This window comes from Sphaeramia orbicularis, chromosome 16 (assembly GCF_902148855.1).
Source record: "Sphaeramia orbicularis chromosome 16, fSphaOr1.1, whole genome shotgun sequence".
NCBI lineage: Eukaryota > Metazoa > Chordata > Actinopteri > Kurtiformes > Apogonidae > Sphaeramia > Sphaeramia orbicularis.
The window spans coordinates 7027203-7137460 of NC_043972.1; the positions used below are offsets into that span (position 1 = coordinate 7027203).

General features: G+C 36.2%; 3 protein-coding genes across 4 annotated transcripts; 2 read left to right on the plus strand and 1 right to left on the minus strand.

Annotated features, from left to right (window-relative positions):
* The first annotated feature begins 10395 nt into the window (after nt 1-10395).
* LOC115436195 (NIPA-like protein 2) lies at nt 10396-78630 on the plus strand. Its single transcript, XM_030158965.1, has 11 exons — nt 10396-10590; nt 39264-39335; nt 43736-43904; nt 56938-56997; nt 59080-59201; nt 71351-71447; nt 71730-71865; nt 71980-72068; nt 76847-76910; nt 76998-77095; nt 77291-78630. Exons 1-11 carry the CDS (start codon nt 10495-10497, stop codon nt 77395-77397), a joined length of 1110 nt encoding a protein of 369 aa, XP_030014825.1. The 5' UTR covers nt 10396-10494; the 3' UTR covers nt 77398-78630.
* Nucleotides 78631-79147: 517 nt separating this feature from the next.
* Nucleotides 79148-94651, minus strand: LOC115436431 (ribonucleases P/MRP protein subunit POP1-like). Of its 2 annotated transcripts, none has more exons than XM_030159306.1 (16): nt 94537-94651; nt 94255-94363; nt 92965-93078; nt 92686-92861; nt 91302-91562; nt 91107-91194; nt 89146-89324; nt 88392-88648; nt 88222-88315; nt 88026-88134; nt 87794-87913; nt 85602-85723; nt 85330-85518; nt 83199-83353; nt 80609-80845; nt 79148-79932 (listed from the first exon to the last, which is right to left on the minus strand). In XM_030159306.1, the coding sequence occupies exons 1-16, from the start codon at nt 94537-94539 to the stop codon at nt 79257-79259; spliced, it is 2889 nt and encodes a 962-aa protein (XP_030015166.1). In that variant the 5' UTR covers nt 94540-94651; the 3' UTR covers nt 79148-79256. The 2 variants fall into 2 exon arrangements, with proteins under 2 accessions (XP_030015166.1, XP_030015165.1); XM_030159305.1 differs by having other exon boundaries at nt 94237-94363.
* Nucleotides 94652-94899: 248 nt separating this feature from the next.
* On the plus strand, nt 94900-104996 carry LOC115436432 (2-iminobutanoate/2-iminopropanoate deaminase-like). The gene is made up of 6 exons (XM_030159307.1): nt 94900-95030; nt 96621-96726; nt 97132-97186; nt 97286-97354; nt 104778-104833; nt 104937-104996. Exons 1-6 carry the CDS (start codon nt 94966-94968, stop codon nt 104979-104981), a joined length of 396 nt encoding a protein of 131 aa, XP_030015167.1. The 5' UTR covers nt 94900-94965; the 3' UTR covers nt 104982-104996.
* Nucleotides 104997-110258: the final 5262 nt, after the last annotated feature.

Here is a 110258-nt window from a genome sequence, read left to right on the forward strand (position 1 = left end):
TCATTCCTTACATTAGTACCATTACTTCATGGTACCTAACAAAGCAGGTACACTCACTGTCCATGCAGAGGTGGACCTTACAGACCCTGGAGACCACATTGGACCTGAGATTGTTAACTCACTGTCCACACTGTAACTGTTGCTGTCACTATCTTGTAATACATGTGGAAATTACCAAAAATAGTCACTTGTCCGATAAAGGGTTAAACAGTTTATATCAGTAGATGGTTTTGGATGTTTGGGTGTTTAAGGGTTAATGCACTTGTTAACAGAATGAAGCGCTACAGGAAAAGAGTGTAGACTGGTGAGTGTATGGACAAGACAAAATAAGAAACAGACAGAGGACAGAGCAAGAAATAGGGAATAAAGTGGATCTGGTTCCTCTCTCTCCTTCTTCCTTCAAAGCCTGAGGTTCAGGCTTGAGTGAGAGTGTGTAGGAGTTTTTTTTTGTGTCGACTAAATCTGCTTCTCCTATCTTTTGCTTGGCTGGCTTTATCTGTTCCTCCCTCCTTCCTTCACTTCATGTCTCTCTAACATTTCATACCCTCTTTATGGTTTTACTCTTCACTCGCGTTTCCAAGAGCTTGGCAACAGCAGAGGTTAAAGGTCAAACACTGTGCTGACCTCCTGACCACCCTTAACTGAAAACGTCAACGTGTCTTCTGAAGCCTCGCCGGAGACTCTATAACCACCAGGAAAAAACGCCACGGCCTTCTATCCGTGACGAAAACTGTCAGTTATCCTGGTTCTCTGCCAGTGCTGATGGATGAAGCAGCAGAATCCACAGAGATCTGAGTTCAGTCATGTTTCTGACCTGGACTTAAATGGACTCCTTCATCTGTCCTCCTCAGCTGTTACTCTGCAGGGTGTGGGAGAAAAAGGAAGAAAAAAAGGGAAGAAGAAGAAGAAATTATAAGAGTAATATTGTTGGAGCTGTTTTATTTATTTATTATTGTTATTATTTTTCTTCATTTTTAGCTCAACACTGTGTCTAGCATTATCTTCATCTTTGTCTTCATCTTCATCTTCGTCTTCGTCTTTGTCTTCTTCTTCATCTTTGTCTTCATCATTGTCTTCATCATCGTCTTTGTCTTCATCTTTGTCTTCTTCTTCATTTTTGTCTTCATCATCATCTTCATCTTTATCTTTATCTTTGTCTTCATCTTCTTCTGCATCTTTTTCTTCATCTTCATCTTTGTCTTCATATTCATCTTTGTCTTCATCTTTGTCTTCATCTTTGTCTTCATCTTTGTCTTCATCTTCATCTTCGTCTTCATCTTCATCTTTGTCTTCATCTTCGTCTTCATCTTCATCTTCGTCTTCATCTTTGTCTTCATCTTTGTCTTCATCTTCGTCTTCATCTTTGTCTTCATCTTCGTCTTCATCTTTGTCTTCATCTTTGTCTTCATCTTTGTCTTCATCTTCCTCTTCATCTTCTTAATCTTTGTCTTCATCATTGTCTTTGTCTTCATCTTTGTCTTCTTTATTTTTGTCTTCATTATCATCTTCATCTTTATCTTTATCTTCATCTTCATCTTCATCTTCTTCTGCATCTTCATCTTCGTCTTCGTCTTTGTCTTCGTCCTCGTCTTCGTCTTCGTCTTTGACGGTGGCGTCTTCGTTAGCAATTTCTTCAAACATCTTTTCTGATCAAACTACAGGTCAGATTCATTCCAAATTGTAAATGTAGTTTCCGTGGGACAATGTCTACAAAGATTGTTCATAGATTTGAGAAATTAGGATCTTTGAATTTTTAGGCAAATTCTTCAAATATTAAAAATTTGCCTTTATTTTCTAATGATGGACCATTATAAGTAAAGCAATAAATCAGTGTACAAATACAAGATCATTGGAAGCAACTACAAATAAATGCATTAAATAATCAACAATAAATAATCAATAAATACCAATGCAGACTAAAAGACTAAAAGACCCTGTTGGTTCTGCTAACATAAAAATAATCTCATATAAAATGACTAAAATGACAGCGGTCAGAGTTTAAAAGTGTGATAGATGAAGGAATAAAAGATTTAGAGTATCTGTTGGTTCTCCTATGGGACAAATTTCCTCTTTTTGTTTTAATTGTTGTCTGTTGATAATTTGCTTCGGGCATTTACTTTGTTGGTGGTTGTATTGTGATTTTTGTTAGTGTCTGAAATAAAACATTCATGCATTCATATTCATGTCACAATCACAGTGAAAAGACTCAGAATGTAGAACACAGACTCATGTGGACTCAGTGTCTCCAGTCAATGTCTGAGGATGCACTTATTAATTATTCACTACACATATTACATCACTGCACCCATGCCCCGCCCACCTTTTGATATGATGAGCACTAATTGGCTCCGGTGTCAGGCAGTAATGTGTTACAATAGCAACAGGGTGACCTAAATACACAGGCAGCTCCATTACAATAATTAGAACATTAAGATCTTGGGCACACGGTGCAGGTCTGCCCACGCAAAGGGACTGGCGCTGCACCGCATGGGCAACTTATTTATGAGCTTCAGCCTCAGCTAGTCCTGACAGAGACCCTGGTGTCCTTCAGATCCACTCATTCCTGTTCTTTAGCCTCCGTGAATGAAAGGACCTCCAGCACCCTGAAACTGTTAACCTCTCTTTTTACCTTCTCTTTTCTAATCTGCCTTCATGTTGTTCCTCAGGGTCATTCAGCGGCTTCACAGATTCAATAAAATGCACTTTGCTGTTCAAAGCTCCTGGCCTACATAGACATTCCAGGATGCATCAGTAGAACAAGTATTTCCTGTTTTGATCAGTCTGCAGTTTTAAGGTACCTGGGGTTTACTTTTCCATTTTATGCCTTTTTATGTGTCTTTCTCCAAAAATGAGGTGCCTTTTACTTTTTTTTTTTTGGACGGCTTTGTTACTTTACAGATGCAAGCATGAACTGATTCGTCAATTATAGGCCTATGTGTCATAATATAATAGGATATAAAAATTGGTCATAGTATAGAATGTTATAAAAAAAAAATATTGTATAGTGTGACATAAAAGCTGGTCATAGTATAGTATGTTTTATATATATATATATATATATATATATATATATATATATATATATATATATATATATATATATATGTGTGTGTGTGTGTGTGTGTGTGTGTGTGTGTGTGTGTATGTATATGTATATATGAGTATATATATGTATATATATGTGTGTGTGTGTGTATATATGTATGTATGTATGTATGTATGTATATGTATGTATATATATATATATATATATATATATGTATATGTATGTATGTATAAGCTGTGTATTATGATGAGCTGTATACTATGATATAAGAGTGGCCATAGTACAGTATAATAAAAAAAAAAAGCTGTTTATTATGGTGACATCAAACTTTTCCAAGGTTTAACTGGTTATTTGTGATTTTGTTTTACGGTATTCCTGTGTTTAAGCCTGTGTTTAAATCCATTAATTCATGACTCAATAAGCTGATGGAGACAGATTTTTGGAAAATGGAGTAAATGTCATTAAAGTAAAAAGCTGGACTTTCCCTGGTTATTTGTGATTTAATTTATCGTATGACTTGACAGAACACCCTCAGTTCTGTTTAAGATTGTGATTAACTCCATTAATTCAATAGTCAGTGGATTTTTGGATGATGAAGTGCCATTTTAAAGTAAAACACCAAACTAACTGTTTTTTTTTTGGTTTTTTTTGTGATGGTTGGGTTTGTTTTATGTGACTGTTAACAGATGAAGGAACCCTTTTAAGTCTTTATTTAAGGACCAGAATTGCATTGCAGAGCTGGGTCATTAATCAGCAGTGTAATAAGACACACAAGTGTAAAAGAAACAGTATAACAAGATAAATAAGATTAACATGACATTAAATAAATAAATAAATAACATCCAGAGACTGTGGAAGATTAAGTGTAAAAGGTTTGTAAGTGAAGAGACACCAAACTTCTTTTATCAGGCTTGAGCTGAAAAGGTTTTTGAGCCACTGGTTTTAGAATTACAGTTACATTTGACTTGAGTTTTAATTAATTTAGATTGAGTTTTAGAAAATCCATAAACTGAAAGATGTTCTCTGTCAAATGAAGACTAAAACATGCACTTTTGGACTTTTGGTCACTTCTGCTGTTAATACTCCAACTCAGACGGTGGAGGTTAAACTGCACATTTAATAATGAACATAAGTAGCAGATTAACAGAAAATTCAGAAATAAGTGGAGTAATGACCTCGCTTCATTCACTTTAAAGACTCTGAATACTTACTCCAACACTGGTCCCTGTGGATTAATTACAGACGGTGACCTTTAAAGAGTCTTTTAAGGCTCGAATGTGCTCTAGTGTAGATTCTCATGCTCATTTTCACCATTTTATTCAAGTAGCAGAGACATTAACCCAGTGGTGACCAATACCATCTACTGATCTAAACTGTTTAATAACTTCTGATCCACTAATCCTATCAATACATGTCAATAATTGGCGTAAAATACAGTTTGTCATCTTTTCATTGTCATCACATATGACCCATTTGGACGTTCAGAGGCTCCATAGTTACCGTGGAAACACCGTCATCTTCTACAACACTGATTTACCAGTAAAACCCATTGGAATTGGATCAATGACAGTGGATGGAGACACTTTTCTTCATTTTTCTCCATTTTGACATAATTAACTTTGAATGCACTCTGAGCTTTCATGAACATCTACATGATTTCTGTAATAAATATAGGAAAATTCAAGGTATACACACAAAAAAGGCAAAATACAGAGGGTAATACTATTTTAAAAAATTGATAAATCAGTTAAGAAAGGTAGAAATAGAGAAAAATTAATTTGGGACAACTGCCACAAATGTAGCACTGGGTCTTTATGGGTTAAATTATCTCTCTGCTCTTTGTTAGAACCTGAAAGTATGTTATGTATGTATTACCATGTAGTAGGATCTAAAACAACCATGGACAACGTGGAAATACCGTCATCTTCTACAACACTGATTCACCAGTAAACCCATGGAGTTGGATCAATGACAGTGGATGGAGACACTGGGTTTTTGTTCACTTAATGATATATTCGACAAAAAAAAAGTCCCTTTCTCTTCAGTTTTCTCTGTTTTTGAAATATTAACTCAACTTTAATCAAGCTTTTATGAACATCTACATGGTCAGTGAATTAAATATAGGAAAATACCTGATTTATGCTTCAAAATGCAAAATACAGAGCATAATACTAGAATAAATACTGATAAATTTCATTTCATTCATTTCATTTGTTTGTTTATTTCAAGCATTTACAGAATACATGCAAATTCAAAATTAAAAAAAAAAAAAAAAAATCATTCATCTATACCTGAAAAGGAGTGGGACGAAGAACAACTTATTTAATCCCACCCCCATTCTCATCATCAAATAACTTAATATAATAACATTTTAAATACTCACTGCTGTCCTTTGACTTCAAGCCAGAACAATGAACAAAATAGGCCTGAACCAAGTTAAAATGAACTCATTTGACAGCATTTACATTGTATAACTAAAGTGTGTGTAAAAAAAAAAAAAAAATAGAAACAAAGTAGATTCCTGGTGGTGTTACCACAGATAACAGTTAACCGTCAACTTACATGATAATAATTAAAGACCAACAATAGTAACAAAAAAAAAAAAAAAAAAAAAGAAAAAAACCACAAGTGGTAAAGAACAGCAATAATTACATACCAACAATGGTAAGAAAAAAAAAACAAAAAAACCCCAAAAAAACTACAACAGCATTAATGGTAAAGGGCAGCACATACCAGCAATGGTAAGAACAACAGCAGAAAGTAATGGACAACACAGACCAACTAGATGAGGAACAACATGTAACATCAGTTTTAAGACCCTCCATCTTTATATTGGGACCAGACCATATTTTTGTAGAACAGTTTAAATCAGTGGATATTTTGGCATTGCTTGTGTTGGATGTCCAGACTGTTCCAAAGTTTCACTCCACATACAGACAAACAAAAATGTTTACGAGTGGTTCGAAATTTAGGTAATGCGAAATCTCCAAAGCCTCTCAAATTATGAGTACTCTCCCGAATAAATCTGTGAAGAAAGGTTAAAAATAGAGAAGAGTCACAAAAGTAGCACTGGGTCTTTATGGGTTAATGTAGATGAGGAAGTGCAGGGAAAGCTGTTTGTTTGACAAGAGGAAGCACGGGATAATTCTGCTGATGAACAAATACATATTCACCATGTATTCACAGAAAAGAGGCTGGGTCAGTGTAATCCAACAACACAAACACAAAGGTGCATCTCAGTTCATCCTTTGACCGGATCAGAGCCACACCTGGTCCACAGAGATCAGATACCGTCCTCCTTATTTACATGTTCCTTCTTCTGATGATCCATTTTTTGTTGCCCTTTTTTAAGCCGCCGATGATGTTTCCGTACAGGCAGGAATATATTATTTACAGAATCAGACACAATGAAACACCTGTTGCTGAGCTCTTCGCTGTCTGACAATGATGCCTGGCACATGGATGATGTAAATTAGAGTTTGTCCATTTGTCCATTTGTCTGGGGGGATTTTCTGCCATCCTGAACATGTCCAGCAGGTGGCAACAAATTTAACCCTCATCCCACCAACAGGCCTCTGATTAACCCTCCAAGACCAGAATAGAACAAACATTTACTGATACAAACCAGTAGATAAATTCTAAGCCACTGATCCAGTGTTTTTCAACCTTGGGGTCGGGACCACATGTGGGGTGGCCTGGAATTTCTAGTAATTGATTAAAAAAGAAATTAAAAAACTTATTAATAAAAAAATATATGGTGAGTTGAGAGAGACAATTCCAATCCATAAAAGACATGACAAACTGAAGCTGAAACTGAAGCACTGTGGTTCTGTTTATCCGTCAAATGTTCATTGTGGTCAGTTTCAGATGCTGCAGTTCTTTCATAATTCATAGTTGGAGTTATTGTTCAGTATTAATTTGCAGCCTTATTGATTGATTGATTGATGGATTGATGTATTTATTTCGAACATGAATGTCAAACAGAAGAAAATAAATAAACAAAACACTTAAACATAACACATATAATACATATTCGAAAAGGAGTGAGAAGAAGTACAATTTATAAACTCCCACCCCTTCTCCTTATATAATTAATAACAATAATAACCTTCCTCGTCTAATCATATCTATACACTATGCCATAATATGACTGATACTTACTAGTAAATAATTTGGTTTCCGGCTTTATATTATTATGAACACATATAATATGATTTACATAAACACATAATACAATAACACATATATGTAAATACATATTCATACACCGATCAATACACACATATACACTTACGTATATACACACACGAGCTATAAATATGAGCTGGACTGACTGTACATAAAAAAAAACAAAATAAAATTCTCACTTTGTGCAGTAATCTACACCTGGCTTTACTGCCTCTGTCCAGAATAATATACATTATATAGACTAAATGTCACCTAAAATTAACATTTATTTGCAACATAGTATAGCAAACTATTACATGATCAAAAACAAATTAATTTTAGCAAAATAATGTCTGTATTGAATGTCTGGGGTTTACCAGAAATTTGTGATGTTAAAATGGGGTCATGAGCCAAACAAGGTTGGAAACCACCGGTCTAAATGGAACAAAAGCATTTACTGATATAAAACAGTTAATAACCTCTGATCCACTAATCCTTTCAATACACATAAATAGTTCCAGTAAAATGCAGCTTGTCATCTTTTCATGGTCATCACATATGGCTCATTATATTTGCATATTTTACTGGTATTTTCAGAAAGTACTGAGTAAAACAAACAAAAAATATCGAAAGTCACAATGAAGTCATGGAAAATACGAATGATATAATAAAGCACTCTCTGCAGGGATTACATTAAAACAATCAGCTCTAACATTGTTTCCACAGTCAATTTATGTTTAATAGATTTAAATGAATTCCTGGAGTCTATTTCGCCGTCCATTTTACACAAAACACATTCAGCATTAATTTCAATAAATGCAAATCAACCTGAGTAATTCTGTTAAATCACTAAATTATCATTTTCTGGACTCAAAGGTCTCACTGTTTGCAAACTACAAAATGGTTTATTTATAAAAAACCACTTCATCAAAGTCGATACAACTGGAAAAAGAAGGAAATTCCCTTTCCATTTGGGCCAAAACACTATAAATCTTCAGGTCAAGTATCCATTTCCTGTGACCTTGGAACAGAATTTACAACCTGGACAGGTGGCTAAAAGGCTCTGGCGGTTTGTTTTATTTATTAAAGTGACTTTTTCCTATTTTTCTGTAAATTCTCAGTTTCTTTGTGGAGTAGTTATGCACTTGTTTTTTTTTTTTTTTATTTTGTACATATTTATTTCTTTTCTGTTATACACAATACAGTGGAAACATAAAGAATACAACACAATATTAATATAACAACATGAATAGAACAGAACATAGCCAAAATATACAGGCAGAAATAATACATCAGTTCATGTAAAGATTATAAGTGTTACATAGATCAGTGGTTTTGATAGCATTTTTATTTTCAGAACATTGAATACTTCAAATATATTATTTAAGCTCAATTTTAACCCTTTCATGCACAGCGGTCACTACAGTGGACAACTATTCAAAGCTGTTCTTTTGTATATTCACCAATTTTGTGGTTTTAGTTCCATATCAGCCAACACAGTGGACGCTCATGCATCATCCCATACACTGACTTTCAGACCATTACTGTAACTTTGCTCTTCTTGATAAACCTGATCTGCACTACCATGTTTGAGTGTAAATCAATTGCTTGTTATTGTTATTAGACTGTATTTAACAGGGGTTTTTTTTTAAACAAAAGGTTTTTTTTTTTTTTTTTTTGCATATTATCTCCATGAAGTGAGTAATAACTAGTATTAGAGTATGTTAAAATGTGAGAAAACATCAGATTCCACTGGTCTACAAGGAAAATGCTTCCAGAATAAAAGTAATGAAATTTTACCACATGAGAGTCACTGATAAAGAAAAATCAAGTCAAAAATGCTGGTTGGCTGAACTTTCCAAGATACAGCCTTGGGTCCAAATGTGAAATTCAAGAATTAACGAGAGAATGGGTTTGACTCAAAAGGAATATTTGTCTCAGAGCTACAAGATCTACTTCAAAACACTGTCTGCACATTAGAATACATTCACTTTACAGGTTCTATTTAGTGGAAGATTTCTAAAACTATTACATAAATGTACATAAACCAATATATATATATGTGTAATAACATTTAATCATTTACCTTGAAAACATCAGCAAACCAGCACTTTTGTCATTTATTTTCCAATTAATCTTATTAAAATACGTAAAATTTGGCACATTTAATCTCTGAAGCAAATCATTTCTAAAAAAATTGTAGACCAGTGTTAGCTGCATTAAAAATGTTATTATTTCATAGTCTTCACACAGTATGTCAGCAAATACATGGCTTTTCTTCAAAAATGAAATGTATGGTGTCCAGCTGAGTGGACATTTTTACAACTCCATGAAAAATAGGTTCATAAAAATGTTTTCAATTGCATTGTTTTTTTAATGCCTAGAGGAATAAAAACACTCAGGAAAAAAAATCTTGATTAAGGCTCTCGTAATTCATGTATTAAAGGGTTAAAGATTAAAAAAGAAGGTTTGTGATTGAAGAATTTGGATTTATGAATATGATACTTTGCTAAAAACAGAATTAGATTGATGATGTAATGATGTGATAATGTAATATTGATCTGATTTGGTAACAGGATATGAGAAAATACCAAACAATATTTTTGCATAAGTAAGAAAAAAATCTGAATCAATATTTTGACCAAAAAACCCCCCAAAAAACCCAAAACAGACATCTTGCCAGAAAACTCTTCAGTTTTCACCTGACTGATTAGAAAAAGAGCAATCCACACTGATGTCCTTTTTATATCTTTGTAGAAACGATGAATTAATTTGAGAGAAACTTCTTTTATCTTGTTTATAATTAAATATTTAGAGGCTACACACCATACTTTCTTCTCTTTCAGGAGTATTCATGTGCTTATTTGCGGCACCTGCGCCGTTGGAGCGTCATTAATAGGCGGAACAGAAACAGCACCTGTTCTGCTGTGATGCGTTTACGTGCAGCTCGTATTTTATGGTATTATTTTGTAAAATAACCACTATGAACAAAAATTAACTTTATAAAGATATATTTGACTTCAGTACTCATGCTCAGCTTTATTCTTTAGGCATACTTAAAAATTTTACCTCAAAGTCTAAGGTTAAACTTAATAGAAGTGTCCTTTTTTCCAGACTGTCCCTGAAGCGTACACAACAATAAGGAACTTTCCCTCAGTGTTTCCACTCAGACAAACCAGGACGTAGGATGAATGGGATGGGATTAAGTGAAAAGAGCGGACAGTATGTGAAGACAACGGAACCTTGAGGCTGTAAGAATCTTATTTCCTCAGTAAATAATTATGGAAAACGTATCGAATTTAAGTTCTGAAGATGCAGCTGGTGGAATGGTCATCTCCCAGGCGTTCGGGGCTGAGGTTCTGACAAACCCATTTCATGTAAGTTTGTGACATTCACATAATTTGCTCAGATTAAATAAAAATGACTCTTAAACTTGAGTTAATGCAAAAAAAAAAAAAAAGTGTTTATGTATGTATCCTCATCTACTCATATGTGAGTGGAGAAGTGTTGGCTTTGACCTCAGCTGTTTTCTTTGCTCAGTGTGTGTGTGTGTGTGTGTGTGTGTGTGTGTGTGTGTGTGTGTGTGTGTGTGTGTGATAGAAATCACACTCAACCTGTTTCACTTGGAGCTGAGGCTGCACAGATAAGAAAGTTTTGACTTTTATTTCCCTTCTTCCAAACTTTCAGGAAACTCCTTAAACTCAATTTGGAGCTGAAAGGTCCACACTAATGCTCTAGTGGAGATTCAGTTAAATGTTGGAAGTCACAGCATAACCTCAGCCTCTGAAGCTTTTTGGATAATGAGCACTCAGTGTAGATGAGGAAGCTCGACAGCACTGAGATCTATTAGTTTTGGCACCTGTCAGGATTATTTTCTAAAGTGATCATGACTAAATCTTTGCACTGAAAGGCCTTCTCTTTCTTTTGTGCTTTCATGCTGCGAACAATCAGTGTCAAAAATTAAAGTTTTACCTATTATTTCTCAAATAGTCTCATTTTTTTTTTTTAGCTTAAGAGCTCTATTTTATGGAACTGTTTACAAAATTTCAGTATCACTTGTTGGAAAAAAAAAAAGATATACCTGATTATGTAAACGTTGTAGCTACTTCTGACATATGTGGTCATGGGAAAAATTATTAGTCATCAAAAATAATCAAAAACAATGGTTATGCAATCCAGTACTAACTCCTGTGTGTATCATGTGACTAAAACAGACAGAAAAGAAAATATGGAATGCCTAAAAGCTCTGTTTTTGTCAGTACAATGCCATAGCTAGTTTGTAATTATTTATTTGTTCATATTGTAATTTTTTTTTAGTACAAAAACCAAAAGAAATATTTTGAGTTGTCATTATTTTTAATTGTTATGGTTTTATTTTACTGATCTCTTGAGAAGTTGAACTGTATGTTACCTCTGAACTAAAATGAGTCTGACACCCCTGATTTAGATTAAATACTGAGCATTGTATGTGAATAAAACATTGCACATTCTGTAGGTAAAGCAGCTGGCCTTCATCTGGGGGATATACAGTCACGGACACAATTATTAGACCATCAAAAGTCATCAAAAACAATGGTTATGCAAACCAGTATTAACTCCTGTGTGTATCATGTGACTAAAATTGACAGAAAAGAAAACATGGAATGCCTAAAAGCACTGTTTTTGTCAGTACAATACCATAGATATTGATGTAAGAACTGAAGTGATTTTGGTTATTATCAAGAAAACATGTTAAATGGATAGATATCAGCTCTGAAATTAAACTACTATGAGCTATTTTTGTTGTTGTCATTATATTTGTAGAAACAAATGTACCTTTAGTTGTACCAGGCATTAAAATGAACAAGAAATTGAACAAAACAAAGGGTGGTCTAATAATTTTTTTTTTTCTGCGACTGTATGTAAATGCACTATTAACTTTAATAATATTAATTTTTCTTGCTTGTACAAGTGATATTTTCAGTCTATGAATCTGTAGGAACTAATTATTCAACAGTACAAGAATATAGAAAGGTTATGTACAATCAAATTATTAGCTGTATACATTACTTCAGTTGTAATATGCATGTTAAATAAAACTTTATTAGCATATTTGTAGTGTTTTAGTTCCAGCAAACTCTTGCAAAGTGACGAACTGCTGTCCCCATGTCACCATACCATACCATACCATACCATACCATACCATACCATACCATACCATACCATACCATACCATACCATACCAACTTTATTTATAAAGCACTTTTAAGAACTTTACAGCTGGCCAAAATGTCATACCTGAATCATAAAACAAGGAAATAAATAAGTAAGTAAAAACAGTGATAACACAGGGTGTAAAGTGGGCTAAAAACAACAAAATACAACCATCATAAAAACAAAGACAAATTAAAACCTGATAAAAACAGCATAGGAAATATAAAAAAAAACAAAACATATTTGTGTTCGTAAAAACTTATCATTCAAACATTTTTATCCAATATTGATTACAATTGTAGTTTAACATCATAGCTAAAGCCTTTTGTTTCATTTAGGATCCATTTCTTATGAGAACCGCATGTTTTGTACATTTGCGTGAAGTGAGCCCCCGTGCCACGCAGCAGTAATTTAAATTAAACATTTTTACCCCAAAGTTTTATTTCTGTAAATTGTAACTTGTCATGTGAAAGTATTTACTGAGACCTACTCATGCCTATATTAAACATGCAGATAAGTTATTTAGTTTTGAACACAGAGCTTATTGAATATGAAATGTGTCCCCGTGTCCCCGCTCGATCTGGCCCTTCTGGAAGTGTGCACACGTTCTGCTTCACATGTGCTGTTCTGTCCTTTGGCCTCCTACTCTTATGCAGATTCACATTCTCCTCCCTCATGCTCATCTCCCTCTGCGGTTGCTGTTGTTGCCTCTTTCTGCCATGTTTCCTCTGTGCGACATTAGCGATGGGGAGGCAGATAGAGCGGACTGAGGGTAACGGAGGAGGAGTGAGAGGCGTGAGTAATGAGTAATGGCCCATGGGTGGGCTGGGAGAGAATAGATCTACTGTAAGAGTCCTGAACAGCTGGATAATGGGCCGGACTCCTCCTCCTCATCCCAGTGAACATCCCATCATCCAGGGGACAATATCAGTCCTGTGTCGCACTGTAGCTCCTTAAATAAACCCACCTTTTGAGTGAATAGAACAGAATAAAACACTGCTATGATGCAAGTGTCATGCGTTGTGTTCAGCAGCTGCAGATGAGACAAGTTTGTGACAAAATAAGATCTGGGAGTATGTCTTCAATAGGGGTGTAAGAAAATACCTGTTACATGATATATCACGTTATTTCATTTCATTTCACGATACTCTATCAATTAAAAAGTACCGTATCGATATTTGTAGATGTTTATTCAAATGCAGACAAGGCGGAGGTTCATTTTTTAAAATTTAATCACATTTTTAAAATATTTTTTGGGAATCCCGTGAGCTCTTTTATTTCTATATTGACATGAGTATTTTACTGTTTTATTAATATATTTACATGGGTATTCTGCACTTTCATTTCTATATTCACATGGGTATTTTACTCTTTTATTTATATATTCACATCGGTATTTTTACGCTTTTATTTCTATATTCACATGGGTTTTTTGCGCTTTTATTTCTATATTCACATGGGTATTTTACTGTTTTATTTATGTATTCACATGGGTATTTTACTCTTTTATTTATATATTCACATGGGCAATTTTACGCTTTTATTTCTATATTAATATGGGTATTTTACTCTTTTATTTATATATTCACTTGGGTATTTTACTCTTTTATTTGTATATTCACATGGGTATTTTGCTCTGTTTGTATACAACAAAATTAGTATTGTAATATTGCAGGTCATACATGTAGTTTTTTTTAAATTGATAACACTGTTTTGTTAAATAATGGTTATTTCAAACATCCTAAATGCACTTTTTACTGTCTGAAAGAGGCAGATGCTAGTTTTCCAGAAAATATATATATATATATTTTTTAAAAAGAAGCAAAACAAACAAAAACATATCGCCTTGCTAATAGTATTGTGATATATTACGATATATCATATTGTGATCCTAGTATTGTGATTTATATCATATTGCTATATTCTTGCCAATACACACCCTTAGTCTTAAAGGGGTCATATTTTGCTAAACCCACTTTTATTAGTCTTTGGTTCATTTATTTGTGTTTTTGGACCCAAATGGTTCATACAGTTTGAATTTGAACCCTCCAGGTGCTGCAAAGTTGTCTTTATATTCAGTCTGGCAAAATTGAGTGGATTTCTACATCCAGTTTCAATTCCTGCTTAATTTTTTATGTTTTATAACTAGTTACGTCACAATATTTGCACATATAAGGTCAAGACTTCCGATGAACATTTCTCCAAGTATGCCATAATTGTTTGTCAGCAGCAGCGGTTGTAGTAAAAACTGAAAATATGTCCAAATTTCGAGCCGATTACCTAAAATGTTCAGTTGTTGGTTGTTTTGAGTGGCTGAATGGGACAGAAAGCACAATCAATAACCTGGAGGGGGTGGGGCATGAGGTGGTTCATGTGCATTTAAAGGGCCAGCGCTCAAACCCACCTTTCTGGTGTCATTACTCAGAAATAAGGTTGAAGATGGACCTGTGGAGTTGAATGAATGAAGAATTCAGACCCAAGCAGAGCATTTACAGTTTATGTAGACCACAGGGAAATGTTGGAAAATGTTTGATTCCATTTAAAAAAGCAAAATATCACTCCTTCAAGTTTTTTTTTGGTGATATTTTATTGTCCCTTTTCCAGTTAGAAAGCCTGTCAGTGCTCAGGGAGTGGAGCAAGTTTATGATGAAGAAAAATATGAAAGTACAGTGTGAACATTTGAAGGTGGAAATCAACTTTTATTAGGAATAGAGAGAACATCTCATGTCCAACTAGAAAGAGGAGATAATTTTCACAATTTCTGTTGACAATCTACGCCATGATTCAAGCAAATTCGTGTCTTATTTCGTCAGATCAGGAAGCAGATGGTTAAATGTGCACAGAAGTTGTTGTAACATCCATACTGTTAGTACTGTAAGAGTATATTCTCAGTTTCCATAAGAGGAGAAGGAGGCGGGTTATGGAGACTGTATGGCTAAAAATAACAGTTTACAGAACTACTTTTACAATGAAGTTGGCGTTGTATACTGAGCTGAGTTGAATTTATCTGCCGGTGCTAGAGGATGAATATGACAGTCAGCACTTTAGAGCGTGGATGTTAAACTCATTTTAGTTCAGGGGCCACATTCAGCTCAAAATGATCTGAAGCGGGCCAGTAAAATAATAATATAATGTAAAAATAATGTCAATTCCAAACTTTTGACTGTGTTTTAGAGAGAAAAAAGTAACATTACATTATGAAAACATTTACATCTACAAACTACCCTTTAAAAAATATGAATAACTTTTAAAAAATATTATGCTATTACAACTTACAGATCACAGTGGATCTACACAAACACAATAATAATAATGGATTAGATTTATATAGTGCTTTTTTGGTTACTCAAAACACTTTACATTATTGACCCATTATTCATTCGCTCTCACATTCCCCCTCTGGTGGTGGTAAACTACACCTGTAGCCACAGCTGCCCCGGGACAGACTGACAATTTGCACCTACGGCCCCTCTGACCACCACCGAACATTCATATGCTCATTCATACACCAGTTTGAGTGGCACTGGAGGCGTTCTACTATCTGAGCCATGGCCGCCACGACACATTTAGTAACAATATTGTTAAAATTTCACTTCTCTTAAAGGGGTCATATTTTGCTAAACCCACTTTTATTAGTCTTTGTTACCTTTATTTGTGTATTTGGACCCTAATAGTTAAAAAAGTTTGAATTTGAACCCTCCGGGTGCTGCAAAGCTATCTTTATATTAATTCGGGCAAAAATTGAGTGGATTTCTACAACCCATTTTAATTCCTGCTTAATTTTTTACGTTTTGTAACTAGTTACATCATGACATTTGCACATATAAGGTCAAGACTTCTGACAAACATTTCTCAGAGTACCCCATAATTGTTAATCAGCAGCAGTGGTTGTAGTAAAAACTGAAAGTATGTCCAAACTTCGAGCTGATTACCTAAAATGTTCAGTTGTTGGTTGTATTAACAAACACAAGTGGCTGAACGGGACAGAACACATTTTTTGTGAAAGAATAGTCTGTAAATGCAAACACTTTCATGTAATTTTACTTTTGTTTACACTAAAATAAAGAGAAGAATTTGGAGCTGTCAGTATTTATAGGTTATTATGATGGTGTTTTACTGATCCGACCCACTTAAGATTGAATTGGGCTGAATGTGGCCCCTGAAAGAAAATGATTAATATCTTTTTTTTTTTTTTTTTTTTCTTTTCTGTCTTTTCTCTCTTTATTTATTTATTTATTTATTTTTTAATTTATATTTTGACAGACAGTACAACATATGCCATCATCACAAAATAGAAGACATAAACATCATCCACTATCTGGTTTTCGAATATGCACGTAAGACAAATACTAACCAGGAAACAAACTTAAAAAAAACAAAACACCCCTTGTGTCTTACATTTAAGTTCTACATTTGTCCTCTCATTCTACCTCTCAGTCAGTATACTGGATTAGGTCAGACCAGACCCGGCGCCTTATGTTTATATAGACATCCTCTCTATTGACGTCAGAAAGGAGCCCCAGACTTTATTAAAAATGTCTTCTCTCCCCATTACTCTGTATGTGACTCGCTCAAAGGTAGCCATTCTTGTCATCAATTCAATCCATTCCTTAAAGCAACAGGGACTAGATAATGATTAATATCTTAATTGTATTTTTTTTTTTTTGCATTTCACAAACTCCTCCCACAGGCCGGCTTGGACGCTCTGGTGGGCGGGTTTTGGTCCGCAGGTCGTATGTTCGACACCTGTGCTTTAGAATTCGTCTCTTTTCAAAACAATTGGATAAAGTGATGATGGAAGATTCATCGCCGTATTCCTGACTGTTTGCGTTCCATAAAAAATGTGCCTGTGCTACAGAAATGTCAGAGTGTGAGTGAACATGCAGCTGTGTAACGTGTGTAACGGTGGATGGATGTCACCACCACAGGAGCTGACACACTCTGCCATGTTCCCTCCACCTCTGAGCAGCAGCTGAAGGGCTTCATCCACAGATCAGCCCATCCCAGAGAAGGACAGATCCCTATTGTCAGTGGACACAAAGGGCCACGCTGTCTGTCTGTCCGTCTGTCTGTCTGTCACTGTCCTCACTGTGAGGACGATGAGTGCTGTCAGCCTTTCAGCTTCTGCCACTTTCATCACTGGCTTAAACTCAGACAGGAAATTCTGATTTCCCCTCGGTTTTGCAGGTAGACCGGAATCTCAAATCCTGATGCAGTTTGTTTTATATCTAAATAATAATGCACATAGTCTAAATATAGAGCACATTTTCTCTTAAAGGAATGATATTTTGCTTTTCTAAGTGGAATTATGCATTTGAAAACATTTCCCTGTGGTCGACATAAACTGTAAATGCTATGCTTGGGTCTGAATTCTACATTAATCCAACTCCACAGGTCCATCCTTAACCCTACATCTGAGTAATGACACCAGAAAGGTGGTTTGGAGCTCTGGCCCTTTAAATGCACATGAGCCACTTCAGGCCCCGCCCCCTCCAGGTTGTTTGCTGTGCTGCTCTGTCCCGTTCAACCATCAACGGAACATTTTAGGTAATCGGCTCAAAGTTTGGACATATTTTCAGTCTGGACTACAACCGCTGCTGTTGGCAAACTATTATGGCATACTTTTTAAAAGTTCGTCTTCTTAGATATTTATGTTTTAAATTATTATTATGATTATTTGTCTGTTCTTCTTCATGTTTGTAAGCCTGTGAATTATGTTAAGTTATTTGTTTGGACGATTTTTCCTTTTGACATCTTGTTTGTTCAAAATTTCTTGATGTTTCCTATACACATATTTTCAATAAAGTTGGGAAAAGAGAAAAAAAAAAGCAGGAATTGAAATGGATTGTAGAAATCCACTTGATTTTTGTTGGAGTGAATATAAAGATAGCTTTGCAGCTCCTGGAGGATTCAAATTCAAACTTTATGAACTGTTAGGGTCCAAATACACAAATAAATGAACCAAAAACTAATAAAAGTGGGTTTAGTACAATATAACCCCTTTAATTAATGAATACTTTATGTAAAACATATGGGAAAACTTACCCATATTCAATAGTTTATCGTCTTTGTGTAAATTACATCTAAAGTGAAGTAAATGTAAAGTACATACATTAGCATCTTCAGCAGAATGATAATTTTAGGGTATTTTTCAATATTTGAAAGTAGAAATACTACATATAGACCCTCTACATGCAACAAAATGTATAAAAAATAATAAACATAGGTCTATAATATGAATATGGTCAATGTTATTAAAATCAAACATAATTGTACTTATGCTTTTTCATAGTTTTCCCTGTTCTCTCTTAGGGCAGTGATTGTATTTGCCTTTTGCAAGCATACGTTTTTGAAAAATTGCTTGTCAGAACAGCCTTGTAATGTATGTGTATGATGATAAATGTTCATACAGGGTAGGATTAAGGTTAGAGTAAGAACATAAAACATACAGTAGTAGTTTGTCTGCATGTGTGTTTGTGAGAATCCAGCAATGCATTTAATAGCATTTTTTATTCCTGCACAATACCTTATGTAAATGTGAGCGTGAAAAGGCTTTATCTTTTATATGGTAGTTTAAAAAAAGATTATTTAATATCACAAACAGACCCACTGTAATTGTTTTATAAGACAATAAAATTAGGAAAAACTGCTCTTAAATCGTGCCTTATTGATGATAGTGTTCGTGCAGTAGCTCTAGTTTTGGCTAATAATGAAATTTAACATCTGGAGTTAGACTTGTGTCATGGTTATTAAGCAGATCAGGAATAGAATCTTCGACATTTCACTTGGCATCAATATCAATACTGATACGAGGCCATAGTCAAAGAATCCAGTCACTTTCTTTGTCATTGTCCTCCTCCATGTCAGGCGTGTTCTGTGTTTTTACCACTAAACTGTCACATCTCTTTTTTATGGTATTTTCTGCAACCGAATCCCTCTTTTGTAACCAATTAACTAGATTTTGAAGGCGCAAAAAGAACACTGGAGTGTAATCACCTTTCTTTTGTGGCAGCTCTGGAAGAACCCTACAATTACAGTGATCATCAAAGCATGAAATGAAATTATTAAGGGCAAGAACACTCAAAAAGGCCTGAACAACCATCAAAATAAAGATGCAGAGGGAGCAAAATAGTCAGATTTTCAACTAAATAGTTATTTTCATTAGCTATTAATCTGGTTTTTGTTTCAGTAGTTAATTAATTCATTGCCTCTTTGATAAAATGTAAACCAAAAAAAAGCAGTCGTCCAAAACAAAAGGCATTCGGTCAGTATTTGTTTTGACGCTTGGTCGACTACAGGTTGCAGCTCTGGCTTTTATTGCTTTTAAATGAAAAAGCAGTAGCACGTTTTAGTTGTGAAAAAGTAGTACTTTTATTAGTAACTTTAGTTGAGGTGTCTAAAGTTGTGCTTATGCAAAATACATTAAATGTGTTGATGTATGTGTCTAAGCACCATTTTCAATTCAGCCAGGTCAGTAATTCTATATATACACAGTACTGTGCAGAAGTCTTATTCTACCTTTATTTTTGTTGTTTTTTCAGGGTTTGAATGAGCATGAGTCTCATTTTCTTTTCTTCAGATACAACATGAAAATACAGGAACTATGTCCACAGCCTTAAGACGCACAAAAAACAGAACTAAATGTGTTGTAAAGGTTAAAGTCACTGTTTAGTTTGACCTCTGACCTCATGAGAAGAAGCAGCACAAATGATTGGAAACATCTGATGTGTGTTGAATGACACCAGGTATAAAACATCAATATTAATGCCATAAATGTCATATTGTCTGAACTAAAGGGTTAAAGACATGTTAAGTGCAAAGAGAAGTCACAGTAGAATAACATAACAAATTATATCACTGCAGAAATACAGACATAGAAGCAATGAAAAAGATAGACTAAGACATGACTTTATTGATCCCACCATGTGGAAACTGCATTGTTTACAGCAGCAAAAATACAAAAAAACTAAGTGCAGAAGACAGGCAGAACATTTAAGAGTAGAAATGGGAAATATAGAAGAGTGTCAGCAAATTAAATGACTTTTTCTGTACATACATACATACATGCATACATACATATTATTAACACATTTACAATAATCCCAGTGTAAGTGCACATTTAACCCATAAAGACCCAGTGCTACTTTTGAGTCGGTTCACAAATGATTTTTTTCTCTTTCTAACTTTTCTTAAGTAATTTATCACCATTTATTATAATATTATGTTCAGTATGTTGCATTCTTAAGTGAAAATCAGGAATTTTCCTATATTTAATTGACTGATCATGATTGACGTCCATAAAAGCTCAAATGTAAGTTGAGGGTTATTATATCATTATTATTGTATTGTCCTCTATATGATGAACTGAGAACCCCTTTGTTTGATGATATGTGTATCTGAAATCCTGATATGTTCTGGAGCACTGATGATGACAAGATGAAATGGTTGTTTAGTTTTAATGTATATAAATTAGCATTATTTGTTTGTAAAGCCTGGAAAAAGCGGCAGATGTGTTTGTTTAAATAGGTCAGTGCTTTGTTTTGTTCATATCTATTGCGCCTATTGTCTGGTGTTTGATTTTTGGTTTGTATTTTTGGTGTCTTATAAGCCCATGTAAGGGCTGGGCATGTTTTTTTTATGCAAGACACAATAATAAAAACATTCATTCATTCATTCATTCATATATCAAAAACAGAGAAAATGGAGGAAAATAACTTTTTTCAGTCAAATATATCATTAACTGAACATAAACCCAGTGTGTCCATCCACTGTCATTGATCCGAATCCATGGGTTTTACTGCTGAATCAATGTTGTAGAAGAGGATGGTGTTTCCATGGTAACTATACAGAGCCTCTGAACGTCCAAATGGGTCATATCTGATGATCATGAATAACTGTATTTTACATTAATTATTTACATGTATTGATAGGATCAGTGGATCAACAGGTATTTAACTTTTCATATCAGTAAATGACTTTGGTTGCCAGTGGATGTTTGGGTCTTTATGGGTTAAACACATCTTTAAATATTTCTTATGCATTAACAGCAGGAAACTCTGTAGGTATTTATTGAAGTGTTGAACACACATCAGAAGTTGTCTGCTTTGCTGCGTGCAGTCTTTTGCGTTCCCTGGGTAAAGAGTGTAATGTTTGCTAAGTACACTGCCAAACCAAAGGCACTCCCAGAGCACCGGCCTCCACTGCTTTGTTTGCTCTTCCTGCGACAGGAAAACTCTCCGCCATGCTTCCTCTCCCTCTCAGGCTGTTGCTGTGTGGTTTATCTCCCTCAGTGGGTGAAGCATTAGGCGTCTGCTGCTCGGCCGAGGTGATTCCTGATGATTCCACTTCCACTGAAAATACATGCAGGTCTCTGCCTCTCAGTAAACAAACAAACACCAAAGAATAGTTTAACCCTTTCATGTATGATATTACTGCACTGGACAGTTATTCAGTCTTTAATTAAAGCTATGTTATTAAAATAAACTGAGTGAATCAATATTTTTTAACATTGTTGAAGACCTGAATCTATTCTGGCATAAATGTGAAGAAACAAATGCAAAAATCTGCATTTGGTTGATGTGGCATTGATTTATTTATTGTTTATCAACAGCAGCGGTTGTAGTAAATACTGAAAATATGTCCAAACTTTGAGCAGATTAGCTAAAATGTTCAGTTGTTTGTTATATTAACAAACTCAAATGGCTGAACGGGACAGAGTGCAGTCAGTCTTCGATATACAGGGTGTATCAAAAAACTATACATTTTGAAAAATTACCCCCAGTTCCACATTTGATAATTTTTGGAATTTTCTTAATGGAAGTCAGTAACCATGTCAATTTAACCCTAAACCTAACCCTAACTTGGCCTCTCCTCAGTGACATTTTCAGGCCTAAACCAGTTGAATTAACTTTGAAAGGCAGGAACAGCTGCCATGGGTAAAGAAATGAAATTGACATGGTGGCCAAAGTGTTAATGCTGTAACCTGGCAATTTTGTGGAAACCAAGATAGATGCCCATTGTCCCCTCCCATGACCTTTGATTGGATTTAAATCCCACCACTACTTTGCAGAAACCAATTTTAACTTTGATTACGCAATTTGCCCCTGCTCACTCATGCATGAAAACCTGGGTCTGTAAATTTGGACAAATATCCACCAATCCCCTACTGACCGACGTCCATAAAAGAAGATTCTAAAAATTATCAAGTGCGGAACTGGGGGTCATTTTTCAAAATGTATAGTTTTTGTTTTTTTGATACACTCTGTATATCAGAGTTGGAACACTTCCATAGACTCCCGCTGTTAAAAATGGTGGCCGAAATATGGACCTACTTCCGAGTTTTTGGAGTGGCCTGTAGTTCCTACATTGAGTGTAACACCGTCGGAACACATTCATTTCTATCGCAATTCCAGCGTTAAGTTAATAAGATATCGTCATTTTTCAAATTATCCAGTGTATTTCCTGTGTTAGCGGACATTTATGTTGTAAATTCTGTTTTGTTTGGTATGTGTTAGTGTTTGTATAAATTTATATCTTAAACAACTGTTATGTTGGATTTTCAGCTGTAACCCTATAGTTTGCTAGCTTGACTTGTCCAGCTGTTGAGATTTAACCACTATAACCTTTAACCACTAACCCTTTATAGGGCTCTGAGTGCAGTCAAATACCCAGAAGGGGGTGGGGTCATATGTATTTAAAGGGCCAGCGCTCAAAACAACCTTTTTCGTGTCATTACTCAAAAATAGGGTTGAAGATGGACCTGTGGAGTTGAATTAATGAAGAATTCAGACCTAAGCATAGCATTAACAGTTTATGTAGACCACAGGGAAATGTTTGAAAATGTGTAATTTAATTTAAAAAAGCAAAATATCACTCCTTTAAATTTAACTATTAGAACCCTGACTTTGTGGATGTGTTTATGCTTAAAACATTGACCAGTATTTATTTATTTATTTATTTATTTATTTATGTATTTATTTATTTATTTAGAACATGCAAAAAACAAAACAAAATTTAAAAAAAGCAAAATAAGACAAAAAATAAAATAACATTTAAATGAACAGAATCTGTCTTCAAGTACGTGCAAGTCTAAATTTTGCATGATTGAAAAGGAGTAGGAGGAAGTATAAACTTATTTAATCCTTTCCCTTATCATTAACTTAGTACAAGAATCAAACAATACATTTTTCGTAATTTTAGCATTCAACCACAACTAATACATAATGCAGTAATTGAATTATACACAATAATATGATCATGGCAGTCCAGTCAAACAGACTCAACAATTCAACAATTTTCTTCAATAATTGGAGCATATTTATTAATACAACATTATCCATAAACAAACAGCCCTCATTGTCATTGTTAAATACTGTACCTCACAAGAATCAATTCTTTATATCTTTTTTAAACTGAATTAAGTTTGATATTTGTTTTATCGCCACATACAATTTGTTCCACAATTTTACTCCACAGATAGTGATACAGAAACTTTTTAGCATAGTGTGTACTTTATGAATCTTTAAATTTAACTTTCCCCTTAAATCGTAACCTTCCTCTCTTTCACGAAACATTACTTGAATAAGTTATTTTTTGCTTTATACCAGTAGTTCCCAACCTTTTTAGGCTCATGACCCCATTTTAACATCACAAATTTATAGCAACCCCAGACATTCAAAACTGAGAGATTTTTTGCTAAAATTAATTTGTTTTTGATCATGTGATAGTTTGCGATACTATGTTGCAAATACACATTAATTTTAGAGGACATTTACTCTATATAATGTATATTATTATGGACAGAGGCAGTAAATTCAGGTGTAGATTACTGCACAAAGTGAGAATTTGATTTTCCTTGGTCAGGATATGTACAGTCAGTCCAGCTTGGATTTACAAGGCTGACAATTAATACTGAACAAACAAGAACTCAAACTATGAATTACACTGGGTTACAAAAAAATGTTTTTTGCAAGTTGTCTAGGTTTTTTCAACTGAATTAGGACCATTTTGCACCGCTAAATCCAAAAATGACATCTGTTTTTCTCAATCAGGTCAGGTTTTTTTGCTAATTTGATTTTGAAAAATTTGATCTTCTCACAAAATATAATAATTAATACCAAAATAAGATTGGTAAGCACACTTTATGAAACTTGTGACTTGATTCCTGTTAGGTACAATGATGTATTCCCCACAGATACGTCAGGCTTATTTTTGCAAGATCTTCTAGTCGAAGCCATTTCATTCACCTGTAATATTAAAAAAACCATTAATCATAAATTGGCAAAAGTAAAATCTTCAGAACGCGTTTATTGCAAGAAATATGAAAGAATTTTGTATCATATGATGTGAAAATGCCCATAAATGTAAGCAAGAATGTTAAAAAGCCAATATGTAGCATAGTTCAGAAAGTTGACCTGATTGAGCAAAATTAATGTGATTTTTGGATTCAGCACACCAAAATTATCCTAAATCAGCTCAAAAAACTTAAACAATAAATTTGAAAGAGCTGCAGCATCTGAAACCGACCACAATGAACATTTGACAGATAAACAGAACCGCAGTGCTGTAGTTTCAGACTCACAGTTTGTCATGTCTTTTATGGATTGGGATTGTCTCTCTCAACTCACCATATATTTTGTATTAGTAAGTTTTTATTTTTATCAATTACTAGAAATTTCAGGCGACCCAACGGGTGAAAAACACTGCTTTATGCATTATTTGAATAGTTTTGAACTCCACAAGGTCAATGAGTTTTAAAGTACATGTTAAACTATTGATCCATGGAATCCACTAGTGAAGAAATCCAGTTGGATATTTAGAACAATCCGTGTATGAAAGGGTTAATGGCGGCTGTTTGCTTTATTTGTGGCGTCTGAGCCCAAGAAGAGGTGAGATGAAGCTTCACACTTAAAATTGAAAGACCTCCTGTGTGAAGCAGACCCTCAGGCGGTACATCTACTGCCTTGTATTCAGTTCAGACGCCTTGTTCTGCCCTCCTGGCCTCTTCCTTTATCAAACACCAGCCTCCTCTTGGGCTCGGGAACAGAAAAAGCAGCGGTCCACTTACACCATGTCCTGTGCAGCTCCACGAGGTTATTGATCCTGGTTTAGAGAAAGAACTACATGATGAATAACAGTGTCTGTCCGATCGTGACTTCCCTCAGTGTCATTGTCACCTCTCATACAGTAGACCCTGGACACTTGTCTGTTCGGCTGCCGCTCAATATTTCTATCATATGCACACAAACACAAACACAACCACACGCACACAAACACACATTTTACCTTGACGTGATATCAGCCCCTGAGGAATCTCATCACTGAACCGCTGCCGCCTAAATCCTGTTTACCTCTCATACACACATAGACAAACACAGACTGAAGGTAAAATCCTGTCAGCCTGTGGAGTGGTACACAATACGGACAAAAGTATTGGGACACGTTGAATTCAGGGGTTTCTTTTCTAACAGGTCTGAAATACAAAACAATAATTATAAATGTCATAATATAGTTTTATATTGGGATAAATATCATTGCATTGGTTAGTTTTGTTTCAATTATCATCGTTGCTTCCAAAATGCCTCAGAGATGGTTTTTACTTAATTTGTCAACATTGATTTTTTTTTTTTTTTTTTTAAATCCATGACTTTGACTTTCAATGTTCTGTCTCTAAATTTCTAAAATATTGTTTGTGCTCTGACTGTAAATAATTTTCTACCACAACTAACCATCTACTTTCTTCATATCTCACTTAAGAAGAAAAATCTCCCATTAAACTTTAAGGAAATATTGATCTTTATAAACTATATGGACAAAAATATTGGGACACATCATAGCTACAGCTGTAAGATGTCCTGTTCATGATGATTTGAGATATAAATATCAATAATTCCTTAAAGTTTAATGGAAGATTTTTCTTCCTAAATGAGATGTGAAGAAAGTAGAATTTTTTTTTCTAAAATATTTTTCTTGTTCTGACTGTAAATAATAATTTTCTACCACAACTAACCATCTACTTTCTTCACATCTCTCTTAGGAAGAAAAGTCTCCCATTAAACTTTAAGGAAATATTAATATTTATATTTTAAATCATCATGAGCAGGACATCTTACAGCTGTAGCCATGATGTGTCCCACTATTTTTGTCCACATAGTTATAAACATCAGTATTTCCTTAATTTTCCTTAGTTTCTCTCAACATTGATTTTTTTTTTTTTTTTAAATCCATGACTTTGATTTTGAATGTTCTACCTCTAAATTTCTAAAATATTTTGTATTCTCTGAGTGTAAATAATAATTTTCTACCACAACTAACCATCTACTTTCTTCATATCTCACTTAGGAAGAAAAATCTCCCATTAAACTTTAAAGAAATATTGATGTTTTTAAACTATATGGACAGAAATATTGGGACGTATCATGGCTACAGCTGTAAGATGTCCCGTTTAATGATGATTTGAGATATAAACATCAATATTTCCTTAATTTTCCTTAGTTTCTCTCGACATTGATTTTTTTTTTTTTTAATCCATAGCTTTGATTTTTAATGTTCTACCTCTAAATTTCTAAAATATTTTTCATGCTCTGAATGTAAATAATTTTCTACCACAGTCAACCATCTACTTTCTTCACATCTCACTTGGGAAGAAAAATCTCCCATTAAACTTTAAGGAAATATTAATGTTTTTATCTCAAATCCTCATGAACAGGACACTTTACAGCTGTAGCCATGATATGTCCCATTATTTTTGTCCATATAGTTATAAACAATATTTCCTTAAAGTTTAATTGGAGATTTTTCTTCCCAAGTGAGATGTGAAGAAAGTAGATGGTTGACTGTGGTAGAAAATTATTATTTACAGTCAGAACACGAAAAGTGTTTTAGAAATTTGGAGAGAGAACATTTCAAATCATCATCATGGATTAAAAAAAAAAAAAAAAAACTAAATTGAGAGAAATTAAGAAAGAACCCTCTCTGAGGTGTTTTGGAAGCAAAGATGATAATTGAAACAAAACTAACCAATGCAATGATATTTATGCCAACATAAAACTATATTATACATTTGTCATCATTGTTTTGTATCCCAGACCCCTGTTAAAAAAGAAACACCTGAATTCAGCGTGTCCACATACTTTTGTCCATATAGTGGATGTTTTACAGGTCAGTAGATTTGGTGTTGAGGAGAATCTGGAGTTGACAGAACAGAAGCCAGGGCCTCGACTGTGAATTTGAAATTACCCATAAATCCACTCAGCTTAAATTCTTTATCAGAGCTGGTGAGGAGATGATGAGTTGTTATGCAATAAAGAGGGTGGTTTAACTGCAAAGTGCTCTGCTGGATGGAATTAGATTGTGTGAAGTTAAAACTAATTGAAAATGTGCTGTAGGTTTAAAGGAACACATCTCTGTTTTGAAAGTCCAAGTCTCTCTGGTGGAAAATGAGATACTTGAATTGTACTGGAATATTTCAGTTTTATGCAGTCTCTTCATTACATCCCAGAGGCAAATTATATACATTATACTCTATTACATTTGTCTGATAACTTTAGTTACATTAATGCTATACTGTTTCATCCCCTTCCTGCTAGTGAAATCCACTTATCTTTAATGTATGATTTTTAAAGGGTTTTTATGTAGTATTTGCTACTTTTTAATGTTAAATAATTACCCCACATTCTTTATCTCAGTCCTGTGCAAAAGGCCTGTTCCCACTTTAGGTTTGTTGGTTTGATAAGGCTCTAATGACCACAAATATGCATTACTGAGTCTCTGTAATAATATACAGTCTGGATATATGAGAAGTATGTACAGCAGGAAAATGAAAAGATCATAATTAACTTGTTTCCATTCTGTGCAAAATATCACACTTTGACTAAATCCAAAACCCTATCGCTGCCAAAATATTTGCTATACCGTAAATGCACAAGGTGGTTGTAGTTTGTGCCAAAATTTAATTTGTGAAATTGTGTGAAAATAGCACCTTGCATTAAAATAAAACTCCTAATAAAATGATTTTGACTTTATCATCCACCGTGAATCCTTTTCTTACAAACTGTAACATGTTCGAGCACAGTGTGTGTTGTTTTAACAGTGAAAATCAAACGTTTTTAATTCCTAAAGGAAACATTTATGTTGTGGAGTGAAATGCATGGAAGCTAGGCTTTTCTTGCAAAGTGTCATTTTGCACAAAGAAGTAACTGAATACACAAAACATTCCAAAATGTCCATCTCTTCTTCACTTCTTCATGGTGGCAAAAAAGACAAAGATTTTTTTCCTCTGGTCTACAGACTTCAGATCATGTGACATTTCCACTTCAGACTAGTAGTTTCAGACTTCAAATATTTTTCAGGTTTTTTTTCATTTCCACTGTTATGTGTTCAACTTTATAATTTACTCAGTTTTCATTAATCAAAGCTTCAGTTGGCTGTAGGTTTAGTATCATCTTATGTGTTCAATAAAACCTTCTGATAATCAGTCATATTATGCCCGTTAACACCCAGAATTGAACCTGAAAATTAGTGAGTCTTTAAACTTGACACCAAATTTTTGACAAAATTAAAAGCATAAAATTAAGATAATTTCATCATGCATAAAGTTTAGTCTGAGATGCACTGATTTAAAGGGCTTAGTAAACCCACTTGTATTAGTCTTTTGTTCATTTATTTGCGTATTTTGACCCTAATATTTCATACAGTTTGAATTTGAACCCTCCAGGTGCTGCAAAGCTATCTTTATATTCATTCCGAAAAAACTGAGTGGATTTCTACAACCCGTTTAAATTCCTGCTTAATTTGTTACATCTATAACTAGTTACGTCACAACATTTGCACATACAAGGTCAAGACTTCTGACGAACATTCCTCCGAGTACGCCATAATTGTTTGTCAGCAGCAGCGGTTGTAGTAAAAACTGAAAATATGTCTGAACTTCGAGCCATTTACCAAAAATGTTCAGTTGTTGGTTGTATTAATGAACACAAGTGGTTGAACAGGACAGAAAGCACGGTAAACAAGCTGGAGGGGGTGGGGTCATTTGCATTTAAAGGGCCAAAGTTCAAAACGATTTTTCTCGTGTCGTTACTCAGAAATAGGGTTGAAGATGGACCTGTGGAGTTAAATTAATGAAGAATTCAGACCCAAGCAGAGCATTTACAGTTGATGTAGACCACAGGGAAATGTTTTAAAATGCATAATTCCATTTAAAAAAAGCAGAATATCACACCTTTAAAACTGCGACCTTCTTTTGGCCACTTGTTTCTTTACAAATGATTACAGAAGCATTCATGCAAACCGTGTGTCTTTCTCATTAGTGTGAGTTGTAATGATTTAAATGTTAATTGGTACATGTTCATGCTCTAAACTCAGCTTCCAAACATCAGTATTAATATGACAATAATAGGGAGAGGTGGAAGCAGCTCAGGCCCCTCAGAGACCGAGGAGAGTTGGTTTCTTTGTGTTTTCATTGAGGTTAAATTGAGCAGATTTAATTAAAGTTTAATACAGTTTTGCAGCGGAGATGTCATTGCCATTTCTCTCATTTTGCCATTTTCAAAAGATGACAACAGTTCGCTTTGACTAGTCTCATTAACCTTTAAAGAGCTCAGCAGCATTCAGCGTACAAAAGCATCTACTGATCTAGAATGTTTAACACCCGCTGATCCACTAATCCTACTAATATATAATGTAAATAATTGGTGTAAAATACAGTTTGTCATCTTTTCATGGTCATCCGATATGACCCATTTGGACTTTCAGAGACTCTGTAGTTACCGTGGAAACACTGTCATCTTCTACAACACTGATTCACCTAGTAAAACCCATGGAGTTAGATCAATGACAGTGGAAGGAGATGACCGTTTTTATGTTCAGTTAATGATATATTTTGTAGAAAAAATAAGTTTTTTTCTCTGCTTTGTTATAAAAACCTTTGAATTTACTCTGAGTTTTTATTATCTACATAAGTAAATTAATAAAGGAAACAACCCCATTTTCACTGAAAAATACAAAATGCATTGAATAATATTGTAATTAATGGTAATAAACCACTTAGAAAAGGCGCCACAGAAATAGTTCTAGGGTTTAAAGGAGTCTAAAAGAAACTTTTTTTTTTCTCTTCATTTCAGTGAGCAATATTGACACCTTTTTTCCCTTTTCAAAAAAAAAGAAAAGAGAACAGTGTACTTTGTACCAATGCGTAAAATGTTATAAGACTGTTTTGAATAAAAATTTGAATTAAAAAAAAAACAACTTTAGTTAACTGTTTTCTGTGGATATCATCTTTTCTGTCATCTAAGGATAAATTACACAAATATTAGAGGATACTTCTATTTTCCTTGTCCAGTCTTGGTCTTAGTGACTTTTAAGACCCTTCATCTGGTTTTAATGTAAAGAGATGCTGCATGTTTGCACTGATTATGTTTAATAATGAGTTGTGACAGCGCGATAGACGACTTCTGCACCACCTAATAAAGCTCAGCTGTAGTATTTGGAGACCAGAGGAATTAATTTACCCTCTGTTCATTCTGTCGTCTGGCCTCGGCGCCGTCACCTCATTGTCAATAATATCAGATGGATGTTATTGACAATAATCCACAAGCTCTTATCTCATCAAATGGACTGAAGGCTACTCCGTCTTCACTTGGTGTCTCTTCTCCACCTCTTCTCCTCATTCATCTCCTAGCTCCCTCCTCGGTGCTGCTTAGCTTCTTATTCCTTTGTTTTCCACCTCTTAACTCCCATCACTGTCTGTCCCCCTTCTCTCCACCCTCCATCTCGCTCACAATGCTCTTTCAAGGGATAAATTCTCGGATGAGCGTGCTGCTTGTGCTGCTGCTGCTGCTACTTCTTTCAAAAGCGATTGAGTTTCTTTCTTTAGGTTCCTCATCATTCACAGTCCACCCCCAGTACATGCTTTTATTTCTTTGTAAACTTTATCCGCCCACAGCCACTGGTATGTTTATGACCTAAAAATTAAATTTCCTCTTGGCAATAATTTTCGCAGCGCATGAGGGAAAGCAGCCTACGGTATCCTCCAAACATTTTAAGTAAATGGATCCTGCTTCCTCTCCCTTCAATGTTATACAGACATGTATTTGCGCTCAGTCAGCTACAACAAAGTGAGATAATAGTTTGAAGCTGCATTTTTTTAATGTGTGGTTTTACCTTTTTATAATATTTGTCTTCTGGACATCTATAACTATCCCCATCTGTATGTCTGTGGAGGTTCTCATTGGCCCAGGTCATCATTCTACTTGATAGTTCTTTTCGTTTCAACTGGCCTTGTTTAGCTCTTTTGAAAACATTTCATCTCTCATCCAAGAGACTTCTTCAGTTCAGATAACTGGTGGGGGAAACTGGACTTATAAACCTGCAGGGGGAGTGGTCTGTGCAGGTGTTAATCCATGTTAACCTTATAATGCCAAACGTATCATATTTGATACATGAGTTTTGAAGCCCTCTACCTGATTTGTGTAATATTTAAAACCTGATGCATACAATTAGATACATGCAATACACAGATAATCCACCAGGGGGGAGGAATTCATTCACCAGAGGCCTTTCCAGTGACACTACAAGACTGTCGTTAATGAGGAAGGAGGCAGAACTTTACCAATTTTGAAAAGGAATTACCAATGTGTTAGACATGTTTTTGTTCAAAAATAATAATTTTTGAACATTGAGACCGGATGTATCAAATATGATACAAAATTGAAACTCACATGGAAACTGATGTTTTTTAAAAACATTTTTAGGTGATTCAGAAGGACTTATGAAGGCTCCAGTTTCAAAGAAGTGGAATTTTCTGTCAGTGATTTAGTGGTTCAGGCTTTACAGGGTTAATGAATTTAAGTGTTAGGGTCGTAGAGAGGGTGTGTCCCTGGGGTAGGGTCACTGGTGGGTAGGGCTGCTCGATTATAGGAAAAAAAAAAAATCACAATTATTTTAGCAATAATTGAAATCACGATTATTAAAAACGATTATTTTTTTAACCTTAAAGTTGTTTATTTTTTTCTTGCAAAGCAATGTAAAATATACTCTTTAAACATAAATGAAGCTTTTAACCACTAAAACAAAGTATGTTCACTTTTGTATGAAACAAAAAAATCTTTGAATGCAAATAAGTATACTGTAAATTCAAGTATGTTTCCTTTTGTAAATAAATAGTGCACTGTAATTAAACTGCTATAGACTTGCCATAGAACTGTAGCAATAAAAAAAAAAACAAAAAAACAAAAAAAAACTCACGTAAAGTGCAAATTATAAATTCAAGTATGTTCAATGTAGTATGAAACATAGTAAATTCAGTGGCGTGCCGTAAGGTTTCAGTTCAGGCCTTCTGTATACATCAGCCATCAAGAATACGTACGTTAGGGTTATACGGGTTAGGGTTAGGTTAATACGGGAGTTACAGCATAAAGAGATTCGGAGACTGAAGACTGCATTGCGGACGAAGTTGTTTTTATGTGTTATAGTTTTTCATAAGATTATGATAAAGGTTGCGGTGGTTAAACTTTAGATGGTTACAAAGGTTTGTTATGTTACCGGTCGGTGCGGACACAACTACGAAACACTTTTTGCATGTGATGTGTTTTTGCTCTTCGTCTTCTTCATCAAACCCAAAGTGATTCCATACAATTGAATTGGACTTGCCTTTTTTGTTTACCAAGCACTTCTGCTGTGATTCTCCTGCCATTTGTCCAGACCGCTAGGTCCAACTTTCCTCTTGGGGTGGACCTGCCGGCTAGCAGGCAGCTGTAGCTTAGAGGGGGGCGGGGCAGAACAGCTCATGGGAGCTTGCGTGCGCGTGAATTAAAACAACTCAAAATTAATAACTGTTTTTTCTCGATTACAAAGTTTTTGTAATCGTTGCGTGTAATAATCAAAATCGTAATTGAATTTTGATTAATTGCACAGCCCTACTGGTGGGTATTGGGTATGAGTTTGAGGGTCGTTGATAAGAGGGGTGGGTGACAGTCCAAATCCTTCAACTTCAGGTGAGTCCAGGTGTGGAAGGTTGTTAGTTGAAAACTTATTTAAAGTGCTGTTCTAGGTTTTTGATCAGTAGTGTCTCAGACCATCACCCCTGTTCAGCGAAGGATTTTCCACTTGCACTAAAATGGCTTCTTTGACTCCTCTCTCAAACAGTTTGTCTTCTCTGGTCAATATCCTGACATTGCTGTCCTCAAAGAGTGTCCTTTGTCTTCCAAGTGCAGACGGACTGCAGAGTCTGGTCCTGAGGTGGAGGCTCTCCTGTGTTGATGCGTTTATGGGGGTTGTTTGGTTTCTCCTCTGCATAAGTCTGTACGTTCCTCACTGCACTGAACAGCAGAGACCAGGTTGCTTTGCTTCTACCTCAATAGTTTGTCCTTGGGATGTACTGAAGCCTGTCTCAGGGTGTTTGTGAGTTTGAAATATACTGGGATATTGTGCTGGTTGAAAATCCTTCGTAGTTTTACAGACACCCCCGCTGTGTATGGAATGACAATGCCTTTTGCTTTTTCTGGCTTTTCCTCTGTGTTGTTGGTGGGTTTTTGGTTCCTTGGTTTGACTTTAAGGAAGGCTCACCTGTATACATCATCTGAAACTGCCTGAAACATCAGTGTTATAGTGCAAAAAAAATCAGGAAATTTGGAGTCCTTGGAGTGGATTTTTTGAATGGAATGGATGATCCATCCGCATGGGTGGACTTCAAATTGTCCAGCAACTCACTAAAAATCCACAATCAGAACAATACAAGAAGTATGTACAGGATATTTATAAAAGATTACATAGTAAAGAAGAAGTAAAATTAAAGCCGCAAGCGGCATCTAAAGGCCCTCGCCAAGGGCACGTCTAGTGGAAGTATGCTCATCGTTCAGCAGGTGGCGCTCTAGCCCCAACTTTTGTGTCTTCTAATGAATGGGTGTAGGCCTGGGACATTGACAATTGATTTGAGACAAATCAGTGTTCGTATGTCCGAACTGAACAAAATTTTGTATAAATAAATCTGTAGGGGGCGCTATGAGCAAAAATTAAATTTGTTCCATTGAATGGGTGTAGGCCTGTGAGATGTACCACTGAGTCAAATTTGAGCCAAATCGGTGTTCGTATATCTGAACTGATGCAATTTTCGTGAAGGTAAATTTGTAGGGGGCGCTACTGAGCGAAGTGGAAATTTCTTTTGATAAATGAGTGTAGGCCTGGGAGATTGAACACTGATTCAAATTTGAGCCAAATTGGTGTTCGCATGTCTAACGTGAAGTAATTTTCGTAAAGGTAACATTGTAGGGGGCGCTATCGTGCCGAATTTCCAATTTTTCTGATAAATGGGTGTAGGCCTGGGATATAGACGTCTGAGTCAAATTTGAGCCAAATCGGTGTTCGTATGTCCGAACTGAAGCAATTTTAATAAAAAATATTAAAACATTTTGTAGGGGGCGCTGTAGTGCAAAATTTCAGTTTCTTTTGATAAATAGGTGTAGGCCTTTGAGACAGATGTCTGAGTCAAATTTGAGCCAAATCGGTGTTCGTATGTCCGAACTGAAGCAATTTAATAAAAAATATTAAAACATTTTGTAGGGGGCGCTGTAGTGCAAAATTTCAGTTTCTTTTGATAAATAGGTGTAGGCCTTTGAGACAGATGTCTGAGTCAAATTTGAGCCAAATCGGTGTTCGTATGTCCGAACTGATGTCATTTTTGTAAATGTACATTTGTAGGGGGCGCTATAGTGCGAAATTTCAATTTCTTTTAATAAATGGGTGTAGGCCTGGGAGATGGACGTCTGAGTCAAATTTCAGCCAAATCGGTGTTCGTATGTCTAAGCTGAAGCAATTTTTGTGATGGTAAATTTTTGAAAAAACTTCGCAAAGTTTGCAACCTCGTCACACAAAAACGGTGATGCCGATTCAAAAAATTCGGCTAACTTTTGATACCCCACTTCTCTAGATACTGTACACCGATTTTGAGCTCATTCGGCCAAACGGCTTAGTAGGAGATAGTTAAAATACGACATCAGCGAAAACGCTGACTCAGCATTTTGGAAATTTCAATCCAATATGGCCGACTAAGGGTTGGTTTAGGGGCGTGGCCATAATAATATTTTTTGTTTGTCTCCTCATGATGAATCTGTGTACCGATTTTCGTGGCTCTACGACAAACTTTATGTTGGACGCACTCCCATTGGCGCAATGCATTTTCACTTTTCAAGGGGGCGCTGCCGCAACATTTCTTTGCCGACATCTACGAAACCTATATGTAAATTCAATTTCTCGCACTTCTGAATTTTAGGCAAAATTTGGTGAGTTTTCGTAAATGTTCAGAGGGTCAAAATTGAGCTCAAAGCGCAGGAGAAAGAAAAATAAGAAAAAAAAAAAAAAAAAAATTAAAGCCGCAAGCGGCATCTAAAGGCCCTCGCAAAGGGCACGTCCAATGGAAGTATGCTCATCGTTCAGCAGGTGGCGCTCTAGCCCTAAATTTTGTGTCTTCTAATGAATGGGTGTAGGCCTGGGAGATTGACAATTGACTCAAATTTGAAACAAATCAGTGTTCGTATGTCCGAACTGAACAAATTTTTGTATAAATAAATCTGTAGGGGGCGCTATGGAGCCAAAATTCAATTTGTTCCATTGAATGGGTGTAGGCCTGTGAGATGTACCACTGAGTAAAATTTGAGCAAAATTGGTGTTTGTATGTCCGAACTGATGCAATTTTCGTGAAGGTAAATTTGTAGGGGGCGCTATTACGCAAAATAGAAATTTACTTTTTATAAATGGGTGTAGGCCTGGGAGATTGACAACTGATTCAGATTTGAGTCAAATTGACTCAAATTTGAAACAAATCAGTGTTCGTATGTCCGAACTGAACAAAATTTTGTATAAACAAATCTGTAGGTGGCGCTATGAGCCAAAATTCAATTTGTTCCATTGAATGGGTGTAGGCCTGTGAGATGTACCACTGAGTCAAATTTGAGCCAAATGGGTGTTCGTATGTCTGAACTGATGCAATTTTCGTGAAGGTAAATTTGTAGGGGGCGCTACTGAGCGAAGTGGCAATTTCTTTTGATAAATGGGTGTAGGCCTGGGAGATTGACTACTGATTCAAATTTGAGCCAAATTGGTGTTCGCATGTCTAACATGAAGTAATTTTCATAAAGGTAACATTGTAGGGGGCGCTATGGCGCCGAATTTAAATTTTTTCTGATAAATGGGTGTAGGCCTGGGATATAGATGTCTGAGTCAAATTTGAGCCAAATTGGTGTTCGTATGTCCGAACTGAAGCAATTTTAATAAAAAAAATATTTTAAAAAATTTTGTAGGGGGCGCTGTATTGCAAAATTTCAGTTTCTTTTGATAAATAGGTGTAGGCCTTGGAGACAGATGTCTGAGTCAAATTTGAGCCAAATCGGTGTTCGTATGTCCGAGCTAATGTCATTTTTTAAATATACATTTGTAGGGGGCGCTATAGTGCGAAATTTCAATTTCTTTTAATAAATGGGTGTAGGCCTGGGAGATAGACGTCTGAGTCAAATTTCAGACAAATCGGTGTTCGTATGTCTGAGCTGAAGCAATTTTTGTGATGGTAAATTTTCGAAAAAACTTTGCAAAGTTTGCAACCTCGTCACACAAAAACGGTGATGCCGATTCAAAAAATTCGGCTAACTTTTGATGCCCCACTTCTCTAGATACTGTACACCGATTTTGAGCTCATTTGGCCAAACGGCTTAGTAGGAGATAGCTAAAATACAACGTCAGCGAAAACGCTGACTCAGCATTTTGGAAATTTCAATCCAATATGGCCGACTAAGGGTTGGTTTAGGGGCGTGGCCATAATAGTATTTTTTGTTTGTCTCCTCATGATGAATCTGTGTACTGATTTTCGTGGCTCTACGACAAACTTTATTTTGGACGCGCTCCCATTGGCGCAATGCATTTCCACTTTTCAAGGGGGCGCTGCCGCAACATTTCTTTACCAACATCTACGAAACGTATATGTAAATTCAATTTCTCGCACTTCTGAATTTTAGGCAAAATTTGGTGAGTTTTCGTAAATGTTCAGAGGGTCAAAATTGAGCTCAAAGCGCAGGAGAAAGAGAAAAAAAAAAAAAAAAAATCTCCCCTACATGTCTGTGGGGTCAGATGTCACGTGTCGTGCACTTACACCCATGTGACTGACCCCGAGTGGGCGTGTCCCATTGACTCCTATTCATTCTGTGCAGGTGTAAATATGCGATTTGTGCACATGTCATATACATCTTCGGAAAGGTCTCAGTGCCGTGAATGTGAATATGTGTGAGAGTGGCGACAGTGGCGAAAGGCGACCGCGTCACTGGCGATTTTGTCCCCATGCACCCACTGCAGACTCAATAGGCCCTGCGCCGGCTTTACTCGGCTCGGGCCTAATAATCTGAGCAAGAACAATATAGCCGTTTCTATGGCAACCACGTATTTGCCCTTTTTTGAAAGTTCTCGAGGTCCCCCACATGTGTGTGGGGTCAGATGTCACCTGTCGTGCACTTACACACGTGACTGACCCCGAGTGGGCGTGTCCCATTGACTCCCATTCATTCTGAGCAGGTGTAAATATGCGATTTGTGCACATGTCATATACATTGTCGGAAAGGTCTCAGTGCCGTGAATGTGAATATGTGTGAGAGTGGCGACAGTGGCGAAAGGCGACTGCGTCACTGGCGATTTCGTCCCCATGCGCCCACTGCAGACTCAATAGGCCCTGCGCCGGCTTTACTCGGCTCGGGCCTAATAAGAAGAGATTAAAAGAAAATCCAAGGGACTTGATTTTTCTTTTTTCGTAACTTTTTATTGGGTTTGCCTTTTCACCCATTAAATATTTTACAGTGATACAACAAGACAGAATTTTAACAAAATATGTCATTTAAAATACGAAAATCAAATGTGAAAAAAAAAACAAAACGAAGAAAAAACAGCAACACCCCCCCCCAACAAAAACACAAACTCAAAAAAAAGAACAAAAAACAAAGAAACAAAAAAATCACAAAAACAAAGTACTGTCAGTTTTGTATAATAATATAATAATATAATAATACTTCCTCCCACTCCTTTTCAAATGTGCAAATGAAGTCACTGTATTTATTGTATATATGTATAATTTTTTTTTCCCATGACTTCTTAGTACCTGTTTTATTTCTAAGGACTAAGTAAGATTACTTTGTCGTGTTGCATATTCGAAATAAACTAACTAACTAAATAAATAAATAAATTATACTTGTGTCTACTGATCAGTAAACCTTGTATTCAGTGAAAAATACCATCTAAGGTGCTGATATAACCTGTTTTGTCTACATACTAGCCATAACCAGTAAGTTATTCATAATTAATAGCCATCCGTGCAAAATAGAATGAATATTAAACCTCACTTTGCATACAAATACATAAAAATTCAGCTGATGGGTTTAAAGATGCATGATTTAAAACCCCCCAGAGGAGTTTTACACATGCAGCATTTCTACCTTCAGTGCAGGCTTTAAAACCATGCGTCATGACTTCATTGTTGTGGGTTTTCAGGTGTTTTTCAACTTGCATCCTGCATATAAGGTGTTTTGTTCCATGGGAGAGCCGGGAGGGAATGTTTGTTTTTTTTTTGTGCTGTTTATTGTGTATGAGCTTGTCAAAAGTTTGATACGGTGAAATCTTCGAAGCCTTGGTTTTGTGAGAGCGTAAACACACAAACACACACATCTTAACGCTTCTGAATGGTACAGAATGATGCTCTCTGTGGTCGTCAGGGAAATGACAGCGGCAACAGCTGGAGGGGAGACTTGCAGGGAGTATTATGTGGTGTTTGGAAGTTGTGTGACAAGTAGAGCGTCACTTAATTCTGTGCCTGTTCACTGTTTGTTTTTAGGAGACTTATCTCCTGGGAATCATCATCTCCATCTGTGGGAATGTCCTCATCAGCATTTCTCTCAACATACAGGTAGGAACAAAAGAATCCTGCTGTACAGGAACACTAAGTGCACAGCAGGCAATTAATACATGTGAAGACTCATTCTCCCGCTCTTGAAGTAGTGCCTCTCATGACACTTTAATCTTTTTTTGAGGCATCAGGAGTTTAGTGAATGTGCTGCATATTATAGAGCTTCACGATCAATCAAAATGTAATTAAATTTGCAAAATGGTTAAGTATAATATTAAGCTTGAACTACAATTTTTTTTTTTCAGTTGAATGTGTTACAGCAGAACATTGGTGCTATAGAGATGTCCTGCAAAGCAAATCATTTTAATTAAATTTAAATGAATGTACTTGTGGTTTTTGCTGGGATCTTTAAATATTATTTTTATATTTTTCTAATGAAAATGAAATGGAAAATGTAATAGCTGACAAAATATGGTAAGTTGATTTTTTTTTTTTTTAACCTCAACCTAATTATAATGCAAATTGTGCACAAAATGTTCTTGTATAGCACCTCTAACTGCAAACAAGAATCTGGCATATTTATGATGATTAAATCTATAGGAGCCAAAATTCTGTTTTTTTATGGTTATTATGGTTTAGATACAGTATCTTTCCGTGGACCTTGAATTCTTTTTTTTATTTGTAGAGACGAGCATTTTTGCTCAGCCACCACAGGGTTCATCAATAGATAAATAGAACTGAGTAGAAAAGAAAAAGCAATGACTAAAGTAAGTAAAACCAAAACTAGAGACTAGAGAATTAATAAGAACTAAAATCTCTATCTGCAGCTTATCAGTTTTCATATTCTGCTTTGGAACCGTTATAGCTGCAGGAGCTGAAATCAGGGGGAAATGCCAGAATTTGGAAATGCACACCTGCCTTCTTTAGTTTCTTCTTAGTCCAAATTAAAATACTAAATATAAACATAAATATAAATGAACCTGGCGCTGTTTCATGTGATTAGAACTGAAGCCATGTTTAGTAGAATCATGCCCAGGTTGCATCTGATCAACTATTGGTAATTACAGTTGTCAGTCACACATTCAACCCTCCTACCTGTCTGGGAAAAAACCTTATGATTGGACAAATCTCCTTGTAACAGGGTCGATTTTCCACAGGCTAGTAGTAAATACCGAAGTCTCCTAGTTTCTTTTTAGACCATTTCAGGTACAACTAATGCACTGACCCGTGGAGAACCATTCTGGACTTCATCATTGTCAGTACCGAGGGTGGGGTGTGAAAAAGGGGTGGTGTTTTTAAAATCCACATTCTGACCCTAAGGGGCAGCATCCCGTTCCCTTGGCGTAGATATTTGTTGTGTATTTGCTCATGCTGTACTACATTTGTCCAGCAGTCACTGCCAAAGCGCTCATTTACAGCCAACTTATTGAATTGTCACAGGTCTCTAAAAACCTAAAAGTAACAGAAAAAAAATAGGACCAATGGCCCTGTAGCTTACCGGCCAAATTAAAAGCTTTGGGAAATGCATCCAGATGCCATTTATTATCACCCAGCTATGTGTATTTATTATATTACAGAAATAGCCCATGTTTTGGTCATATTCCAATCAGATCTGCAAAAAATTCAAATTCCAACTTGATATCATTGATACTGATTTATTGGATCAATCCACTTCCTATCTGTTATAATGGGGAAATTTTTCAAAGTCGCACCAAATCCAGAATCAGATCTGGATCGAAATAATTGCAATACCATGTGTTGACATCATCATACAGAAGCTGTATACCAAGTTTGAAGTCAATCAGAACTGGAGTTTGGGAGAAAAAGACGACTGAAATTTTTTTCCACATAAGAGCCCATGTTAAATTTTCCGTAAGTTTCTGGATCCGGAAGAAGATCCTGATCTGCATGTGGACATTATGTTTTGGTCATCTCCCCATCAGGGCTGGACTGTAGAAATTTACACTGGATATCATTTATATTTACTGAGTTATTGCATCGATCCACTTCCTATCTCTTATAATGGGGAAATTTTTCAAAGTCGCACCAAATCCAGAATCAGATCCGCTAACTAAGAAGCCAAATAGTTTATACTAGCGTGTTGACCTGTTGTAGATGTGGTAGTTTTTATGCTGTTGTGTATTCATGCATGCTGTACCACATTTGTCCAGCAGTCACCACCAAAGCATTCTGGGCATAGCAACATGATTGTGAGGCTATTGTATTCCAAAATTACTAATATCTCCCAAAATTTTGGTCCTATCAACTTGCCGTTTTCGCTAGTCTGTTCCTGGACCAAAAATACATAAGTATGCCAAACTGCAGCAGTCAGCTCTTTCCAGATTTTGTATGATGCCCAAGACACGCACACAAACAGAGTCCACTTCCATTTTATAATAAAGATACACTGAAAGTTAATTATAGTTGACATATTTTTTTCATCAATCGTTGCAGCTTTAAATAATGACTTCATACTCAAGGCATTCACTTTCTAAAGCATCTGTGAAACTTTACGCTTTAGGACACATTCTCAAAAATTTCCCCAATCTAAATGATGTGATTCTATTTTTCTGAGGGGTTTAGATTAAACCTAAACACCATCTGTTACTCAGTTACACTCCTGTTTAATATATAACAAATATTTATGCAATAACAGCAGAACAGGCAAAAGAACAGCTGTGGCTTCATTTTAAATAAAGATTAAAAAACTGTGTGCATCTTATCGTTGATCCAGGTTCCCCCAACCCTCTTATATGTAACCTGATGAGTGGGTTAGGGGAAGGGAGGGGTGGGGTGGGGGTCTCTGAGGTGTGATGAGTCAGGATACACCAGACGATCCTTGGCGGAAGTCTTAAACTGAACCGTCATGCTTCATTTGTCAGGGGTGGCATCTTTAGTGGGCGGACGGCACACGGAAAAGACACGAGTGAAGGAAACGTGGATGTAATCACGAAAAGGAAAACAGGATGTACCCTCAGATCTGTGCATGATTGTGAAGTACACATTTCATTTGTACAGCTTCCACCTCACTGATTTATCTAATTGGTGTCGTAGCTGTGAGATGAAATGCTAATCAGGATACCGTCACTGCGTTTGGAGCCACTTTACTGCTGTACATCCTCTTCAGATCCATGTGTTCTGTTCTGTGTAAGGCTGTAGCGTTAGTGTTCACGTCTTCTTATTGGATCCTGAGTCTGATGATGGGACCTAAAGCTTAACCCATCAGTGCTACTTCTGTGGCAGTCCCCAAATGGATTTTTTCTCTATTTTTAACCTTTCATAAGTAGGGGTGTGTATTGTCAAGAATCTGGTGATACGATGCAAATCGCAATACTAGGATTGCGATACGATATATCACGATATATCATGATACTGTTAAAAAGGCAGTTTTTTGTTTATTCATTCATTCATTCATTTTCTGAACCCGTTTATCCTACTAGGGTCACGGGGGTCGCTTGGAGCCTATCCCAGCTACATAGGGGCGAAGGCGGGGTACACCCTGGACAAGTCGCCAGTTCATCGCAGTTTTTGTTTATTTCTTTTTTAAATGATATTTCCTGGAAGCATTGAATTACACCAGAAATATGCACAAATACTAAACACATTTTTATTTGATCACAACAGGATCTAATGCTATATCACAAAATGTTCCTGTGTTAAAACTTAAACTATGTTTTACAGAAATTATAGTTTAAGATCCTGTTCAAATATTCGTATTCCATTAGTTCTGTATCATTATTTTTGTGCAATCCCAACAACAGCACTAACATTATTTAATAAGAGTGTTAAATAATAAGAAATAAGACGTAACCAATAAAGACAACTAAAAAACAAAAATGAACCTCCGTCATATCTGCATTTGAATAAATACTTTAAAATATTGATACGGTACTTTTTAATATCGATACAGTATTGTGAAATGAAATATCGCGATATATTGCAGAGCCGATATTTTCTAACACCCCTATTCGTGATTTATCATAATTTATTAAAATATTATCCTTTGCATTTTTCAGCGAAAATCAGGTGTTTTTCTTTATTGAATTTACTAATCATAGAGATGTCCATAAAACCTCAGATTAAAGTTGAGGGTGATTCTGTCAAAAACGGAGAAAACTGAAGATAAAGTGACTTTTAGAGTAAAATATATCCCTAATGGAATATAAACCAAATGTGTCCATTCAAATATAAATATGTATGTAATAAGTTTTTACACAAAGACAATCTAATCTAAATTATAGGGCAGTAACTTTCAACGGAATCTTAAACTATATTTGGTCGAGGGGTATTAAAAGTGCACAGCACGTTATGTTTTCTATTTTATTTTTCTATTCTGTTCTATTCTATTGATGAGCCCTGTGGTTACTTAGCAAAAATGCCCGACTTTACACATATTAATGTTAGCATTTTGTTTTTGGATCCTGTTCCTCTGACTGACGTCTTCACTCTCTCCCTGACAGAAATATGCCCACGTCCGTCAGGCCCAGCGTAGATCCAAGCCCTACTACACGTCTGTGCTGTGGTGGTGTGGCGTCGTCCTCATGGGCGTCGGGGAACTGGGGAACTTCGCTGCCTACGGCTTTGCCCCAGCCTCGCTCATCGCCCCGCTGGGTTGTGTGTCAGTCATAGGTGAGAGCAACTTTTCCATCTCACACTTTATCTCTGACTTGATACAGTTGCATCAGTTGTCATATGAGATCTTTTGTCATTAAGGTTTACACATAAACAGACTGCTTTGTATCAAGCTTCTGCTGTAGGTGCTGATCAGAAAACACACAGTCTTATCCTCCAGTATCAGTAATAAATGAAAGTCTCTAAACCAGGGGTGTCAAACTCATTTTAGTTCAGGGTCCACATACAGCTCAATTTGATCTCAAGTGGGTCAGAGCAGTAAAATAACTGCATAATCGGCTAGAAATAAGGACAACTCCAAATGTTTCTCTTCTATTGTGAAAAAAATAACATTAAATTATGAAAATGTTTATAATTACAAACTATCTTTTGACAACAAAATGTGAATAACATCAGAAAAAGTGTCATTTTCACAATATTATGGCCTCATCTTTTCATTTACACACATTTATTCAACTTTTTTTTTTTTTTGTGGCAAAATTCAGTATGGATTTCTTTTTTTTAAATTTTGGTGTTTTCATAAATAATTCCAGTGCAAAATTTCAGAATGTGCATTTAATATTTGTCTGGTCTTTTATCAACACTATCTATTCTTCACTCAGAAAGTCCACTAACATAGAAAAATAATGCATTTTATTGAAGGCAAACACTGACTGAATGTTATAGTTGGTGCCTTTTTTTTTTTTTTTTTTTTTTTTTTAAATGAGAAAAATAACATTCATTGACTCAATTTCTAAGATCTGTCAAAATCACAAAGACATTTTATGGCCTAACTTTACCATTGTGTGCAGGCACATGCAGTATTTTTAACTCAAATCTCCCAATTCCTAGCACACATGGAGCCAGCAGACGCTGAGGGTGCACTCTCACTCGGTTTTATAGGTGATTCAGGAAGTCCAATTACTTTTGACATTATAAATCCAGAAAAGATCATTTTTACAGTGCACAGCGTGAGCTAAGCTGTCATGAACTAAACCAGATTCATTAGCCAATCAAAACAAAGGCTGTCTGGTTGCTACAGCTGGCAGCTGCTCAGTGCAAACACTCTAAACACAGGTTAAATATTGAACAGGTTCAGTTCTTGCCTCCCGCCACCCATCACTCAGCGCGCTGGAGGTGGTGGTGAGTCATGGATATTAATGACAGCTATTACCCGACGCTTCAAATGATTTTCCTGTAGTCACGTCTTACAATGATTGAATGGTTTGAATAAAGCACTGAGCAAAACCGCAAATCTTGTTAAGGCAGCCGGACCCCTTGTTCGTCGTAGTTTAGCGAGGCACTTGCTTCGGTGAACAATTACTCTCTAAATGCTTTTTCCTCAATAACAGGGACTGTGCCATATTGACAGCAGTTGCCTGACAGTGCTTCGTCAGTGTGTGCAAGCTGACATTACTGTGACTCCACACAGCCACAGGTAGAAACAATAACAATGACTGCTCATTTCCATTCACTCCCATTATTATGCATGTAAAAACAGTAGTGTGGCATTGGAATGAGCATGAATAATATTCAGCTGAAGTGTGGCTTGAAGAATTAATGAAGCCTGAGATGAAGAGGTGAAAGAAAGTTAACAAGGGAGAAGAGAGGAAGATGTCTGAAGCCATGACACAGCCTGTCGCCCTCTGTGCTAAGTGGAGCTCGGGGAGAATGTTCGGGCTGCTGTCTGTCACTGGGACTACACCTCTCACCTCGCACTGACTCAAAACGCAAATGAGCACACACATACATAACTGCAGTCGTGAGTAAACACCCAAGTCTATTGGATTTTGCCGAGTGGAGATGCTCCTTGGGCTAACACACACACCCTCCTGCTGTGCTGTTGTGCCTGTTTTCCAAGTGCAGTGTGAAGGCTTGGCAGTGGGGGGTGTGGAGGAGGAGGAGGGGGGGGCAGACAGACAGACAGTGGGAGGCCCTGGGAGAGCAAGCAAGAGGGTGAAAACAGTGGAGAAGATGAGGTGAGGATGGATAGGAGAAAAGAGGGTGAGATAAGAGAATAAGGATTTGAGTGAAGTAAGACACCAGGCATCAATGCACAACATGTGGAAAACAGAAGTAGAGAAGAAGAAGAAGAAGAAGAAGAAGAAGAAGAGGGAGGCTGATGATGCTGCTGTCAGACGCCTGTCCCTGCACATCATGCTGGCGCTGTGACACTCCACGGAGAGCAATTATTACTGTCCCCATCCACAGAGCCCACTGGTCTCTATTAGGAATGACAGCATCATCCTGAAAGGCTGTTGTATGGAGCGGAGCCTCAGCTCTCTGTAAGATACAATGTCATCACATGCAAAAGAAGCAGGAGGCTGGTACGGTGGAAATAAACACAGACCTGATTCACACACTGCATCAGCGTTTATCACAGATGTCAAACCTGCAGCATTGTACGCTAAGACTAAGACATGTTGTGTAGCACAGTGCAAAGTAATTTTGGAGCTTTTGCAGCAGATTCGTTGCCAAAAGTAGAACTGAAAAGCATGAAAATCGCTTCCCATGGTTGCCAAGATATTTCACCAAATTTCTTTCCACAAACTTTGCTTTGTCGCCGGGTTGCCAGCATGACGGAGCCTTCTGTTTGTAGCTCATTCAACTGTGAGGAGTTTGGAGGATGAAAAAATATTTTAAAAATCTCACTGTGTATATCATCATCATCATCATCATCTTTATTTGCAGACTTGGGAGTCTATTTAAAAACAAACAATCAACAAACAGAATAAACTTAAAAACACAGGTTAAAAATACAGACAAAACATCATCCATATTATAAAAGACAACTGTACCAGTGTCGCCACAGGGATGACTGGTATCGCACTGAACTATGACTGGGATTTGTCAAAAGCCTAATGATGGAATTCTGAGAATCGTTCAATCGACAGATAAATTTGTACATTAAGTTTCTCATAAGAGCCTGAAAAGTGTTAACCCCTGCATTGCAGAATAACTCACTTGCACTAGTCCATCGAGGTTTTTTAAACAGTATTCTCATGGAATTATTATATGCAACTTTGAGCTTTTGTAAGCTAGCCTTTTTAAACCTGGCCCACAAGGGGGGACTTTTAATACTACTCATGTCTTTCTGGTCACCCTTAAAGGCTACACAGTAGGCCTCTAACGGTACACGTACTGAACCGAACCGTTTCGGTACGCACCTGTTCGGTTCGGTACACAGCTGTACCAAAACGGCACAGTATGATGAGAAAAAGAAAAAGGAAGGAAAGACGTTGTTCGATGCGGAACTTTAAATCCGCGCAAGTTTCACACGGACTTATTGAAAGGAGCACACATAGACCCGAAATATGAAATAGCAGTTGATATAAGGTTAAAAAAAAACAACAAATATGATGTGAACCTGGAAGGAAGAGACTGAAGACCCTCCACCATCATTACAGTCCAGTTTGGATCAGTTCAGGTTCAGGTGAAAGACAACAACGAGGAAAGAGACGTTAATAAGACGGACGTTGTTTGGCTCCTAGGAACTACGGTAGTTCTAAAGCACTTACACTAGCTCTGTTTGTCTGTCTGTCTGTCACGCACGCTGTATAATAGAGGAATAAATAGAACGTTGAAAGTATGTAAAGTTCCACTTTTGTTTCACGACAGCATTCGTTACGTTAGTTATGGACCGCACCCCCAGGTATATAACTGCACCCCCCCTACCCCTGGCTCCGACAAAAAAACAAAAAAAACAAAAAAAAAAACAAATTGGCAAATACACACAGTGTCCTAAACAGTTTGTTCTCTGTCCTAAAATAAATAATTTGGTTCATTGTGTCGTCAAAGTTTCTCTTCAGTTTGTTTCAACAGAATACCAGTTTACCCTCTTGTTAATGTTGCACTTCATGTGGAATTTTTTTTGTTATTTTTATGCAGAATTTGAACTGACAGAACTGTGATTAGATTTTTCTTGTTTGTTCAAAACTACCTTTCAGGGAAAAGTGCAATACTAATGTTTAAGATACATTTAGTAATATTAATAATTTATTTTATTTTCTATTTGATATGTAGCAGCAGAATTATATTATTCCTGTTTTTCTATATTCTATTGTCTCCAAAAATTGGGGGGAAAATGTTAAAAAATTCATAAATGCATTAATAGACATTTTGAGGGGTTTTCTTTCTTCCTGTACTGAACCGAAAAAAAAACAAACCTTGGCTTTGCTTGGCGCCAGGACACAGTTCGAACAATGTCTTTCTTGATGATTCAATCCACTTAGAGTCGAAGGTGTTCGAGGCTATAAGGACTAGTTCATCTTGGCTCATAGTCTTTATCTTGACTGCAAGGAAGTTCAGAAGCTCATCCTCTACAATCGATTTGCCATCTACCATCTCATAGATCATGGGTTTTAGACATGGCCGATTTAATCCAAGAGTCGGCGTCTCTCTGCGCACACAATCCGCCATGTTGCCACATATATAATGAGGTCTTTGAATGATAGTGTTTGCACGACCCAACAAAATGAATCGTTATGTGATGGGATCGTCAGGCGTGAAGTAGCTGTAGAATGTAACCACGTCCTTGAACAGGTAGATTGAAAGTAATGTCACAAAGAGAATAAAATGTGTGAATTTACAGTTAATAGAGGTCTACTCTCAAAAAAACCCTGCTCAGCACTTTGGCACTTCTAGCAGTGAATAATATTACTGTCTAATTTGCTTTCTATTGAAGTTTACAGCTGGTTTATCAGCTGGTGTTATGGTCAAGAACATCAGAACAAAGACTGAGTCATGCCAAAGACCGGAGAACATCAACACTGAGTCAGGATCAAAACAGAACCAGATTAGACAGCAACAGAATTCATCACCACATTTTATCACTGCAGTGTCTCACAAAGCTAACGCTGCATTAAAGGTTAAACGTTAAGGTTAATTCGCTTTACTATCCCTGTAGGGAAATTCAGTCTCTGCATTTCATTCATCCTAATACACAACCGGCACGTAGCATCAGCTCCAGATCCCAGAACCCTCTCACTGTGAGGCGGAAGTGCTAACCATTATGCCACCGCATCACTATAAAATAACTATTAAAACTATTACGACTATAAACAACTTCCCATTAGCATTAGCACTTAGCACATTAGGAGCACTGAAGGCTCTTGGGGACCAACTCCAGATCTTCATAATACAACAGTCAGGAAAATTAACCTACGAATCTCTATTTTTGATAGAGGTAGACAATATATCGGCCGGCCAATATATTGATTTTTTTTTGTTTTGTTTTTCCAACATCTGCCTTAAAATTTTTTTTGCTTTAAAAAAAAAAAAAAAAAAAATTGCCTTAAATATAGGCCTCAAAAATTGGCTGTAGATATCGGCCATCAGCTGGCTAAATTTTTAAATATTGGCGTTGGCTTTAGAAAAACCCATATCGGTCGACCTCTAATTTTTGATAGCTGATCGAGTTGAACAGGTGGAAGCACTGACCTCTACTATATCACCACCTCACCACACAGGAATTATCTACAACCCTTAACTTATGGTAAATAAGTTTAGGTAGCTTGCACACCTAGCAAACATATTAAAAACAGTATATTACACATTCTTGGTTAAAATAAATGAATAAAAAATATATATATATAATTAGGACCTCGTCTTCTTGACACCAGCTCAGTGCCGTGTCTCATCATTCTCATCTTTGCTGGCTAGACTTGCAGTTTTAACCCGATGGAAAGGTGCTCAATAGTTGGAGGACCTCATGTCTTGTATTGGTCTGGAAAAAATCCGCTACTCTCTTCACTTGTCTGATATGAAATTTGACAACATATGGGGCCCCTTTATGACCTACTTCCACAACTCAAAAACCCTCTGACTTCTTCCGCAAACTTTAACACCCAGCTCATTGTTTCACTTATTGTATCATGTGGGGCTCTAATGGCAGGAAATCAATGGTATGGTCCTTGTCTTTTTTTTGGGGGGGGGGGTTTCCCCCCGTCTTGTTTTGTTTTGGTTGTTGGGAGCCTGATGTTTGTTTCCTGTATTGAAAAATGTCTTCAATTGAACAAATATTGTATATTTTCCCTCACACCAGAAAAATCAACACATATATTATAGATAGATAGATAGATAGATAGATAGATAGATAGATAGATTTGATTTTAGCCAGGAATATGTACGTGAAGAATTTTCAAACTGTTTTTGTCCTTTTCTCATAGATAACTCAGTGAAGTGTAGCATTTTTTCCCTTTTTTTTTTTTTTTTTGAAGATCTAGACGACATCTCCTTGAGAAAGCTAAAGTTTAATACTGAAGAAATATTGGTTATTGATTTGAAGCAGGAAGTTTTGCATTAAATCACCATAATGATCCGATAAATGAGTGCACAGGCAGTTTAATGCGATCTTAATTCATCGTGAAATAAAATCCTCTTCGTTGTCCTTGACTGAGACGTGACTGAGTAAAACTACAATTCTGAGAGAAGACGGATCACACAACAATAGTGCATTACTTTCAGCTATAAAACAACTCATACAGGAAATTAAAAGCCTTTAATTATATAGATTTTACCATTTCTGAGCTTGCCTACACATTCAACTGTAAGGACGATGCTTCTGAATCTAACGTTCCTTGTCTTTTTGCGACAGTGTAAACATACAATATGTGCACTGAGTGAACAGATGTTAGTCTTGAGCTTTTCTGGGAGATGACAGCTCGACGTTTTGCTGCTTTTATGTCAGAATCCTGTGGTGAAAGAACGCTCGACGCAGTGTGTTTTCCCACAGGGAGGTTCCCATTATGACACATCTGAGAAAAAGCACAGAGGACGACTGATGCAATACACACCTCCTTCTTTCTATCACTTGTGGGAACGTCACATTGACTTCCATTCATTTCCTGTTGTTTTACCTGAACCGTAATTTTAACCACTAACCCCATAACCTTTACTTAGCCCAAGTCATCACCTTGAAATTTAGTGATTTATATTACGGGGACTGTCTTAAGTGGGCTCCAGGTTTTGGGACCCCATGAAAATAGAAACATACGAACACACACGTCTATAAAAACATGGAGTGGTGACAGAGCTGTGTACCCCAGAGGTTCCTGTTGCCACATTTTTCATTTTATCAAGCCCTGTTAATCTCACTTTGTATGGAGTTGCTATGGTTACTTGTTAGATCCAGCTGGTCCCAGAGGCAAAGAAGGACTCCTAAATGTGTATGCGAACATGAACACAGCATGAAATATTTAACAACAGGCAGTTTCATCACAAAGCCAATGAGATTCTTTGTAAACTTGAAATTTGGTATTAATGTCCCCTCATTTATATCATTTTCACACGTACTTAACAGGATTTATTAAGACCAGAAAGGGTGATTTTTAGTTGTGTAAATCAACTTTGTGCATGGTTTGGGTTTATTGGCTCAAATCAACCCTGTCATAGTAATATTTGCAAATGAGGCATTTGTGTTGAACAGCCTGTGTTTAGATCATCTCTCATGACAAATCCATGACACGCTGCGAGTCTGTGACATATTGAGGTGTTTATACTCTGCAGCTAATCTCTTTACGATCGTGGCACAGTCTGCACACAAAGTCGGTCTGTTTTTTAGTATTTCACTGGAATTTTTCCATTTAATTAGTCTGTCTCTGTCTGGGTGCCATCACCTGCTCGGCTGGCAGGAGCACGGCGGTAGAATCCAAAATCCAAAACAAACACAGCCTTCACACCTGGAGTATACAGGGTGTCCAGAAAGTCTCTTTACCATTTAACAAATTTATTAGAGAAGCAAATGCATAGAAAAATCTGTGGAAATTATTACTTAATAGAAAGTAGATGTTGAATTTCTTTTTTTATTTTTTTTTTTTTTTTTAATCTCATTTAACCCATAAAGACCCAGTGCTACTTTTGTGTCAGTTCCCAAATTTAGCCTTTATATTATAGATCCTTATTATTTTACCCTCTATATTTTGCATTTTTCACTGTAAATCATGTATTTTCCTGTTCTTAATTTGGATGGTCATGAAAACTCAGCGTAATTTCAAAGGTGGTTATATCAAAACAGAGAAAACTGAAGAAAAAGTGAGTTTTTCGGCAAAGATATCATTAACTGAACATAAAAACAAATGTGTTGATCTATGGAAGTAAATCTGTCTCGTCAGATTTCGAATTATAAAAGCCATTGAATTTCTAGCACTGAATTTTTTTTGCACTGAAAATAAGTATCTGAATTTTTTTTTTGCACTGAAATTGAGTATGTGAATTTTTTTTGCACTGAAATTAAGTATCTGAATTTTTTGTCTCTTAATTTTACTATGTTCATAAATTAAGAATAAAAAAAAATTCAGATGCAAAAAATTGAGATCACACATCCGGGACACCAAGGATAAGCAATGATTCTATCTCAAGTTGAACCACCAGCCAGCCAATCAAATTATGTTAGGTTGGTCATGTGACGCTGAAAAAATTCAGATACTTAATTTCAGTGCAAAAACATTCAGTGCTAGAAATTCAGTGGCTTTTTTATTAAAAAAATCTGATGAGACAGATTTACTTCCATATCGATCCACCGTCATTGATCCAACTTCATGGGTTTTACTAAAGAATCAATGTTGTAGAAGATGACGGTGTTTCCACGGTAACTACAGAGCCTCTGAACGTCCAATTGGGTCATATCTGATGACCATGAAAAGGTGATGAACTGTATTTTACGCCAATTATTTACATGTATTGATAGAATTAGTGGATCAACAGGTAGTAAACAGTTTAGATCAGTAGATGGTTTTGGTCACCAGTGACTGTTCGGGTCTTTATGGGTTAATAAACCTCTTTATCTCTAAACCTCTGCCTGTTAAAAGGAAGTTTTTCTTTCCACTGTCACCAGTCACAAGTGTTTGCTCCTGGAGGATCCTGTTGGGTTGCTGTAAATTGGCTTAGAGTCTGGTTTTGACCAACTCAATATGTAAAGTGTCATGAGATAACTTGTTATGATTTGGCACTATGTAAATAAAATTTGATTGATATATTTGCACTGTTAGTTGCATGAAGCACATCAAGACTATACTGGATTTGTTTCCATTCCAGTTGTTTGATTTAGAACCCACCAACATGCAGTCCCCAGTGTAGTGGTGCACCATCTACCTGGAAAACGATAGTTGGTTAAAGGTCATCCAGTTGTGGTGACGCATATTCAGTCAAAAGGTCAAAGTAAACATTTGGAGTAACTGAGCTCTCATTGAAGAAAAATGGACCAAACTGCAATGTGATTAAAAACTTTGATAACATAGAACAAATCTGATTAACATATATCCTCAGTTTTATAATAAGTGTTTTAAACTGTAAAGAGACTTCGTGGACACCCTGTATGACACAGGTGTCAAACATGTGGCCAGGGGGCCAAATCTGGCCCGCCAAAGGGTCCAGTTTGGCCCTTGGGATGAATTTGTGAAATGCAAAAATTACACTGAAGATATTAACAATTCTTTTAGTTCAGGTTCCACATTCAGACTAATTCAATCTCAAGTGGGTCAGACCAGTAAAATACTATCATAATAGCATATAAATAATGACAACTCCAAATGTTTCTCTTTATAAATGTAAATATTTTCATGTATTTGCATTAAAACAAAGTATAATTTAGCAAAAAATGCAAATAACCTGAAATGTCTTAAGAGAAGCAAGTATAATTTTAACAATATTCTGTCTGTTATTAAATGTTTTGTGTGTTTGTAGATCCACTGTGATCTGTACATTATAATATACATGTGTAAATGATTAACTGAGGCAGAATATTGTTAAAATTACACGTATTTTTTCAGTTTGTTCATGTTATTTACATCTTTTGAAAGGAGAGTTTGTAGATGTAAAAAGGTTCATAATCTAATTAACTTTTTTCGCTCTAAAACATAGAGAAAAGTTTGGAGTTGACATTATTTATATATTATTACATTGTTATTTTACTGGTTCGGCCCACTTCAGATCAAATTTAGCTGAATCTGGCCCCTGAACTAAAATGAGTTTGACACCTTTGCTGTATGACAACACAGTCCAAAAGAGGACAGTGGTGGACCCCCAACACGGCAGTCGTAGTCTTTCATGTAAACACGCCCCCTCTCTGTGACTGTCACATCCTGTCTGTCTGTCCACTCCTGTTTATCTCCCCGTTTGTTTTCTCGTCTCGCTCTGTGTGGCCATCCATCTGTGCCCGGTTACATGGGCAGCTCCGTCCGTCTGCCCGCCATGCCATTCCCGTCACAGTCAAACTCTGTACACTTATCCGTCTCTCTCGGTTCAGTGGCGAACATTAAGAAGACTGATCTGAGACTGAGCCCATGTGAGACTGATTGCTTTTCAGCGCCGCAGTTTCTGACAATGATATTGATGAATGGGCTCTGGAAAGATGGGACATAGAATAACATTTTGCTGTAATATGATGCTGGTGTCATAAAGTCCTAATGTGTTCCATCTATCTCAGCTCGCAGGCACTTTTTAATCATGCAGATCAATACAAACACGTCAAACATTGTGTGTGTGTGTTACGTGTACCGTATGTACTGATGTGCATTTATTATACAACAGATAATATGTGTGTATGTGCATGACTGAGCGCTGGTTTGAGATTTTAAGTATGATGTGAGTGCATAACTGTACTGTAATATTTTCACAGTGCATGGAGAAATCTTATTAGCCTTCATACAATTATGCAATATACAACCATAAAAATCCATAGTCTATTTGCAGCATAAGTGTTGTTTGCATTGGGTCAATATTCAATCAGGTTTCTTACCATGTTTGTGAGTAAACTGACTTGTTACATGAAGAGAAAATCAATTGAGAATAAGAGGTGATTAAAATCCACTAGAACACCAATTATGCTTTTATTGTCGGCAGTCGTGTATTGATTATAAATGTGATACTATGAGTATCTCTTGGAATTTAATGCTTACCTATAAATGATAATGTCCAGGTGTGTGTCTGTTTTAACCCTTTCATGCATGAATTATGAGACCCTTAATCAAGATTTTTTCCCCCGAATGTTTTTATTCCTCTTTAGGCATGAAAAAAAACAAAAAAAAAATGCGATTGAATTTTTTTATGAACTTTTTTTTATGTAGTTACAAAAATGTCCTCTCGGCTGGACACAAAGCATTTAATTTTACAAGCAAAGAAACATGTTTTTACTGATATACTGTGTGAAAACTATGACATAAAAACATTTTTAAGGCAGCTAATCTGATGTTTTCTCATGTTTTATCATACTCTAATGCTAGTTATTACTCACTTCATGGAGATAATTTGCAAAAAACAAATAAAACTTTAAAAAAAAAATTAAATATATATATATATATATATATATATATATATATATATATATATTATTTATTTATTTATTTATTTATTTATATATATATATATATATATATATATATATATATATATATAATGCTTGCCTATAAATGATAATGTCCAGGTGTGTCTGTTTTAACCCTTTCATGCATGAATTATGAGACCCTTAATCAAGACCCCCCCCCCCCCCCCCCCGAGTGTTTTTATTCCTCTTTAAGCATGAAAAAAAAAAAAATGCGATTGAATTTTTTTATGAACCTTTTTTTTATGTAGTTACAAAAATGTCCTCTCGGCTGGACACAAAGCATTTAATTTTACAAGCAAAGAAACATGTATTTACTGATATACTGTGTGAAAACTATGACATTAAAACATTTTTAAGGCAGCTAATCTGATGTTTTCTCAAATTTTATCATACTCTAATGCTAGTTATTACTCACTTCATGGAGATAATTTGCAAAAAACAAATAAAACAAAAAAAAAACAACAAAAAAAAACCAACTGTCAATTATTTTTACACTCAAACATGTTAGTGCAGATCAGGTTTATCTAGGACAGCAAAGTTACAGTAACGATATGAATGTCAGTGTATGAGATGATGCATGAGCGTCCACTGTGTCGGTGATATGGAACTAAAACAACAAAATCAAACAAAAAAAAAAAGAGAAGAGCTTTGAACAGCTGTCCACTGGAGTGACCGCTGTGCATGAAAGGGTTAAAGGATAGGAAGGGAAGGGAGTCGAATATATGACCCGCGGACCAAAACTGGCCCTCGGGATGAATTTGCAAGTTTAAAACTGACCCAGAAGATACTGACAGTCACTGAGTCTTGACAAGTTCTTTTTGATTATGAAGTTAAATGCTATATTTTTCAGTTCCAGATGCCTGTTACTAAATGGTTTGTGTATTTGTAGATCCACTGCGGTCTGTAAATCGTAATGCACATGTGTAAATAAGCTGAAATCACATTTTATTGTTGATGATTTTAATGTCTATTTTAATTTTAATGCTAATGTTTTTATAATATAATTGTATTTTATAGAACTGCAACCGATTAATCGATTAGGTGCTTGAGGCCAATGCAAAAAATCACGATTCGATTAATCGACTTGAATTGATTGAACGGAAGTATTCTATTGCAGTTTTTCTGAATTGAAGCTTCTTTGTTCGTCATAATAAGCGTCCGTGTCAAACACAACAGTGGAACCAATGTTTAACAGCAGAGAAATGAAGGAAACAAAGCTTTGATTCAGGAGAATTGAAGTTGAATGATTTTTTTTTTTTTGGAACACTGAGTCAGTTAATCGGTTGCAGCTCTAGTCTTATATTTTAACTTTCGCTCATCTTAAATGTATTTTTATGCCTCTCCTGTGGTGCTTTTATGTTTTATGTAAAGCACTTTGAATTGTCCTGTACATGAAATGTGCTATACAAATAAACTTGCCCTACCTTGAATTTGCTGAGGCATAATATTGTTAAAATTGCACTTATTTTTCTTTAAGATTTCCAGGTTGTTCATATTTTTAAAGGATAGTTTGTAAATGTAAACAGTTTCATGATATACTTTCACTTTTTTTGCACTAAATCAATGAGAAAAACTTGGAGTTGTCGTCAAGTTGTTATGCTATTTTTTATTTGTTTATTTTATACTTGAGATCAAACTGGGCTGAATGTGGCCCCTGAACTGAAATAAGTTTGACACTTATTATATAATGTTTTAGTGGCTCATCTAACAGGAATATGTTTTACTTTGCAGCCAGTGCCATCATATCTGTGGTTTTCCTCAAAGAGACGGTGCGAGCATCTGACATTGTTGGTAAGCAAATAGGATGTTTAAAAAAAAAAAAAAAAGTATAATGGTCTTCACAGATAATTTGCCAGAGAAAAACATTCAGTCTGAATAAGGCCGAGATTAAAAAAAAACATATCATTCTTTAAAATTGCTCTGTTTTTCTGTTCAACAGACCTATCTACTGGTCTGTGAAAAGCTATTGTTTGTCCTCACAATTTACAACCTGCAGCTAAACGACATGATAACAATGATGATTGAAAACTCATATAAGACACAGTGTTGCATATTGTACTATTAGGAGAGTTAGACAAACCAAAAACTGATGTGTACAATTTTCTGTGCATTGAACTATGAATAACTGTGCATGTGATGAATAAAACTTGTCTTAAGTAGCAGGAAAAATGTAAATTTAACCTAAAATACAGTTCGATGTGAAGCAATATGCATGAAATTTGGTTCCTCAGCACTGAAACTTCAATTTACAAGAAATCCATTGCAGATCAGTAATTAGAAATGTAGCCTCAGATGATAATTAACCAAGTACGTTCTGATTTATGTTAAATATTTTGAACTAATGAACCTAAAGCACATGAAGTAACATCTTGGATTGAATTCCACTCTGAGATGTAACTCATTAATGACTGGGTCAGTGACACATGGCAAAATGTAAGTAATGTTATCATGATAAAATGGAAATATTCTCCAACTAGTGCATATAAACTGTACGTTAAGCGATCTCTCCGCTCTGAAAACTAAATATTTCAATAATCCAACAACACTGATAGCAATTTATCAAGTTCTGATATGAAAAAAGCAGAGTCAAAATTCTTTAGTGAACAGATTAATCACTTTAGGGATTTTCAAACTTCAAATTACAAGAAATACGTCGCAGAAGAGTAATTAAATATTCATTGCACGTTAACAGAAGGCGAATGCTTTTCAGACAACTCTACATGGTTATTACTTAATGTTTGGCTCAATAATCATTTTATCAGAGCTAATTAATAATTTGCCAGTCCACTCACGTATGGTACATTCATCCACAGATTGCAAATTAAAATTAGTGCATTTATTAGAACTAAAAAGAGCCAAGGAAGGCAGAAGTACATCATTTGTAGTCATGTAAACGCTCCTGAATGCCAATATTTCATGCATTTTGCAAGTAGCAACAACAGTACCTACTGCAAATGTTGTTTCTGCTTGTTGATTTGGTGAGGTCTTCTGCTCAAAGCTGGACACTCTTTATGGCTTTTTCATGTAAGAAATTGAAGGATTGATGAATGGTATTTATGCAATGACCTGTTGATATAAATACCCTGTAAGGTGAGATGCACTATATGGACAAAAGTACTGGGACAGGTTGAATTCAGGTGTTGTTTTTCTAACAGGGGTCTGGGATACAAAACAATAATTATTAATATCAGAATATAGTTTTATGTTGTGATAAATATCATTGCTGTCGTTAGTTTTGTTTAAATTATTATCTTTGCTTCCAATATGCCTCAGAGATGGTTTTGACTTAATTTCTCTCAACATTGATTTTTTTTTTTTTTTTTTATATCCTTGATTATGATTTTAATGTTCTATTGGGATAAATATCATTGCATGGGTTAGTTTGGTTTAAATTGTTATCTCCTCTTCCATAATGCCTCAGAGATGGTTTTTACTTAATTTCTCTCAGCATTGATTTTTTGTTTTGTTGTATTAATGAATATGATTTTAAATGTTCTGCCTCTAAATTTCTCTTCATGCTCTGACTGTAAATAATAATTTTCTACCACAACTAACCATCTAGGACTTATTGATGTTTATATCTCAAATGCCATGATGTGACCCAATATTTTTGTCAGTATAGTTAATAAACATCAATATTTCCTTAAAGTCTAATGTGAGATTTTTCTACCTAAGTGAGATGTGAAGAAAGTAAATGGTTAATTGTAGTGGAAAATTATTATTTACAATAGTAGTGGTATCCCAGACCCTTATTAGAAAAGAAACACCTGAATTCAACATGTCCAAATACTTTTGTCCATAAAAAGTTAATCATTCATGTAAAGTCAGTGGATCTGCATCTCCTCACTATCGTCTCATCTTTTTTCTGTTCAGGTGGAACTCTGGCAATAACGGGAACGTACCTCCTGGTGACCTTTGCCCCCCACACTTCCACACACATCACAGCCCATCTGATCCAGTACTACTACGTCAGCTGGTACTTCCTCCTTTACCTGGTATGTGTCACTGCCTTAAAACCTTCCCGTCTGCATCATGTACATTAAATGGACAAAAGTATTGGGACACGTTGAACTCAGGTGGGGTTTTTTTCTAAAAGGGGTCTGGGATACAAAACAATAGTGGCATAATCTAGTTTTATATTGTGATAAATATCATTGCATTGCATTGGTTAGTTTTGTTTAAATTGTTAAGGAAATACTGAGGTTTCAAATCATCACGAACAGAATATTTTACAGCTATAGCCATGATGTGTCCCAATATTTTTGTCCATAATGTTTATAAACATTAATATTTCCTTAAGGTTTAATGGGAGATTTTTCTTCCTAAGTGAGATATGAAGAAAGTAGGTTTGTTAAAATATTTTAGAAATTTAGAAGTAGAACACTTAAAATCATAATCAAGGATATTAAAAAAAATCAATGTTGGGAGAAATTAAGTCAAGACATATTGGAAGCAAAGATAATAATTTAAACAAAACTAACGACAGCAATGATATTTATCACAACATAAATCTATATTCTGATATTAATAATTATTGTTTTGTATCCCAGACCCCTGTTAGAAAAGAAACACCTGAATTCAACGTGTCCCAATACTTTTGTCCATATAGTTTATGTGTTTATAGGATGCTGTTGGTTTCTGCTGACTGATATAAAAATGTGATGTTTGACACTGCTGGTAAAAAATGTCAGAAAGGCCGTGTGACTGTGACAGGTGCTGCTGTTTTGATATCGAAAGGCAGAGAAAAAAAACACAGTGATGGTGTTTTCACTGTAGATGATTAACCTGTTCTGACAGGATGGGGACAGAGTGACTTGGATTTATTTATTTAATTTGGACAAAACACGTAATTCCAACACAGAGCATGAACGATGTGATGCACTTGGACATATTGACCTTTAAATAGACATTTATAAAACTACTATTATGATAAAAACAATAAAATATATTTAAGTGTAAGGGTGCTCAGACTGACCTTTCACTAATAAGCCCCTCCCCCAAACAGCTGCTGTCCAATCAGACATTAGCAACCTTAACTAAGACCCGGCCTCCTGTCAAGCTTTCAGTACAAGAGAAGGATGAGCTTATGTCAAATAAATGTTTATATTAGGGATGTAACGATTACCGGTATAACGATAAACCGCGGTAAAAGTCCCGATGGTTAGTATTACCGTTTAAATTCTAATTATCATGATAACCGTGTTTGATTATCACACTTTCAACACAAACTTTTTATGGAAAATGGTTTAAACAATGTCCATAAGGTTCCATCTTTAATGCACATTTGTATGTTTGATGTTTACATGTTAATATTTGAATGTTTCTGCCAACAGAAAGTGCATTGTCCCTGTTATTTTATTTGGGGTTTTTTTGTTTCTTTTTATTCCAAAATACAACTTGGTTAAATTATTTCAGGTTGTGTTTAAGACAAGAACTTTTTGAACATTTCAAGCACATTTCAATAATATCGCGATAATAATGATAACTGTGATAATTTTGATTACAATAACCGTGATATGAAATTTTCACATCGTTATATCCTTAGTTTATATTTTTAGTGACTTACTGTGGTACCGGTGATTAATGTTTTTCTATTCATCAACTAGGAACATTACACCACTATTTTTATCACTAATTAAAGTCATACTTCAATAGAATGTAGCTTAAAGTGCACATAAGGACACCTTTATAAAAGAAGGCATTGCATTTTTATTTTAAAATAAATCAAAATACAATACCTGGAACATACATTCGACAAAAAATTGTGAATCTTTCAGAACTTAGTAGATTGTGTCTTTTCATATTTGATGGTGATGCACTAGGTTTTTGTCCATTATTTTCAGAACCTGGGCCTGTATTCCTAAAGATTCTTAGAATCCTCTCACAGAGCTCCTAACTTAACCTAAAAATTCCTAGCAAGGAGTCTTTCCAGGAGTGATTCCAGAACACTCTCAGAGAACTCTGAGCAAGGAACGGACAGAAATTCCTATCTTAGTGAGGAGGTGTGGTTGACCCCGCTGCTAGGTATGAGTCATCATTTCAAAAGCTGTGATTGGTTGATCCTAAAAGCTAGAAAAAAAATATACTTTAGTGATGATGGGCAAGGGATGGACCCTCAAATCAATAAACTTAATCATAGAATCTAATCTTATGAAGACTGTGTAATTGTAAATAATGTTTCACATAAAAGAAAATATCTGTTAAATGAATTGTAAGCTATACTTTAAAATTATCCGACAAAAATGTGTGAAAAAACTCAGGCCCACTTGCACAGTATTCACATAGTGATAGTTATATTTATTTGCTCATATTAATTGGCATGCTGGTAATTTTTGCCCTTTCAACATTTCAACTCAATTTGGTTTTAACGAGGGTAAAATGTCTCAGCTTTCATCAGTGTCTGTGATTGCTGACCGGCCTCTGGAGGTTGTGACCCTGCAGATGGAGGGTTGGGACAGACCCAGGTCATCACTGCTACATTGTTGCATTTTCCCTGTTGCCAAATCCCTCAGTGTTGTGATGACTTTCATTTGGGGTGGTGTTGCATTGTGGCGTTGGGTTGGAGAAGTAAGTGCATCTCTAATGAGATCAACCACAAACATGATTCCTGCACGATCCAATCTGTAACGTTTAATTAATTCGCTGTCATCTAGTGTTTGGAGAATATCCCTCCTGCCTCTTCCATTTTGTCCTCTGCTTAGGGAACTCCTCTTCCCCTTAAAAGTCCTCTCCCCTGCTCTGAACAGATCTCACCTTTGGAGCTCTCTAAAGGGCTAGGATTCTTTAGGAATAGCTTTTCTCTTTACTAGGATCTACTCTGCATTTTTAGGGGAAATTCTAAGAAAACATCATGATTCTAAGATAAGATTTCTAAGAATTTGGCAACTAGGAGCAACTCTTTGCACTAAGAACACTGGTCTACAATTTTTTAGAAATGATTTGCTTCAGAGATTAAATGTGCTAAATGTTACGTATTTTAATAAGATTAATTGGAAAATAAATGACAAAAGTGCCGGTTTGCTGATGTTTTCAAGGTATATGATTAAGTGTTATTACACATATATATTGGTTTATGTACATTTATATAATAGTTTTATAAATCTTCCACTAAACAGATGGTCCAGAATGCAGCAGCGCGTCTGGTCTTCAATCAGCCTAAAAGGGCACATGTCACCCCCTTACTCATTGAGTTACACTGGCTACCCATAGCTGCCCGCATCAAATTCAAATCTTTAATCCTAGCCTACAAAATTCTCCGTGGGTCTGCTCCTGTCTACTTAGGTGCACTAATAAAAGCTTATGTCGCCCCACGACCACTCCGCTCATCTGGGGAACGTAGTCTGGTGGTCCCCAGACCTTGTACAAGACAATCCAGGCTCTTTTCATGGGTCGTTCCACGTTGGTGGAACGCTCTACCAAGTGCTACAAGAACAGAGTCATCCCTGCCTATCTTCAAGAAGCTCCTGAAGACCCAGCTCTTCCGAGAGCACCTCCTGTCCTAGCACTTTCAAACATTCCATTTTAAATATTCTAATAAGGTTTTTCCCAGGATAACCACAGATTCTTTCACGATTATCTCTGGACCTGCTGCGGTGGTCCGGCCTCTTCCCTGCCCTCATCATCACCACTCACTTATCCTCAACCGCCTCCATGTGTCTCCCCCTACTCCCCCCTTCTCCCCCTCTCCCCCAGTCCCTATCTCTATCGCTCTCTCTTTTTCCCCTTCTCTACTCTCTCTCTTTAACCCCAACTGGTCAAGGCAGACGGCCATCCTCCAGGAGTCTGGGTCTGCTCCAGGTTTCTGCCTGTTAAAGGGAAGTTTTTCCTTGCCACTGTCACCAGTCACAAGTGTTTGCTCCTGGAGGATTCTGTTGGGTTTCTGTAGAATTGACTTAGAGTCTGGTTTTGACCAACTCTATATATAAAATGTCAAGAGATAACTTTTTTGTGATCTGGCGCTATATAAATAAAATTTGATTGATTGAGTGATTTAATTGGTTTTCCCCTGTAAGTCGCTTTGGAAAAAAGCGTCTGCCAAATGCGTAAACATAAACATAAACATAAATAGAACCTGTAAAGTGAATGTATTCTAATGTGCAGACAGTGTTTTGAAGTAGATCTTGTAGCTCTGAGACAAATATTCCTTTTGAGTCAAACCCATTCTCTCGTTAATTCTTAAATTTCACATTTTGACCCAAGGCTGTATCTTGGAAAGTTCAGCCAACCAGCATTTTTGACTTAATTTTTCTTTATCAGTGACTCTCATGTGGTAAAATTTCATTACTTTTATTCTGGAAGCATTTTCCTTGCAGACCAGTGTAATCTTTAGGAATACGGGCCCTGATTGTATATGTGAGGTTTCTGATAAAAACTGGTCTACAAGTAAAATGCTTCCAGAATAAAAGTAGCAAAATTTTACCGTGTGTAAGTAAGTAAGTAAATTTTATTTATAGAGCACAGAGAGTAAAGGAGGAGAAAAGAGAGAGCGATAGAGATATAGAGAGACTGGGGGGGGGATGACACATGGAGTACGTTATGATGAATACATAGAGTGTAATCAGTCTGTGGTGGTCCTGGGTCAGGTGGGAGACTAAAAAGCCTTTTTGAACAGGAGGGTTTTGAGGTGTTTCTTAAAGCTCTCTACAGAGTCCATGGACCGTAGGTGTAGAGGCAGGTCATTCCATAGACGTGGTGCCACAGCTTTAAAAGACCTGTCACCGCGTGTGCTAAAACAGGTGCGTGGAACCATCAGCAGGTGCTGTCCTGAAGACCTCAAGCTACGAGTCGAGCTGTAGGGCTGGATCAGGGAAGCAATGTATGCAGGGGCCTGGCCATGTAGGGCCCGGAAAGTTAGCACAAGAATTTTGAAATGAAGACGATATAGAACAGGGAGCCAGTGGAGAGATTTAAGGATGGGAGTGATGTGGGTTCTCCTGTTTGTGCGGGTCAGGAGCCTGGCAGCAGAGTTCTGGACAAACTGTAGACGGGCCAGCTCCTTCTTGTTTAAGCATGTAAACAGGCTGTTGCAGTAGTCTAAGCGAGAAGACACAAAAGCGTGAACGATCATCTCGAGCTCATTGATGGACACCATAGATCTGAGTTTGGAGATGTTGCGTAGTTGGAAGAAACAGTTTTTGACTAGGTGTTTGGAGTAGAATTCTAAAGACATGTCCTGGTCAAAGATGACACCCAGATTCCTCAGTTTGGTCTTTACCGAGGAACTCAGGTCTCCAAGGTGATGTTTGATCCCTGGGATTGCACTGTCCGGGGCAATGATGAGGGTCTCTGTTTTGCTGGAGTTCAGCTGGAGGCTGTTATCATTTAGCCACTGCTTCAACTCTGACAAGCAGTTTATTAAGGAACTCAGTTTGTGGGGCTCAGAGTTAAAGGAGCAGTATATCTGGATGTCATCCGTGAATAGATGATAGGAGACATCACTGTGAGTCACTGATAAAGAAAAATCAAGTCCAAAATGCTAGTTGGCTCAAATTTCCAAGATATAGTCTTGGGTCAAAATGTTAAATTTAGATTTAGATTTAATGAGAGAATGGGTTTGACTCAAAAAGAATATTTGTCTCAGATCTACTTCAGAACACTGTCTGCACATGACAATACATTGACTTTACAGGTTCTATCTAGTGGAAGATTTATAAATCTATTATGTAAATGTACATAAATCAATATATGTGTAATAACACTTTATCATATACATTGAAAACAGCAGCAAATCAGCACTTTTGTCATTTGTTTTCCAGTTAATCTTATTAAAATACATATCATTTAACAAATTTAATCCCTGAGGCAGATAATTTCTAAAAAAAAATTGTAGACCAGTTTAATACTGAGGTGATAATACTCTCACAGAATACAACAAATGAATGAAGACCATATAGTGTATTATATCATGCCTGATTTATACAAAATAACCGACTAAATGCGTCAAATTTCAGTCGTGGATCTGAGATTGTAATAATGCGCCGTTATTTACCTCAGTGAGAGATTCTGTAAAAACTGATTTTGCCATGTTTTTTTTCACTCTTTTACAAAATCCTCCCCTTCACCTCAATCTGCAGATGCATTAACACTTATCCATGTGCTTTTCTACTCTTCTACTCCAATTTTGCTGGGATGGCATAAACACAGCTGTTACCATAGTGATGAATCTGCCTCAGAGCTGAAGAAAAGCGTTTTCTCTTCACAAAAAATGTAAATGTTTGCCTCAGATGTTACACTACTCTTAGTCTTAACCACCTTCAGTGTTTTTCTAAAGGAGGATTTTAGCAGCAGAAGGTCATATCCTGCTGAGTTTCCAATGATGCCAGAAGCAGCAGAGATGCAGCACTCTGTTTTTCACCTTTCAGGTTATATTTGTCTTGTAAAAATCCAGCATTTTGTGTAAATCAAGAGTAAAAGAGTGAAGAGAAATGGATGACACCTGTGATCTGCTGAAGAAACTACCGGCAGAGGTCCTGAACTTCCTCCTACTACAACGCAGCAGGAAATTAGAATAATGCAAGTTCACGAAGGATCTAATCTATTCAATTCCCACAGTAAAACACACACTGTTCGTGTGTTTATTAGTTTTATACTGGATTTAATTCAATAGACGGTCATAAGGGTAAATAAGATAATTAAGACATTTCTTTTTATGGATACTCAAGGACAGCAAGATTTCATCTGAGCGTACTCGATGAAAAAATGATTGTTTATTAGTATTAATTTATGTTTATATTATTTTTTTGTTAATTTGAGCACCTGATTCAGTGGCAAATGGTCATATTGCGATTAGTTTGAACAATTTTGTGGTTTGTGTCAGTGCATTAGCAGCTCAAATACGCAAATTTGAACTAAATCAAAAAACTTAATTTATCACAGTACCTCCCTCTGCTCAGTGTCACTATATCCTCCAAATTGTCACTGTTAAATTGTAGTCTTTTGGCATTTTACATAATTACAAAGGCTGATAATGAGATTGTATGAAGGGAAAAATTGGAGAACAAAGTTATAGTGTTTGAAGAAAAAATCATACTGTTACAGCAAAAAGAAAAAGGTTATGAGAAACATTTAATATTCAGAAAGTGTAGGGTTTTAGTCACTCATTCAAAGATAATGTGATGGACTGAAAGACTTTACTACTGTAACTGTTTATATTTTGTTTAATGAAGATTTCTTCATTAAGAGGTAGAAAAGCAATGAAAACAAAATAAAGAAACAGCCGGTAACACTGGTATCAGCCAAAATGTCATTTTAAATATGCGTATCTGCCCATAATTTTGCTTCCATAATGCCAAGTGTAAAGTTCTGAGTGTCCTCCACATTGTGACTGTTAAATTGTAGTCTTTTGGCATTTTATGTAATTACAAAGGTGATAATGAGATTGTATGACAGGAAAAATTGGAGAACAAAGTTGTAGTGTTTGAAGAAAAAAATCATACTGTTACAGCAATAAGAAAAAGGTTATGAGAATAAACATTTAATATTTAAAAAGTGTAGGGTTTTATTTTTAGTCACTCGTTCAAAGATAATGTGATGGACTGAAAGACTTTACAACTTTAAAACTTTAACTTTTTATATTTTGTTTAATGAAGATTTCTTCATTAAGAGGTTAAAAAACAATTAAAACAAATTAAAGAAACAGCTGGTAATATTGGTATCAGCCAAAATGTCATTTTAAATATGGGTATCTGCCCATAATTTTGCAATATGTGCTTCCATAATGCCAAGTGTAATGTTCTGAGTGTTAGTTTAATTCTATAAGCACATGAAAAATACCAAATGAAAAAAATAAATGGATGGATGGATGGATGGATAGATTTATATAGATATATAAATATAGATTTTATGTAAACCCCTAATAATGAATAAAGATAGGAAATAAGCATTACCCATGAACTGTATATTGTTTTTACCTAATAAATACATGAACCCATAAAGAACTATTGCGACTTTTGTGGCAATTCGCAAAAAAAAAATTCTCTATATTTTCCCTTTAAATGATTTATCACCATTTATTGTAATATTATCCTCTTTATTTTGCATTTCTCCAGTAAAAATCAGGTATTTTTCTATATTTAATTTACTGACCATGTAGATGTTCATAAAATCTGAGTAAATTCAAAGGTTATTATATCAATCAAAAACAGATAAATGGAAGATTAAGTAACTTTTTCAGCAAAATATATCATTAGCTGAATATAAGCCAATTGCGTCTATCCGCTGTCATTGATCCAGCTCCATGGGTTTTTACTGGTGAAACAATGTTGTAGAAGATGACGGTGTTTCCACGGTAACTACAGAGCCTCTGAATGTCTAAATGGGTCATATCTGATGACCATGAAAAGATGACAAACTAGGGCTGCACGATTAATTGATTTTAAATCGAAATCAGATTTTTTAAGTAGGACAATTTTTAAAAAAGGGAAATTGTCAAATCGATTTCATCTCTCTCATGCCTCCCTGTGGGTCCAGATACCCCTAAAAGGAAAAAATATATATATATATAATTGAATTATTTCCCTTACTTGCAAAATGTTTAATTCACAAATGTAAGTTCTGTAACACAAAACCAAATAGTATTTATTTTTTGAAAGATTTTGAACTTTATTTAAAGCTGTTAGATAAATCTGGAAACAAAAAGGCTCTAAAAACCATCAGTATTTGCTCTGATTTGGACATTGTATTGTAGTGTATTCCCCCTGGCAAACTTGTTCTGTTATTTTCTTGTTGTATACGTTGTTTGTATACTCTACTTCATTCAATAAAGATTGAATGAAGAAAAAATAAAACTTCTGAGGGCCCATCCCGTGATACCATCACAGATTTGAGGAAGGGAACGGTGCTTTGCATTGTGGGCTGCTCACGAAAACGACATGCTGACTTCTGTTGTCTTTTGTAGTTTTACCCAAAAATCGAAATCGAAAATCGAGTTTTTCAAGGAAAAAAATCGGGATTTTATTTTTTGCCAAAATCGTGCAGCCCTATGACAAACTGTATTTTAAACCAATTATTTACATGTATTGATAGGATTAGTGGATCAACAGCTATTCAACATTTTAGATCAGTCCATAGTTCTGGCCGATCATGGATGTTTGGGTCTTTATGGGTTAAAACTGAATTAATAAATGAGTATTTTCAGAATACTGCATGTGATTCACTTGTTGCTCAGGCTTCACACTTGACCAAAAAAAAGAGTCACGTCTGAATCTCCTTCAGAGTCCTGTATAATCTACATTCTGTTTACACACACTCCATTATCTGCTCATAATCCATCCGACCAAACAAAGATGGTCCTAAAAGACTATAAGATAAGACTTGCAGCTTCTTCAGAGCATTAGCCGCTGATGGAGACGGTGAATATGTGCTCGCAGTAGTTGTGCAATCGTTATTCAGGGCACCGCTTTTTCTCTCCACAATCTCTCATTCCACTCCTGAATCAAGTTGTGTTTGCTGAATGAATTCGAGCAGACAGAAATGAAGCTGCAGCGCGGAAAGCCAAAGAGAAATGTTGAGAAAGTACAGATGGGGGTGACTGTCTGCAAACTGAGGTGGCCTAAGTGAAACTAGTTAGAACGATTGATGCACTGGGTTCAGACGACGCATAGTACATATAGACGTCACCCTGCAGAGGACGGAAAATATCCATCAGTCTACGTGAGGACAAACTGTGACCCCAATTCCAGGAAGGTTGGGGTGTTGTGCTAAATATAAATATAAATAGAAATAGAAATAGAAATAGGACCAATATGCCTGTATCTCAGCAGCATGTTCCATCAAGAATCAATAACAAGTTGAATTTGTGAGGTTGTCAGGTTCTGTCTCTGTTAGAGTCCTGTGGTCCTGATGCAGGAGATCAATCTGCCAATAGAAGTGGGCGGTACTTTCACTGGAGGAGAACTCGACTAATTCAAAGTCCATATGTGACTTCTATCAGTGATCAATAGTAACTGTATTGATATCTCTAACCATTTACATGTTATAAACCATCAAAATATAGACCATTATAAGTAAAGGCACATTTTTAATATTTGAAAAATGCATCAAAAATTCACAAATCAGAATTTCTCAAAACTATGAACAACAATCTTAGACACTGTCCCAAGGAAGTTGCATATAACATGTAACGGAGACAGCATCTTCACAATAGATCATCAGCCAGTGAGATAAAAATGACATACAATGATTTTTCCTTTTTGACTTGTATTCAGTATATATATATATATATATATATATATATATATATCCTCTTGAGACCCATGTTTGTCCTCTGTAGGGGACAGGAGTTTCACAGCTTTACTTAAAAAAATGCTGTCCACTGCAAAGGACATTCCATTAAAAAGATAAAAAATGTATCTAAAAAAACTGCTGCATCATGCTGTTTCCAATCAAGACAATTATTTAAAGCAAAAAAGCAAAAACTTTTACATTCCTGGGTCTCATAAATAAATAAATAAATTAATTAATTAATTAATTCAGTATTATCAAAGTTTATCAGTTTAAACATTAAATATCTTGGATTAGATATCCTCCTGAGACCCAATAAGTAATTTTTTTTTAATTTTTAAAAAAATTTTTAAATAAATGTCTTGTTTGGAAATGTGTTGTCCATTACCATCTGGTATTGTTCTTACCATTGCTAGTATGTGCTGCCCTTTACCATTAATGCTATTGTAGTTTTTTTTTTTTTTTCCTTACCATTGTTGGTATGTAATTATTGCTGTTCTTTACCACTTGTGTACTGCAGTTTTTTGTTTTTACCATTGTTGGTATGTAATTATTATCATGTAAATTGACGGTTAACTGTTACCTGTGGTAACACCACCAGGAATCTACTTTGTTTCTATTTTTTTTTTTACACACATTTTGGTTATATAATGTAAATACTGTCAAATGAGTTCATTCTAATTTGGTTTAGGCCTATTTTGTTAATTGCTCTGGCTTGAAGTCAAAGGACAGGAGTGAGTATTTAAAATGTAATTATATTAAGTTATTTGATGATGAGAATGGAGGTGGGATTAAATAAGTTTTTCTTCTTCCCACTCCTTTTCGATTATAAATGAATTTTTTTTTGGGGGGGGGGGGATTTTGAATTTGCATGTATTCTGTAAATGCTCGAAATAAACAAACAAATGAAATGAATGAAATGACATAATGTAACAGGGTTTTTTTTTTTTCCTATGGACTGTCCTTTGCGGTGGACAGTGTTTTGTTTTTTTCTTTTCCCTCAAGTAAAGTTGTTGTAATGTATTTATTTATTAACTACTTGTTTTTGTAATTGTTTAACCTTGTTTTTACTTTTAGCCTCCTCACCCCCTTCCCCTCAAGGAGCCATTGCTCTTTGATCAGGCTGCATTTGTAAATAAGAATCTGTTCTTAATTGCTTGCCTGGGTAGTTAAAGGTTAAATTAAAAAAAAAATAAATAAAAAGAATGAAACACTCATCCCCTACAGAGGATAAAAATGCATTGCTGGGTCTCAGGCGGATAAAGGTCATAAAGGGTTTGAAAATCACTATATTCTGTTTTTATTTACATTTCACGCTCCATCCAAACTTCACTGAAACTGGGGTTATATAATTAAACAATTTCATCTAGCAGGACTTGAACAATTAAACTGCTGCCATTTCATATATTCATAATGTAAAATGCTATATCTATAACAAATATCTCAGGCTTTTCTAAATTCATTTGGTTATGGGCAAAAAGGCCAGTGACATCCTTTAAATAAGCCTTCTATTAAGTATACGGTATTTCCAGAGACACAGGGATGGTTGTGAGAGACATTTAAAGGTCAGCTTGACCTTTTTTCCTCCCTCAATTTTACTTTTGTGCTCCTTCCTTGGTCTCTATCCATTAGAGTCGTGTGTTGTTACATCACAGGTCCTTGAGCAGCTGAATACTGTCGGACTCCGAAGCACAGCCACGGGCCGCTCTCATTAAAGACCAGCAATTCATTTCATTTTTCTGCCACGGTCATTTGTTTCAATTACTCGGTGCCTCTCGGTGCCTGCATGCAGCACTTTGTAATACAGATAAGATGGTCAGTAAAAGTACAATTCAAGTGCATTTGAGATTTTCATTTTCTGGGCAAAGTTAGAGGAAATGGAATTTGAATTAATGACTTGTGTAACCCTCCTGTCTCTCCTCAGCTTATAGAGATCATCCTCTTCTGCATCCTGCTCTATCTGTACAAGAGGAGGAACGTGAAGCACATCGTCATTGTCATGCTGCTGGTGGCTCTGCTAGGTACGAACAAGTATCTGATTGAGGACAGAGGTTATGAATTACAATTTTAGGCAATCAGAGGTTGCTTTGTTGCCTGGCTACAGAAAAACGCCGGTGCTGTTCTCATCTCTAAGAGCCTGATGTTGTTGCAGAGAAAAGATAAGAGCACAGTGGCAGGAAATCGTTTACCTTAACTCCCAGAAAAACAATACACAAGCCCTAAAAAATCAGGAAGTTCTTTATCGCTACTTCAAGTTTTGTTGGGGATGCTGAAGCTAATCTGTTGCGTCTGTGTTTGTGCAGCGTCTCTGACAGTCATCTCGGTCAAAGCGGTGTCAGGGATGATCACAGAGACCATAAAGGGCCAGCTGCAGTTCATCTACCCCATCTTTTATGTCATGCTCGTGGTCATGATCGTCTCCTGCGCCTTCCAGATCAAGTTAGTCAAGGTTTTTTTATCTCTCTGTCTGATCCTAGATGCAACTCTTGCTTTCCTGTACCTGAAAAACTGAGGGGTTTCAGTAACCGTGATCATTGTCATCTTTCTTAACAGATTTCTGAATGAGGCGATGAAAATGTTTGATGCGACAGAAGTGGTGCCCATCAACTTTGTGTTTTTCACAGCAAGTGCCATCATTGCTGGTATGTCAAACACTTAACCCTCCTTCAAAAGTTGCTAATTTTTGCATGATTTTTAAAATTCTAACCCACCCACTAACCCACTGAAATCAGGACATTGGAAACAATAGAAAATTTCAACACTAGCACCCTTCCCCTAAGCGAGTACAAAATTCATATTTTCAAACATTTGACCGAGCACAAAAAATAATCAGTGTTGCTGTTAATCATTGACATATGCCAGGCTGAAAAAATCTAACAAGTGGTGCCAGGTGCAACAAACCCCGCCCCTTACACGTATTTCACCCATTATAAGTAAATGGGAATATTTCTAAAAATCACACAAAATTTGAACTTTGACCTACTTTTCCCAAAATGTCATTACATCTATTCAGGGTGACTGGCAATCTATAAACCCAGTTTGGTATGAATTTAACCAATAGTTTTGCTGTTAGAGCGTTAACAGACATGTGTGCCACGCACAACAAACCCCGCCCCTTGCATGTATTGTATCTTATTTTGGCATCGATCCAGCTGATGTCATCATGTCTATGCATGTACTGATGTCAGCATATCAACTGCCTCTATACATATGTGTCAAGTCTGAAGTGAATTGAAACAAAATTGTTTTTATAGACATGTAAAATTTCACCCATTATAAGTAAATGGGGGAGATTAAAAAATTCTTAAAAATGTAAACTTTGACCTACTTTTCCCAAAATGTAATGAGATCTATGAACCCAATTTGGTATAAATTAAACCAATACTTTTGCTGCTAGAGTGTTAAACAAACAAACCAAACCAAACTTAAACCAGTACTCCTTGGGGCCGGGGGGGCAGGATAAAAAATTGTACTCCTGTTTTTTATGGACTGGCTTGAAAAAGGTTGGTTTTTTTGTACTAAAAAATGTTTATTTACATTACAAACATATTATTTAAGTGTTAAAAATACCAAAGAACATTTGACCTAGCACAAAAAATAATAATGCATGAGCCATCCAGTTTTTCTGTAATATATTGAAAAAAAAAAAGTTTGTGTTTTTTGCATTAAAAATATGGTTTATTTACAGTAGAAACATGGTATTTAAAGGTTTTTAAAAAAAAAAAAAAAAAAGGTTTGGGATTTTTGTTTATGGCTCAAGCTGATGAAATACAAATGTTTTTTTAAAAAAGTTAAAAACATGTATGAAAAACCTTTTGACATTACTATAGCGCTGTGCAGATTATGTGGTTTGGAAGGTCCTTTATCGGAGGTTTAATGATACTATTGCTTTATCAACTGGATTTAGTTTTGATAATTGTTGATAAGGAAAATCATACATGAACTTAATCTATAAACTGAAGAAAGTACAAAAACTGTTAAATATTTTCACTTATCAGTTTAACTTGTACTTTCTGAATATGGATAAATTAAATTTTATCACTTTCTACATCTTGAAAAAATAGGACAGAGGCCTATTTTTCTACATGATTCCACTGAATAGTATTATCTGCTTTTGCACCTGTATTTTAGATCGACTCAAACCTATATGCACCATCACAATACTCCAAATACAAGCCACTTGAACACCTAATGTGTATTAACTCTACAAATACACAAGCCTACTGCTAAAACTATATGTTTTTGCTTATGATTTAGTTCTTTAGGAGGCACACATAGGATTAGATGTGACAAGGAAGCAAGAAAACTACCGACACACAGAAAATGATGCTACTTTTTCATTTAATTTAACACCTTTTTATTCGTGAGCATTGTGTTAGATATTTCAGCCACAGCAAAGAGTCTGTGCAGCAGGAGTGGAAACTGTAATTCAATACTCCATTCATGACATAATAGTGGAACATGATGCATGCTCCTATCCTGTCAATAGTTGTGGTGTTTGATCAGTTGTGCATCTAAAAAAATAACTTGAAGTGATATTTTTGACAGTTGGAAGAAAAAGAAAGTGCACTTTTGAATTCTGTGGTTTTACAGATCAGAAAATGTTCTAAAATTATGTAACTATAACGTCATATGTAAACAACAAACAGATTAATCATGTGATTTATTTAACAAAAATGTAAAAGCAGCACATCCCATGGTTCAACAAATTGTACAACCACCTTTAGGAGAAAAACCTGAAGTAATCACTGTCTGTTTGACTTTATCAGTCTCTCATATCATTGTGGATTAATATTTTCCTGCTCTTCTTTACATTGTTTCTTAAATTCCCACCCATGTTAAGGTCTGGACTTTGACTGGGCCACTTTTTCAGTCTTTCTGCTGTAGAATTTCTGGTTTGATTGGAATCATTGTCTTGTTACATGACCTAGTTTTAGCTGTCAGACAGATGGACTCGCATTAGTCTGTGAAATACTCTGGACTGCAGCGGAGTTCATGGTCGATGCAGGGACTGTAATGTAACCAGGTCCTGGAGCTGCAAATCGAGGCCATACCAGCCGTCCACCACCGTGTGTCACAGTTGGTATGAGGGGATTGTCCTGATGGGTCGTGTTTGGTTTTTGCCAAATATAGAGCTGTGTATTCTGGCTGAACAACACTTTAGTCTCATCTGTCAAACACTTTCCTACAAATCTGGGGTTTGATCAGATGGGACTTTGCTGCTATATTCTTTTAACCCATAAAGACCCAGTGCTACTTTTGTGGCAGTTCCCAAATACGTTTTTTTCTCTATATACAATGTGATATCATGAATTGTGTATGGGCAACACGCTACTTTTAATTGATGTTATCTGAACGCATTATAACCTTTCAGCATGTATATTTATGCCGCATAAAATAACACGCCATTAGCGCAATCAGCAGCTAGCGCGATTTATTGGTGATTTAACACCATTTATTATGAAATAATCCTCCATATTTTGCATTTTTCCAGTGAAAATCCAGTATTTTCCAATATTTAATACACTGATCATATAGATTTTCATAAAAAAAACTCAGATCAAAGTTAAGGGTTATTATTATAATAATAATTTAAAAAATTGCATTTATAAAGCACTTATCATTCGGCAGAATCTCAAAGCGCTACAGAGAGAAGACAGTCCAATAAAAAATAAAATACTATACCGAGAATAAAATACTAAGCAAATAAAACAAAGCATCATGGTGGGTCATAAAAAGCCTGTCTAAACAAGAATGTGCTAAGTATTAAGTAACAGAGAAAACTGAAGAAAAAGTAACTTTTTCAGTAAAAATCTATCATTAACTGAACATAAACCCAGTGTGTCCATCCACTGTCATTGATCCAACTCCATAGTTGTTACTGGTGAATCAATGTTGTAGAAGATGAGGGTGTTTCCATGGTAACTACAGAGCCTCTGAACGTCCAAATGGATGTTCATATCTGATGACCATGAAAAGATGATAAACTGTATTTTACACCAATTATTTACATGTATTGATAGGATTAGTGGATCAAGGGGTATTAAACAGTTTAGATCAGAGGATGGTTTTGGTCGGTGGTGGATGTTTGGGTCTATAAAAAGTAAGAGAGAAGAGGGTTTGTCCTGTAACTTCTCAGGTGGTTCTTGCAGTTTTTCTGATCGTTGCCTGGTCTGACCTTGAATTTTCGCTTCAATCGGCAACTGTCATTAATAATTACCTCTTGTAAATAATCCATCATCTCACAGCAGAATGATGCACTTCAGATTGTTGGTTGTGACCTTAGAACTCTCCCCAAATTTATCTGCAGAAATAATTTCTTCTCTAAGCTCATTTCTGATGTCTTTCCTCCTCGGTGTTGAGTTAACACACACACCTGACAGCTCCAGGCCAGGAAACTTTTGCTGTTATAGAGGTGATCACACTTAGCGATGGTCAATAAATTCAGGGTAACATTAAGGAACATCTGTCTGCTGCTTAGTGTCTTAATTCCTGTGGAAGCAGTGAGGTTTTTCACACATTACTTCTCGAATTTGGCTTCATTTTTGTTAAATAAATAATAGCCTGATGGAATCTGCTGTGTTTACACTTGAGGTTAGACCAGATGATTTTTTTTTATGACCTGATACATGAAACCATAGAATTTAGATGATGTAGTGTCATTTTCTCACGACTGAACATCTTCTGTCAGAGCATTTGCCATTTTTCTTGAAGATAAATTGTCCAACATCTACCGTGACTTGACGTCATCTCAGGCCATTTCCAGTCCAGATTCAGCGAGGTGTAATAGAAAATGTTCCAGCTGTCTGAAACATCAACAGTAAACATCAGTTTTCGCTGTCACCTAGAACAGAAGAGCAACAGCTTCTTACCACAATTTTGCACTGATATCCTGTAATAATACAGGCTGACATCCATCACCGGAATCTGGCAGTTTGAGGATTTCTCACCTTTTCTGAAAATCTTTCTCTAATATTGCTCTTGGTTTTACCACTACTTTCCACCCACACACATAACCCAAAAATTGACTGTATTGAACAACAAATTGCTGATGCCTTGTATCTGGCACTATACAGATATCTGGGGGTGGATTTCTTCTTTAAAATTAGTTTTGTTCACATTGAAGAAAATGATCATTTTAGGGGTTGTCACAACAAAAGAGCTGTGAGCAGTGAAATAAATGTATAAAATAGGGAAAAGCTTTTTTTTGTCACTTTATTCATTAATACAGTATCTGGTCACTGAGGAGAGTTTTGTATGTGACACTGTAATCAGTGATTCTGAACAGCCAATCTCTACTGATCTGTGAAACTAAATGAAATTATTTGCAGGGCTTTGCTGTATAAACAAAGCGCTAGAGATAATCCGTGTTTATTTTGCTAGAATGAGATGCATTTTAATGTGTTTATTCATTTTGCAGGGATAATATTTTACCAGGAATTTGAAGACTTGGCTTTACTGAACATTTTCATGTTCCTCTTTGGGTAAGTACTCAGTAACAGACCTGTAATTGCAGCTCATTAAAATACGATATTTACTGTCAGGCGATCTTCCCTGAAACTCTTTTCCAGTTGTCTTCTCTCTTTCCTGGGAGTCTTCCTGATTGCACGGAACAGGCCAAAGATAAAGCAACAGGACCGCAATTTCATCCCAATGGATAAGATCCCCGGTCAGTCCTCTTCATTTTTTAATCTAGTCACTTTGCAAATGTTGCGTGTCGACCTATTTGTGTTGAGCAGAGTGCATTGATTAACAGCCAGTGGCAGTTCGGATCTACTGACTGACCCTGGATTTATCTGACTGCTAAAGTCTGCAGCCGTGGCAGCAGGGTCCATCTAATGAGCTGTTCTGTCTGTGTTCACAGGGAGGAGGCACACAGACAAAGTGCAGCCCGAGGCAACGACTATGACATACGGATCACTGGCAGCCAAACTTATGTGCAACAGAGCTGGCCAAGCAGACGATTCATAGGACCGGCTCCATCTGTTGGACTGTATTTTTGTGGGATTTGAGGGTTTGATTTGTGCCTCATCCTGGGTACTTCAATAATATTTCTATTTATAGCCCAGAACGGCGGGCATCGACTTAAACCAGTGCCAGAGACCATATTGGTGTTGGATTTTAATGTCAGAAGTGTAAATCACCTCACGGAATAGCTCTACTTAACCAAGAAATATTCCCTGTGTGGTGTATCAGTAATGAGAAAATGAATTCAAAAAAGAAATGCCTTTTGGCTCAGTGCAAAATCAGATCCATTACTTGCTCCAACTTTTAGTTCTATGGAGGTCCAGGAGGCCTTTGTGATAAATTCCCTACATAACACTTTAATCAACTGAATACATCAATGTATCTGCAATGAGTTGTCAATAAACCAGGAGACCATTTCAGACTATGAGGAGTTTGTCATAAAGTAGTGCTCTACTGCCCCCTAATGGTAGTGGAAGCTCAAAGGTGAACACATGACGTTGATATATGAGCCATGTTTTTCTGCGGTGACTTGATCCGACCCGAGTTAAAGTAAGAATTAAACATGATTCAGTAGTATTTAAACTTGTTGCTTGCGTTCATTCAGGATTCTAATTTGTGTTTGTAATTTAGTGGCAGGCACTGATGTTCTTTAAAAAGCCATTTCACAGGTAATAAACTCCTAAAAGCCTTTAATGCACAATCTGACCAACTTTCTTTACCTTAGATAAACCTCACACTGAACTGCTTCCAAACTTTAGTGTTGCCAGGCAACGCTCTCGCCTGCCACCTACACATTATGGGATATGTGGGAAAGCAGTGTTCATACAGTGTCACTATAAAAAGAACGAATGTTTAAGTATCGGTTGTTCCACTGTTGTGCGTTGCATTAATAACAGAGCTGAAGGTTAAAGCTTTTAACCACAGATGACGTCTGTCAAATACAGTTTGAGTCATTTATTACTGTCTCTTTAATGCAGGGGCTCTTAAAAGAAATTGGCACGTCCATCAACCTAATTAATTTAAACTCACAATAATAAATTGCCACAAACAGGCTCCAAGTCTTCAGTCTGGATATAGACGGCTGCATAAATCACAAATTAAGACATTGTTGAAGCCCAGCTGATTAAAGGTTGAACAAATCTATCAAAAGTAAAACTTAAGGCTTTCATTTTGTTTCGGCTGTTTTCAGTGTTCCCCTTGTGGAGCATCTATATGACAAAGGCATTGATATGGGGAGAAAAAAAGAGCCACCCCACCCGACAACCAAGTCAGAATAAAATATAGGAGAATTCAATCTTCAGTTTCTGTCACTATTTAGCCTGCAGTCATGTCACTTATGAGGCATTAGTCTTCCACACTGCATCTCTCAAGGCACAGGGTCTGTCAGATTAGTGGATCAAGGTTCACTTCAAACTTAAGTCTTGTTTAACGTACAGTCGCGGAAAAAATATTAGACCATCAAAAGTCATCAAAAACAACGGTTATGCAATCAAGTACTAACTCCTGGGTGTGTTGTGTGACTAAAACAGACAGAAAAGAAAACATGGAATGTCTAAAAGCACTGTTACTGTCAGTACAATGCCATAGATATTGATGTAAGAACTGAAGTGATTTTGGTTATTTTCTAGAAAACACGGAAAATGGATAAATATCAGCTCTGAAATTAAACTCTTACGAGCTATTTTTGTTATTATTATATTTGACCAAATAAATGTACCTTTAGTTGTACCAGGCCTTAAAATGACCAAGAAATTGAAGAAAACAAGGGGCGGTCTAATAATTTTTTCCACAACTGTATTACTGAGGTGAAAGATTAGACTTTTTTTTTTTTCTACTGACAATAGCTAAACTTGTGCATAGGCTCAGACCTCGATGTTGATTTTAGCGAAGCGGTACTGAAGGGAGGTGGGATTACGCAGCAGAACCGTCCCTCTGTGCTCCATCGGCTGGTTCTGGAGGGTATTAAGGAGCCCGGGGACGCTGACGAAGCCCAGAGCCTCCCCACAGCCGGCGGATAGAGAGAAATCCCCTTGGGTGACCCAGCCCAGGGTGAGCCGGGAGCAGTGGGAGGCGACGCTGGGCAGGGGGTCAGGCCACAGCCCCAAAACCAGGTCCAATGGAGAGGATGAGGTGATGGGAATATTTGGGTCAGAAGCAGAACTGAGCTCTGTCTCTTTCTCCACAGTCTTATCAGAAGGCAGAGAGGGTGCAGCGGCTTTCTTTGAGCTCTTCTTTCGCTTTATTCTGCTTTTGAAGTGATCCTTATGCGGGGGCTCTTGGGGGCCGACGGCGCCGGGCGCTTTGAGCTGCTTCAGATCCTCAGAGGTCGGCACACACACGATACCGTGGAGTTCTGGTTTGCCGCCGGACAGAAGTGATAGTCGCACCCACACCAGCGTCATCCTATGTGAAGTGAGGAATGACTTCACAGCTGAAAGGTCCAGAGATGGCGGTGGCGGCCTGAGACGACACGCCCTTTGACCTTTGGATGTGGTGGGTTTGCACCAACCAGAGAGCAGCCTCAAAGACTTTCTGTTCCTAAGAAGTCACAAAACAAGCAGGATCCTTTTAATGATTAATACTAAGGGGAAACGTTGCTTTTTTTTGGTTGGCTTTTTACGTAACCTCTGAGAATTCACATTTGGTCGAAGAACATTTTTTAATCCCTAATGCTGAAAACAAAAAGGCAGCCAATGGACGCTAAAAATCTATCCAATTTTTTTCTCATAAAGTCAGTCATTACTCAAACGTTGTGTGACGGCTTTATGAGGATAGATGCAACTCTTCTCCTCTACTAATCTCTGTGATGTATTGCAGCAATTTAAGGCTGGATGTAGTTTGGGTATTCTCATCAGGGACATTATGATGAAAGGGAGGTGTACTGGGGAAGCACCATGCATCAAGTCTGTCAAACTCTGCACTATGGCCTCTTAATTAAAAAAAAAAGAAGTTATGATTGGAGCCCTAAGCTTAGAAACTGTGTGTACTTGTGCTCAGGGGACCTTTAAAAGTCCACTGCATTAATATTGTTAGAGGTGAGATTTAGATATGAGGTTCTGAAAGATCTTGGCGTGAACCTGCAGAGTGTGTGCGAATTCTAATACGACTTTAATTTCACAATAAGACAAAGGAGGAGATAAGAACAGCATAAATCAGAAGTTTAAATCCCAAACAAGAGTGCAGGCATAGTAAAAAAAACAAACAAAGCACTTACCTCAGTACAGTGAATCTCTGTGCCATCGTCATGGTGACATCCTGACGAGGGGTCGCCACCTCCCCCTCCATCACAGTGTCAGCCTCTGTTGTGGTTCGACTCCGACCAGCCCCCTCTCTCTCCTCGCCTCCCTCCCTCGTGATGTGCTCCCACTCCTCGGCTAGCTGTTGCCACGGGCAACAGAACGGAGCCAGACATCCATGTTTAATGTAATTGGTCCTTTTGGCGGGCGGACGCCTACGGAGGAGGTCAGAAGGTCAAACCCTTGTCAAACTGTTGGGACATCCCTGCCAATTTAGGAAACAAAGCATGACTAGAGAACAGCACGCCGCCAAAACACCGCCTCATCTGCATGCACAATGTGATCAGCATAATGGGAATTAACTGAGGTCAGAGCTCTGTGGCGCTTCCTATCGAAACCGCAAATCTGCACACTTACTTAGTGTCCGACTCCAGATAGTATTCTGGTTGTCTTCAGCCTAACAGTAACATTGCAAAGTCTGAGAGGCTTTACAGTACTTTTAGTTTACTGATGGTCAATTTACTGTATAGTGGTGTAAGTGAAAGCAGGATTTTAACAGTTACATCTCAGACTCAAGATACAGAGGAGGATAATTCACATCCTACACCCTGGAGTCACAGAATTACTTGCAAAGTAAATGCATTTGCTTTCAATTTATTACATGTATAGAAAGAGGAGAAAGCACTTCAAAGTTAAGAGTTGCACAGTTTGCGTTAGTGGTCACTGGTTCCTTTTGGTTTTTTTTTGATAGTTGGTTACAGTTTGATAAATACATAAAACAACAAAACGCATAAAAATAGTTTTTTGGAGATTCTAGATGATGTATTTGCAGAAAAGGATTATCATGTTGCAATTTGATTTTTATTTTGCATGATTATATACTAATGAAATAAGTGAGCCTGTTTACATGCACACTAAAAATCTGATAATTACCCGATTTCTGGAGTTAAATGATAATTCAAGTGATCGTGTAAACGGCGTAATGTGATATTTTATGAGAAATCAGATTAATACATTTAGGTTTCTTCCAAATACTTATGTTTTTGTGCATGTATACCTGTTAATCTAATTTATTTCTTTTACAGGGTGGGGAAGCAAAATTTACAATATTTTGAGGCAGGGATTAAAAGAGTGTATGACCAGTTAGTTTATTGAAAGTCATGAGAATTTATTTGCCACAAGAAAATTTACATAATAGAAAATGTTTTTATTCTGTGTCCTCCTTCTTTCTCAATAACTGCCTTCACACACTTCCTGAAACTTGTGCAAGTGTTCCTCAAATATTCGGGTGACAACTTCTCCCATTCTTCTTTAATAGTATCTTCCAGACTTTCTCGTAATAGTTTTGCTCATAGTCATTCTCTTCTTTCCATTATAAACAGTCTTTATGGACACTCCAACTATTTTTGAAATCTCCTTTGGTGTGACGAGTGCATTCAGCAAATCACACACTCTTTGACGTTTGCTTTCCTGATTACTCATATGGGCAAAAGTTTCTGAAAAGGTATGGATAATAGTGTTAGGTATGATTATGACATCAATATATGTTTGGTTTCAAAACAATTGACGTAGTGCCTGCTGAGAAAAAAGAACTAAATGTTCATAGTAAATTTTGCTTCCCCACCCTGTACATCTGTGCATGTATAAAAATACATAAATAGTAGTAGAAAACAGAAATGACAGTCACAATGTAAGGGGAATACAACAGGGAGTTTGAGTCTGTCACTACATATGCACTTACTCAAAGAAATCTGAACATGTAAACCAGGGTTTTCTGATTATCGCATTTCTGATATGCATGTAAAGGTGTCAGATCTGATTATTATTTTTTTCATGGTCATGTAAACGGGCTCATTGTGTTTTGTCACCGCAGAATGAGTCATTTCTATCTGCAGAAGGAGCAGGTTTTTGTCCGCTTACTCAAGCGGCTCAAAATGGACCTGATAACCTTTTTTTTTCCATTTATAGTGAGTAGCTTTGTAGCATTGAAGTGCATCATGTTGGAGTGTGGACTACAGGTCACATCCCCTTAACTAAAAACTCCAGAACCAATACAACCAGGGTCTACAGCAAAAGACTGATGCTAATCCTGATAACCTAAACCCTACCATTAACCATCTCCATCAAACATTTATAACAACCTAAACTAGGCAACCTTATAAAAGTAAAGTTTTCAACAATTTCAAAGAATACAAGTATTTAAGGTGTAAAATTCACACTGGGTTATATTCTTTAAAAAGTCAAGCTTATGTTCTGTCACAGCAGAGCAGTTTATGTAAATATTATCAGCACAGAAATATACAAAATACAGGAGCTGCAATTTTTGAACTAAAGGTAAAATGTGTCAAAATGAAGCATTGTGGTGCTGCAGAGATGCCCCAGACTATAAATCATATTCTCTAGATATGAGAGGAACATCCAGTGCAATTTCCTCTAATATCCTGCCTCCTATTTTCATTGCAATAACTTTTACAATAGTATGATTATTTTACAAATCATTCAACCTTAAAGCACAAATAAAAAAAACATATAGTTTGTCATCTCCCTTCTGTTCAGTCTTCATCTGACCTTTTGAACTTGTCCAGAAGCTCTGCCTCCTGCTCCTCCTGGAAGTGAACGCCAGCAGGGCAGTCTGGGTAATCGTGAGGGAAGTGAGGAGCGCTTTTATTCTGAGAGTGTTTCAGACTCATGTTCAGCCCACCGATGCGGACTCCTCTGTACACCTGGAGAAACGAGGCGAAGAACAGGAAAACTACATTTAAAGATGTGGAAAATAAAGCAAACCAGAGCGCTCACAGCCTTCCTATAAATGTCAAGGTATATTCAACATCTTCACAGTACTTGTCAAAAAAAAACTGCCAAAAACCAGTGGCAAGGAGACTAATAATGAAAACACAGAGCTTACATGGCATCCACTGTGAGTTTCAATAAAATCTATACCTTACAGAATGTAAATACATCAGCCATAACATTGTGACACTGACATTTAAAGTGGTATTATTTTGGATTATCTCATTCCAATGGGACCTGTCAGTGGGTGGATATGTTAGACACTAAGTGAACATGTTGACCTCTAAGTCGATGTGTTAGAAACAGTAAAATTAGCAAGAAAATGGATCTGAGCAACTTTAAGAAAAAATAAATTGCAATGGTCAAACCACTGGGTCAGAGCAGCTCTAGATCATCTTCATTCCCAATGTCAACTGGTCAGTACCTACTAAAAGCATCTCAAAAAAACAAAAAAAAAACAACAACCAATCCAGCATCTATAGGAGCAGAACATTATTACCTCCTGTCTATTATTGTGCAGGTTCCCCTTTTTCCACAAAAACAACTCTGACCCGAGGTCTGGACTTCATCAGACCTCTGAAGGTGTGTGTGGTATCTGGACATTAGCAGCAGAAGTCCCTGAAGTCCTGGAAGTACAGAGGTGGATCTCCATACACAACAACTGTGTCCACACAGTTGTAGAACTAACGTTATCCTGCAATTTTTTATCCTTTTGTTGACTATTTTGTTAGTTATTTGTCACTATTTCTTTCATTTGTCCGTTTTGTTGACACTTTTCTTTATTCTGCTCATTTTTTTTACACTTCTTGGATTATTTTCTTCCTCCTTGCCCTTGTGTTGAATATTTTGTTCATTTTATTGACTATTTACTTCATCTTCATTTGTTGATCGTTCCTTCATTTTTGTTCTGTTTGTCATTTTCTTCATTTTGTTGATTATTTTTGCTTGTTGTAGTGTAGATATTTTTAACCATCAAGTCACAGCTTTTATTGTTGGATGTACGCTGAGGAGGTGAAACCAGACAAATCAGAGGAAACGTCAGTAAACGGATTCGTGAGGTGGATCTACATGGATCAGATTTATTTGTCCAACATCTCCCATAGATAACACTGGTCTACAAGTAAAATGCTTACCTGAATAAAAGTAGTGAAATTTTACCATGTGTGAGTCACTGATAAAGAAAAATCAAGTCAAAAATGTTGGTTGGCTGAAGTTTCCAAGATACAGTCTTGAGTCAACATGTGAACTTCGAGAATTAATGAGAGAATGGGTTTAACTCATTAGAAATATTAGTGTCAGAGCTACCAGATCTACTTCAAAACACCGTCTGCACATGATAATATATTTACTGTACAGGTTCTATCAGTGAAACATTTATAAATCTACTGTATAAACGTACATAAACCAATAAATGTGTGTAATAACACTTTATCATATACCTTGAAAACATCTGCAAACTAGCACTTTTGTCATTTCTTTTCCAATTAATCTCATTAAAATACATAACATTTAGCACAGTTAATCTTGATAATTTCTAAAAAAAAAAAAAAAAAATTGCAGACCAGTGTAATCAAGGGTCCTGAGATTGTACTGTCCTTCCTTAGTCCATTTTTGGTCGATACTAACCACTGCAGACCAGGAACACTCAACAAGCCCTGCAGCTGTGGAGATGCTCTGACCCAGTCATCACCGTTACAGTACAGCCCTGGTCAAAATCACACAGTTCCTGATGTTTCTCATTTTCCTGCTTCAGCTTTGAGGACTAAATGTTCATTTATCCCACACAGTAAAAGGTGTCGTAACAAAATTATCAATATTATTAACACTTCCCCTGTCAGTGTCAGAATGTTATGGCTGATCAGTGTTCACACAAAAAGTTAAGAAAGCTGTCCAAAATAAAAGTACCCACCAGTGGAACCCAGAAGGCCATGCCCCAGCCTTTGGGAAGCAGCAGGTCCCATCCAGCCCCCCAGGAGCTCATCTCATGTCCCACCTGTTTCCCAGGCTGATGAACCAGCAGGACGGGGACTCGACCCTGTGGGGGGACAGGGAGTCTGGACCCCGGGACCAGAACCTCACTTCTCATACGGTTTAACTCCTACAGCATCGGCAAAACACAGACGGTTAAAGCAGATACGTGAAGACCAAAGCTGCAACAAACCTCATAAATGACTCCTGTACCTGCTCCGATATCTTGTTATCGATGACGTTGTCTCGGACGGACCGGTCCCACAGGAAGCTCTGACAGCAGTGTTCTGATACACCGCTGAGTACCAGTTCCCTTCTCTTCTCCTCATCCACCTCTGGAAGAAACACAACAGACATAAAATCCACCGATATGGCAAACATCGCCATCAAGCTTCACAACACACACAAGGATCAGTAGAAAAGCTGAACCCAGGTTATCAAATTTTAAGAGACTCTGCAGATTTAATATTCAGAAAGGACAACAAAATATTCCCTCAGCACGAGTAGAGTAGATTCATTCCATTTAGTACAGTTATAATGGCTGAGTATGACATTTATGGGTAGAAAATCTAATTCTTGTTGCAGTGTTAAGGACTGCAGGTCGCTGAAAAGACTGTACATGTTCTCAAAAATTGTGTATCATCAGTTATCATAATACTGTTTTGCAGAACAAGTCCGGATCTTTTCTTTCATTCAAGTATTATATTCACCCACTCAAATCCACTCTTTCCATGCACGATGAAAATAATTGACTGGAGATTTAATATTACATTTTTTAGTTTATCCTTTACTGTGAGTGCACTTCATTCTGTTCTGTACTTTTGCTACTGCTATTGCAACATTGTGGGACAATAAAAACATCTTCTTATGGGAATATCAGCAGCAATTTCAGTAATACAAACAGCACGTGTATTAGATACCAAAATACAATGATTTGTTTGGATTCTATTAAAATAACATAATGAGCCTAAATGTGGAACTATGAGTCAAAAAAACAGCTTCAAAGTCTAATAACCGCCATCATTTTTAAGCGTTTCTACAACTTTAATCAGACAACTTTTAATACCCCTGAAAATGAATTATAAGTATTTAAGAAAAAAATATTAGTTACTTTGGGTTATGAAATGTTTTATCTATATTTCTTATTGCAAAACATTACTCTTTTGTTCCTATAAATGTTGCTGGTTTTGCTCTCCAGATCTACATTAAATTAAACAGATGGGATGTTGGAAAATATTTTCTTAAAATTGCAATGTCAGAAAAATAATTGATGCAAGGCATTTTATTACCCATCTAGCACTAATAATTAGATTTATGAATTCAGGAGGGGAGTTAAGGGGATGTGCAGTGATCACTTTAAAAGCAGGTCATTTTAAGACTTTGGAATTGAAATTTTGGCAAAACCGTTGCCGTCGACAGCTGCTGATGCTGACTAACCTCCCTCTAGCCTCTACTTTCCTTTCCTGATCACTGAATCAGCCGTTTTCTGTCACTGAAGGCGTGTTCTGAGTACAGGGTCCTGCCAGGATTCGAACCTGGAACATCTGCATGGCTGGGCAGAGGCCCCCTGGAGCACAGAACCAGATGAGTACTCGATGAAACAGCCTTTGGACCAGAAACAGACTGATTCTGGGGGAATTTAAATTAAAAAAAAAAAAAAAAAAGGCCTTTAAATCAAGTCTGTATTTTGCACGACATCAATATAGAAGAAAATACTTCATCACTAAATTACAACTTAAAATGGGCCAACAAATGAATTATTTATAAACCTGCAAACACTAAAATTCTATGATCTACTCGACCTATACACTCTTAAAATAATATTCAAAGTTAAAAATAACCTCATGTCAAAAGCAATCAAAGAAATGTTCAAAATTAGAGACAGTCATTATGATATTAGAGGGACTGAAATATTCACAAAGAAAACATTTAAAACAAATGTTATGAAATTCTGTCTGTCAGAGGAGCAGATCTGTGGAACAGCTGCACAGATCAGTTGAAATTATGTACCTCTCTCTCACCTTAAAAAAACATATATAAATATGACTCTTAATAAATATACGAACTTTAAGCCTTAAGTTTGTATACAACATTTTATATTTATTTCAGCATTCATATTGTTTTCCATTGTCGGTGTGAATATGTTGCTTGTTTAAGTTGAGGATGTGCTGCAAGATAATGTATAAAAGGTAGGAAAAATAAGCAGAAAGCTTCAGCCTACTCCTTTTCAGTCTGACTATAAATTCATTACTTAATTAGTGAAGCTTGTAATATAAATGTTCATTTCATGGAATGATTGTTGGATCTATGGACTGTGTTTGTTCTTCAGACGGAAATAAAAACAATAAAACAAAACAACATCTAAATAAAATCCTCCATTGTGTGTCAGGTAGGTCAGATTTTACCTTGTGCCTGCTTTACACAGGGCAAAGCTTTAACCTTCTTAGTTGGTAAAGTCAGTCTGGGATCGTCTACAGTCAGACCGAGGATTGTGCCTGGGGGGAGCTCTGCGGTGGAAAAGATGCCTGGACAAATAAATTATACAGTTAAAATCGATGGGCATACAGACACCAAACCAGACGGTAAAACTAAGACAGAAAAAGTACAATTCTGATTCACACTGAGGACATGCAACACCTTTAAGTAAGTGAAATACATCAGCTTGTTGTTGGTGTAGATGCATCTTGTTTTCATCTTTGCAGTGTTCAGGCCACCAGAGTGAAGATGGCTGGGATTTGTTCATTTCCTTAAAAGAAACATGACAACCAGATTGAAATATTAACCGTTAAGTTTAAATATGGATTACAGACTCTTTGTTTTTCATGAATCTTACATCACAAGATGTTGCCGCTTCAAAAGCCTCTGTGATCACAGTGTGGGATTGTGGTCCAATCAGACGGTAGCGAATGATCTCCATTGTCAGATCACTGCAACACATTAAACAACAAATTAAACAAGTCACATCTGCATTTCAGGCGAAGACTTGAGTGAAACAAGACTAACTTTATGACTGTTGTAGATGAGCTGGACTTCCAGGTCACAGGAGTGGTGGGAGATCTGGTTCCATCACCCAGGATCTTCTTGGCTGGGGGTCCGCTCTGGTCCTTGGAGCTCCTCTTCCTCTTGGCTCCAGGGGTGGTTTTAGGCTTTGGCTCCGAGTCTACGGTGGGAGTGACCTCTGCAGGTGACGGCTCAGGCACGACCACAGGGACGACTGCCTCAGAACAATCGCAAACACTTCGTAACTCAGCAAGAAGATCCTGGAGAAAGAGCAGAGTCTGGAGTTATCACTACACCCGTTTACATGACCATGAAAATACCATAAGTGAGAGTAATCAGACAATTATAATAATCAGATCTGATACCTTTACTGGTTTAGACATTACAGTCCATTATTGGATTTCCTTCAAAGTATGTAGTGACAGTAGAATCAAACTTACTATTATTGCCTTCTGCTCATGTTTGACTAAAGTTCTTTTTTTTTTTTAAACGCATACAAAGATGCAAAGGAACAAAATAAATCAGATTAATCTGTATACATGGATGAAAACACGGGGAGAAATCCAGGCATGGTAATCTGATTTCTCATAATCAGATTATACTCTTTACATGATCACTTATAATTGATAATTCCAGTAATCAGACAATGATTGGAGTATTACTGTGAATGTAAACAGGTTCAATGCTGAGTTTAAACCTTTTTAAACATTAAGGTCAAAACATTACGCTTTCCCACCACATTAATGGAAGAAAGTACCTGTTTGAGGGTGGGATGAGCCCAGATCCACAGCTGTCTGTGGGTCGAGCCTTGGGTTCGGGGCCTCCAGAGGAAGGTAACGGGGCCCAGGGGCTGGGAGGGGTACTGTCCAGCTCTGTAGACCACCACACTGCCCTGTCTCCTCCCTGATAGACACAGGGCTGCAGCAAATGTGGGACCTGAAAACACACACCATCTGCTTATTACACTAACTTACATTTAGAGTCATAAATTAACATTTTACTGTTTTTATGCCAGGATTCATCTGTGTAATCTTGCCGTATGTTTTTTTTTTTTTGTCTGGCTGTGAATGAGCTACGCTGGAGATGATTTTCGGTCATGACAGATTACAGAGTATTCTGATTCTGATGAGGCAAACTTAAATGTCCAGCTTCATTTAACTAAAAATAAAGTCCCACTGATCACAAAAACTCCCATTTTAAATATAGCACCTCTGAATATAGTTTAATAAAGCTATAAGGTTCGTTGACATCTTGTTTATTTTTTTGTTCCATTGTGTCCTCATTGTTAGGGACCTTAAGTCAATCTTTCACTATTCATATATTAATTGTTTTAACCTACAACAAATAAGAGAAATAAATCAACAATTTTAAAATTTCATACATCATGTGACACTAGCATTTCTTTCAGACTTCCAGATATGTTTTATTCCCTCAGTCTGGCTCTTTCAGGCTCATAGAGACTGAGATTTCAGTTGTCTTATAAATTTATCAGCAGCCACACTGTGCAATAGGAATCTGATAAACTTGGATACAATGTGCGATGATAACCTTCACTGAATCTCAGGTTGTGATGGCGGTGAATGTTCAAGAACAAAACAACATCCCCACATGTCATCTACCTGTGACACTGCAGTTGTAAACAAAGCTAATGGTTGCACTGTCATGAAGTCACTGTTATTTTTAGCTACAGAAACTTATGTGCCAAGTTGATCAATGCGTCATTCAATTTCATACTGAATTTGAATTGGTTGTTGAGTAGATGAATGCCATAGCAGCTTCATTTTGTGGTCATCAAAGGTCAAAATTTCTGACGGAATTTTGTCCCAGAGTGTCTTTGGATGCTTGGATGTTTCTGAACCTCCAAAGGCCCATTCATGTTCACTTGACGTACACAAATAGGTACGCCCGTTTCAACCTGTTAAGTGTCACTGCCTCTACACTTCCATACATCCATTGCGCTGGAGTGAGCATTTGTCAACCAATCCACCAGAGGACGCCGCTCTTAATTAATATACTGGCTGAATACTAGGAAGAGGAGTAAAGTTTTTTGAGAGAAGAAGAAAGTCACTATTGAACATGGCGACAACAGAGGAGGGATTACTAACGTTGGTGCTGAGAGGGGTATTTGTAGTAAATATGTCGGTAGTTTCTCACTAACTCACACAGTTGCTCTTTGAAAAATTCAGCCATTTCTGGAAATTATTCTCTGCTAATCTCAACACTGCCGCCACAGTTCCTGGTGGTACTGCTCCATACTCTGTTTGGGTTCACATCCGCAAGTTCCCAGGAAACCAACAGAAATACACATGTAATGAAGGTAATGGACAGACAGAATGCTGCGTCCATATACGTATGCATCTTTAACGGAGCATAAATGAGCCTTAACTGTGCATTATTTTACTAATTTTGGCATCTCCCTTTAGGGTTGGCCACATCAGATCATCTGCTTCCATCTGCCTCCTGCATGTCCTCCTTCACCACATCCATAAATCCCCTCTTCACCTCCCTCCTGGTAGAGATCATCATCATCCTTCTACCAATATATTCACTATCCCTCCTCTGCACATGTCCCAACCATCTCAATCTTCCACCTACGTAATATAGGGCCACCACTTTATCTGCAGCAGAAGCTGTTACTAAGTTTTGTCATCTATGGTCTGTGTCAGACAGTGTTTACCTTACTCTGAACAGTAATGTGTGGGCAGGGCATCCTCTCACCTGCCTCCTTGCTGGTCAGCTGACTCAGACCCGTCAGCAGCCGGTCTTCCTCTCCTTGTAGCTCTATGCAGCAGTAGTAAGAAAGGTCCTATGCAACCAGAACAGGAAACGTTACTCTCATTTTTCTTGGCAGAGAAATCCCCATGAGTATAATTGTATATCTAAGACAAATCGACCCCAGGTTGGTCTGGTTACCTGCAGCAGGCAGTGGCTGCTCATAGCTCTGTAGCAGGGGCGGTAACATTTGTATGTGGGTCTGTCCCCGAGGCAGTAGCCCCACTTTTTAACCATGTGAAATCGCTTGGCGTGCCAAATGTGCGTTTCCAACCAAATGTTCTTCCTCTGGCGGCGGTTAAACTCCAACAAGAGATTTCCATGCCGACGGCGAGCTTTGCGACTCTTACTCCTAGTCTGTTCCTTTTTTTTCTTGGAGCCGCCCTGTAGGCTTTTCTCTCGCTAGAAAAGAGAAGGAGAACAACCAAAGTGTTACTGAACAGAGTAAAGTTACAGTTTGTGTAGAGGAGGAGGGTGTGAGTATGGAAGGAGACACTGAATCTGCTCCACTATCAACACTTTTGAGTACATGTGAAAATACTCAAACATAAGCAGTGGATTGCACATTTGTATAAACACAAATAATGGTACTGAAACAGACCAACTGTTTACACAACATGGTGATACTAACGCTGCGTTCACACTGCAGGTCTAAACAGTCAATTCTGATTTGTGTAATTGTTTACATTATAACTCAAATGTGATGCCATCAGACCCGCATGAACACTCTGGTCCCGAACTGACCTGCATGCACAGATGAAGACAAGACTTCACATGCAGTACATTGTGTTTATGGAAGTAAAAATGGATAGATATGTATCAGACGTATCAGATTTAGGACCAGATAAGGAAGTGGCCTGGGTCTGATTTGGGGAAAAAAAAAAACTGATTTGTGCCGTTTGGACTGTCATAAAATAATCAGATTTGACCCATCAGCTTAGAATGAGACAAAGTGTCTATGACTAAATAGGAGAAATGGTCACAGTATGACACAGAGAACAATGCTTAAGGATTGACAGACTCAAAAGTATGCATCTTATTTTGAATGATAGATATCAGTAGCCATGACTGTTATTACCTCCACCAAGGAAGTTATGTTTTTGTCGGCGTTGGTTTGTCTTTCCGTCTGTTTGTGTGCAAGATAACTCAAAAAGTTACGGATGGATTTGGATGAAAATTTCAGGAAATGTTGATACTGGCACAAGGAACAAATGATTACATTTTGGTGGTGATCGGGGTGGTAGGTGGGGGGGGCCCACTGTTCGGCCTTGGCGAAGGTCTGCGCTCTCCCGAGTGCTTCTAGTTTCTTCTGTTTTTGTTACTTTACACATCGGCTTTATTTCTCCAACTCTACAATGGAATATGCAATTTGAATATGTATCTCTTTGTTAAAATGTGAAAAACTTCAATAAAAATGTGAGTATCCAAAAAAAAAAAAGAAAATCTGATCTGGGTAAAAAAGTTGGATTTGGGCCACTTTTACCTGCAGTGTGAATGCAGCAGAACTACAAATCCAAAAGCTTACCAGTTTCATAGCCATGAGTCTCAGCCTCCGTGGAAGCCGCTTGGTGTTGTGGCTCATGGCCCGTCTCCTCATGTGTTTAGGCAGAGTTTCAAACACATGACAACTGGCTGGTCTCTTTGTGACAGCTTTCAGCATGGCTTTCACCTCCGCTGCCCGGGCCCTGGCAAACCCTCCAGCTGCGACAGTTTGGAAACAGAAAGACCTATTTTTGCTAATTTCTGCTCAGTGTAACTGTACACAAACATGACACGCAAAGAGACAAAATGAAACAATGATTACCAGTGATATACTTGGGCATTTCTTTGGAGTAGTCTCCTCCATCTTTCTGGTGTCCACGAACCCACCCAGGCTGATGGTGAGAGCGCTTCGGCCTATTTGTGGATGGACCTCCACCTTTGGGCAATATTGTTGTTTCATCAGTAAACAAATACAGTGACAACACGGTATATAACATTATACAGTTTAAGAACACAGTTTACTTGCTTGTCCCCACTATATATCCCCAGAGCTGCACATAAATGTCAGTGTAAATGGTGCAATGGCAGTAAATATTCATCAATTCACAAAAAAGTTGTTAAACCAAAAACTGTATTTCCCAGTTTATATCCATCTACAACTGCTTTTATCCAGATCAAACAGTCTTAAGGGGCAAATACACATAACTTTACACTTATAGTCATAGTAAAGGTCTGTCTTTGAGACTTTGAGACAAATATATTGGTTTTCTATTTTTTTTTTTTTTTTTTTTTTAAATCAGAACTTGGATACATGATGATATCAAATATTCTAAAATTGTTTCCTATGTTTTTTTTTTTCCTCTGTGTATTGTTCATTTCTGGGGAGGTATTCATGTAAGCCTTTTTTGGCTTCTAACCTCTCCTGCACAATGATGTTACTTGTTTGAATGTTGTTTTTTATTTTCTCTTGCTGTTCTATGATGTGCAAAAATAAATAAAATAAAAAATAAAAAAATAAATAAACATGTGTTTTATATGACTACTATTAAACATAAAATATTGCCAGGTAATTGCATTATTGTCATTCTGGCAGTCTATGTTATTATGTACCCAAACAAGGCTGCAATTTAAAAGAGCAGTATGAGTTTGGTGATGTTCTGGATTCTACACTGTGTTATTAAAATTAAAGTCACTATACATATATACACACACTTTTTAAAAAAAAAAAAACATATGCACAAATGATCAGCAGTCTGTGCATGACTTGTTCATCATATCCTGTAGCCCTATCCAATATTCTAATAAGACCTTTAGAACAAGTAGATTAGTATAAGGAGATCTTTTTTACATTATGCTTGACAACATTGCATTATTTGACCTGCTTTATGTCTGAAGATCACAGCAAATACAATCCTCTCTGCCAGAATAAACCCTTCAAATTCATGATCACTTTTTGGCATGACTGAGGAACCCTACACCTCCAGCGTTTAACACACAAATCATGGTGAGACAGGATGAAACCTCAATGACGAAGTTGATCTGAAAATATAAAAAGACCTTAACAAACAATAATATCTGGACAGAGTCTCATTACCAGTGCTGCGGGTTTCACCTCCGTTTTCGTTGCTGCCTCCTGCCTCATTCTGGGAAGAATACTGCACACTGACGGGCTGATCCCTCATCTTCTTCTCCCGCATCTTGACTTTAGATGCAGACATTTTCTACAAAGATCAAAACACGGAGACTTTAATATAACATCATCATGACTTGTCAATATCTCCAACTGCTAATGTTAGCTAGCTAGCTACGTTACTCAAATTGGATCGTTTGGGTTAATGGACACAAAAAACACGTATAAGTGACAAATATTTAATAGTTAATATTGAATTTTTACCATTAGGTCCCCCAGTATGATAATAGGTCAGGAATATGTTTCAAATAGAACAGTTCCCCGTTTCTCCTGCTAGCTAAAGTTACCATGTGAGTTTCACTCATGCTGTTTGGTTTGACGTTTACTTCCGGGTATGTGGTGCTCATGGGATTTGTAGTATAGAAGCGCAAGGAAAAATATACACGAAGAAATAAATACACTAAGTTTTAAAATAACGTAATATTTTAATATTATAGAATGAATTTATGAGCCATCAATCTCTGTGTGGTCGCACAAAAGAGAAAATACATAAATTAAATATTTTCTGCGCGTCTAAACCATGCATTACGGTGTATCTGCTTATGTCACCTGAGGTTGTTTTTTCGTTCTTTCTGCAGCTGCTGCAACACTTGTGACATTGAATTGGGTTAAGTGCAGATATTTTCGTTAAATATGGCTACATTAATCAGGAAGATCATCAGCACAAGTAAGGCTCCTGCTGCCATCGGACCGTACAGGTGAGGCATGATAGAGTTAAATAGCTTAAATAACGAGTAAAGTCATTGAAGTAACGGAGGCCACATGTGCAAAGTAGTGGAACAGTAATGGTATGTAACCAACTTATACTGCACTGAGTTAGAAGTTTAAGGTACTTTACTACATGTATTATGATGCACTTTTACTTCACTACATCTCAGAGGGCAGTTCTACATTTTACTGCACTTTTTGTCATTCAGTTTTACAGGATCATCTTTTATAACGTATTAAATTATTGTAGTATTAAATTATTTTATTAGTTAAAGCCATAACATTAACCCTCCGGTATCCAGGTGCGCCTTTTAGGCATATTCATTCATTTTAAAAAACTTCATATTATTTTTCACAATTTAAATAAGGTTAGAATTCAAAAGTTGTTCATTTTTGCATGATCTTTAAAATTTGCACATTGTAAACAAAAGAAAATTACAAGACTAGCATCTGTCTCCCAAGTGTGCCTAAAACGCACTATTTCTTCCATTTGATATATGATTAGGGCTGACCTTGATTTACAAAAATGAAATCAAATTAGAGCAGAAAAATAAATCAATATATAATATTTAATAGTTTCATTTATAGGTGTGCATTTTACGCACACTTGGTGACAGATGCTAGTATTTTTGAACATTTGACCTGGCGCCAAAAATACTAATGCAAATTAACCACTGTTGGAGTTAATCATTGACATATGCCAGGCTGCAAAAATCAAATAATATGTAATCCACTTTTTGTGTAGTATATTGAAAAAAAATGTTTTTTTTTTGTTTGTTTTTTGCATCCAAAAAAAAAAAAAGGTTTGTTTACATTATAAAAAACACGGCTTTTAAAGGGTTAAAAAATGTGACAGTTATTGAGTATTTGGTATTTTTATTTATGACTCAAGTTGATGAAATAGAAAAAAGTGTAAAAGAATTAAAAACAAACTGTGAACTTTTTTTTGACATTATTCCACAAGTGTGCAAAAAAGGCACACTTGGTGCTTAGTAGGGGCCTTACTGGACAGGATACCGGAGGGTTAAACATGTACAGCAGTAAAATGCACCATTCACATTAAGCAGTCATTTGACTCCGTAAACATAACATATAATTGAAAAAACTACTCCTTACTGCACAGTGACAACTTTTGCTGTCCTCAGAACACCTTTAAGTATTTCCTCTGTGTGGTATTAATACTTTTAAATGAGTAAAAATCTGAATGTCTTCCATTCATGCATGTTTGGAGAATGTGCAGTTGTGTTGGTTGCACTGTTGTTGGAGGGGGGGCAGGAATCACACAGTAAAATGTGCTTCTCTGGAGCAAAGTGCAGGTTTTAGTTTGTACTTTAACCCCACAATGGACTGCTATTTCTACTGATGTTTTTTGTCTTTCAGAAGTTCAGTTCAAGTTCAAGCTCTATCCTGACTTATTAATGGATATGAACACCATGTGGCTTCTGGGTCCATTTTACCTTCAGGAACATTTTGTCTACAGGGGAATAGTTTTGTCTTTCCCTGACTGATTTAACTTATTGAAGGTGAAAACCCTGTGTCCTACCTTAGATGACCCTCTGTTCATTTTGTTTGTCTTCCAGTCAAGCGGTGTTGGTAGATCGGACCATGTACATCTCCGGACAGCTGGGGATGGACCCCGCTAGCGGTCAGCTGGTGGACGGTGGCGTTCAGGCCCAAACCAGACAGGTAACCCAGCACAAATCCACCTTAAACAGGGAGTTCTGCAACATACTGTGTACAGTTGAACAGATTATTATTTCTCGTATCAACATGTTACGAATAAATCAAATATACTTTGAGGACTTTTTGACCAAACATTCAGGTTATAAACTCGTTGCAAAGGAAACACAAAGTTGCATTGACTTATTTTTCAGTTGTGCTGCCTTGGGATGGCTAACCTTGACTCGTCTCAAAATAAATCACTGAATATGCTCATTTTCCTGCAAAGTATAATAAAAACAGAAGAGGAGGTCACAGATGTCTCCCTATACATTTTCTTTTTATGAAACACTGATTGCCAGGGTGAACAATGTCCACAATAAAACCTTTTATTCTTTGTTAATTGCAAAAACCTCACTTTTCCTCCTTTAGGCTCTTGTGAACATGGGTGAAATCCTTAAAGCTGCTGGTTGTGGTTATGAGAACGGTAAGAAAATGTGCATCTTATCTAAAAGTGAAACATTTTTAATAAGTCATTGAAATGTGGATGCAAGCAGAGGTTTAATCTTTTTTTTTTTCTTTACAGTTGTGAAAACCACGGTGCTCTTAGCCGACATGAACGACTTCACTAATGTCAATGATGTTTACAAGCAGTGTAAGTATGATTATCTATATTTGATTATCTATTTATATTCTGTTTTTCTACAGTTCTGTCAAGGTTATACAGGGTGTCCATAAAGTCTCTTTACAGTTTAACAAATTTATTACAAAAGTAAATGAATAGACAAATCTGTGGGTATTATTACAAAATAAAAAGTAGATATTGAAGGTTTTTTTGCCTCCTTTAATCCACCTCTATATGGACACCATTAGTTGCATGAAGCACATCCAGACGATACTGGATTTCTTTCCATGTCGTCTGTATCGTAGCCTCATCAGTGGGGTCAATGGTATCAGTGAGCTTTGGCTTCAGGTCCTATATCTTTGTTCCATACACAATATTTTTAACATAACACCATAGAAAGAAATCCAGGGGGGTGATATCTGGTGAACAAGGTGTCCAGGGAAATGTAGTGGAAATGTTTGATTTATGAACCCACCAACATGCAGTTCCTAATGTGGTGGTGCACCGTCTACCTGGAAAATGATATACTCAGTGCCAATGAAAACGCAACACTTGAAGATTCTTTTTTTTTTTTTTTTTTTTTTTTTAATCTGTGAGGATTTTTATTCCATAAACTCTTTGGAATTAATCATAGGCCATTTCTGTACAGTTAAAAAAAAAAAAAAAAAAAAAAAAAAAAAAAAAAAATCACATCCAAATTTGTTGACAACAAATAAGGATAAAGACAGAAACTCAAAGACCCCCAAAACCAAAAGTCTCAAAGCGGTCCTGGAGGTGCTGCAGCTCAATGTAGCGATCCTGCTGTGGCGTGGTCACACGTGCTCGTCCAGGTCCAGGTCTGTCTGCAGCTGAGCCAGTTTCTTCATGCCTCTGTTGCATCCTGACTATGGTGGACACATTGCATCCAAAACGGCGCGCCACCTGCCGAGCAGAGATTCCGGCCTCCAGGAGCCCCATAGCATGGCATCTGTGGTCCCGTGTTAGTCTAGGCATCGCTGAGTTATTGCAAATGATTTTGGTGCTTTTCAGTTTGCCTTTATATACAGAACATGAGCACTCCTTAACTGACCACAGTTCCTTAAGTTGAGCAGTTCATTGCTGAGCAATGAGAAAAACAAGTCTTATGAATGCAGACAAGTTCATTCAAGCGTGACAACAGCTCAACCCGTCACAGGTTGTTCAGAAATTGACTGGGATTATCTGATACAGGTGAAACTTAAACATACTGATGCAGCTCAGGAACAATAAAACACATTCAAGTGTTGTGTTTTCATTGGCACTGAGTATAGTTGGTTGAAGGTCATCCAGTTGTGGTGACACATATTCAGTCAAAAGGTCAAAGGTAAACATTTGCAATAATCGATCTCTCGTTGAAGAAAAATTAACCAATGATTTGATTGCACATGATGCCATAATGTAATAAAAACTTTGATTACCACTGACTACGTAGAACAAATATGATTAACATGTTTCGTCAACCACTTTTTTTTTTTTTTTTTACACTTAGTTTTTATTATTTATCATTGTCATACAGAAAATAAACAACAATCGGCAACAGATACTAGTCACAATCTAATAGTAATGATAATTTAGGTTACAGTTATGAAATAGCAATCAAGTTACTTAATAAATTTTTTAGAGCAGCAGTTTATATAGAATTTCACAGGACTATGAGACAAACCACTCATTGTTTTTAAAGAAACTAATCCATTTGCCCCATCTTATCATGTAAAGTTCATCTTGCAGCCTCAGCATAAATGTTAATCTCTGCATTTTATGAATTTCATCAACAGTTTTCAACCAGTCCTCCAGCACTAGTGGATCAAATTGAAGCTATTTACGATTTTTTTCTTTTTCTTTTTTTTTTTACTGCAGCACCAAAGATTTTTAGAAGGTATTTATCATTTATTGTTAAATCATCAGGAAGATCTTCTAACAATAGTGACAAAGTGGGTTGCTGTAATTTAAAAAACCCCGAATCTGTTCTATTTTTATTCCAACATATTTCCAAAAAGTTGTAATTTTCATACAGGACCAAAAAATGTGGGTGTGGTTTGCCTCTCTGTCCCAGGAAACCCTTCCAGCATGTAGAAACTTTTTTTTTTTTTTTAAATTGTAAAGGGACTTTGTGGATACCCTGTAGGCTCTTCTACGCTGCAGTACAGATTGAGCCACTAGGTGTCAGCACAACCCAGAAAACCTGCTTCAATCAGACACATATTGTGCTTAATAATTAGGCTCCCTTTCACTCAGTTGTGTTCTTTAGACTCAGTTTTATTCATATTATAACTAGACCAAGGGGTAAATGTTGAGCAAATGCACCCGAAGCGTTCAGGGTCTTTGCAATTTTGTCAACATGTGGAAACAAAAGCCTGCAGGAGTGTGCTGAGTCATTAAGGAAAGTGAAACCTGAGCTGCTGCTTCTGGTGGATTAAGCCTCAAGTAAATGTCAAACAACATGCCACATCCACCGCTCACTTTACTCTGATTACAAAGCCCTGCTCATGGGAATCCACAGACACAATGAGAAAACATCCATATTCACCTCAGTGGTATTTAACCCTTCCATGCATACTGGTCACTACAGTGGACAGCTATTCTAGAGCTGTTTTCTTGTATATTCATGCATTTTGTTGTTCTTTTTGTTTTTTATTTATTTATTTATTTATTTATTTTTACACATATCTTTATTAAAGTTTTAAGACACTACATATTTTTTCTGACATGAATTGGTAACATTATGTAGATCTCTCCTGAGCATAAACCCCCAGAATCACAAGCCCTCCCCATAGTTTTCACACAATTTATCAGTAAATTCATGTTTCTGTGTGTCAAAAATTAAACGTGTGGTGTCCAGCTGAGTGGACATTTTTGCAACTTCATGAAAAATAGTTTCATAAGAATTTTTTTTTTTTTTCATTTTTTTTTTTTTTTTATTTATTTTTTTAATTTTTAAATTATTTTATTTTATTTATTTTTCAGAAGAAAATTTTCAATCGCATTGTCTTTTTTCATGCCTAAAGAGGAATAAAAACACTCAGGAAAAAAATTTGATTAAGGTTCTCATAATTTGTGCATGAAAAGATTAAAGTAATTCAGGATGTTTGAGGTATTTGGAAAACTCTAATTTCAGTGAAAGATATTAATGTTATGATCTATGATTTATTCACCTGAAGAAGTAAAATAGGTGAAGTTCTCATACCTTTATGTGATGATCGTAGTTGGTTTCGTGTTCACGCTGCTGCTCCACAGAGACTAAATCAAGCAGAACAAGTGAAAACACCTGAGTGAATCTGTCAAGGTGTGGAAGACCTTCACATGATCATTCCTGTCACTTTATTGCACTACATTCACCAAAGAGCAACTATTATTTATGTCTGATAATGTTGCTTTCTGAATCTGTGTTCTTTTCTGTGTTGCAGCTGTTTTTATGTACAGTAGACTTTCTTTTAAACACATTCACAGATTATTTGCAGAATAGAGTTAATAATGCTGAGACTTTTCGAAAGAGTAGTACTTCAGTAAATCTGTTAAGTGTACCTGTTCTGAAATATTGCCCCTAATCTCTATTATTTTCTGTTTAAAACACGATTCTTTTTATAGTATGTATTAAATGTGATGATAAACTGAACAGAGTAGGTAAAGCACAGGTGAGATTACTGTCCCTGATAACACTGGGTTACAAAAAATGTTTTTTTGCAAGTTGTCTAGGTTTTTTCAACTGAATTAGGACCATTTTGCACCGCTAAATCCAAACATGACATCTGTTTTTCTCAATCAGGTCAGGTTTTTTTGCTAATTTGATTTTGAAAAATTTGATCTTCTCACAAAATTGATTGCATTTTTGTGACTTTATCAGTTGATTTTTTATATAGTTCTCACCCAAAATAGGTTTTAAGAGAAAAAAAATCATTTTCTAACAGGATTCCTGTTAGGTACAATGATGTATTCACCGCAGATGTAGCAGAATACGTCAGGCTTATTTTTGCAAGATCTTCTAGTCCAAGCCATTTCATTCACCTGTAATATTAAAAAAACCATTAATCATAAATTGGCAAAAGTAAAATCTTCAGACCTCATTTATTGCAAGAAATATGAAAGAATTTTGTATCATATGATATGAAAACGCCCATAAATGTAAGCAAAAATGTTAAGAAGCCAATATGTAGCATAGTTCAGAAAGTTGACCTGATTGAGCAAAATTAATGTGATTTTTGGATTCAGCACACCAAAATTATCCTAAATCAGCTCAAAAAACTTCAACAATAAATTTGTTGTTGACCAGTGTTATTTATGTCTGATAATGTGGCTTTCTGAATCTGTGTTCTTTTCTGTGTTGCAGCTGTTTTTATGTACAGTAGACTTTCTTTTAAACACATTCACAGATTATTACCTCCGCCAAGGAGGTTATGTTTTGCCAGGGTTTGTTTGTTTGTTTGTTTGTTTGTTTGTCTGTCTGTCTGTCTGTTTGTCTGTCCATTAGTGTGGCAACATAACTCAAAAGTTATGGACAGATTTGGATGAAATTTTCAGGGTTTGTTGGAAATGGGATAAGGAAGAAATGATTAAATTTTGGTGGTGATCGGGGGTGGGGGGGCCCATGGGGGGGGGGCCACTGATCAGCCTTGGCGGAGGTCTGCGCTCTCCGAGTGCTTCTAGTTTGCAGAATAAAGTAAATAATGCTGAGACTTTTCAAAAGAGTAGTACTTCAATATATCTGTTAAGTTACCTGTTCTGAAATATTGCCCCTAATCTCTATTATTTTCTATTTAAAACACGATTCTTTTTTATAGTATGTATTAAATGTGATGATAAACTGAACAGAGCAGGTAAAGCACAGGTGACATTACTGTCCCTGATAATGTTTCCTGTGCAAATCTGAATGCAAACGATCCTTTATTAGGGCCGTTAGTGGCACCTGTGATTAGTGAATGCATTTACTTGCTCACTTCTGGTTTTTCCCCAATTCCATAACAGATAATCTTCTGAATAAGCCGTTGACATGACCAGTGAAAGTGAATATTCATGTAAAATTCTTGTATATACCCATATAAATGTGTTTTTTCATAGTTTTCCATCAGTGACAGATGTTCCTCCCTGTTTTTTGCTTCAAATATCTTCTGGTAAAAAAAAGTTCAAGGTTAATTTTGTTGTCATTCAAACGTGGTGGCGCATGAAGGAAAAAATTAGTGACTTAGGTCCATCAGCTTAACATCAAAAAGCACATAATATATTTAGTAATAATTTAGTAGTCAGTGCAGAAATAATTTAAACCTAAATCTAAAATCTAAAAATTGATGAAATGTAAAAATAGGTAGATTAAATATTTTATTCTTATGGTGTTAAAAAATGGATGAAATAGATTTAAGAAGCAAAAGAACACCTAAAACAAGAAATTTTTCTTCTTTTCATTTATTTCATTTTACTTATTTATTTATTTTCTATGTAGGTTTTAATATTTTTTTTATGTAAGTTGCTTACCTCTTGTATACTTTGTTAAAAAAACAAAACACCTCAGTATGGCTCTCTCTCATGACATTTATCTGTTTCTCAAATTTTTATTCCTGAAATGTTAATTAAAATTTTTCTTAACGTGTCTTGTCCAGCATCATAACAGCAGAAATATTAATTTAATGCGCCATATTTCTCAATTGGGAAAAAAAAAATGTTCAGAGCAGTTTGTTAAAAACAGCAGCATCACATTGAGTCTGTGACATTCATGAGTGTCAGTAATGTCATCTAATAAATATTTACTCATATCCATAAAACCATTGATCTCCTCTGTCAAAAGGTTAATATTAGGTGAGTTTCATGGACCTTTTTCCAGATCTCTACCGTGAATGACCAGTGTCTTTACTCCAGATGAGCATGTGGTTGATTTCTATACCCTGCAGGAAAATGTGCTAATTAGATTCATTAGATTAGATTCAGAATGTGATCCATACATGTGCAAATGTCCAAAGGAGGGAAAAGAAGAAGGCGAAAAGAACAAGAGAACAAGAAGAGGAGAATAAGACTTTCAGTACAAGTTCTTTACAAAGAAATGGATAAAATACAAAAACATAAAGGATGTGAATAAAATATCATAAAAATCAAATAAAAGGTCAAAACAAGCAGATTAGATAAAACCTAGATATGTTTTCCAGTAAAAGTACATTTTCACAGGGAACTTTAACCCTTTCATGCATGAATTATGAGAACCTCAATCAAGAGTTTTTTTTTTTTTTTTTCCTGAGTGTTTTATTACCTCTTTAGCATTTTTTTTATGAAGCTATTTCCATAGAGTTGCAAAAATGTCCACTAAACTGGACACCAAAGAAAGCAAAGAAAACAAGTATTTACTGATATACTGTGTGAAAACTATGAAATAAGAACATTTTATTGCTGTTAATCTGAAGTTTTCTCACATTTTAACAAACTCTAATACAAGTCATTACTCACTTCATAGAGATAATATGCAAAAAAAAAACAAAAAACAAAAATCTTTCTGTTGTTAATTACAGTCTAATAACGGTAACGAGCAATTGATTTACACTCAAACATGTTAGATCAGGTTTATCAAGAACAGCAAGTTCCAGTAATGTTATCAGTTGTAGTGTATGGGATGATGCATGTGTTGGCAGATATGAAACTAAAACAAAATCCATGAATATACAGGGTGGGGAAGCAAAATTTACAATGAACATTTAGTTGTTTTTTCTCAGCAGGCACTACGTCAGTTGTTTTGAAACCAAACATATACTGATGTCATAATCATACCTAACACTATTATCCATACCTTTTCAGAAACTTTTGCCCATATGAGTAATCAGGAAAGCAAACATCAAAGAGTGTGTGATTTGCTGAATGCACTCGTCACACCAAAGGAGATTTCAAAAATAGTTGGAGTGTCCATAAAGACTGTTTATAATGGAAAGAAGAGAATGACTATGAGCAAAACTATTACGACAAAGTCTGGAAGATACTATTAAGAAGAATGGGAGAAGTTGTCACCCGAATATTTGAGGAACACTTGCACAAGTTTCAGGAGTGTGTGAAGGCAGTTATTGAGAAAGAAGGAGGACACATAGAATAAAAACATTTTCTATTATGTCAGTTTTCTTGTGGCAAATAAATTCTCATGACTTTCAATAAACTAATTGGTCATACACTGTCTTTCAATCCTGCCTCAAAATATTGTAAATTTTGCTTCCCCACCCTATACAAGAGATCAGCTGTAGAATGTTGTCCACTGTAGTGACCACTGGTGCATGAAAGGGTTAAAATAGACGCATCAGTATATCCTCTATGTTTGAAATGTCAGAAAAGTGGAAAATACTGTTGAGATGACACCAATAATAGTGGAATATTATTTAGGATGAAAGTTCTTGTCCTGCATTAATAGGGGTAAATGAAATTAAACAATTAGAATTATTATAATCATGTTTTTCATATATCTTCTTTCTTTTTTCAGTTTTCAGCAGCAGCTTCCCAGCTCGAGCTGCCTACCAGGTCGCTGCTCTGCCCAGAGTGAGTGTTTTCTTCTTTTTTTTTACATTGATCGTTTAGTGGAAAGCTGTCGTCTCTGCTCCTCGTCTACTCTCTGCTCTTGTTTTTTTTTTCTGTTTTTCAGGGTGGACTGGTTGAGATCGAGCGGTTGCCGTCCTGGGGCCTCTGACAGACGCATCCTAACAACGGCATCGATCAGGAGGCGATTAAAATGTGAAAACTAATCATCGTTAACTCTAAATGTGCCTTTTTGTGGACCAGTGTTCAACAAGATATATACAATTAAATTCCCTGGAGGATTAATTCATTTTGCTATAGACTTGTGATGTTTGTACAGTTTTTATCTAATGTAGCGCTGATGTGAACATGAGTCGCCTGCAGGTTAACACCAGGCTCAGGGCACTTTCTCATCTTCATTAACATTGATGACAGACGTTTGGAGATGACGCTGCATTTATTTCCATCTCATATTTCACTAGCGATAGCTGCAAAGTACCTAAACTTGTTTGCTGTATTAAATTACACCACTACTCTTATGTTGTTGTGCATCTGATGATACATGATCAAATATAAGTCATTAAAATATTGCAATTTACTTAAAGGGTGTTTTGTTGATTTTATCTGAACTGTTCACTTTTATTCTAAGCTCAGTTCATGATACATAACAACTGTTTTTATTCTTTATTTGTCATAAAATAAAATAAAATACTGTGCAAAAGTCTTACAAGTCATAGTCAAAGAATCCAGTCACATTCTCTGTCTGTCTGTTCTTTGTTTTACCACTAAACGACCCTGAATCCATCTTTTGTAAGCAATTGATGAGAATCAGAATCAGCTTTATTTGCCAACTATGTAACACATACATGGAATTGTTTACCAGTACATGTCTCTCTAGTAAATGAAAAATTCAAGATATAATTTTTTTAAAAATGTAACAAAGTAAAACAAAAAAAAAAAAGAAATTTTATATACATATGAACTATAAAACAGAAGGGTGTAGTATAACATCTGTACAGTTTAATGGCATTTCTTGTGCAATTAACTAGATTTTGAAGGAGCAAAAAGAACGCTGGAGTGTAATTACCTTTCTTTTGTGGCGGCTCTGGAAGAACTCTACAATTACAGTGATCATCAAAGCATGAAATGAAATTATTATGGACAAGAACACTCAAAAAGGCCTGAAGAACCATCAAAATAAAGATACAGAGGGACAAAAACTGTCAGATTTTCAACTAATAGTCTTTTTTCATTATGTTAATCTGGTTTTTGTTTCGATAATTGCTTGATTCGTTGCTTCTTGTAAAAAAAACAAAAAAAACACAAAAAAACCCCAAAACAAAACAAAACAAAACAGGCCGTTCTCCAAAACAAATAATTTAGTCATCATTTGTTTTGACAGTTGGTCGACTAAACGTTGCGGCTCTGATTTTTATTGCCTTAAATGAAAAACCAGTAGCACAGTTTTTGTAATCTGAAAAAGTGCATTCAGTTTACTTGTGACAAAAAGAATGTTTATTAATGACTTTGAGGTGTCTAAAAATGATTTCTCATGCAAAATGTCCATTTTTGGTTATTTAATTATATTTGTTGATATTTCCGTGTCTCTGAGCCTCATTTTAAAGCCAGGCCAGTAATTCTATATAAACAGTCCTGTGCAAAAGTTTTATTCTACCTTTATCTTTGTTGTTTTTTCAGGGTTGAAATGATACATACATGCTTATTTGTCATTCTTTTTCTTCAACTATGACAAAAAAATACAGAAAATATGTGCACAGCCTTAAAAGACACATAAAAACTGAACTAAATGGGTTGTAAAGGTTAAAGTCAGTGTTTAGTGTGACCTTCTGACTCCATGACAAGAAGCAGCACAGACAAGTAAAAACATCTGACGTGTTGAATGAAACCTGGTTTAAAACATCAGGAAATGAATGCAATGAATTAAAAAATTAAAGACATCACATAGATACTAAATACTACGATGTTGGTTTGTAGAAACCATTTATTTATTATTTATTTATTTATTTATTTATTTATTTATTTATTTTAAATCCCTGATACTTTCGTTTTTTCTGCTGTACATACTTCACATATACACTACAAACAAAAAGTTAAGGGTATTTAATTTTTTTTGTAATTTTTGTGTCATTTTTGCCATTTGAAAAAAATAAAACTATGTTGGTCATTAAAAAAATGTGTTTCAATTCAATTCAGACACAAAAAAGTAAAAAGTGCTGTGCAAGAACCCCAACTGAAAAAAAAAAAAAAAAATAGCCCAAAAATTAAAAATATCCTTAAATTTTTTTTTATAGTGTATCAGATTGGATCTAATACAGAGACAAATAGAATAGAATAGAATAGAATAGAATGTCTTTATTGTCATTGTACAGGTACAATGAAATTAAAAAGTGCAATTGTCCTAGGTGCCATAAAAAAAGCATAAATAATGTATATAAAAGAGTATAAAAACTAAAATATAAAAAAAAAATCCTGATGGCATAGATATCTAAAAAGCAGCATAAAAAAAAGAGTGTTACTAGAAGTATAAAAACAGACATAAAACATTATATACTCTGGACAACATTCAGCATTCCACACAATTAATTAATGTCCAGCAGTATTCAGTGCAATTATGGCCATGGGATAAAAACTGTTTTTCAGACGGTTTGTGCTGGCCTTTAGCGTCCGGAAGTGTCTGCCAGAGGGTAAAGTTCAAAAAGTGGAATGCATATGTGCTAATTAGAACTTTACTAAACTAGGACTTTTGCATGATGACGTATGTTGTTGTTTTTTTTCCAGATAACCGCTCTGATTTCATTGATTTTAAACAGAAACTCTCACTGCACACATGCTCCTCAATGTTTTTTTCACTCCACAAGTTTTTACAACAGCAACAGGTTAGTACACGCCACTGAACGCTGTGCACCTGCAGGCGTTTCCATGTCAACATCACAGGCTGATTCACTCCGCTCAATGAACTGGGGTTTAATCAGAAATATACAGCAGAGTCCAAGTTGTCGCCCTAAGTGTACGCATTCTGTCAGTTTAATGTATACGTTGTGGTATTAATGCTCTGCAGGTGTCGTACATACGCATATTCAGCCTCAGAAGTGAAGCACCGACCTTCTCATGCAAAGTTTAACCTTGTAGTAAATTTCATGTGGCTGAACCTGGCACGTTTTGTTCTCGTAACAACTTCACTGATTTACATAATGAGTGAGGAGGATGGGTCTGTGTTGAACTCAGGTTTTTACAGTGGAAATGTGTTGTCATGTAGGTCCACATTTAACACTATACAGTCGCGGAAAGAATAACACTGGTCAACAACAAATTTATTGTTGAAGTTTTTGAGCTGATTTAGGATAATTTTGGTGTGCTTGAATCCAAAATCACATTAATTTTGCTCAATCAGGTCAACTTTCTGAACTATGCTACATATTGGCTCTTTTATTAACATTTTTGCTTACATTTATGGGCATTTTCACAATCATATGATACAAATTCTTTCATATTTCTTGCAATAAACAAGTTCTGAAGATTTTACTTTTGCCAATTTATGATTAATGTTTTTTAATATACAGGTGAATGAAATGGCTTCGACTACTGTAGAAGATCTTGCAAAAATAAGCCTGACGTATTCTGGTACATCTGCGGTGAATACACCATTTGTACCTAACAGGAATCAAGTCACAAGTTTCATAAAGTGTGCTTACCAATCTTATTTTGGTATTAAACTTGGTGACCAAGATAAAGTTTGGGCACCACACATGGTTGCTTTAATGTTCAGTTTACATGTACTTACCTTTATCAACATCTATTATTCAGTTTACGGGAATTAAAGTTTGTAACACTAAATAAATACAGGGGTTGGACAAAATAATGGAAACACCTTCACCTCAAGATGATAATGCCCCAATCCATACAGCTAGAATTGTTAAAGAATGGCATGAGGAACATTCTAATGAAGTTGAGCATCTCGTATGGCCGGCACAGTCCCCAGACCTCAACATTATTGAGCATTTATGGTCAGTTTTAGAGATTCAAGTAAGACGTTGATTTCCACCGCCATCGTCTCTAAAAGAGTTGGAGGGTATTCTAACTGAAGAATGGCTTAAAATTCCTTTGGAAACAATTCACAAGTTGTATGAATCAATACCTCGGAGAATTGAGGCTGTAATTGCCGCAAAAGGCGGACCTACACCATATTAAATTATATTTTGTTGATTTTTTAAGGTGTTTCCATTATTTTGTCCAACCCCTGTACATCCTGTTAGAAAATGATTCTTTTCCTCTTAAAACCTATTTTGGGTGAGAACTATATAAAAAAATCAACTGATAAAGTCACAAAAATGTAATCAATTTTGTGAGAAGATCCAATTTTTCAAAATCAAATTAGCAAAAAAAACCCTGACCTGATTGAGAAAAAACAGATGTCATTTTTGGATTTAGCGGTGCAAAATGGTCCTAATTCAGTTGAAAAAACCTAGACAACTTGCAAAACAAATTTTTTGTAACCCAGTGTTATTAAACCATCAAAAGTCATCAAAAACAATGGTTATGCAATCACGTACTAACTCCTGTGTGTATCATGTGACTAAAACAAACAAAAAAGAAAACATGGAATGCCTAAAAAGCACTGTTTTTGTCAGTACAGTGCCATAGATATTGTTGTAAGAACTGAAGTGATTTTGGTTATTATCAAGAAAACATGGAAAATGGATAGATATCAGCCCTGAAATTAAACTACTATGAGCTATTTTTGTTGTTATCATTATATTTGTCCAAACAAATGTACCTTTAGTTGTACCAGGCATTAAAATGAACAAGAAATTTTAAAAATAGAGAAAATTAGATATTCAAAACGAGGAAACGAAGAAATTCTACAATACATGGCAACTATTTATGGATTTTTTTTTTTTGAGACAATGTAATTCCCTTACCCCTCCCTTTTTTTTTCCCCTTTATTACTTATTTATTTATTTATTTTCTTATGTTTATGTCACCAGTTTAATTATTTTATTCTGACTATGTCTTAGTATTCTTTTCATTGTATTGTTTGCCAGGTTTCATTGTTATTTGTTCCTAAAAAAAAAATATATGCAAATCTGAAAGTAATGCGCTTATAAACCTGGTTAATGTTGACATCAGTGTGCCATGGTATTGGCATGTACCTTTCATTTTCTTGTATACACATCAATAAAAATATGAAACAAAAAAAAAGAACAAGAAATTGAAGAAAACAAGATTTGGTCTAATAACTTCTTCTGCGATTGTATATATAACTAGAGTGCTGACCTGTGGGGATCCACAGGTTCTAGATGTGGATGTTTTTATGCTGTTGTGTATTCATGCATGCTGTACCACATTTATCCAGCAGTCCCCGCCAAAGCCTTCTGGCCATAACAACATGATTGTAAGGCTATTGTATTCCATAATTACTAAATTTTCC

Coding starts and splice junctions, on each gene's coding strand:
- LOC115436431 (XM_030159305.1), bottom strand. Junction 85,519..85,601: donor ATAACAAGATATCGGAGCAG/GTACAGGAGTCA, acceptor CCGATGCTGTAG/GAGTTAAACCGTATGAGAAG. Junction 79,933..80,608: donor CAGAGATTCACTGTACTGAG/GTAAGTGCTTTG, acceptor GTGACTTCTTAG/GAACAGAAAGTCTTTGAGGC.
- LOC115436195 (XM_030158965.1), top strand. CDS start 10,495: ATGGAAAACGTATCGAATTTAAGTTCTGAAGATGCAGCTGGTGGAATG. Junction 56,998..59,079: donor GCGAGCATCTGACATTGTTG/GTAAGCAAATAG, acceptor TTTTCTGTTCAG/GTGGAACTCTGGCAATAACG. Junction 71,866..71,979: donor TCCTGCGCCTTCCAGATCAA/GTTAGTCAAGGT, acceptor CTTTCTTAACAG/ATTTCTGAATGAGGCGATGA.
- LOC115436432 (XM_030159307.1), top strand. CDS start 94,966: ATGGCTACATTAATCAGGAAGATCATCAGCACAAGTAAGGCTCCTGCT. Junction 95,031..96,620: donor GCTGCCATCGGACCGTACAG/GTGAGGCATGAT, acceptor TTTGTCTTCCAG/TCAAGCGGTGTTGGTAGATC. Junction 97,187..97,285: donor TGGTTGTGGTTATGAGAACG/GTAAGAAAATGT, acceptor TTTTCTTTACAG/TTGTGAAAACCACGGTGCTC.